Genomic DNA, 144,179 nt, shown 5'->3' with positions numbered 1-144,179 from the left:
TCGTTGGTTAAGGGACCCCTGGTTCCAAAGCACCGACAGTTGGCGCGCCAGGTAGGGGCCGCTGCGTGTCAGCTTCGTCATCCTAGCAAGTTCCGGATGGCAGACCCCGTACGACCATTGCGTCTCGGCACCATAGTTTGGTTCGGGAGCCTAGAGTTCATGTCTCTAGGGCATGAGTACGACATGGTGCTCCTCACTCCTCGAGCCCCACCGTCCGACGATGAAGTCGCGCCCCGACAGCCCAGGCGCAGGCGGCGCCAGGGCGGCCGCTCTCGCCACGCTCGCCAGGCGCGACGCGGGCAAGGCCACCCCGAAGCTACGCGAGCCCAGGGCGGCACGCCCCTCCCCGCCGATGCCCTATGACCAGCTGTTGGTACGGGGTCCCTGGCTGGGGACCTGTCTGGCCTGAGCATGGATGAAGGAAAATCGCCGGGGGCTCGCGGCGACGCCCAATCGTCTAGCTCCGCTCCACCACTCCCTGAAGAGCCGACCCGGGCGGGGCAGAATATGGGGACGGCACCAGTCCCCATACCCCTTTGGGTTGAGAAATGCCACCGCCTCTTACGCCTACGCATACGCTGCCACTCACGAGCACCCTTCGGAACGCCGCCAGCGCTTCGCTCTCGACCTGAGCACCCGCTCCGACCCCTCGGACGAGGACGAGGCATGGCCCAGGGTGGATTTCTCCGAACTCCACAACCCTGGGGCTTTGCGCCAATTCTTGGCCGCAAGCGACTACTGCCTCGGCTACTCCGACTCTGACGACGAAGGGACTTATGATCCATCTCGTGAGTGCTTCCACGTCGGGCTCGGGATGCCAAGGGCGGGTGAAGAGGACGAAAGGACAGGCAACCATTCCCCGCCCCGGGCAGGGGCGGGCGACGCCACACCTCCGCGTCTCGAGGCCCCGGCGGCACGGAACGAGAATCCCGTTCGTGGGGGGCATCGACGCCCAGACCTGGAGCAGCTCCGCGAGCTTCGAAACAAGGTCGAACAAGACCGACTCCTTCTGCAACAGCTTCAGGACACTCTCGAGCAGGAGCAGCAAGGGCGCGGTGAGGGCGGAGGGGCCCGAGGGAGGGCCCGCGACGTCCATCACCGCATCAACGACAACGAGGGGGGAGAGCCACCCCCAATCTTTAATCGCGCTAGCCAGAATGTCGCAGCAGCTGCGATGCTGGTCCGAGCGATGCCCGAGCCCTCCACCACCGAGGGGCGATGGGTCCGCGGAGAGCTCCGCGATCTTCTCGAGACCGCAGCGGTGCAGCAGGCCGAAAGTTCCGCCTCCCGCCGGCGCGGAGGCACCTCGGAGCAACCCACAGCGCAGCCTCGCCGGGGCCAGGTTGCCTCGGTCCGTCCCGAGGACGCTCGCGCGCCAACGGACAATAGGGCCCCCTCGGTGCGCGACCGACTTAGGGACCAACGCGAGGCATAGGGCGACCATGAGGTAGTTGGCAGGCGACGGCGCCACGACGACGAAGCCGCCCGGGGCTACCACCCACACTGAGGCGGTCGCTACGACAGCGGTGAGGACCGCAGTCCTTCCCCTGAGCCACCAGGACCTCGGGTCTTCAGCAGGGCCATCCGTGTTGCTCCTTTCCCCGCCCGGTTCCGACAGCCGGCCAACCTCGCGAAATACAGTGGCGAGACCAACCCGGAACTCTGGCTCGCCGATTACCGCCTGGCCTGCCAGCTAGGTGGCGCGGACGATGACCTGCTCATCATCCGCAATCTCCCTCTGCTCTTGTCAGACTCGGCACGAGCCTGGCTCGAGCATCTCCCTCCCTCGCAAATCCACGACTGGCGTGACTTGGTTAGGATCTTCGTCGGGAACTTCCAGGGCACATACGTACGCCCTGGGAATTCCTGGGATCTGAAAAGCTGCCGCCAGAAGCCAGACGAGTCTCTCCGAGACTTCATCCGGCGCTTCTCCAAACAGTGCACCGAGCTACCCAGCGTCAGCGACTCGGAGATCGTCCAGGCTTTCCTCTCCGGCACCACTTGTCGGGACTTGGTCCGAGAGTTAGGACACAACGTCCCACGCTCTGCTGCCGCGCTCCTCGACATCGCCACCAGCTTCGCCTCAGGGGAAGAGGCTGTCGGAGCCATCTTCCCCGACGCCGACCCCAAGGGGAAGCGGAGGGAAGAGGCCCCCGAGGCCTTAGCCCCCCACCTCCCTAAGAAAAAGAAGAAGGGTCGCCCAGGGAAGCAGGAAGTCCTCGAGGCCGTCCAGGTCGCCACAACGGATCGCAGGAATCTCCGCGGTCCCCGCGGCCCTGGGCTATTTGACGACATGCTGAAGAAGCCCTGCCCTTACCATCAAGGTTCGGTGAAGCACGCCCTCGAGGAGTGCACCATGCTCCGGCGCTACTAGGCCAGGCTCGGGCTCCCCGACGACGACACCAAGCAGAAGGGCCCCGGCGGTCGGAACGAGGACAAGGACGACGGGTTCCCCAAGGTACGCAACGCTTTCATGATCTTTGGTGGACCCTCGGCATGCCTCACGACACGCCAGCGAAAGAGGGAACGCCGGGAGGTTTTCTCGGTCAAGGTGGCCACCCCCCAGTACCTCTCTTGGTCTCGGGAGGCAATCACCTTTGACCGGGATGACCACCCCGATTATGTTCCAAACCCCGGGCGGTACCCGCTCGTCGTCGACCCGATCGTCGGCAACACCCGACTTACCAAAGTGCTCATGGACGGAGGCAGCGGCCTCAACATCCTCTACGTCAACACTCTGGAGCTCCTGGAGCTCGACCAATCGCGGCTCCAAGGCGGTTCCGCGCCCTTCCACGGCATCGTGCCAGGAAAGCGCACGCGACCCCTCGGGCGCATCGACTTACCCGTCTGCTTCGGCACTCCCTCCAACTACCGCAAGGAGGTCCTCACCTTCGAGGTGGTTGAATTCAAGGGGGCTTACCACGCCATCTTGGGGCGCCCGTGCTACGCCAAGTTCATGGTGATCCCCAACTACACCTACCTCAAGCTCAAGATGCCAGGCCCCAACGGCATCATCACCGTCGAGTCCACGTACGAACATGCATACGACTGCGACGTCGAGTGCATCGAGTACGCCGAGGCCATCGTGGAGGCTGAGACCCTCATCGCCGATCTCGTCCAGCTTGGTGGCGAGGTTCCCGACGCCAAGCGGCGCGCCGGGACCTTCGAGCCCACGGAGGCTGTCAAGCCCGTCCCCGTTGATCCCACCGTCCCCGACGGCCGAGAACTGAAGATCGGCGCCACCCTCGACAGCAAATAGGAGGCCGTGCTCGTCGACTTTCTCCGTGCGAACGTCGATATGTTCGCATGGAGTCCCTCGGACATGCCGGGCATACCCAGGGAGGTCGCCGAGCACGCCTTAGATATCCGGGCAGGCTCCAGGCCGGCAAGGCAGCGCCTGCGCCGATTTGACAAGGAGAAGCGCAGGGCCATCGGCGAAGAATTGCAGAAGCTCATGGCAGCCGGATTCATCAAGGAAGTATTCCATCCAGAGTGGTTGGCTAACCCTGTGTTAGTCAGAAAGAAAAGTGGCAAGTGGAGGATGTGCGTGGACTACACTGGTCTAAATAAAGCGTGTCCGAAAGTCCCATTCCCACTACCACGAATTGACCAAATCGTCGACTCCACTGCAGGATGCGAAATCCTCTCCTTCCTTGATGCATATTCCGGTTACCACCAAATCAAGATGAAAGAGTCCGACCAGCTCGCGACTTCTTTCATCACTCCATTCGGCATGTACTGCTACATAACCATGCCGTTCGGCCTCAGAAACGCAGGGGCTACTTACCAACGGTGCATGATCCAAGTCTTTGGTGAACACATCGGATGAACCGTTGAGGCCTACGTAGATGACATCGTAGTCAAGTCCAAGAAGGCCAGGGATCTCGTCGGCGATTTGGAGATTGCCTTCACATGCCTCAGAGAGAAGGGCATCAAGCTCAACCCCGAGAAGTGTGTCTTCGGGGTTCCCCGAGGCATGCTCTTGGGATTCATAGTCTCGGAACGTGGGATCGAGGCTAACCCGGAGAAGGTCTCGGCCGTGACCAACATGGGCCCGATCCGGGACCTCAAAGGGGTGCAGAGGGTCATGGGATGCCTTGCGGCCCTAAGCCGCTTCATCTCGCGCCTCGGCGAAAAAGGCCTGCCCCTGTACCGCCTCTTGAGAAAGTCCGAGCGCTTTTCTTGGACCACCGAGGACGAGGAAGCCCTCACCAGGCTCAAAGCACTGCTCACCACCCCCCCCCCGTCCTAGTTCCACCCACCGAGGGCGAGCGCCTCTTACTCTACGTCACTGCGACGACCCAAGTGGTCAGCGCGGCCATAGTAGTCGAGAGGCAGGAGAAGGGACACGCTCTACCCGTCCAACGACCTGTTTACTTCATCAGCGAAGTGCTCTCCGAGACTAAGATACGTTACCCCCACATCCAGAAGCTGGTTTACACCGTAGTCTTGGCTAGACGCAAGCTGTGTCACTACTTCGAATCCCACCCGGTGACTGTGGTGTCGTCTTTTCCTCTAGGAGAGATAATCCAAAACCGGGAGGCCTCGGGTAGAATAGCCAAGTGGGCTGTCGAACTCATGGGGGAAACCCTGTCTTTCGCGCCTCGGAAGGCAATCAAATCACAGGTCATGTCTGACTTTGTAGCCGAATGGACCGACACACAGCTGCCACCCGTTCAGATCCAATCAGAATGCTGGACCATGTACTTCGACGGGTCTCTGATGAAAACTGGGGCCGGCGCGGGCCTGCTCCTGATCTCGCCCCTCGGAGTACACATGCGCTACATGATCCGGCTTCACTTCGCCGCCTCCAACAATGTCGCTGAATACGAGGATGCGGCCAATGAACGCGTCCATGAGTTGGAGTTCTACGTGGAAGACCTAGAGATGGACAATGCCATTCTTCATAAGAATGTCCACCTACTGTACGATGAACTTCATCCTCCTCATGGGGATGGTGAAGTTACAGATGAAGAAATGATTGTAGATCCAAGAGAAGTCGAGAATGAAGAGGAGGAGGATCCTAAGGAGTTAGTGTACTTCTCAGATGAAGATGAGGTTTCATCCGGTATGGGCACGGATGCCGATGACTGAGAGCTTGGAGTAGTAATAGTTTCTTTACTGCTTTCCTAGTAAACCAGGGTTGTCTTGTGGGATACAAGACATGTAATTTAAATAAGTAACCCTTGTAGCATGAAACCCTTTTAACTACTTTCCATAAATAATAATGTAAGTAAATGTGTTTCTCTAACAGATGCCTCGTCCTATCACCCGAGCTGGTGCTAGTGGCTCGCATGACGACGATGATTACCCAAATCCTCCACCAATGCCTTCGACTATGGCAGATGCCATAGCCGCACTCGTCAATGCAACGACAGAGAATGCTAGGTTGTTAAGGGAATTGGCGTAGAACCAACAGGCACCATACCCTAATCGTGGCCGCCATAATAATGGAAATGATGAGTCAACCTATGTTAATTTTACTGACACATGTCCACCTATATTCTCTAAGGCAGAAGAGCCTTTAGAAGTTGACGATTGGCTTAGGACAATAGAGCAAAAGTTTGAACAGATTCACTGTACCAAGATTTAGAAACCAAGGTTTGTGGCACAACAACTCTGAGGAGTTGCTGGTGCCTGGTGGGCAAATTTGGTAGCTGTACAACCCGTTGGTCACCAAATTACCTAGAGAGAGTTTAAGGATGCCTTCAGGGCACACTATATTCCAGATGGTGTGATGACCATGAAGTTAAAAGAGTTTTTGGCTCTTAAGCAAGGGGAGCACCCGGTGATGCACTATGTTGGGCGCTTCAATCACCTATCATAGTATGCTATAGAGTATGTGAATACTGATAGGAAGAAGAAGAATCATTTTCTTAGAGGCCTGAACACTAAACTTCAGACCATGATGGCAACTTGTGGTAACTCAACTTATCATGAGACAGTCAATATTGCTATCGCTTTAGAGGAGAATTACCGCCGACACAAGGAGGTGAAGAAAAAGAGAATATCTGCTCCCGGATCATCGAGTGGAAAGCGTCAAAAGATAGTCTACCATCCTCAGAATCATGGTCGTACGCCATTCCGCCCACAACAAAGCCAAAGCAGGCAGCAAATCTTTATTCGCCCTACAATTAATACGCCCTATCCTCATCAAGCACCGCAGCAGCAAAATAATACAAATAATGCAAACCGCACTGCTACTCCCCAGAATCACAATTATCCATGTTATAATTGTGGTAAACCTAGACACTTTTCCTGAGAATGTCCGTATCCCAGGAAGAACAATCCTGATGCACCTAAAGCCCCTGTTACTCAAGCTCAGAATCAGTACAAGGGCAATGCTCAGAACAGTCAGAAGGGTCAGGCTGAAAAGAAAACTGGAAGGGTCTTCTATACTCAGGTGGAATCTATTCCAGAAGGAGAACTAGTAATGATGGGTATGTTTCCCATTGCTAAGCATCCTGCAATTACCTTGTTTGATTCTGGTGCATCCCATACATTCATCAATCGTACATTTGTTGTGAAGCATGGGATAACTATTGGGGAAACAAAAGAACCATATCATATATAGTCACCCGGGGGACGAATCTATACGAGGGAGGTAGTTCAGCATGTACCTATTGATTTGGGAGATTATGAGTTCCCTACCAATATGCTGATATTAAAGGATCAAGATATAGATGTGATCCTTGGTATGAACTAGTTAACCCAACATGGGGCTATCATAGATGTCCTGCGTAGAACCATAAGGGTAAATGCACCTGACAGCAAAACCCAACTTCTCATCCAACTTCTCTTTCCTAAGAGTACGGTTGAAACAGTCTGTGCAACTACTGTTGAAGAAGCCAAGAAAATTTCAGTGGTATATGAATTTACGGATGTCTTTCCCGATGATCTGCATGGTCTACCACCAGACCGAGATGTAGAGTTTAGAATTGATCTGAAACCTAGGAATGACACCTGTGTCCAGAAGAGCATATAGGATGCCACCCAAAGAACTAGCAGAAATAAAAATCTAACTACAAGAGTTGTTAGACAAGGGTTTCATTCAACCTAGTTCATCACCTTGGGGATGCCCTGCTATCTTCGTGAAGAAAAATGACCAAACCTTAAGGTTATGTATTGACTATCGGCCATTAAATGAAGTCACCATAAAGAACAAATACCCCTTACCCCGAATTGATTTGTTTTTTTACCAACTTGCGGAGCTAAGGTGTTCTCAAAGATAGACTTGAGATTAGGCTATCACCAGATTAAGATCAGACGAGAAGATGTGCCGAAGACAACGTTTACTACCCGATATGATCTATATGAGTACCTAGTCATGTCTTTTGGGCTGACCAATGCCTCGGCTCATTTCATGTACCTGATGAACTTAGTTTTCATGCCTGAGTTGGATAAGTTTGTAGTGGTATTCATTGATGACATTCTTACCTATTCTAAGAGCAAAGAGGAACATACGGAACATCTCCGCATTGTTCTACAAAGATTAAGAGACCACCAATTATATGCCAAATTCAGTAAATGTGCATTTTGGTTGGAGGAAGTACAATTTCTGGGTCATGTGTTATCTGTTGAAGGTATAGCTGTTGATCCGAGCAAGGTAGAAGAAGTCCATAACTGGAAAGCACCTACCACTGTTCATCAAGTTCGTAGTTTTCTAGGGTTGATAGGATATTATCGTCGGTTCATCCCTGGCTTCTCTAGAATTGCGAAGCCAATTACTGGACTGCTGAAAAATCAAACTAAGTTTGTCTGGTCAACGGAATGTGAGAAGGCCTTTTAGACATTAAAGAAGTTGCTGACAACTGCACTAGTATTAGCACAACCTGATATCGAGAGGCCGTTTGATATCTATTGTGATGCATCTAGAATTAGTATTGGTTATGTTCTTATGCAAGAAGGCAGAGTCATAGCGTATGCTTCTAGACAACTCAAGAAGCATGAAGAACATTATCCCACCCATGATCTTGAATTAGCCGCTATTGTTTATGCACTCAAGGTTTGGCGACATTATTTATTGGGCAATATCTATCATATCTATACGGATCACAAAAGTTTGAAATACATCTTCACTCAGTCAGAGTTGAATATGAGGCAAAGAAGATGGTTAGAACTTATCAAAGATTATGACTTAGAAGTGCACTATCATCCGGGCAAGGCTAATGTGGTTGTCGATGCCCTGAGTCGCAAGAGTCATTGCCATTGTTTGACTGTGAAACCTATGCAACGAACATTGTGTCAAGAGATGGAGCATCTGAATTTACAAATTATAGAACAAGGTTCCCTATCCAATATTACAGTCGAGTCTACTATCAAAGATCAGATCATTGCTGCTCAACGGAAAAGTAAGGGCATAGCCCATATCAAAGATAAAGTCAGATCTAGAAAACCAACATGTTTCAAGATTGATGAATCTGATGTTGTATGGTTCAAGGATAGATTGGTAGTACCCAAAAATCCAGAGCTGCGAAAGCAGATTCTTGATGAAGCCCATTCTACAAGATACTCCATTCATCCAGGTAGCAACAAAATGTATCAAGATCTGAGAAAGAGATATTGGTTGACCAAAATGAAAATAGAAATAGCTCAATATGTGGCCAAGTGTGATACTTGTCAGAGAGTCAAGGCGGTTCATATGAAGACTACAGGTCCATTACATTCATTGCTAGTTCCATCTTGGAAGTGGGAAGATATCTGTATGGACTTCATCGTGGGATTGCCCAGGACATCTGTAGGCTATAATTCAATATGGGTTATTATTGATCGCCTAACCAAGATAGCTCACTTCCTACCAGTCAGAGATAAATATCGAGCAGAACAGTATGCAAAGCTTTATCTTGATAGAATCTTCAGTCTGCTGGGGCACCCAAGACCACTGTCTCCGACAGAGGGTCATTGTTCATATCCAAGTTTTGGAAAAGTCTACATGAGTCTTTGGGAACTAAACTTATCCGTAGTTCTGCTTATCATCCGCAAACAGATGGATAGACTGAAAGGGTAAATCAAATTCTTGAAGATATGTTAAGAGCATGTGTCCTTTCCTATGGTGCTAAATGGGATGAATGCCTTCCCTTAGCTGAATTCTCATATAATAATAGCCATCAAGAGAGCATTAAAATGACACCATTCGAAGCATTGTATGGCCGTAGATGCCTGACACCTTTAAATTGGTCAGAAGCTAGAGAACGTTGGTTCTTTGGACCGGATGTGGTCAAGGAAGCTGAAGAGAAAGTTAAACTCATACAAGCTAATATGAAGGTAGCTCAATCCCGACAGAAAAGCTACGCTGATAAGAGGAGACGACCGCTAGAATTCAAAGTGGGAGATCATGTCTACCTCAAGGTATCACCGATGAAAGGAGTTCATCTTTTTGGGATTCGGGGAAAGTTGGCGCCCCGTTATGTCGGTCCTTTTCAAATCCAACAACGATGTGGACCGGTCGCCTATCGTGTCAAGCTACCAGATCACATGTCAGCGGTGCATGATATCTTTCATGTATCCCAGTTAAAGAAGTGTCTTCAAGTACCTGACCAAGTGATCGACTTTGGTGATGTAGAACTAGAACCTGATTTGACTTATGCTGAGTACCCCCATTAGAGTCTTAGATCAGAAAGATTGAGTCACTCGGAGACGTACAATCAAGTTCTACAAAGTATAATGAAATCAACACACTGAAGATGAAGCTATTTGGGAGTCTGAGGATTACTTAGAAGAAAACTTTCCTGACTTCTTCACTTCTATCTAGTTGCAATACCTTGTCTATATTGTAACTTGTCTCATTTGTCAACAGAATGGAAAACCCCCTCACTAGCCTTTTGAATAAAGTTATGATGTGTTAGCTTGACACATTTCCTTTTCCATTACTCAGCCTTAGGTTTTAAATCTCAGGACGAGATTTCTTTAAGGGGGAAGGGTTGTAACACCTCTGATGTTTTGACCTAGCACTAAAACTTGACATGTCATCATATGCATTGCGAAGCATTCATAAAGTAGAAAAATTTGAATGCATTCACTAAATAAGCTTTATTTCATAAGTTGTTATTTTATGTGTGATGTGATTCAAACTCTAAATAAAGATCATGGCCACAAGGGTCAAATTTCATGTGATCATGTGAGGCCATGTGTCATTTGACTCAAATAACCCTAATGGGCCATGTTACTGGTAAAAAATCAAAGTTAAAGTAAAAAGGTAAACAAATCAAATTTTAATTCAAATTCAAATCATAAAGGTCATTTTTGCCCCTTTTGTCTAATTCAAAATCCATTTGGAATTAGGGGTTGTGACAAAAAGCAAAGTTGAAGCTTATTTTATAAAGATCAACTTTGGTACTCAAAGTTTTTCAAGTTTACATATAAAATTTGGAGTAATTTTGAAATGATTCAAATACTCAAATGCACCCCAAATTCAAATTTCAAAATAGAGGTAGAATTTCAAAATGTTCCTAGAAGCAAAGTTGTAGAGTTTGAAAAGTTGAGCAACTTTCATTTTTGGAGATTTTTAACTTCTTTAGAAAATTTGTGAGTAATTTGCAAAATAAACGCAGTGGCAATTCTGTAAATACTTCAAAAATCAAAACCCAGCCGAGCGCCACCTCCCTGCTTGCCGCTGGCGCCACGCAGCTGCCGCCGCCGATCGATTTTTGCCGCTTTCTCATGCGGTGACACGCAGAAGGCTCCGTGGCGAGCTTGTGCGTGAGCTGTCGACACCGGACGCACTCTTCCCTGCTATAAATAGGAGCACCACCGCCGTCGCCCTCCATTTTCCCCTCTGCTCTGCTCTGCCACCGATCAGCTCCACCGCTCGCCATAGCCGCCGTCGAACCGCGTCCGTCGTGCCCAGCTACACCAGCGTGATCGCCTCAACCTTGCGCTCCTCTTTGGCTCGCTCGCATCGCTGGGGTTGGCCGGAATCACCCAGGGCAACGTGTTCTTCCCTGTGACCGGCCGGAGCTCCGCCACCATCGACCTTGCCGTGGCCAGGATGTTCCAGCCCGTCTCCGTCTTCACCAAGCACACCGATGTGATCGTGGTGAGCTTCTTAGCGTGATGCTCGCTTCGCTTTAGCCTCTACTGCATCATAGCCGTGGTTACGCCGTGCGCCGTCGTGCCCGCGGCGCCATGGCCGGCGTGGAGCTCCATCCGGTGCGCCTACTGCCGTTCTGAGGGTTGGGATGGATTCGCGGGGTGGCATAGGTTGTGCTGGTGCCGTCCGTCGCGTCGGAACCTCAACGCCGGCGCGTTTTGCTGGCCGGAGCTGACAGCACCGCCGTATGCTCTGTGTTGTGTCACTGACGAGCGGGACCGGCTGTCAGTGAGAGAGAGAGAGAACAGTAAGGTTTTGATATTTTCTGAATTGTGAATAGTGCAACAACTTTGGAAATTTATAGGAAATTCATTACAGCTCTAAAAATTCTAAAAATTTATGTGTAGCTTCTGTACATGTTCTATTATGGTTTAAAAATATGAAACTTGAAATTTGAATAAATTTTTAATGTTCAAAAATTTAGTCCATTAATTGATAAATGCAATTTCCATGATTTTTGTAGGCCACTATATAATTCCAAAAATTATGAAATGTGTTTTGGTACACTAATTTGTCATGAGGAAGCTTACATAAAATTTTGGGGTCATTTGGAACAAGTTCATTTCTGGGCTTATTTCCAAATTAATTCAAAAATAAATAAAAGCAAACCCCAAGTGTTAGATTAGTGTTTGATCTTGTTTTGGTCATATTTTGTGACTAGTAGGGTTTCAAGATCATTTTGGTCAAGTCACTTGTGTGGTCCTTGATGATAGAATTGCAAGTTGGTTTTGTTGGCTTGCAACTGTACCGTGAAAAATAGTTGTATTCGAGGTGTTGTTATATTTCATGTACCATGAAAGCATCATGTTTACATTATCATCATGTTGAAGCATATATTATCATTTCATGTAGAATCCGAGAGTGAAACGATTATAGTTGAGCAAATTGTGGAAGAATCCCCGGTTGTCACGGGATTCGATAATTGTGGTACTGATCCGGAACCCGAGATCGTCAACGAAGGCAAGCCCCGGTTTATGCATTAAACCATTACCTTGTTTACTTTGAAAAGTTTATCACCTATGTTACCTATTGCATTAGGTTGATTATTTTGAATGTTACCTACTTGATGCATTGCCTACCTTGTTAATTGTTTACCATCCTTGAAGATGATTTCATTTACAAAGGCGTAGAATGCTTAGTATGCTTTATGGTAGGCTTTCAAAGTAAAAGTTTCGATACAATCAAAGATGGCATACTGGCCAAAGAAAGAAAGAAGATAGAATGAATTAGAGACTAGTCGGGTGACTTATCTTGAATATTGGGTAATGTTGCCGACTATGTCGCTTAAAGGCCACTCATTATGGATCTTCTGAACGAGACACTTTGTAGTACTGGTCACATACTCCGGTAAGCCTACTTTGGCTAATCCGATACTAAGACGAATGCCCACGCACTGGAGGTGTGCTGTGCTCTCGGGTGGCGTGGAGACGGCTTAGTATAGGAGGATCCGACAGCGAGGTTGATATATGCAAGATTAAGTTCTACATATGTCGCGTGATAAGGAATCCCCAGCTAGGACTTGAATCAATTTGAATTGCTGGTGCTCCACGGATATGGAGACTCGTTTCATTATAGAAGCAATGTAGGACTGGTGAATTACTGAAATGTGAGAAAAGAATGGAATGAGAAGGATTGGAACATGGGATATGAACACTTAGTTTGAGATAATGAACCAAGAAGGCTTAGGGGTAAAACTTGAAAATAGAATCAAGAATAGTAAGCTTTTGGCAAAGAACTTTTGAATCTTGCTACATCCTTATATTACCTTGCCCCAACACTTGCATCTTTATAGCCTTTCACCCCATGTTATGTCGGGTCAGTCTTGTTGAGTACTTTTGTACTAAGGGTTTGTTAACCCTTGTTGCAGGTGAGTCGTATGCGCAGACTTGTTTTGGTCCCTGCTGCATGCCAGTGTTTGAAGTCAATGATGATGAGGAATGATGAATGGCCTTTGGACAAGGCACTAGTTTATGTGAAATAAATAATGTTAATGTAATATTATCCCGCTACTATGGTTGTATGACACTTATGGTATTGTAAGTTTGAAACAATTGGTTTGTAAACTATGTTATCATAAGACTTCCGCTATCTTTTACTCTGATGTATATATTTGAATAAACTGTTGTAATCTGCAATGTCTGTGATTGGGATCCTGTTCAAAAAAGATTCGTAGATGATTCAGGTTTCCTGAGGACACCCGACAGACCTGTTAAGTTGTTGGGAACTCGTGTACGCTATTAGAGGTCTATTGAGACAACGATAGATGCACGTGGACCCGATTATTTAGGAGGTTCTACCACAGTGACTTTTCTCTACGCTGTCCGATAATAGGACCAGACACTGGACCTTAGCGTTCGATCAGTCCAAGACCCAGCGTCCGGTCAGAGACTGACACTGGCATCTTCACTGCCACACTTGACCGGATGCGCCGGTCTCTCTGAGACCGGCGTTCGATCACCTTGTGACCAGCGTGACTAACTCCTTTTCACCTCTAACTTCTCCACCCTTGCTCAAATGTGCCAACCACCAAGTGTATCACCTTATGCACATGTGTTAGCATATTTTCACAAACATTTTCAAGGATATTAGCATTCCACTAGATCCTAAATGCATATGCAATAAGTTAGAGCATCTAGTGACACTTTGATAACCATATTTCGATACGAGTTTCACCCCTCTTAATAGTACGGCTATCAAATCTAAATGTGATCACACTCTCTAAGTGTCTTGATCACCAAAACAAAATAGCTTCTACAAATTATACCTTTGCCTTGAGCTTTTTGTTTTTCCCTTTCTTCTTTCCAAGTCCAAGCACTTGATCATCACCATGGCATCATCATCGTCATGCTATGATCTTCATTTGTTTCACCACTTGGAGTGTGCTACCTATCTCATGATCACTTGATAAACTAGGTTAGCACTTAGAGTTTCATCAATTCACCAAAATCAAACTAGAGCTTTCAATCTCCCTCTTTTTGGTAATTGATGACAACCCTCATACAAAGATATGAATTAAAATTCAATTGAATCCATGTTGCTTGTCTAGGCATATTTACCATGTGTAAAAAGATATGGACAAGTTTCATGAACTCCATGTGGTAGCCATTGCTCCGCCTACATATGTGCTAAGAGTTTGGATTGTAGCTTGCACATATGATTAGATAGGAAATATAGGAGTCAATGTCTACCAAATGATGCTAAGGTATAAAAAATGGACCTTTGAAGCGTGATACCAATCGGAGTGCACCATTATACCATCCTTAGCACCATTGTTGGCTATATACCACTTGAATACTTGATAGCTAGATAGCACTTGTAAAACTTTAAATATTTTGGAAAGATACCACTTGGTAATACTTGGAAATGAAATCACTAGATGACCTATGCATACTAGATTTTCATTTCATCATTCAAGTTTACAATTAACATTCATCACACAAGCATGGATATTAAAATTTAAAACTTATGCCATGCAAGCAAACATATGAAATGAACATTCAAATGCATCATATAAGTTCATGAGCTTGCTCCCCCTACTTGTGTGCTTAAGATTTTAATTGATCCCTTTCCTTATCTTAGTTTTTTTCTCACCCTATGTGAAATCTCCCCCTTTATCTTTTTACTATCTTTGTACAATATTTTCTCCCCCTTTGTCATCAATGACCACAAAGGTACAAAATGTAGATAATTCCACTTGTAGGGTCGAGATTATCAATGTCAATCAATGGGGTGAGGATCATATTCTCAAATTTGGTTCAAACTAGAATATTTACCAAAGATATTTAACTCGGTTTGATCCAAGAACAAGCTTCTTCACACCTCCAAATAAGGGTTATCTTGTACCAAGTTGAGTTAAACACTTAGAGCTCATTTTCTAAATTAAACACTAGGTTTACAAGCCCACAAACATGTCATATGCTACCACTAGATCAAATCAAGCATAGAAGCAATAGTGGTACCATACAATCATCAAATTCATTTGATTTTCATGAATGAGCCTAACAAAATTAAACCACTTGAAAGGTCCTAATAAAATTGAAAATGTGACTAGATGCACTAAATATGTCCTTAGCAAGGATGTATGCCATGCCAATCAAATTTTACCTTGGTTAGCTCGAAGGAGAGGCATGTCATATAAGTGGGGGGGGGTGCATAAACACATATTTGAGAAATCCAATATGTTTAACTCATTCCTTAGCTTGCAAAACATTTTCTCATCCAATGGCTTGTTGAATATATCGGCAAGTTGATCTTCAGTGCCCACATTTTCAATGCAAATATCTCCTTTTTGTTCATCTCTTATGAAATGGTGGCGGACATCTATATGCTTTGTTCTTGCATGTTGAACTAGATTGTTGGTTAGCTTGATTGCACTCTCATTGTCACATAGCAATGGCACTTTCTTGAACTTGATTCCAAAGTCACTCAAAGTGGCCTTCATCCAAAGTACTTGAGCATAACAACTACTGGCAGATATGTATTCGGCTTCGGCGGTTGATAATGCAACACTATTTTGCTTCTTTGATAATCATAAAATAAGTGATCTTTCTAATAATTGACATGTGCTCGAGATGCTCTTCCTTTCAACCTTGCATCTCGCATAATCCGAGTCAGAGTAACCAACTAGTTCAAACTTGGCTCCTTTGGGATACCACAAACCAACATTTGGTGTATGCTTCAAGTACCTCAATATTCTCTTTGTAGCCTTCAAATGACTTTCTCTTGGTGAGGCTTGAAATCTTGCACACATGCATACACTAAACATGACATCCGGCCTTGATGCAGTCACATAGAGTAGGCTTCCAATCATAGACCAATACAACTTTTGATCCACCATATCTCCACTTGCATCACTATCCAAATTGCCAATGGTACCCATTGGTGTGTAAATGGCTTTACTATCACTCATTCCAAATTTCTTGATCATGTCCTTGATGTACTTGCCTTGACTCACAAATGTACTATTCTTCAATTGCTTGATTTGAAGACCAAGGAAGTAACTCAACTCTCCAATCATGGACATATCAAACTCATTAACCATCATCTTTCCAAACTCATCACAGAAATCTTGATTGATTGATCCAAATATGATTTCATCAACATAGATTTACAACACAAATAGATCTTTTCTAATCTTCTTGATGAAAAGAGTGGTATCAACCTTGCCCATTATGAACCCTTTAGAGAGTAGGAAGTCCCTCAATCTCTCATACCATGCTCTAGGCGCTTGCTTCAAGCCATACAATGCTTTCTTCAACTTATATACATGGTTGGGCTTCTTATCATCTTCAAAATCGGGAGGTTGCTCAACATATACTTTTTCATTGATGTAGCCATTGAGAAATGCACTCTTAACATCCATTTGATAGAGCTTGATGTTGTGGGCACAAGCATAGGCTAGCAAGATTCTAATTGTTTCCAATCTAGCAACCGGGGCATATGTTTCTCCAAAGTCAAGACCTTCAACTTGTGTATAGCCTTGTGCTACTAATCTTGCTTTGTTCCTTACAACTATCCTATCTTGATCTTGCTTGTTTCTAAAGACCCATTTGATTCCAATCACATTGTATCCCTTTGGTCTTTCTACCAATTCCCATACTTGAATTCTTGTGAAGTTATTCAATTCTTCATGCATAGCATTCACCCAATCAACATCCTTCAATGCTTCATCAATCTTTTTTGGTTCAATGGATGACACAAATGAGAAGTGCTCACAAAATGAAGCCAATCTTGATCTTGTTTGAACACCTCTTGAAATATCACCAATAATAGTGTCCAAAGGATGATCCCTTGCAATATTAGTTGGTTGGAGCATTAGAACTTGATTGCTTGCATTTTCATGATCATTGGGTTGAGATGATGTACTAGCCACTTGATCTTGTTCATTATCATGAGATTCACTTGTACTAGCTTGATTTGTATCATCTTGTACATTTGAGTTAAAGAGCACTTGCACTTGATCATCTTCATCATTATTTACTTGCCCAGGCCTCAATTCACCAATATCCATGTTCTTCATGGCATTTGAAAGTTGAATGCCTCTAACATCTTCCAAGTTCTCATTCTCCACTTGTGAACCCTTGGTTTCATCAAATTCAACATCATGAACTTCCTCAAGAGTACCACTATCCAAATTCCAAACTCTATATGCTTTGCTTGTAGTGAAATAACCAAGTAGGAATCCTTCATAACATTTCTTGTCAAACTTGCCCAATCTTGTACCTTTCTTCAAGATATAGCATTTGCAACCAAAGACCCAAAAATATGCAATGTTGGGCTTTCTACCATTCAAGAGCTCATATGGTGTCTTCTCTTTTCAATCGGTGACAATAGAGGCAGTTGCTACAATAGCAAGCCGTGTTGATAGCCTCGGCCCAAAAGGATTGACTTACATTGTACTCACTTAGTATAGACCTTGCCATATCAATGAGTGTCCTATTTTTATTCTCAACAAGGCCATTTGATTGAGGTATGTACTTAGCTAAGAATTGATGTCTAATTCTAAATTCATCACACAACTCATCAATTCTAGTGTTCTTAAACTCACTACCATTATCACATCTAACTCTCTCAATGGTTGTTTCAAATTCATTGTGAATGCCTTTGACAAATGATTTGAATGTTGCAAATACATCACTTATGTCCACTAGAAAAAATACCCATGCGTATCTAGTGTAGTCATCCACTATTACAAAGCCATATTTGTTTCCACGGATGCTAGTGTATTGTGTTGGCCCAAACAAGTCTATGTGCAATAACTCAAATGCTTTACTAGTGCTCATCATGCTTTTCTTAGGATGGGTGTTTCCAACTTGTTTACTGGCTTGACAAGAGCTACAAAGCTTATCCTTTTCAAACACAACATCTTTCAAGCCTTTAACTAAGTCATGCTTAACCAATCTATTCAATTGTTTTATTCCAACATGACCAAGCCTTCTATGCCATAACCAACCCATGCTAGACTTAGTGAACAAGCATGTGGATAATCTAGCTTCACTGGCATTGAAATCAACTAAGTATAGATTCTTATATCTAAAGCCTTTGAAGATCAAATTAGAGCCATCTACACTTATGATTTCTACATCATATACCCCAAATATGCATTTGAATCCAAGATCACACAATGGAGCCACGGATAGCAAATTGAAGTTCAAACTCTCTACTAGCAACACATTGGATATGCTCATATCATTGGATATTGCAATCTTACCAAGCCCTTTGACTTTGCCTGTGCCATTGTCACCAAATGTGATACTATCATAACCATCATTGCCATTGGTGTTGATTGAGTTGAATATTCTTACATCACCGGTCATGTGTTGAGTGCACCCACTATCAAGAACCCAATGCCTTCCTCTGGCTTTATAATTAACCTACAAAAAAAGATCAATTCTTTTTAGGTACCCAAACTTGCTTGGGTCCTTGAAGGTTAGTCACTAAGCTCTTTGGTACCCAAATAGCTTTCTTCTTTGAGCCCATCCATGGTTTACCAATGAACTTAGCCTTCACACCATTTGTACCCTTAGTAAGCATATATCATGAATCAAGCTTTATGAATGATACATTAGCATTTTTGCTCTTGTTGTTGTATTAATGCTCTTTATGACCCACTTGCTTACAACTAATGCAAAACCGACCATTGTTCTTCACAAATGCAAAACCGACCATTGTTCTTCACAAAACTAGTATTGTGAGGAGCAAAGGCCGCCTTGACTTTCTTAGGGGTATAGCCCAATCCCTCTTTGTAGAGAGAAGCTCTTTGGCTACCCAAGCTCATAAACAAGTGGTCCTTACCACCATAAGCCTTAGCCAAGGTGTGAGTGAGCTTATTGACCTCCTTCTTGATTATCTCATTCTCAACCACTAGTGAGGCATCACAAGTGAAACCATCACTACTAGATGAGGTGAAAGTGGAAGTACTACAAGAAGGGTTAGTAGGAGCAACAATGATAGGCATAGATAGTGATTCATCAATTATATCACAAGTTAAACCTACATTACAAGTTTCAACATGCTTCTTCTTATGTTGTTCATTAAGCAAAGAAGAATGAGCTTTTTCAAGCTTCTTGTGAGCCTCTCATGAGTTGCTTAGAGCTCATCAAGGGCTTGCTTAAGGGCTTTTACCTCCTTATTCAAGCTCTTGCATTTGCTTCTCTTAATATCAAAATGTTCTTTAGCATCTTCTAGTATGTCAAATAATTCATCTTTAGTAGGTTCATCATCATCACTATCACTATCATTATTATTTTCATTTTCATCATCATGTTTTTCATCACTTTCATCATCACAAGTTTGTACCTTAGTGGCCTTAGCCATAAAGCATGATGAAGAGTTGAAGAGAGAAGGCTTCTCATTGATAGCAATGCTTGCAAGTGCCTTTTCCTTGGTGGTCTTGTTATCATCACTATCATCATCATCATCACTTGAGGAAGCATCACTATCCCAAGTGACCACATAGGAATCACCCTTCTTCTTGAAGGCCATCTTGTCCTTCTTCTCTTTCTTTTACTTCTTGTCATTCTTCTTGTTCTTCTTGTTGTCATTATCATTGTCGCTATTGTATGGACATTGAGCAACAAGATGATCTTTGCTTCCACACTTGAAGCACCTTCTTGACTTTTCTTCGTTCTTGGATGAAGACTTCTTTCTTCTAGCATGGTAGCCCTTCTTCACCATGAACTTGCCAAATCTCTTGACAAAGAGTCATCTTCTCATCATCATCATCATCCCATGAATCATCATCTTCACTTGATGTTTCTTGCTTAGCTTTGCCCTTGGATGATGTGGCCTTGAATGCCACACTCTTCTTCTTCTCCTCCTTCTCATCTTTCTTCTCTTTATTTTCTTCCTTCTCATCATCATCTCTATATGTATCCTCGGTCAATATATCTCCCAATACTTGATTTGGTGTCATGGTGTCCAAACCACTTCTCACTAGAATGGTGACCAATGTACCAAATCTTGAAGGCAAGCATCTCAAGAACTTGTGGGAGAAGTCCTTGTCCTTCACCTCCTCTCCAAGTGCTTTGAGATCATTGACAAGCACTTGAAGCCTATGGAATATCTCCGACACACTCTCATCCTCCTTCATCTTGAAGTTTGCAAACTTCTCTTTGAGAATGTATGCCTTTGCACCCTTCACGGCTAGAGTGCCCTCAAATGATTCCTCCAATTTTTTCCATGCCTCATGAGCTCTCTCAATGTTCTTGATTTGCTCAAAAGTTCTCTCATCCAAAGCATCATGGATGGCACTAAGAGCAATGTCATTGTTTTGGAGTAGCATTTCTTCGGCGACGGTGGGAGCCTCTTCATCTTCAATCTTAATTTTTGTCTCTACCACCTTCCAAACATTCCAATTGATTGACTTAATATACGTTGTCATCTTAGCCTTCCAATAGGGATAATTTGAGCCATCAAATTAGGGTGGCTTCTTGGTGTTGTTGATTTGAGCCATTTTTACACCGAAGGTTGTTAAGCCTCAAATAACGGTGACCTCGGCTCTGATACCACTTGAAAGGTCCTAATGGCTAGAGAGGGGGGGTGAATAGCCTAATAAAATTTCTACAACAACACTTAATAAAATGATTAGATAATTATGCGGCGAAGCAAGTGTTGCGCTAGCCTACTCAAAATGCAAACCACCTACCACAATTCTAGTTTAGATAGTCTATTCACACAAAAGCTATGACACTATGCTAAGTTAGTGTGCTCTCAAAAACTAACTAAAGAGCCACACCAACCAAAATAGCAAGCTCTCACAACTAGCTAAACTAAAGAGCTTAACAACTAGTTTGCGGTAATGTAAAGAGAGTGAGTGAGATAGTTATACCGCCGTGTCGAGGAAGCAACCAATCAATCACAAGGATAAATAACAATGAAGACCAATCACCATGGAATCAATGATGAACACAATGATTTTTTACCGAGGTTCACTTGCTTGCCGGTAAGCTACTTCTCGTTGTGGCGATTCACTCACTTGGAGGTTCACGCGCTAATAGACATCACATGCCAAACCTTCAATAGGGTGATGCACAACCAACACAAGATGAGGATCACATAAGCCACGAGCAATTTACTAGATTGCCTTTTGGCTCTCCGCCGGGGAAAGATCAAGAACCCCTCACAATCACCATGATTGGAGCTGAAGACAATCACCAATCTCCGCTCAATGATCCTCACTGCTCCAAGCCATCTAGGTGGTGGCAACCACCAAGAGTAACAAGCGAATCCCGCAGCGAAACACGAATACCAAGTGCCTCTAGATGCCAACACTCAAGCAATGCACTTGGATTCTCTCTCAATCTCACAAAAATGATGAATCAATGATGGAGATGAGTGGGAGGGCTTTGGCTAAGCTCACAAGGTTGCTATGTCAATGAAAATGGCCAAAGGTATGAGCTTCAACCAGCCATAGGGTTTAAATAGAAGCCCTCACGAAATAGAGCCATTGTACCCCTTCACTGGGCACAACTCGGGGTGACCGGACGCTCCAGTCATACTGACCGGACGCTGGCCCTCAGCGTTCGGTCACGTGATACATGCCACGTGTCCCCTGCTTCAAATACTATTCATCAGATTTCAACGGTCGTCTATTGATCGGACGCAGCAACTGAACTGATCAGATGCTAAGCCTCCAGCATCCGGTCGTTTCCAATAAGGTTCTAGAAATGGATTTCTTCGACCGGACACGTCCGGACACGCTTGACCGAACCCTACCAGCGTCCGGTCACACAGTGACTTTTCTCTATGCTGCCCGACAACAGGACCGGATGCTGGACCTCAGCGTCCGGTCAGTCCAAGACCTAGCGTCCAATCAGAGACTAACACTGGCGTCTTCACTGCCACACTTGACCGGACACGCCGGTCTCTCTGAGACCAGCGTCCGGGCACCTCTAACTTTTCCACCCTTGCTCAAATATGCCAACCACCAAGTGTATCACCTTGTGCACATGTGTTAGCATATTTTCACAAATATTTTCAAGGGTGTTAGCATTCCACTAGATCCTAAATGCATATGTAATGAGTTAGAGCATCTAGTGGCACTTTGATAACCGTATTTTGATACGAGTTTCACCCCTCTTAGTAGTACGGCTATCAAACCTAAATGTGATCACACTCTCTAAGTGTCTTGATCACCAAAACAAAATAGCTTCTACAAATTATACCTTTGCCTTGAGCTTTTTGTTTTTCCCTTTCTTCTTTCCAAGTCCAAGCACTTGATCATCACCATGGCATCATCATCGTCATGCTATGATCTTCATTTGCTTCACCACTTGGCATGTGCTACCTATCTCATGATCACTTGATAAACTAGGTTAGCACTTAGGGTTTCATCAATTCACCAAAACCAAACTAGAGCTTTTAGGTGGAAGTAGAAGTACTACAAGAAGGGTTAGCGAGAGGAACAATGATAGGGATAGATAATGATTCATCAATTAAATCACATGTCAAGCCTACATCACAAGTTTCAACATGCTTCTTCTTAATTTGTTCATTAAGCAAAGAAGATTGAGCTTTTTCAAGCTTCTTATGAGCCTTGCCAAGCTTCTCATGAGCTTCCTCTGGCCTCTCATGAGTTGCTTTGAGCTCATCAAGGGCTTGCTTAATGGCTTTTACCTCCTTATTCAAGCTTTTGCATTCCCTTCTCTTAATGTCAAAATATTCTTTAGCATCTTCTAGCATGTCAAATAATTCATCTTTAGTAGGTTCATCATCATCACTATCACTATCATTTTCATTATCATGCTCATCATCACTTCCATCATCACAAATTTGTATCTTAGTGGCCTTAGCCATGAAGCATGATGGAGTGTCGAAGAGAAAAGGCTTCTTATTTATAGCAATGCTTGCAAGTGCCTTCTTCTTGGTGGTCTTGTCATCATCACTATCATCATCATCAATTGTGGAAGCATCACTATCCCAAGTGACCACATATGAACCACCCTTCTTCTTTTTAAAGGTCATCATGTCCTTCTTCTCTTTCTTTTCCTTCTTCTCCTTCTTATTCTTCTTGTCATCATCTTTGTCACTAGTGTATGGACATTGAGCAATAATATGATCTTTGCTTCCACAATTGAAGCACCTCCTTGACTCTTCCATGTTCTTGGATGAAGATTTCTTTCTTCTAGTACGGTAGCCCTTCTTCACCATGAACTTGCCAAATCTCTTGACAAAGAGAGCCATCTTGTCATCATCATCATCATCATCATCATCATCATCCCATGAATCATGATCTTCACTTGATGTTTCTTGCTTAGCCTTGCCCTTGGATGATGTGGCCTTGAATGCCCTTGGATGATGTGACCAATGTACCAAATCTTGAAGGTAAGCATCTCAAGAACTTGTGGAAGAAGTCCTTGTCCTTCACCTCTTCTCCAAGTGCATTGAGATCATTGACAAACACTTGAAGCCTATGGAACATTTTTGGCACACTCTCATCCTCCTTCATCTTAAAGCTTGCAAGCTTCTCTTTGAGAATGTATGCCTTTGCACCTTTCACGGCTTGAGTGCCTTCAAATGGTTCTTCCAACTTCTTCCAAGCCTCATGAGCTCTCTCAATGTTCTTGATTTGCTCAAATGTTCTCTCATCCAAAGCATCATGGATGGCACTAAGAGCAATGTCATTATTTTAGAGTAGTATTTCTTCGGCGGTGATGGGAGCCTCTTCATCTTCAATCTCAATCTTTGTCTCTACCACCTTTTAAACATTCCTATTGATTGACTTGATATAAGTAGTTATCTTAGCCTTCCAATAGGGATAGTTAGAGCCATCAAATTGGGGTGGCTTCTTTGTGTTGTTGATTTAAGCCATTTTTACATCGAAGGTTGTTAAGCCTCAAATCACGGTGCCCTCGGCTCCGATACCACTTGAAAGGTCCTAATGGCTAGAGGGAGGGAGAATAGCCTATTAAAAATTTCTACAACAACACTTTAACAAACCGGTTAGACAATTATAAGGCGAAGCAAGTGTTGCGCTAGCCTACTAAAGTTGTAAGCCACCTACTATAATTCTAGTTTATATAGCTTCTATCCACACAATAGCTAAGATACTATACTAAGTTAGTGTGCTCTCAAAGACTAACTAAAGAGACACACTAACCAAAATAATAAGCTCTCACAACTAGCTACACTAAAGAGCTTGATAACTAGTTTGCAGTAATATAAGGAGAGTGAGCAATTTGTTTATACCGCCGTGCCGAGGAGTGAACCAACCAATCACAAGAATGAATATCGATGAAGACCAATCAGCTCAGAATCAAATGATGAACACAATCATTTTTTACCGAGGTTCACTTGCTTGCTAGCAAGCTAGTCCTCATTGTGGCGATTGACTCACTTAGAGGTTCACGCACTAATTGGCATCACACGCCAAACCCTCAATAGGGTGCCGCACAACCAACATAAGATGAGGATCACACAAGCCATGAGCAATTTACTAGAGTACCTTTTGGCACTCCGCCGGGGAAAGGTCAAGAACCCCTCACAATCACCACAATCAGAGCCGGAGACAATCACCACCCTCCGCTTGACGATCCTCACTGCTCCAAGCCATCTAGGTGGTGGCAACCACTAAGAGTAATAAGCGAATCCTGCAGCGAAACACGAACACCAAGTGCCTCTAGATGCAAACACTCAAGCAATGCACTTGGATTCTCTCCCAATCTCACAAAGATGATGAATCAATGATGAAGATGAGTGGGAGGGCTTTGGCTAAGCTCATAAGGTTGTTATGTCAATGCAAATGGCCAAGAGAGTGAGCTTGAACTAGCCATAGGGCTTAAATAGAAGCCCCCACGAAATAAAGCCGTTTTACCCCTTCATTGGGCACAACACGAGGTGACCGGACACTCCAGGTCATACTGACCGAATGCTGAACCTCAGTGTCCGGTCGTACGATGCATGCCACGTGTCCCCTCTCTTCAAATATTATGCGCCCGATCTCAACGGTCATAAGGTGACCGGACGCAGCAGCTCAAAGTGACCGGACGCTGAATCCCAGTGTCTAGTCGTTTCCAGTAAGCATCTAGTGATGATTTTTCTCGACCGGACGTGTTCGGTCACCCTTGACCGGACATAGCCAGTGTCTGGTCACTCTATGACACTTCTGTGCGCTGCTCAACCGCAGGACCGGACGCGCCCTGTCAGCGTCCGATCGCTGAGTGACCCAGTGTCCGGTCAGTTACCCAGCGTCCGGTCAGTGACCGACGCCAGCATCTTCGCTGCTGCTACTAACCGACGCTAGCGTCTTCGCTGCTACTACTGACCGGACGCACCGGTCCTTCCAAGACCAGCGTCCGGTCACTGCGTGACCAGTGTGACTAACTTTTTTTCACCTCTATCTTCTTCTCCCTTGCTCAAATGTGCCAACCACCAAGTGTATCACCTTGTGCACATGTGTTAGCATATTTTCACAAACATTTTCAAGGGTGTTAGCACTCCACTAGATCCTAAATGCATAGCAATGAGTTAGAGCATCTAGTGGCACTTTGATAACTGTATTTTGATACGAGTTTCACCCCTCTTAATAGTACGGCTATCAATCCTAAATGTGATCACACTCTCTAAGTGTCTTGATCACTAAAACAAAATGGCTCCTACAATTTATACCTTTGCCTTGAGCCTTTTGTTTTTCTCTTTCTTCTTTTCATATCCAAGCACTTGATCATCACCATGGCATCATCATCATGTTATGATCTTCATTTGCTTCACCACTTGGAATGTGCTACCTATCTCATGATCACTTGATAAACTAGGTTAGCACTTAGGGTTTTATCAATTCACTAAAACCAAACTAGAGCTTTCAATGTGGCACCACCTCATCAACACCATGCCCAAGTATCCAATTATGGAGAATGCAGCAGGCAAGTACCGACTTCGCTTGTGTTTTGAATGGATGAAATTGTTTGTTGTCAATAATGCGAAAAACGGTTCTTTAAAGCACCAAAAGCCCATTCAACAGTGACACGCAAATTTGAATGCCTCAAATTAAATAGCTCTCTTGGGTTTGTTGGTTGGTTCCTAGGACCATACTCTTTGAGATGATATCTAGTGCCCTGGTAAGGAGGAAGGAACCCAGGGCGGCATGCATATCTAGCATCCACTAAGTAGAATTTACCTACAACAAGGATACACATGTATCAGGATATTGGATATGCATTTTCAAGTTTAATTTAAGTGTCTCAGTTAGTTTGTACCTTGTGGAACCCTTAAACCGTCATGGCGTTCTAATGCATCCGCTAGAATGACTGCATCATGTGCTGATCCCTCCCACCCACCCAGCACATATGTAAACTTCAAATTTGGCCATGTTCGGCTGCTCATATAAGCCGGCTTATAAGTCGGCTTATCAGCCATGGTACAATATTTTCCTCTCCCAACAAATCAACCATCCAAATCAGCACAAGCGGCTTATAGACCAACCGAACAACTGCTACTACATTTTGTGTAGTGTAGTGCTTTCTGCCTCTAAAAGCAGCTTGCATGTCCTTTCAAACTTTAGCATGGATGTGAGTTCCATCTATAGCACCAACACAGTCCTACATGACACCCTATTCATGACAAGCATCATTGCAATGCACTCATTTATGTTTGACTAACCTAGATAGTATGTGCCAATATGATTACCTTAAAGTAAGGGTACCACCTTGTGCTGTTTGTGATCTTAAGTGGAGTTTCAGAAGATGGAGGCTTAATCATGTCATGCCTAATTTCACCAATTGCATACAAAACCTCTTTGAAATATCTGCTCACTGTCTCTATAGACCTTAAATTCTGGTGGATAACTCTAAAGCGCTGGTTATGGCCACAATATGAAGGAACATTGCAACTTGCTCCTCTATACTACTATGAATACTGTCCCTCAACAGATTTCTATCCCTAAGCAAGTTGCAAAGATGGAAAAAGGTGCTCTCCTCATGCGAAGCATGTTTACACACTCTACATCGTTACAACTGTAAATTAAATTCAGATTCTTCTGCCTTTCCTCATCCATGATGCCCATAGGGCCATAAGTGATCTGTGGCCGTGAACATTGCCCCATCCTAAGCTTACTCATCAAGAATGCATACATAGCAGCCACAAGAGCTGCGGCCTCAACTACAAGCATGCGTCTTTGCTCTTCCAAATCCATAAAAACTGTTTAAACAAAGTAAAGAACATATTTTCAGTTTACTCTAACACGACTGATGCACAAAAGCATATAGTACAAAGATCTAAACATCATTGGCATGGACAAGTGCTCAGATTTTAAGTGTCATCATCATAGGCTAAGACATAAGCTCAGAAAAAATAAGCATTTCATACATTCTAAAACAAAGCTAACCACGTCACAGACTAGGACATGTGCTCAGGAAAGGGCTTATAGATGCAAGCATTCAAGAACTCATTCAACATCATCACAGAGAAGGCATCATGTATTATCCACAATAACAAGAATCCAGAGGGGAAGAAGCTTGAGTAGAAGATCTCAGATATACCGAGCTCGATGCCGAAACACCACAAGTTGCAGCACGTAGGAACCCAAATCCACGGATCCGGATTAGTGCTGCAAGAACAAACAAAGGATGCGCCAGATTAGGGTTAGAATATGAACAAATTTTTGGGGAAAAAGAAAGAGGAGCTCGCATCGTGCCTCTTTGCAAGCGGCAGTTTTGGCGAATCCCAGCTGCAAAAGAACACCGGATCTACTGATTAGAGTTCGATTGGACCAAAAAACCAAGGAAGAAAGGGGAGGGAGAGTATGCGCTCACCTGGGAACGGAGAAAACGAGCACTAGCAGAGGAGGCGCGAGAAGGTGTATATATGGGGCGAAAGTGGTGGCGCGAAGTCGGGCCAGGCTCAGAGGACGGTCCAGGTAACCAAACAGCCACAGGCTGCATCCGATGGGGCAGGCCGGACCCTATACGGACAACAAACCGGCCCTTAGATTATTTCATTATATTGTATGGTACATAAGCTTAAATGAAGTAGCACACAAGTCTGAGTTTAATTGAAGTACGTACAATGCAGTTATATAGTGTATATATTTCGATTTTTTTCTTGCAGTTGAGGAGGATTATTATTAGAATTAGAATACTAATTCAGCAGGAGGAGTAGTGGCATGCATGGCTACTGGCTACTGCATGGTTACGTTCCTGATCTAGGTAGCGGCTACGGAACAACAGAAGGTGGGCAGGCAGGGGTCAGTTGCCGTCTGTGGCGTCTCGGAAGAAGTGGGGAGCGAAAGCGAAAGGAGGAGGAGGGCGAGCAGGGCAACCGGGCAGAGGCGCAGAGCAGAGCAGAGCAGAGCAGGCTTTCCCGTCCGTAGGGGCGCAGTGGAAGAAGGCAGGCTACGGACATTGATATGAGCGGCGCGGCACCCTGTCCTATTCCACGTGGATGTGGCCAACAAACCAAATAACCAATACTACTACAGGCAATAGCACAGTACTAGTATGTATCCAGAATTTTTTTTATTTTTAACACTTTTTTAAACTAATTTTAACAATATTTTTTTAAACGCTAGGCGGTTTCTAGGCGGTTTCTAGGCGGTGACCCATCGCCTAGCGCCTAGGCAGGCCTAGGCGTTATCTAGGCGTTTTGATATTTTTTTTTGTATCTCAGCATATATAGCTAAATAAATTATATAAATATAGTAGCCGAGTAAATTTTATAAAAAGAGAAAAGGTCCAATAGACATACCTTAGTTGATAGAAAAGCGATGTTCATGCTTAGTTCATAGTTGATAGTTGATACAATACAAATGTGATGTCCTGCAGCAATACAAGTGGAGAACAGATCATATCAGTAGTTAAATATATATGGACAACAGACCATATGAACAATACAAGTTATACAAAAATAGGAAAGAGCAGGTTAGGTACTTATCTCAATGATCTTAGCCCTTTCCTATCCATCAGACATTATCAGCAGCAAATGATAGCCATTTGAAACCACAAACATGTAGGGATAACAGTAGCAGCAAAGAAAATTAAATGGTACAGAACAACACATAATTCAGTTCTTAAAATACAGAACACAGACACATAGGCACACACTATAGGAGTTCCAAGTTCATAAGTTAAAGATACAATTAAAAGATAAACATGACATGATAAAGCCCCACTGCCATATCTTCTTCAATAGGGCTCCATATATTCATCCTCATCTTCATCAAACTCTTCTTCTTCAGAGTCAAATTCTTCTCCTTCATAAAGCTGCCTCACTCTTGCACTTCTACGCAGCTCAAGTTGTTGGTCTGGTCCTACTGCTTCTCTAATAACAGACCAAGGTATCCCTGTACCTTCCATCTCCTCATCTTTCTCATCTCTATAGACAACTATTGCACAATCATCTCCATCCTCATACAGAAAACCTTGAGCTTCAGTTGTCTCACTAGACAAGAGAACATCAGTGGTTTTCTTTGATGCTATCCTTTCTTTCTTATTAATCAACTTGGAGTTGAATTGAATAAAGACAAATTTGTTGAGTCGGGTTGTAATAAGCCTATTTCTCTTCTTAGTGTGTATCTACAAATTAAACATGAGAGCATATAACTATTTTCATTCCTGTAAGTTTACTGCTGAAATCTAGACAGTAGATAGGGACTAACCATTTCAAATGTACTCCAATTTCTTTCACAACCAGAAGAGCTTGATGTCAAAGATAGGATCCTTGTTGCCAACTTCTGTAAAGCTTTTGTTTTAGTTCCATACAGCTGCCAGGCAAGGGGTCGGATGCTAGGGGCCGGCGAGCGAGCTCGGGTCGGCGAGCAAGCTCGGGTCTTGACTCTCTCACTGTGTGTATCTCTCTCTCTCTCTAATCCTCTCTACCACCCGTGCTCTTTTCTTCCCACACGGGCGCTTCCTTTCCCGCGCACCTGGCTTCTCGCGCGCGCTCCTGCCGCCTAGGCGCCGCCTCCTCCGCCTACTCGCCGCCCAGGCGCCGCGGAACTCTGTGGAGGCGCGCCCAGCGCCTAGAGGTGCGCCTCACCCCCTAGGCCCCGCGGGAAGGCTTCGCCTTGCGCCTGGGCGCACCTAGGCGAGCGCGGAAACGTGCCTTGTCATTCATTGAATTTTAAATCTAACACTGTTTTTTTTTCAAAACTAACACTTTTGGTCGCGCCTATTGCCATGGAGCGGCTAAACGCCGCATGGTGTCGCGGCGGGAGGGGTGATGTGGCGATGACCAGGGCGCTGACCGGTGATGTGGTAGGGTCTGCCACGCCATGGACCACGGCGCGGCACTGACACGCCAAGGCCCATGGCGCGGCAGGACCTGGACACAGATAGAAGACCAGCCTCAGCTACTGTCGGTGAGGATCGACAGCGACGCGACCATGGACCCTGGCTCCACATCGTAGCTGAACGGCACCTGCAGCTCCGACCCCAACGCCTTCGCCTTCCTCGACCCCTCACTGGTGGGCTTCGACAACGCCTTCTATCGGAACCTGCAGGTCGACAAGGGCCTCCTGGGCTTCGACCAGGTGATCTACTATGATATGAGGTCGCACAACACGGTCGACTACTACGTGTCCAACCAGGGTGCCTTCTTCGGCGATTTCGTGGTGGCGATGACCAAGCTTGGGAGGATCAGGGTCAAGACGCGGGCCACCAGTGGCGAGATACACCGGGACTGCCGGTTCCCAAACTAGTTGCTAGTTAATCTCGCCGGCAGTGCTGCCGCGATGCATTGAAACGAATATGAAGTAAATAAATGGAGTTCATGCGCAAGTTGACAAGTTGCCACATAACATTTTTATTGGTTCATGAGTCTGAAAGTTTCGGATGACAATATTTATTTGACATGAGTTCGACATAACTAACTAAGTCCCAGGAGTGTAAGGATCCCTCGGGCGCCTCTGTCTCTTTGGATTTGTAGGCAACACATTGGGAGTGTAGCCAATGTCGGTGTGGTCATGTTGCCGGTGCATACGGCTCGTACCCTGCAAGTATATGATATGCATGATTACTCATAATCTTTATAATCGTTAGTTCATGGAGCCTACGTATTTAAAGAAACTACCTTTGTTACTATATGTGAGGCTCCTTGGGTACCAAGCGGGGCACCACCTAGCTGAGACATGCCGATCTCGTCCTGCGGCCAATCATCCCACTGGTGGTGATATCTGTGGAAGCCTAGGGGGTCGTCATCGTCGTCCTCGTTTGCAGGGTCCTTCCCAGCGCTATGATGTGGTGGTGTACGCACTGTGGAAGTGACACCTGTCACCAGCTGAGAAGAGCCGGCTAGTGTCCTCAAAAAGCCAGAAGACATGCCACCCGATCGCGCCGAGACTGCCGGTTCCACCCAAGGAATGTCCATGCAGCTCAGCTTCTGAGCTAGCTTCCTGTAGCTCCGCTTCACCTTATGTATAAATAGACGTTAAAGTTAGTGCATTTCCCAAACACATATATACTAAAGAAACATTTTTGGAACGGAAAAGTTTATGTTTACCTCCACAAAAGCCTTGAGAACGCATGGCCCTTGCCCTCTAGACTCGTGAAGCCGAAATGCTGCTTCATTGGACAGCCTTGACAATTGTGTCGCCTGAGTATAGAAACACGGTTGGACAGTTTTAGTACACATACTTAATACCAAATGGATAACAAATTGTATCATTTGAGTATCTTACCACGTATCTTTGAAGCGGGGCTCTCTGTAGTTGTGTGTCATCCCTAGTGGCAAAGTCGTACACATCTTCGATCACATCTTTCTCGTCGTCCTCGTCAATCGCCTCCTTAGTGTATGGGGGCTTGATATGTGTCCTCGTAGACCTGTGAAGCCACCGTAGGTACTCGTTGAAGGTGTGCTGGTCATGTGGGGGACCCGCATCGATAGGCTACCGGTCCCTATTCTGCCACAACTGGATGTACGCGTTGTGTGTCACGCGCCAATACTTGGTCTTGTACCTATTCCTGCGGTCATACCTACAACAAAACGATTGTTAGTTGTACCATACACATCTCTGAATTATAGCTTTGTTATTAATCGATAACGTACTCGTGCAATTCTTGGTTGGTGGAGTAAAGCGGTGGTGGGTAGCATATCATTCTTCCAAACTGCCTGTAAACCCTAATGGGCAAGTGAATCTCGACCACGTGGAAGAAAATAAGAGGGACATTACAACGATACTTGTTTGACTCATCCCTAGTGATAGGATTCAGATAGTACTCGAGCTCCGAAGCATCCAAAGGACACCAATGCACCTGAATATTTCATAATTGAGTTAGGTTGTGATATAGTGTACATCGAACAAGACACATGTATGATAGTAAAGAGAGCGTAACCTGGTGCTGTGTTAGGATGTCAAGACCGTCCGTATACTCCCTGTACTTGTGCCTCGCATTCCCTCTAACTAACTCTGCTTGCATCCAGATATACAGAGTTATAAGGAGTGTATCCTGCCTGTTCTAATGCTACATTGAACACGATAATGAATTAGCCATTAATAATTTAATCATATGTAACTGCCTCGAAGAATATAGTGAACCGAAGTACTTACCGGTAAACCAGTAGCAAGGGGCCTCCCAACAGGCCATCGTTCCCAACACCAAACTAGGAGTAGGTAGGAGCAACCCCCAAGATTCGCATACCCTGAGATGCGATGGCAGGCAACACATAGCTGTCGATACGTCCATGCCACGACTGCGCTGTCCCAACTGTATGCCGCTATGTTATCCCATGGCTAGCATAGTGTGTCAAGAAAGATCCAGCTGATGATGTTGCCCGAGGCATCTAGGAATAGGAAAGCACCAAGAAAGTGCTAGAGCCGCACTCTAGCGAACCTATCGATTTGAGCCTCATCAGCATGTGGGTCCAAGTAATCAAAGCGCTCTGTGATCTACGATGAGAAAACACCAGAACTTTTCCTGAAATTCACCAAAGAAAATGAGACCTGATGGCTGCAGGAAAGCAATGCAAGTATTAAATAGGCTTGAATTGCTCACTTATTTTTCTTGAAAACCTCATTGTCCGGTGGAAGAAAGCTAGTGAATTGAGCCACCAGCTCCCTCCAGTGATCGTTGTCAACTATACCTGTCATTGGAAGTCCCCCCAACTGAAAGCCAAAGATAGCCTTCACGTCCTGCATGGTCTTAGTCATCTCGCTGTAGGCTAGGTGGAACGTGTGGGTCTCAAGCCTCCACTAGTTATAAGAATAGAACGACTGTTAGTTATCTCAAATTTGTTATAAGAATATTTACTTATAATGAAGGCACTCACACCTATCTACAGCTGCAGTAAGTAGTGCTGGGTCAAGGGGCAGAAGACCATAGTTGACAACATGGGCAAGCTCAAGGAAGCCGGCATGCCGTATGTACGGCGCGTAACGCTCGTCCCACTGGTGCGCCCTGGTGTGCGTGCAGGGCCTCAAAGGAGGCAAGGGCACCTCTGCGTCGGTGTCACTCAAGAAGTGTGCCCAGTGCGGCTCGTCGTACTCCACCTCAAGAAGGGGGTATAATGGGTGCTGCATGGGAGGGGTCATCTTGTTACAAATTAGTAAACAAAGGGTTAGAGTATTCAAATTAACGATATTCAAATTAACATTGTGTAGCATTACAAAATTTGAACTACTTGTTATGCAATAGGAACACAATATGAAAGCACATGTATATATTCAAAGTAACATTAACAAACATATTAAACAACTTCACTAGGAAAATAGACAACTTCTATGTATGGACCTACTATCCACCAGTGTTTCTGTGAGAAATATGAGATAGCTTGGATAGTCATAATTTTACCTCCTTGGTCACTAAGTTTTACGATTTGTGTATGCTGATAGCAGTATGATATCGACAATGTTGTGCATGATTTTAGAGGTTGTAGTGCTTTTAATATATGCTTGAGTAAAATGATCATTTGGATTAATGTTTTCATATAAGAAAACAAGCATATAACAATTTAAATCATAAAAACTCAACCAACCAAATTTGTCATTATATATATGTTTGTCTAGTGCACAAAAAACACATAAATAGATTTATATTTCACGTGTCTTTTAATTAGACATTTGTTTTCGCTATAATTAATAATACACTGTAAGAAAATTAACAATTAAAGTATATAAATAATAATACAATGTAAGATAAATTAACGGCTAAAGTATATTTTAAAAGAATCTCTCAATCTAATGGCTAACGATTAATATAAAGGAGTAGTGAAGGTATGAGGGTTTTGATTATGAAGAAATAGGCACCAAATTTCACCTCAGCGAGGGTTGAGCTACAGTGAGGGCGTCCGTGGCGTGGCGGGCAACCGACGTGCATGGTCGGAGGGCGCGGCGGGCAGCCGAAGGGGGGTGGCGCAACTTCGTTCGTGGCATGGCCGTCGCGTACGGGCGCGGCACGCCGGCATGCATGGCGTGGCTGGCGTGGCGATTGACGTGCAGGCGCGACGGCGGCAGGCGCTGCGGGCAGGCCACGGCGGCACTGCGGGTAGGTAGGAGGGAGGGCTGGCAGGCAGGAAGGAAGGCGACTCACGGGCGATATTTACCTGGTCCTGCCATGCCGTGGGCCTTGGCACATCACTGCCGCGCCAAGATCGGTGGCGCGGCGGACCCTGCCACGTCACCGGTCAGCGCCCCGGTCGTCGCTATGTCACCCCTCCCGCCGCGCCACCATACATGACGCGGCACAAGCGTTTCGCCGCGCCATGGCAATAGGCGTGGCCAAAAGTGTTAGTTTTAAAAATAAAATTTAAACAGTGTTAGATTTAAAATTAGTTTACAAAAAGTGTTAAAAATAAAAAAAAATCTGTATCGGTAGGTTCATCATGCATTTGGCCTTGGATGGGCGTCACATGAACTCGGGATGCATGGACCGGAACGCGTGCGTGATGGATGGACGGGACTAGCTCCCGTTCGGCTGGCTAAAAAAATGGCTGATGCTGATGCTGATTTGTTGTGGAAGAAAAATATTGTTATTTTGCTGAAACGGTACGGCTGATAAGTTCAAGCGAACAGAGCCTCGGTTTTTCCGTTCTGTTCCTAGGCTGCACCGGCCTACACCCGTGACCAGTGGACAGAAGCAACAGCGATCCCACATCCATGCATTCTCAAGGCCCCGTTCGTTTGTCATCGATGGAATAGAATTTTTCTCTTATAACAAATCAGCAAAATATTATTTTTAGCTATGGCTTTTTAGCGAAGTGAACAGTGCCAACGGCTCAGGTGGTGAAGATCGATCAGGTCCGAAGCCTCGAACGAAGAAGGGCTTCATCACGCACCTCCATTCTTGGTGCTCCGTAGTCGAGGTCTATTGGGAGGACGGTCTCGGAACCGTAGACCATGAAGAAACGTGTGTAGCTAGTGGCTCGACTGGGAGTTGTCCTTAGGCTCTAGAGCACCGCAGGGAGCTCGGTGACCCAGCGTGCATCGAACTTGTTCAACCGGTTGAAGATTCTAGGCTTGAGGCCCTATAGGAACATGTCGTTTGCGCGCTCGACCTACCCATTCATTCAGGGATGCGCGACGGCAGCTCAATCAACTCAGATGTGTTGCTTATCGCAGAATCGAATGAATTTCTTGCCGGTGAACTATGTGCTGTTGTCAGTGATGATAGAGTTTGGTACTCCAAAGTGATGGATGATGTCGAGGAAGAATAGCACAACTTGCTCGGATTTGATGATGGAGATCGGCTGAGCTTCGATCCATTTTGTGAACTTGTCTACGGTGATAAGCAAGTGGGTGTAGACCCCGAACGCCTTTTTGAGAGGGCCAACCAGATCGAGCCCCCAGACCATGAAGGGCCACGTAATGAGGATCATCTGGAGTGCCTGAGCCGAGAGGTGAGTTTGCCGAGCGTAGTACTGTCACCCTTCACAGGTGCGTACGATTTGCTCGGCGTCGGCTACTACAGTGGGCCAGTAGAAGCCCTGTCGGAATGTGTTCCCAACCAAGGTTCTAGGCATGACATGGTGACCATAGACCCCACTATGGATATCGCTCAGTAGAAGCTTCCCCTGTTTGACTAGGATACAGAGCTGTAAGATCCTGGTGTGGCTCCGTTTGTTGAGTTTGCCTTCTACAAGAATGAAGGATTTGGTACGACGTACGAGGCGTCGAGCCTCCATCTTGTCTGTTGGTAGAATGTCATAGAGGAGGTAGTTGAGGTAGAGTGTTCTCTAGTCATCCAGAGGGTTAGGCTCCATCGCTGGTTCCTCTTCAAGCTCCATGACCTCGGGTCCAGAGAGAGCTGTCGGTTGGTCAGCCCCGGGGCTAGATTAGATGGGCCATTGTTGGCCCGTTCTGCCCCTTTGTTGCATACTGAGGGCTTATGTTGGTCGCTAGCAAAGATGCCCATTGGTATTGGCTCTCGACCGGATGCCGCTTTTGCATGTGCGTTGGCCGCCTCGTTGAGGCGCCTTGGGATGTGGTTGAGTTTGAGGTCGTCGAATTTGTCCTCCAGCCGTCGAACCTCCTGGCAATACGCAACCATCTTGGCATCATGACAGCTAGACTCTTTCATGACTTGATTGACGATCAGTTGGGAGTCACCTCAGATGTCGAGACATCGGATGCCCAACTCGATGGCGATGCGTAGGCCATTGATGAGTGCTTCATATTCGGCCATGTTATTTGATGAGGGAAAATAGAGACGAACCATGTACCTCATGCAGACCCCGAGGGGTGACACAAAGACCAGCCTTGTGCCGGTGCCCTTCTTCATTAGCGACCCATTGAAGTACATCATCCAGTACTCTTGATCGACAACCATCGGTGGTGTCTAGACCTCGGTCCATTCAGCGATGAAGTCAGCCAACACCTGGGACTTGATCGCCGTTCGAGAGGCATATGTGATGCCTTGATCCATCAACTCGAGTGCCCACTTTGTAGTTCTTCCCATGGCATCCTAGCTCTAGACGATCTTGCTAAGGGGGAACGATGCCACAACTGTTACGGGATGTGACTCGAAGTAGTGGCGTAGCTTCCTCATGGTGATGAGGATGGTGTAAAGAAGCTTCTGGATTTGAGAGTAGTGGGTTTTGGAGTCGGATAGTACCTCACTGATGAAGTACATAGGGCGATGCACCTTGAGGGCGTGTCCCTCTTCCTCCCGCTACTACTAGGGCGGTGCTGACCACTTGCGTGGTGGCCGCTATGTATAGCAGGAGGGATTCTCCGTCACTTGGAGGAACTAGGATCGGGGGCCTCGTCAGAAGTAGTTTGACCATGTCAAGCGCCTCCTGGGCCTCGGATGTCCACTCGAAGCGGTTCGCTTTCTTCAGGAGTCAATAAAGGGGGAGACCTCATTCACTGAGGCATGAGATGAATCGGCTAAGGGCAGCGAGGCACCCTGTGATTTGCTGAACCCCCTTTATGTTCTAAATTAGGCCCATCCTTGTGATGGCTGAGATTTTCTCCAGGTTGGCTTTGATGCCATGCTTAGAGATGATGAAGCCGAGCAGCATGCCCCTCGGGACCCCAAAAACACACTTCTTGGGGTTGAGTTTGATGCCATTCGCTCGGAGTTTTGCAAAGGTCTGCTCAAGATCGGCGACGAGGTGGTCAGCCCATTTGGACTTAACTACGATGTCGTCGACGTAGGCCTCAACGGTCCGCTCGATGATGTCCCTGAAGCATTTAAGCATACAGTGCTGGTACGTAGCCCTAGCGTTCTTCAGACCAAACGACATTAAGACATAGTAGAACAATCTGAAGGGGGTGATGAAAGACATCACGAGCTGGTCAGACTCTTTCATTGCGATTTGATGGTAGCCGGAGTAGGCATCAAGGAAGCAGAGGGTTTCGCACCCCGAGGTAGAGTTGACTATTTGGTCTATGCATGGCAAAGGAAACAGATCCTTTGGACATGCCTTGTTGAGGCCCGTATAGTATACGCACATCCTCCATTTCCCACTTTTCTTTCGCACGAGAATAGGATTAGCTAACCACTCTAGGTGGTGTACTTCCCTAATGAATCCAAATGCAGATAGTTTTGCTATCTCTTCACCAATTGCCCTATGCTTCTCCTCATCAAAGCGACGTAGGCGTTGCCTCATTAGCTTGGAGCCTAGATGAATCTTCAATGTATGCTCGGTGACCTCCCTCGGAATGTCTGGCATATCCGAGGGCTTCCACGCAAAGATGTCTTTGTTGCCGCGGAGGAAGTCGACGAGCGTGCTTTCCTATTCGGAGGAAAGCGTGGTACCAATGCGTACCGTTTTACCCTTGGAGCTGCTGGGATCTATGAGGACCTGCTTGGAGCCCTCTGCCAATTCGAACGACCCGGTCGATTTCTTCGCATCGGGCGCTTCTTCGGTGACCCCCTTTTTGAGGGCGGCGAGTTCTCTAGAGGCGACAATTGCTGTGGTGTGGCCGCAGCACTCAACCTCGCATTCGTAGGCCCGCTGGAAGGAGGTGCCAACGGTGATGACCCCGTGGGGGACCGACATCTTTAGCTTGAGGTATGTATAGTTGGGGATAGCCATGAACTTCGCGTAGCATAGTCGTCCTAGGATGGTGTGGAAGGTTCCGGGGAACCCAACCACCTCAAAGGTGAGGGTCTCAGTCCTGTAATTGAACTGATCCCCAAAGGTGATAGCAGATCGATCTGTCCCAGGAATGATGCCATGAAAAGGCGCTCGGGTTGGGTGAAGGTTCGTCCGGTCAACGCCCATCTCGTCGAGCGTCTTGGCATACATGATGTTGAGGCCACTACCTCCGTCCATCAGTACTTTGGTGAGTCGCTTTGGGCCAACAATCGGGTCAACGACAAGCGGATACCTCCCCGGGTGCAGGATGGTATCTGGATGGTCGGTCTGGTCGAAGGTTATGGTGGACTCCGACCACTGGAGGAAGGGAGGTGTGGCCGGTTGGGCTGTGTAGACCTCGCGGCGCGTGACCTTCTGATGGCGTTTGGAGTCATATGCCGCCGATCCTCCAAAGATCATAAGGCAGCCGTCTAGTGTTGGAAAGCCATCATCCTTCTTCTCGGCGTCATCCGTAGTGGGGGCAAGTTCCTTCCCCTACTCTCCTTTGTTGGAGCTTCTGGACAAGAACTTCCGCATGAGGCCACAGTCCTTGAGCAGATGCTTTATGGGAAAGGCATGGTTTGGGCATGGCCCCTCGAGTAATTTTTCAAAGTGGTTCGGAGTGCCCTCCATGGGTAACTGACCACCCTTACGGTCGATAGCAGCCACAAGTGGGTCCTTGCATCATTACTTCTTGTTCTTCCTTTTGGCGGAACGATTAGAGGTGCCTTCGCCAGCACCCTTGTCCCACCTTGCCTTGCCCTCGAGGCGATCAAAGATTGCTCCGACGGCCTATTCTCCTAAGGCATGGCTGGTAGCGATGTCCAGGAGTTCTTTGGTGGTTCATGGGCCCTTGCGTCCTAGCTTATGAACCAAGGACTCATAGGTTGTCCCGGATAGGAAGGCTCCTATCACGTCGGTGTTGGCGATGTTAGGGAGCTCATTGCATTGTTGGGAGAAGCATTGGATGTACCCGCAGAGGGTCTCACCGGCCTTCTAATGGCAGTTCTTGAGGTCCCACAAGTTTGTACGTGCCCTAAAAGTTTCACACAAAGATCTCCTTCAGATCCGCCCAACTCTGGATTGCGTTGGACGGTAGGTGGTCCAAACACGCTCATGCCAAATCGGCCAAGAATAGTGGAAGGTTGCGGATAATGAAGTCATCATTATCTGCACCACCAGCTTGATAGGCAAGCTGATAGTCTTCAAGCCAAAGTCTGGGGTTTGTCTCCCCAAAGTATTTAGGGATACTGGTAGGTGGTCAATACCTTGGTGGGAACGCAGCGTTGAGGATGTGCCGGCTGAAGGCCTAAGGCCCTAGCAGGCCAAGGCTTGGGCTTCGGTCCTCGCCGCTATCATAGCGTCTACCATGTCGAGGATGATAGCCATGGTGGGCTCCTTCCCTTGGGTCGCTGTAGATGTGCCTACGAGCATCGATGGTGCTGTGTGCATCACGGTTGCGGCCAAGATGCTGATGTATCTATGCCGCAGTGCGCTTCCCACCACCCTGTGGTGCTTGGTGGACTGATGCGTCCCTGGCAGGATGCCCCGAGGGCGTACACTAGCTGGTGTCAAGCTCACGTCACCAGGACAATGAGCTTTCGGCCTGCTGCACTGCTGCACGCTCGAGCAGCGTGCGTATTTTGCAGTGGGCCCGACGATCCTCGGGCGTCGCGGCCTCTGGAAGGCCATGAAGCAAGGCCATTGTGGTGGTGATGTTTTGGCTTGCCTAAGAGAAGTGAGGAAGGTTCTCATCATCGGTGATGATCCTTCGGTTTACGTCACGGGCCATGGCGCGTGCGCGCCCACCGTTTCTGCGGCGTTCGATCTCTAGATCGACTTCCACGTACTCCCGAACAAGCTGTTGTTCGGCTTCGTCTATCTCCCGCTTTCGGGCTCTTAGCTGCTCCACCCCTATGTGAGGCGGGGCCGCTGTCCCCCCTTCGGTTCCACCACCGAGGTTGCTTGCCGGAGTAGTCTCCTCCACAGAGACGCTTTCAATGTGTCCCTCAGGGGTTTCCTCCATGAAACATTCTCAGGAGGGGTGATGGCTGTGGTAGAACCTCCTAAAGAATTGGGCCCATGTGCACCTATCATTGTCTTAACAAACCTCGGATAGCGTTCATGAGTTCCCAACAACTCAATAGGTCTGTCGGGTGTCCTCGGGAAACCCGAATCATCCATGATTCTCTTTTTCAAACAGGATCCCAATCAAAGACATTGCAGATTACAACAGTTTATTCAAATATATACATCAGAGTAAAAGATAGCGGAAGTCTTAAGATAACATAGGTTACAAACCAGTTGTTTTCAAACTTACAATACCATAAGTGTTATACAACCATAGTAGTGGCATAATATTACATTAACTTTATTTATCATACAAACTAGTGCCTTGTCCAAAGGCCATTCATCACTCCTCATCGTCATTGACTTCAAACATAGACATGCAGCAGGGACCAAAACAAGCTTGCGCATACGACTCACCTGCAACAAGGGTTAACAAACCCTAAGTACAAAAGTACTCAACAAGACTAACCCGACGTAACAGGGGTGTAAGACATTTTAAATATGCAGGGATTGGGACAAGGTAAGGATGTAGCAAGATTCAAAAGTTCTTTACCAAAAGCTTACTATTCTTCATCCTATTTTCAAGTTTTACCCCTAAGTCCTTTTAGTTCATTATCTCAACTAGTGTACATTTTCAATATTCCATTCCTTCTCATTCCATTCTTTTCTCATATTTTAGTAATTCACCAGTCCTGCATTGCTTCTGTAATGAATCGAGTCTCCATATCCGCGGAGCATCGGCAATTCGAATTGATTCAAGTCCCAGCTGGGGATTCCTTATCACATGACATATGTAGAACTTAATCTTGCATATATCAACCTCGCTACCGGATCCTCCTATACTAAGCCATCTCCACGCCACCCGAGAGCACAACACACCTCAAATCCGGCCACATTCCAGCCACGAGGGTACACGCTACTCCCGCCATCTCTCCACTCCCAGTGCGTGGGCATTCGTCTTAGTATTGGATTAGCCAAAGTAGGCTTACCGGAGTATGTGACCAGTACTACAAAGTGTCTTGTTCAGAAGATCCACAATGAGTGGCCTTTAAGTGACATAGCCAGCAACATTACCCAACATTCAAGATAAGTCACCCGACTAGTCTCTAGTTCATTCTACATTCTTTCTTTCTTTGGCCAGTATGCCATCTTTGATTGTATCAAAACTTTTACTTTGAAAGCCTACCATAAAGCATACTAAGCATACTACGCCTTTATAAATGAAAACATCTTCAAGGATGGTAAACAATTATCAAGGTAGGTAATGTATCAAGTAGGAAACATTTGAATAAATTAACTTAATGCAATAAGTAACATAGGTAATAAACTTTTCAAAGTAAACAAGGTAATGGTTTAATGCATAAACCAGGGCTTGCCTTCGTTGACGATCTCGGGTTCCGGATCAGTACCACAATTATCGAATCCCGTGACAACCGGGGATTCTTCCAGAACTTGTTCAACTAGAATCGTTTCACTCTCGGGTTCTACATGAAATGATAACATATGCTTTAACATGATGATAATGTAAACATGATGCTTTCACGGCACATGAAATGTAAAAACACCCCGAATATGATTTTCCTTCACGGTACAGTTGCAAGCCAACAAAACCAACTTGTAATCCTACCGTCAAGAACCACACATGTAATTTGACCCAACTGATCTTGAAACCCTACTAGTCACAAAACATGACCAAAACAAGATCAAACACTAATCAAACACTCAGGGTTTGCTTTTATTTATTTTTGAATTAATTTGGAAATAAACCCAAAAATGAACTTGTTCAAAATGACCTAAAAATTTTATGTTAGCTTCCTCATGACAAATTAGTGTACCAAAACAAATTTCATAATTTTTGAAATTATTCAGTGGCCTACAAAAATCATGGAAATTGCATTTATCAATTAATGGACTGAATTTTTGAACATTACAAATTTATTCAAATTTCAATTAATGGACTGAATTCATGGAGATTAAGTTCTATTTTTAAACCATACTAGAGCATGTACAGAAGCTACACACAAAATATCAGAATTTTTGGAGCTATGATTATTTTCCTACAAATTTCCAAAGATTAAGCACTATTCAAAATCAGAAAACATCAAAACCTTACTATTCTTCTCTTTTTCTCTCACTGACAACCCGACCCCACTCATCAGCGACACATACAGGTCACGGCGGCGCTGCCATCACTGGCTGGCCCAAAACACGCCGACGGTGATGCTCCGGTGAGGTAGACCGTACCCAAATGATCTACACCATCCTACGAACCCATCCCAGCCCTCAGATTGGCAGAAGGTGCACCGGATAAGGCTCCACGCCGACCATGGCGGCTCAGGCACGACGGCGCACGACATAACCCCTACAATGGTGCAGTAGAGTCAAAAGCGAAGTGAGCATCATGTTCAGTTGCTCACCACGATCACGCTGGTGTAATTGGTGAAGACGGAGATGGTCTGGAACGATGTGACCATGTGAGGTCGATGGTGGCGATACTCCGGCCGGCTCCGAGGAAGAAGACGTTGCGCCGGGCGACTCCGGCCAACCCAAGCGACATAAGCAAGCCGCAGAGAAGCGCAAGGCCGAGGCGATCGCGTTGGCATAGCTAGGCACGATGGACGCAGCTCAACAGTGGCTACGACGAGCGGTGGAGCTAGCTGGCGGCGGAGCAGAGCAGAGGGGAAAAACGGGGACGACGGCGGCGGCTGCTGCTATTTATAGCCGGGAAGGGGTTGCCCGGCGTCGACAGCGCACGCCCGAGCTCGCCACGGTGCCGGCTGCGTGTCAACACGCGAGGAAGCGGCGCAAAATGATCGGCGGCAACAACCGCGTGGCGCCGGCGGCAAGCAGAGAGGTGGCGCTCGGCTGCTTTTCAATTTTGAAGTATTTACAAAATTGCCACTGCGTTAATTTTGCAAATTACTCACAAATTTTCTAAAGAAGTTGAAAATCTCCAAAGATGAAAGTTGCTCAACTTTTCAAACTCTACAACTTTGCTTCAAGGAACATTTTCAAATTCTGCCTCCATTTTGAAATTTGAATTTGGGGTGCATTTAAGCATTTGAATCATTTCAAAATTACTCCAAATTTTATATGTAAACTTGAAAAACTTTGAATACCAAAGTTGATCCACATAAAATAATCTTCAACTTTGCTTTTTGCCTCAACCCCAAATTCCAAATGGATTTTGAATTAGACAAAAGGGGCAAAAAGGACTTTTAGGATTTGAATTTGAATTCAAATTTGATTTGTTTACCTTTTGCTTTAACTTTGATTTTTGACCAGTAATATGGCCCATTAGGGTTATTTGAGTCAAATGACACATGACCTCACATGACCACATGAAATTTGACCCTTGTGGTCATGATCTTTATTTAGAGTTTTGAATCACATCACATGAAATAACAACATTATGAAATAAAACTTATTTAGTGAATGCATTCAAAACTTTCTACTTTATGAATGCCTTGCAATGCATATGATGACATGTCAAATTTTAGTGCTAGGTCAAAACACCCGGGGTGTTACAACCCTTCCCCCTTAAAGAAATCTCGTCCCAAGATTTAAAACCTAGAGCTAAGTAAAGGAAAAGGAAATGTGTCAAGCTAACACATCATAACTTTATTCAAAAGGCTAGTGAGGGTTTTTCCATTCTGTTGACAAACAAAACAAGTTATAATATAGACAAGGTATTGCAACTAGATAGAAGCAAAGAAGTTAGGAAAGTTTTCTTCTAAGTAATCCTCGGACTCCCAAGTAGCTTCATCTTCAGTGTGTTGATTCCATTGTACTTTATAGAACTTGATTGTACGTCTTCGAGTAACTCGATCTTTCTGATCTAAGACTCTAATGGGGTACTCGGCATAAGTCAAATCAGGTTCTAGTTCTACATCACCAAAGTCGATCACTTGGTCAGGTACTTGAAGACACTTCTTTAACTAAGATACATGGAAGATATCATGCACAGCTGACATGTGATCTGGTAGCTTGACGCGATAGGCGACCAGTCCACATCGTTGTTGGATTTGAAAAGGACCTACATAATAGGGCGCCAACTTTCCTTGAATCCCAAAACGATGAACTCCCTTCATCGATGATACCTTGAGGTAGACATGATCTCCCACTTTGAATTCTAGCGGTCGTCTCCTCTTATCAGCATAGCTTTTCTATCGGGATTGAGCTATCTTCATATTAGCTTGTATGAGTTTAACCTTCTCTTCAGCTTCCTTGACCACATCTGGTCCAAAGAACCAATGCTCTCCAGCTTCTGACCAATTTAAAGGTGTCTGACATCTATGGCCATACAGTGCTTCGAATGGTGCCATTTTAATGCTCTCTTGATGGCTATTGTTATATGAGAATTCAGCTAAGGGAAGGCATTCATCCCATTTAGCACCATAGGAAAGGACACATGCTCTTAACATATCTTCAAGAATTTGATTTATCCTCTCAGTCTGTCCATCTGTTTGCGGACGATAAGTAGAACTACGGATAAGTTTAGTTCCCAAAGACTCATGTAGACTTTTCCAAAACTTGGATATGAATAATGACCCTCTGTCAGAGACAATGGTCTTGGGTGCCCCAGCAGACTGAAGATTCTATCAAGATAAAGCTTTGCATACTGTTCCGCTCGATATTTATCTCTAACTGGTAGGAAGTGAGCTATCTTGGTTAGGCGATCAACAATAACCCATATTGAATTGTAGCCTGCAGATGTCCTAGGCAATCCCACGATGAAGTCCATACAGATATCTTCCCACTTCCAAGATGGAACTGGCAAAGAATGTAATGGACCTACAGTCTTCATATGAACCGCTTTGACTCTTTGACAAATATCACATTTGGTCATATATTGAGCTATTTCTATTTTCATTTTGGTCCACCAATATCTCTTTCTTAGATCATGATACATTTTGTTGCTACCTGGATGAATGGAGTATCTTGTAGAATGAGCTTCATCAAGAATTTGCTTTCGCAGCTCTGGATTTTTTGGGTACTACCAATCTATCCTTAAACCATACAACATCAGATTCATCAATCTTGAAACATGTTGGTCTTCCAGATCTGACTTTATCCTTGATATGGGCTATGCCCTTACTTTTCCGTTGAGCATCAATGATCTGATCTTTGATAGTCGACTCAACTACAATATTGGACAGGGAACCTTGTTTTATGATTTGTAAATTCAGATGCTCCATCTCTTGACACAACGTTCGTTGCATAGGTTTCACAGTCAGACAATGGCAATGATTCTTGTGACTCAAGGCATCGGCAACCACATTAGCCTTGCCCGGATGATAATGCACTTCTAAGTCATAATCTTTGATAAGTTCCAACCATCTTCTTTGCTTCATATTCAACTCTGACTGAGTGAAGATGTATTTCAAACTTTTGTGATCCGTATAGATATGATAGATATTGCCCAATAAATAATGTCGCCAAATCTTGAGTGCATGAACAACGGCGGCTAATTCAAGATCATGGGTGGGATAATGTTCTTCATGCTTCTTGAGTTGTCTAGAAGCGTATGCTATGACTCTGCCTTCTTGCATCAGAACACAGCCAATACCAATTCCAGATGCATCACAATAGATATCAAATGGCCTCTCGATATCCGGTTGTGCTAAAACTGGTGCAGTTGTCAGCAATTTCTTCAATGTCTAAAAGGCCTTCTCACATTCTGTTGACCATACAAACTTAGTTTGATTTTTCAGCAGTCCAGTAATTGGCTTCACAATTCTAGAGAAGTCAGGGATGAACCGACGATAATACCCTACCAACCCCAGAAAACTATGAACTTGATGAACAATTGTAGGTGCTTTCTAGTTAAGGACTTCTTCTACCTTGCTCGGATCAATAGCTATACCTTCAATAGATAACACATGACCCAGAAATTGTACTTCCTCCATCCAAAATACACATTTACTGAATTTGGCATATAGTTGGTGATCTCTTAATCTTTGTAGAACAATGCGGAGATGTTCTGCATGTTCCTCTTTGCTCTTAGAATAGATAAGAATGTCATCAATGAACACCACGACAAACTTATCCAACTCGAGCATGAAAATTGAGTTCATCAGGTACATGAAATGAGCCGGGGCATTGGTTAGCCCAAAAGACATGACTAGATACTCATATAGACCATATCGGGTAGTAAACGCTGTCTTTGGCACATCTTCTCGTCTGATCTTAATCTGGTGATAGCCTGATCTCAAGTCTATCTTCGAGAACACCTTAGCTCCCACAAGTTGATCAAAAAGCAAATCAATTCGGGGTAAGGGGTATTTGTTCTTTATGGTGACTTCATTTAACGGCCGATAGTCAACACATAACCTTAAGGTTTGGTCCTTCTTCTTCATGAAGATAGCAGGGCATCCCCAAGGTGATGAACTGGGTTGAATGAAACCCTTGTCTAACAACTCTTGTAGTTGCATTTTTAATTCTGCTAGTTCTTTGGGTGGCATCTTATATGCTCGTCTGGATACTGGTGCTGTTCCTGGTTTCAGATCAATTCTAAACTCTACATCTCGGTCTGGTGGCAGACCAGGCAAATCATCGGGAAAGACATCCATAAACTCACATACCACTGAAATTTTCTCGGCTTCTTCAACAATAGTTGCACAGACTGTTTCCACTGTACTCTTAGGAAAGGGAAGTTGGATGAAAAGTTAGGTTTTGCTGTCGGGTGCATTTACCCTTATGGTTCTATGTAGGACATCTATGATAGCCCCGTGTTGAGTTAATCAATTCATACCAAGGATCACATCTATATCTTGATCCTTTAATATCAGCATATTGGTAGGGAACTCATAACCTCCCAAATCAATAGGTACATGCTGAACTACCTCCCTTGTACAGATTCGTCCCCCGAGTGATTGTATATGATAGGGTTCTTTTGTTTCCCCAATAGTTATCCCATGCTTCACAACAAAGGTACGATTGATGAATGTATGGGATGCACCGGAATCAAATAAGGTAATTGCAGGATGCTTAGCAATGGGAAACATACCCATCATTACCGGTTCTCCTTCTAGAATGGATTCCACCTGAGTATAGAAGACCCTTCTAGTTTTCTTCTCAGCCTGACCCTTCTGATTATTCTGAGCATTGCCCTTGTACTAATTCTAAGCTTGATTAACAGGGGCTTTGGGTGCATCAGGATTGTTCTTCCTGGGATATGGACATTCTTGGGAAAAGTGTCTGGGTTTACCACAATTATAGCATGGATAATTGTGATTCTAGGGAGTAGTATTGCGGTTTGCATTATTTGTATTATTTTGCTGCTACGGTGCTTGATGAGAATAAGGCGTATTAGTTGTAGGGCGAATAAAGATTTGCTGCCTGCCTTGGCCTTGTTGTGGGCGGAATGGCGCATGGCCATGATTCTGAGGATGGTAGACTATCTTTTGACGCTTTCCACCCGATGATCCGGAAGCAGATATTTTCTTTTTCTTCGCCTCCTTGTGTCGGCGGTAATTCTCCTCTAAAGCAATAGCAATATTGACTATCTCATGATAAGTTGCGTTGCCATAAGTTGCCATCATGGTCTAAAGTTTAGTGTTCAGGCCTCTAAGGAAATGATTCTTTTTCTTCCTGTCAGTATTCACATACTCTATAGCATACTATGATAGGTGATTGAAGCGCCCAACATAGTGTATCACCGGGTGCTCCCCTTACCTAAGGGCCAAAAACTCTTCTAACTTCATGGTCATCGCACCATCTGGAACATAGTGTGCCCTGAAGGCATCCTTAAACTCCCTCCAGGTGATTTGGTGACCAGCGGGCTGCACTGCTACCAAATTTGCCCACTAGGCACCAGTAGCTCCTTGGAGTTGCTGTGCCGCAAACCTAGGTTTCTGAATCTTGGTATAGTGAATCAGCTCAAACTTTTACTCTATTGTCCTAAGTCAATCGTCAGCTTCTAAAGGTTCTTTTGCCTTAGAGAACACAGGTGGACGAGTGTCAACAAAATCCACATAGGTTGACTCGTCATTTCCATTATTACGACGGCCACGATTAGGGTATGGTGCCTGTTGGTTCTACGCCAATTCCCTTAACAACCTAGCATTCTCTGTTGTTGCATTGACAAGTGCGGCGATGGCATCCGCCATAGTCGAAGGCATCGGTGGAGGATTTGGGTACTCATCATCGTCATGCGAGCCACTAGCACCAGTTTGGGTGATAGGACGAGGCATCTATTAGAGAAACACATTTACTTACATTATTCCTTATTGAAAGCATTTAAAAGGTTCCATGCTACAAAGGGTTACTTATTTAAATTACATGTCTTGTATCCCACAAGACAACCCTGGTTTTCTAGGAAAGCAGTAAAGGAACTATTACTACTCTGAGCTCTCAGTCATCGGCATCCGTGCCCATATCGGACAAAACCTCATCTTCATCTGAGAAGTACACTAACTCCTCAGGATCCTCCTCCTCTTCTTCATTCTCGACTTCTTCTAGATCTACAATCATTTCTTCATCTATAACTTCACCATCCCCATGAGGAGGATGAAGTTGAGCGTACAGCAGGTGGACATTTTCATGAAGAATGGCATTGTCCATCTCTAGGTCTTCTACATAGAATTCCAACTCATGGACGCATTCATTGGCCGCATCCTCTCATGTCCAGGCTTCATTCCGTAGCTCCATGGTCATGGTGATTCCCCTTTGCATTTCCACCAGCTCTTCTTGATCTTTGGCATGAGCTCGACAAAAAGTGTTGAGCTCCTTGGTAAGGTTCTCGATGTTGGCAGGGTTGCTTGAAGATCCTTCATCTCCTAGGGTCTTGGGACTTCCTTCACCAAGCTCATGGTTTCGTGGTGCCAACTGGTGATGAGGGACTCCGTGAGGTCCGGTGGACTTGCGTGTGGTTTTCTTGGTCTTTGCCATAGCCTGTAGAATTTAGGGTAGGACTATAAGAATAGCTTGAGGATAATGGAGGTTAGCAAGAATGGGATTGACATTACTTACCCAACCACTATTAAGGGGAATTATTATGCAAGGTGCTCAAGCATGATGCATGAATCGATCTTACGAATCTAGGTACTAAAGATTTATATAATCATAAGTACTAGATTTTTAATACATAGGACAAACCTAATCATATTATCTGCCACAAACTTTCAAATAAGATAGGATTGAGGCTAGATCAAAGGTAAGAAGAAAGAAATTTGAACTTTAAAATATCAAGTTTACTTTCTTTGATCCAAATCAATTTGAAGGTTTTCCAAAGTAACCTACAATGGTCTTAGACGGGAACTGCTCTGATACTAGCTGTGGCAGAACCTCCTAAGGAATCGGGCCCACATGCACCTATCATTGTCTTAACAGACCTCGGATAGCGTTCACGAGTTACCAACAACTCAACAGGTCTGTCGGGTGTCCTCAGGAAACCTGAATCATCCATGATTCTCTTTTTCAAATAGGATCCCAATCACAGACATTGCAGATTACAACAATTTATTCAAATATATATATCAGAGTAAAATATAGCAGAAGTCTTAAGGTAACATAGGTTACAAACCAGTTGTTTTCAAACTTACAATACCATAAGTGTTATACAACCATAGTAGCGGGATAATATTACATTAACTTTATTTATCATACAAACTAGTGCCTTGTCCAAAGGCCATTCATCACTCCTCATCGTCATTGACTTCAAACACAGACATGCAGCAGGGACCAAAACAAGCATGTACATGCGACTCACCTGCAACAAGGGTTAACAAACCCTAAGTACAAAAGTACTCAACAAGACTAACCTAATGTAATAGGGGTGTAAGACTTTCTAAATATGCAGGGATTGGGACACGGTAAGGATGTAGCAAGATTCAAAAGTTCTTTGCCAAAAGCTTACTATTCTTCATCCTATTTTCAAGTTTTACCCTAAGTCCATTTAGTTCATTATCTCAACTAGTGTACATTTCCTATATTCCATTCCTTCTCATTCCATTCTTTTCTCATATTTTAGTAATTCACCAGTCCTGTATTGCTTCTGTAATGAATTGAGTCTCCATATTCACGGAGCACCGGCAATTTGAATTGATTCAAGTCCCAGCTGGGGATTCCTTATCACACGACATATGTAGAACTTAATCTTGCATATATCAACCTCGCTACCGGATCCTCCTATACTAAGCCGTCTCCACGCCACCCGAGAGCACAGTACACCTCAAATCCGGCCACATTCTAGCCACGAGGGTACACGCTACTCCCGCCATCTCTCCACTCCCAGTGCATGGGCATTCGTCATAGTATCGAATTAGACGAAGTAGGCTTACCGGAGTATGTGACCAGTACTACAAAGTGTCTCGTTCAGAAGATCCACAATGAGTAGCCTTTAAGCGACATAGCCGGCAACATTACCCAACATTCAAGATAAGTCACCCGACTAGTCTCTAGTTCATTCTACATTCTTTCTTTCCTTGGCCAGTATGCCATCTTTGATTGTATCAAAACTTTTACTTTGAAAGCCTACCATAAAGCATACTAAGCATACTACGCCTTTATAAATGAAAACATCTTCAAGGATGGTAAACAATTATCAAGGTAGGTAATGCATCAAGTAGGAAACATTTGAATAAATTAACTTAATGCAATAAGTAACATAGGTAATAAACTTTTTAAAGTAAACAAGGTAATGGTTTAATGCATAAACCGGGGCTTGCCTTCGTTGACGATCTCGGGTTCTGGATCAGTACCACAATTATCGAATCCCATGACAACCGGGGATTCTTCTAGAACTTGCTCAACTAGAATCGTTTCACTCTCGAGTTCTACACGAAATGATAACATATGCTTTAACATGATGATAATGTAAACATGATGCTTTCACGGTACATGAAATGTAAAAACACCCCAAATATGATTTTCCTTCACGGTATAGTTGCAAGCCAACAAAACCAACTTGTAATCCTACCGTCAAGAACCACACATGTAATTTGACCCAACTGATCTTGAAACCCTACTAGTCACAAAACATGACCAAAACAAGATCAAACACTAATCAAACACTCAGGGTTTGCTTTTATTTATTTTTGAATTAATTTGGAAATAAGCCCAAAAATGAACTTGTTCCAAATGACCTGAAAATTTTATGTAAGCTTCCTCATGACAAATTAGTGTACCAAAACAAATTTGATTATTTTTGGAATTATTCAGTGGCCTACAAAAATCATGGAAATTGCATTTATCAATTAATGGACTGAATTTTTGAACATTACAAATTTATTCAAATTTCAAGCTTCATATTTTTAAACCATACTAGAGCATGTACAGAAGCTACACACAAAATATCAGAATTTTTGGAGCTATGATTATTTTCTAACAAATTTCTAAAGATTCAGCACTATTCAAAATTAGAAAACATCAAAACCTTACTGTTCTTCTCTTTCTCTCTCACTAACAACCCGACCCCGCTCGTCAGTGACACATATAGGTCACGGCGGCGCTGCCATCACTGGCCTTCCCAAAACACATCGACGATGATGCTCCGACGAGGCAGACCGTACCCAAATGATCTACACCATCCTACGAACCCATCCGAGCCCTCAGATTGGCAGAAGGCGCACCGGAGAAGGCTCCATGCCGGCCATGGTGGCTCGGGCATGGCGGCGCACGGCATAACCCTGGCAACGGTGCAGTAGAGTCAAAAGCGAAGTGAGCATCACGTTCAGTAGCTCACCACGATCATGCCGGTGTGCTTGGTGAAGATGGAGATGGTCTGGAACGACGTGACCACGTGAGGTCGATGGTGGCGGTACTCTGGCCGGCTCTGAGGAAGAAGACGTTGCGCCGGGCGACTTCGGCCAACCCAAGCGACGTAAGCAAGCCGCAGAGAAGCGCAAGGCCGAGGCGATCGCGTTGGCGTAGCTAGGCACGATGGACGTGGCTCGACGGTGGCTACGGCAAGCAGCGGAGCTAGCTGGCGGTGGAGCAGAGCAGAGGGGAAAAATGGGGACGACGGCGGCGGCTGCTACTATTTATAGCCGAGAAGGGGTTGCCTGGCATCGATAGCGCACGCCCGAGCTCGCCACGGTGCCGGCTGCGTGTCAACGCGCGAGGAAGCGGCGCAAAATGATCGGCGGCGACAACCGCGTGGCGCCGGCGGCAAGCAGAGAGGTGGCGCTCGGCTGCTTTTCAATTTTGAAGTATTTACAGAATTGCCACTGCATTAATTTTGCAAATTACTCACAAATTTTCTAAAGAAGTTGAAAATCTCCAAATATGAAAGTTGCTCAACTTTTCAAACTCTACAACTTTGCTTCAAGGAACATTTTCAAATTCTGCCTCCATTTTGAAATTTGAATTTGGGGTGCATTTAAGCATTTGAATCATTTCAAAATTACTCCAAATTTTATATGTAAACTTGAAAAACTTTGAATACCAAAATTGATCCACATAAAATAATCTTCAACTTTGCTTTTTGCCTCAACCCCAAATTCTAAATGGATTTTGAATTAGACAAAAGGGGCAAAAAGAACTTTTAGGATTTGAATTTGAATTCAAATTTGATTTGTTTACCTTTTGCTTTAACTTTGATTTTTGACCAGTAACATGGCCCATTAGGGTTATTTGAGTCAAATGACACATGACCTCACATGACCACATGAAATTTGACCCTTGTGGTCATGATCTTTATTTAGGGTTTTGAATCACATCACATGAAATAACAACATTATGAAATAAAACTTATTTAGTGAATGGATTCAAAATTTTCTACTTTATGAATGCCTTGCAATGCATATGATGACATGTCAAATTTTAGTGCTAGGTCAAAACACCCGAGGTGTTACAATGGCTCCCCCTGCGGGAGTCGGAGCCAGAGTCCAACCCTGACCCCTCCACGAGGAGGACATGGAGGGATTCCGTGACGCTTTCAATCATCCCCATGAACTCATTGTTCGCAGGGGAGGGGATCGTGATCGGTGCCATAAGGTGGCTAACGGTCACTGCGGTGTTGCGGAGACCGAACGAAAGTGTCATCAAGGTGCTTCGTGCAGAGTGTTCTGGAGAGAGGGTGAGGCGGCACGGGTCCTCCCTAGAAGGCTAGGGTCCAGGGGAGACGCCGGGCTGGTGCTCAAGCCCCCCATAGTTGAAGCCGATGGAGGGGAGAGATTGGATGGTGACCCGGGCCAAAGCCAACTCTCCACCCACCGTGATGATGAAGTCTAGGTCACCAAACCGCATGTGTACGCTCGGGACCCAGCTGATTGCGTGGTTAGCCATCCGAGGCCTGATTTGGAACGCGCAAAGGCCCCTACCTGGCGCGCCAACTGTTGGTGTTTCAAACAAGCACCGGCTAGTAAATTTATAATTGTTGCACGTTAGGCTCGGATGGTGTACTAAAGGACACAAGGTTTATACTGGTTCAGGCAGAACGTCTCTACATCCAGTCTGCGGCTGCTCGTGTTATTAGTACCAAAAAAGGTTCATAGTAGGGGGTACAAACGATCGAGAGAGGGACATGTCCCAAGTCTCTGATGGAAAGATCGAAAGGACGCCAAGAGCTCGGTTGCTGCTTGGCTCTGTGTTGTGTATTGAAAACGATCGATCAAGAGTCATCCCCCGCTTCATGGGGTGCCCTGCCCTCCCTTTTATAGACCAAGGGGGAGCAGGGGTTACAGATGGTAGAAAGAGGAAAAAACCAAAGGTAGAGAAGGTCCTTCGGGGGAGCCGGGTCTTCCTTTTCCTACGTGCCTGCCCTGCTAACATGGCAGACCGTGTCAGGGATGGCATGTTCGCCAATCCTTATAGGGCCGTGTCCTGGCCTATGTCAGCAAGTGGGCGCGTCCCATCCTACGTTGGCGGATGGTGCGGCGTGTCAGAGGTCCAAGCTGCGACCCTTCGGGGAGTAGACGGGGAAGTGACCCTACGTCCGTCACTGTAGGTGATGTGAATTCTGTTTTAGATCGTAGTGGTTGTCATTTGCTTGTGTTAGTATCCACGTCCGGGGACTGATGGCGGCGCCTACAATACTGTGGTGCAAAAGTCGGCGCCCACAACACTGTTCGGGTACTGTTAGGTCGAAAAGGGCTTAAAGCGCCCATCCCATCGTAGCCCGGCGGTGCCTTCCTGCAGGCGTACAGGGCATGGCCCTCGATACTGCGGTTGACTTGAATGTCCTGTCATACCCTGTGCTCGTCCTTACAAAGGACCAGGGTGTAGTCGTCGGGCGAGGCGGAGTCTAGCCCTTAGCCATCGGGCGAGGCGGAGCCCACCCTCGGACGTCGGGCAAGGCGGAGCCCGCCCTTAGCCATCGGGCGAGGCAGAGCCTAGCCCTTGGGGGTCGGGCGAGGCGGAACCAATCTGCCGTCGTTCGGGCGAGAAGCGCAGTAGCGTTCTTGTCCAACCGGAAGTGTCAACGTTCGATGGTTATTAGTTCCACCTCATTGGGTACCCCGGTATTAGGTCCCCGACACATATGAAAACATCAAACCCGGCTAGGATGGGTTGAGAAGCCGGTTGGCCCGGTCCAAATAAAAAACTAGGAAACATGTTGATTTCAATGTGGGTTTGTTTCCTAGTTGGATAAGATCTATCCTCCTCTATATATATGAGAGGCTCATGGCAGATTGATGTGCACAACACAATCGGAAAACAAATTTAATCTACTTGTTGTACTTCCAAACCATAGCTTTTCCAACATCGGTTACTCGCTGTTGTACGCATCTCTTGACAGGTCTTTCTAGCGTTCGTGGGCTTGCAGGCGGCTAGGCCAGGTTTCACAGTATCGCTGGCCGCCACCGTGTTTGTGCTGACACGTGTGAGTCTAGCACTCAAGGTGTGGAACCAGATCCATATCAACAGGATGGATTTTAATTTAAAAGATGAAGGATACACATGCATTGCTTAGCGTGTGGATGTTTTTTGACGTACATTTTTTTTTCGACCAATGTTTTTGACGTATATTATTACCTGCATTTCCTATATATACTATTTTCTTCCTGTTCCTATGTATTTATTTTTTTCAATACTACGCAATACTAGCAAATTTTTGTGTGTTGGCAAAAAGAATCAAATTTGAATTTTGTGTTGCGAAATGTTGAGCAGCTAAAGGCAACGTTTTAACAGAAGCAACAACAAAGTCCCTTCACCGTACCAGAAAAAGGTTGTGGCTGTCACGTCTGTATACATGTATGTATGGCCACTAGTAGTAAGTCAAATAAAGCAGGGTATAGCAGAAACCTGGCCTGCACGTGGAGTGGAGGAAGATGGTAATCCTAGCTACTAGCAGTAGCGGCTCGTGACGTGTACTCCTTTCTACAGGTCAAGTTCATCCGATCCACTTCTATCTCTCCACAGAAGCCGCCGGCCCATCAACTCGAGCAATTGATTACGATCGTGCACGGTGCATCGGCCATATATATGTCATATTATTACCAATATTAACTTATATTATGTATGTCATGGTAATCATAAAATAAATTATAGCCTTTAAAAATTTATAAAATGATAATACATAAATAGATCTATAACATTTTTATCCTTAATTGCTATTAACGTCTAATAGCTTTTTTTCCTCCCATTAGCGGAGGTCCAGTCCAGGTGGACCGTGAGCTGGCGTTAGTAACACGCATACACCAAACAACAGTTTGTTCTGCACCCTCATAAAAAAGAAACTTTTATTCTACCTCTCCACTTTTAAGCGGAGAATATACCTGTATGTAGTAACTACAGGTCAGCACGCCGCCATTTCCATACTGCGCATCGCCGCACGCCATCCAACTCGGTGCGCGACGTGTGAATTCAGGCGTCGGACCAGGTGATGTGGACCTTGCCGACGTCAGTATGGAGCCCGAGCTTCTTCCAGACAGCGGGAGAGGAATCCACGATGTTGTTCTTGCAGCCGTGGCGGGAGTCGCACTCGTCTACGACCTGGGCCTCCACGGTGCGCCCGGTGTCCTTGCTCGTGATGCGGATCTTCTTGAGGCACCTCTTCCCTCCCGCGTACCACTCCGGCGTACAGTTTTGCAAGACCTTTTTTTTATTTGGGGAGAATTGTCTGTTGGACATCAAAGTGATGGTCCTTCATTGGCGGACACTCACTTTAGAGTATTTTGTCAGAAGACACTCTCGTTCGGTGAAATTAAGCCATAGGACACCGCAGACCGGTTGAGGAGAGAGAACAGCGGTGAAATGACATTCTTACCCTGCCGCTTTCTTCTTCCTCTCTCCCTTTCTCCAGTTCTGAACCGGGCCAAAAAATTCCCCGCGATGCTAACTGACGCTCATCCTTTTGGCCATCTTCGATCCCGGACAACATCGGACTCGGGTTCCTCTGGCGCGCTATAGCCCCTCGTCCACATCCTCGCCCCGCCCTCTTCTTATCTGCACCCTCGCGCTCCTTCTGCGCCAAGCCAGCAGTAACGCCGCGAGCCGCACACCGGCGTGCTCTGTTCGCCGCCAAAGCCATAGCCGGCGGCCACCACCACACCACCTCCATCTCTTGTCCGGCATAGTTCAGCATAAGGTGAGCACCCACATCCCTCCACCACCCCCAGCCCCTCCCCGCGCACTGCCGGCCGAGCGCCATTGCCGATAGCTTTCACGACCGCAAGGTCTCTGGAGTCGGACTATGTCCCTACCTTGGCCAGGCCTTTCGGTTGGGGACCGGATCATCACCCTAGCCTATCATTATGTATCTGGGCCGGCCCGGGAGGCGCGCATTGTCGCAACGCCGTCTGCTGGGCCGAGTTTTTTGCAGGGAAGCGGGTCTATTGGGGACCCCGGGTTTATGAACCCGACAGTATGTATACATATACATAAGATGGTTTTCTTTACCAGGGAAATGAAGGATACACATGCATTGTTTAGATGTGCATGGGTTTTCACATATATATTTTTTTGGGAACAATTTTTTCACATATATTATCACTTGCATTTCCTTTACTATTCGTCCTGTTCCTATACATCTTTTTTTTATACTCCCTCTGTTTGCAGTTTATAGGATGTTTTGACTTTTCTAGATATATAATTTTTACTATACATTTAGACATATTGTATATCTAGGTGCATATCAAAAGCTATTGACCTAAAAAATCCAAAGCAACAAATATTTGTGTTGATTTTTTTTGGCAAAATGAATTAAAATTGATTTATTTTTTGAGTTGCGAAATATTGAGTATTTGAGGTTAAACACAACGTTAATTAATTATATAACTTAGTAGTAGTAACATATGGCTACTGCATGGTTATTATTTCCTCATCTAGGTTGCGGCTATGGAAGAGTAGAAGGTGGGCAAGCAGGGATCGGTTGCCGTCCGGAAAAGTGGGAAGCGAAAGGAGCCTAGTGGCATAGTTATTAGGACCGGACCGGACCGATGGTCGGACCACTAAAAGACCGATTCAGAGCTAAACCGATCCGGTTCACTTAAAAGACCGCTCGTGCAATCAAACCAAAGAAACCGGTTGAGCCGGCCGGTTTTATAGGGACCCGGTGAACCAGCCGGTTTCATGCGAACCGCCTCGGTCTGATGGTGAGCGTGCTAGTTCTGCTGTGCAGCGTAGCTGGTGAAGTGCATGGCCGCATGCAACTGCTACCTGTGGGCCCTCCTGGCTACCGCTCATGTTTGGAAATTGAATGTTGCATGCACAGTGCCGCTGCCGCTGCTCCTTTTAAATTTTGAATGTTGACTTTTGGTAGTGCCGGCGTCAGCTGATGTTAACATTACCTTTTGAATTTCAAAACTTCATAACTTTTTTCAAATGATCTTAAAATTAGACAAATAACATATCTATTTTGATTATCTCAACAAGCTCTTCGCAATGGTACACTCCATTTTAGCATTCGTGTTTGTTTTGCAATGGTGAATATCTGGATTAATATTCTAGTCATTTTGCACCAATTTGTAAGTGCTCCATATATTATGTTTTTTTCATATACAACTTCTTTACATATTTGGTAAAACAACTCTAGAGCACCGATATCTTGGAGTACGAGTTGTGTACTTGTGTGTAGATTAGTGGGAAGCAAGTTATATAATTGTGTTTTTGTCATCCTACCTTTATATGTGATCTAATATATGTTGCTAATTATATTTTTATATATCATTATATTACACCGGTCTAAAATATTTGTGGGCTGTTTAATTTAATCGGTTCTTAACGGTTGGACCAATATCGAAGCGACGTGGTCGAAGAAGATGAATGCGATGGCAAGGCGAGCAGGGAGAAGATAGTCTAGTACAGTATTATTATTATTGAGATATGAGCGGCGCGGCGCCCTGTCCGTTTGGATTTGGATTTGGATGGATGACGGATCCTATCCCTATTCCTGGCTCCTGGATACATGGCGGCGATGAGTCAGCCTCTGCCTCTGCCACGTGGCTTGCTAAAGTGTCAACCAACCAACCAATATAATAGCACTGTGGATTCGTATCGGCAGGCAGGGACAGGCGGCAGCCCTTAGCTTTTCCGTTCTAGGCCGGGTTTAGATTGAGGTTAGGAATCAGTATTTGGTACTGTAGCACTTTCGTTTGTATTTGATAATTATTGTCCAATCATAGCCTAACTAGGGTCAAAAGATTCGTCTCGTAATTTACAATCAAACTATGTAATTAGTTATTTTTTATCTACATTTAATACTCTATGCATGTGTCCAAAGATTTGATGTGATGAAGAAAGTGAAAAAACTTGTAATCTAAACAAGGCCCTAAGCTGCTGCACTCGCGATCGATGGAACGATCACGAAGCAGCAGCGATCCTCTGGATGTATGCATGCATGGAATGAAGAAGCTAGGCTTCACGCACCAGGCAACGCTCCATACATACATTACATATATAGAGATGCATCCAGTCCGGAGGCTGTACCAACACACGTAACGAATGGACTAAAGACACATCATGTCCTGTTAAGGTGAATGCACACATGACATGCTTCGAATTCTGTCAGATGTAGACAGTGTACATGTGTGTGTGTTTGTTTTTTTGAAAAAAAAAATCTTACAGAAACCCACAAGTTTGAAAGCGCCTTTCTTAAACCAAATTAACTTTCAAAGTGTGCATGCTGACACAATCAGTTAGTACTAGTAGTAAAGGATGACGAGCATGTAGTGTCTATGAAACCTGCACGTGCTGTGCCACCATATATTATTCAATTCAAATTCACACTACTAGAGAACAGACTTTAGAACGATGTCCCAATTTAGCATTAGCCTCGACATTTTTTGTCCTCGGAACTAAAGGTTCCTTTAGTCCCGGTTGATAATACCAACCGGGACTAAAGGTTCCAGCCCAACGGTCGTCCGCGGAGCAGGGATCTTTAGTCCCGGCTGGTAAACCTTTAGTCCCGGTTGGTAATACCAGCCGGGACTAAAGCTTTTAGTCCCGGTTTGGGTGATGCCCCGGGAATAAAGATTAATCTGGATTAATATTCTAGCTAGTCATTTTGCACCAATTTGTAAGTACTCCATATATTATTTTTTTCATATACAACTGTTTTACATATTTGGTAAAACAACTCTAGAGCACCGATATCTTGGAGTATGAGTTGTGTACTTGTGTGTAGATTAGTGGGAAGCAAGTTATATAATTGTGTTTTTGTCATCCTACCTGTATATGTGATCTAATATATGTTGCTAATTATATTTTTATATATCATTATATTACACCGGTCTGAAATATTTGTGGGCGGTTCAATTCAACCGGTTCTTAACGGTTGGACCAGTGAACCATCGACGTGACGTGGTCGAAGAAGATGAATGTGATGGCAAGGCGAGCAGGGAAAGCGGGCAGAGCAGGCTTTGCCACAGGGGAAGGCAGTCTAGTACAGTATGGCTTATCAGGCTATATGATGATGCCGTTTGGATTTGGATTTGGATGGATGACGGATCCTGGATACATGCATGGCGGTGATGAGTCAGCCTCTGCCTCTGCCACGTGGCCTGCTAAAGTGTCAACCAACCAACCAATATAATAGCACTGTGGATTCGTATCGGCAGGCAGGGACAGGCGGCAGCCCTTAGCTGCTGCACTCGCGATCGATGGAACGAAGCAGCAGCGATCCATCGCACGCAGGCTCATCGGGAGCCTCTGTACATACATACATTACATATATATAGAGATGCATCCAGTCCGGAGGCTGTACCAACACACGTAACGGATGGACTAAAGACACATCATGTCCTATTAAGGTGAATGCACACATGACATGCTTCGAATTCTGCCAGATGTAGACAGTGTACATGTGTGTGTGTTTGTTTTTTTTAAAAAAATAAAAAAATCTTACAGAAACCCACAAGTTTGAAAGCGCCTTTCTTAAACCAAATTAACTTTCAAAGTGTGCATGCAACACAATCAGTTAGTACTAGTAGTAAAGGATGACGAACATGTAGTGTCTATGAAGCCTGCACGTGGTGTGCCACCATATATTATTCAATTCAAACTCAATGGTCACGTTTTTCAGTCGACCCAGCAAGTTTGCCTTCAGACCGACATTAACAGCAGTATTAGGCAGTGCATATCAGCCAGCAGATCCAAGTCGTCTACTTGTTCAGGTCGATTTCTGATTATTGGTCACTTTTGATTTGACCATGCATGACCCCCATGGGCCATGGCCATGATATCGCCACCTGCTGCCCTTTTCCCCATCTTAATTTGCCATCTTTCTTTCTCGTCTAGCTATCTATTTTCCCAAGTCCTTCTTATGGTTGGAACCAACATGCATATACATAACTTTTCCTTCGCTTTTTTTGCAGCATTTTGATACCAGATTTAATAATGCATATGAAAGCATGGATGGATCCCAACTCAAACCACGTACTCACTGCACACGCATGATTGATTGTGCATGCATGCATCCATCTGCAGACTGCAGCAACCAGATTCGTGTTGCATGCAATGCAGATCGATACATAACATACACATTGTTGCTTCCATCACACTTGTTTAATAATCTTTCAACTTGCATTGTAGAGACCAAATGGACATGCTACAGGTACTACTAGCTTTTATAGAGGCAACTTGCAGGTTGGGCCTACATAACATGTATTATGATACATGATCAATAATAAATGCAATTTGGATCATACAGAGACTAGCTCACTGATCGATCCATCTATATCATTATACAGAAAACAACCACTTCGGCATATATATAAATATAATATAAACTACTATAGTTAGCATGCATGGCCACCGGTTGAGATTCTCGAATGAAGTCAACAACCAACAGGACTGTAAATAATTGGGCCCCTCGATCTTGCTGATTGTACCATATATTTAATTAACAAACTCGACTTGTTGGGCAGCTGCAGTGCAAAGGTTGTTCTATTTTTGGAACATATGTATAGCCATATAATGTGTTGATAATTGTATTGGAACAAGCAGCAAAACCAGCTAGGCCAGGTTAATTAGAAGGCTGGCTAGCTAGGCCGGTTTTGTTGTTGCCCATATGAAAACATCAAACCCGGGTAGGATGGGTTGAGAAGCCGGTTGGCCTGGTCCAAATCGAAAACTAGGAAACATGTTGATTTCAATGTGGGTTTGTTTCCTAGTTGGATAAGATCTATCCTCCTCTCTATATATGAGAGGCTCATGGCAGATTGAGGTGCACAACACAATCGGAAAACAAATTTAATCTACATTTGTACTTCCAAACCCTAGCTTTTCCAACATCGATTACTCGCTCCAGGAGGCGTTCGTGGGCTTGCAGGCGGCTAGGCCAGGTTTCGCAGTGTTGCTGGCCATCACCGTGTTTGCGCTGACACGTGTGAGTCTAGCACTCAAGGTGTGGAACCAGATCCGTGTCAACAGGATGGATTTTAATTTAAAAGATGAAGGCTACACATGCATTGCTTAGCGTGTGGATGTTTTTTGACGTACATTCTTTTTCGACCAATGTTTTGGACGTATATTATTACCTGCATTTCCTATATATACTATTTTCTTCCTGTTCCTATGTATTTATTTTTTTCAATACTACGCAATACTAGCAAATTTTTGTGTGTTGACAAAAAGAATCAAAATTGAATTTTGTGTTGCGAAATGTTGAGGCGGCTAAAGGCAACGTTTTAACAGAAGCAACAACAAAGTCCCTTCACCGTACCAGAAAAGGTTTTGGCTGTCACGTCTGTATACATGTATGTATATATGTCCACTAGTAGTAAGTCAAATAAAGCAGAAACCTGGCCTGCACGTGGAGTGGAGGAAGATGGTAATCCTCGTAGCTACTAGCAGTAGCGGCTCGTGACGTGTACTCCTTTGTACAGGTCAAGTTCATCCGATCCACTTGTATCTCTCCACAGAAGCCCGCCGGCCCATCAACTCGAGCAATTGATTACGATCGTGCACGGTGCATCGGCGACTTTAACCAAGGGAGCAACTCTACTCCAGGACTACATGGTGAGCTATGTTCAACGTCAATCATCAGTCACCACATAATAGAGACACGGATCCCGATCTTCCGTCAGATGATGGTAACTATCATTGTAGCGGAGAATGACACATCGATCCGGCTTCAGATCAAAATATCGAACCCTGAAATTTTAGCACCACAGCTCCTCTGGTCATCAACCAAGTCACGGACCAGGTTGACCTCGCAAAGAAGGCTAATCCCTGCCTGCGCAACGAAGAACACAAGCAAGAACGAGAAAGAAAGCAACCAAATTGCAGATGAATGATTAATCTCACGAGTTGGGGTCTCACAAACCGAAGAACGGCGAAACTGTTTCATAACAGAATAATCTAAGCAAAATCCGAACCCTAATGGAGAGGCGGCGGCTGTTTATGAAGACTCTAGGGTCGTGCAAGACCCCTGGACGCGCCCCTAATGGGCCCAAACTCGATATATGGTCCAACGGACCAAAAGACGGTGTCGCAGCACCCTGGCAGATTCTGGACGCTGACTTGTTTTGACGATTCCTGTTGATTCCGAACACCTTTTGACGTGAAACCACTTGGATTGGCTTCCTTATCAAATTAGCTTTCCATCCATATGTGGATCATCGAAAACGGAGTCCGGATGCGTCCTGAGCGACCAGTTTAAGGCAGACTGGTCCTGGAGGCCGAGGCAGACTCGAATTCTTGTTGGGCTGGGCCTCCGGCTTGTGTTGGACGTCCTTGCTGGTCATCATCATCTCCTCCATGTCCTCTTAGTCCCTCTTGACCCTCTCCAATGTTCCTAAGCAAGATAACATCATTAGGTAGTAGTCTATTCTCAAAAGTATAAAAATGATCGCTTAAGAACGAGCTTACCTGTAAATTAAGTTGACTCATTCGAGCCCGGATCATTGAACCTTGCATGATGGTTTGAGGATCAGCTGGTACATCCAAAGGAGTGATGTCCTCATCATCCTCCCCCTCTTGAATTGGAGTCATCCTCGACTCAAGCTCATCTTCTTCTCCCAAATAAGGTTTCAAATCTGCAATGTTAAATGTGGGACTAACCCCGAACTTGGGTGGCAACTCAAGTTTGTATGCATTATCATTTATTTTTTCAACAATCTTATAAGGAGCAGCTGCTCTTAGTATTAATTTAGACTTACGTAGCTCAGGAAATCTATCTTTTCTTAAATGTAACTAAACCAAATCATCCGGTTCAAGTTTAATCTTTTTTCTACCTTTACTACCAGCAATTCTATACTTTTCATTCATGCTTTCAATATTTGCTTTAGTTGTTTCATGCAACTTACGAATAAAATCAGCACGCTCTCTAGCATCACTATGTATTCTCTCAGTGGTAGGTAAAGGCAAAAGATCAATAGGAGCACGGAGGTTAAAACCATACACTACCTGAAAAGGACTTATCTTAGTGGTGGAATGTTTCACCCTGTTATATGCAAACTTCATATGCGGTAAACACTCTTCCCACATCTTCAAATTGCGCTTCAAAATGGCTCTCAACATGGTGGACAATGTTCGATTCACAACCTCAGTTTGCCCATCAGTTTGGGGATGACATGTTGTAGAAAACAACAGCTTGGTCCCCAATTTATTCCACAACGTGCGCAAAAAATAACTCAAGAATTTTGCATCGCGATCTAAAACAATAGTAGAAGGCATATCATGCAAGCGAACAATTTCTTGAAAGAAAAGGTCAGCACTATGAACAGCATCGTCGTTCTTATGGCAAGAAATAAAATGTGCCATCTTAGAAAAACAATCAACCACCACAAAAATACTATCCCTCCCCCTCTTAGTCCTTGGCAAACCCAATACAAAGTCCATAGATATATCAGCTCAAGGAGTAGATGGAACAGGAAGAGGCATATACAAACTATGAGGGTTCAACCGCGACTTAGCTTTTTGACATGTGGTGCACCGAGCCACGTACCGCTCCACATCATGCCTCATCCTAGGCCAAAAGAAGTGTGTGGACAGCACCTCCTCCGTCTTCTTGGCACCAAAATGTTCCATCAATCTGCCTCTATGTGCCTCCTGCAACAACAAAAGACGAACGGAACCAACTAGAATGCATAGGTGGTTAGCTCTAAACAAAAACCCATCGCTGATCATAAACTTATTCCATATGCGTCTCTCTCTATAATTAAGCAACACATCCTTAAAATCAGGATCAAGCGCATATTGTTCTTTAATGGATTGAAGACCAAAAATCCGACAATCCAGTTGGGACAGCAATGTATATCTTCTAGACAAAGCATCAGCAATCACATTATCCTTCCCTTTCTTGTGTTTGATAATATAAGGAAAAGATTCAATAAATTCAACCCATTTAGCATGCCTACGATTCAGATTATTTTGAGAGCGAAGATACTTAAGCGATTCATGATCAGAATGAATAATAAATTCTTTAGGCCACAAATAATGACACCACGTCTCTAAAGAACGAACAAGTGCATACAATTCTTTATCATACGTGGAATAATTAAGAACAGGACCATGCAATTTTTCACTAAAGTAAGCAACAGGTTTACCATCTTCATCAAAACACCACCAATGCCAACTCCACTAACATCACATTCTAGCTCAAAAGTCTTACCAAAATTTGGAAGTTGCAGCAATGGTGTGTGTGTAAGCTTGTCCTTCAAAGTGTCAAAGGACTCCTCTTGCGCCTCTCTCCAATGAAACACCACTCTTTTCTTCGTCAACTCATGCAATGGGGCAGCAATAGTGCTGAAATCTTTGACGAAGCGGCGGTAGAATCCTGTAAGACCAAGAAAACTCCTCACCTATGTGACGGTTTGGGGAACCGGCCAGCTCTTTATGGCTTCAATTTTCATCTCGTCCACCTCAATTCCCTGTGGAGTTACAACATAGCCAAGAAAAGAAACTCGATCCGTGCAAAAGATGCACTTCTCAATGTTATCAAATAAACGTGCATCACGTAAAGCATTAAAAACAGCACGTAAGTGATCCATATGTTCATCAAAAGACTTGCTGTAAATCAATATATCATCAAAGTACACTACCACAAAATGTCCAATAAAAACTCTTAAAACCTCATTCATTAAGCGCATGAAAGTGCTAGGTGCATTTGTCAAACCAAAAGGCATTACTAACCACTCATACAACCCGAATTTGATTTTAAACATAGTTTTCCATTCATATCCAAGTTTCATTCTAATTTGGTGGTAGCCACTTCGCAAGTCAATCTTAGTGAAAATTATAGAACCACACAACTCATCTAACATGTTGTCTAGCCTAGGAATAGGATAACGATACCGAATAGTAATATTATTGATGGCTCTACAATCAACACACATACGCCAACTTCCATCTTTCTTAGGAACCAAAAGTACAGAAGGACTAAGGCTTTCTCGTACATACCCACGGTCCAAAAGGTCTTAGACTTGCCGCTGAATTTCCTTAGTCTCCTCAGGATTGGTTCGATATGCAGCTCGGTTGGGCAAGGTCGCTCCTGGAATCAAATAGATTTGATGCTCTATCCCTCTCATAGGTGGTAGCCCCGGGGTATCTCAACTGGAAAAATGTCCTCATACTCCTGTAAAAGGTTAGGACAGCAGGAGGTACCGAGCTAACAATATCATTAAGTGAAAACAACGCTCGTTTGCATATCAAAGCATAGCAAATATCATCATCAGAAATTTTAGCAAAGTCACATTTTGTTGCAAGCATAACACCACCCTTCAATTTAATCCCCTCAGCCTTAGAAATAGATGTAGACTTATCCTTTTTAGGTGGAAAAATAGAATTAGCAACTTGCTGATTTTCAGATTGAACATCATTCAAACTAGCAACACGTTCTCTATCAGCTTGTATAATTTGAGCAGGGGTCAAAGGTACCAAAGTAATTTTCTTTCCTTTATGCACAAAAGTGTATTTATTACTTCTACCATGGTGTGTAGTATCATTATCATGTTCCCAAGGACGACCCAATAAAAGTGAACAAGCTTGCATAGGTACCACATCACAATCAACAGAATCAGCATAAGAACCAATGGAAAATAAAACTCTACAAGTTTGTGTTACCTTTGCTTTACCAGAATCATTTAGCCACTGAATATGATATGGACATGGGTGTGGGCGTGTGGTCAAGCTAAGCTTCTTGACCAAATCAGAACTCACCAAATTGTTGCAGCTACCTCCATCAATAATGACACGTGCTCGATGGTCGCTGATGACGAAGAAAATCTAGAACAAGTTATGGCGTTGTAGCTTCTCAGATTGCTGGACTTGTGAGCTGAGCACCCGCTGTACAATGATGCTCCTATAGGACGCCGTGGCCTCGTCACCAAGGACTTCACCATCGTCCTCATCTGCATCTTGGTCTTCTTCATCCTCAATGTTAGAGGTGCTGATGTAACCATCTTCTGTAGCAATATATGCCCGCTGACTTGGGCAGTCCTTCTGCACATGGCCAATGCCATGGCAGCGGTGGCACTGAATACCCGAAGTGCGTCCCGTTGATGCAATGGATGAGGCACTCTTGGTAGGCACCTGCAAAGAATTTTTACCTAAATCTGAAGGTCGCGCAGGAGGTGCCTTAGGTGTTGCGGAAACTACAGAGGCTGTTGGTCGCTTGCTCGCTGGTTGAGGCATCCAAAAAGTGGTTGGCTTGGTCAGCCCCGAAGATGGTGCCGAGCGTGGCGTGTAGGTGCTGGTGCTGACCTTGCTCTTGCCCTGCTGTTCACGCCCCTGCAATTCCTTTTCTGCAAACATAGCAAACTGAAACAACTGGTTGACAGTGTTAAATTCTTTATAATCAACAATATCCTGAATGTCATGCCTCAAACCCGAATAAAAACGACAAATGGCATCTTCGTTTCCCCCCACAACACTACAGCGCATCAATCCCTTTTAGAGCTCACCATAGTAATCCTGTACAAATTTATCTCCTTGTTTCTAAATGCATCAATTTCTTACGCAAATCTCTATGATAAGAAGGAGGAACAAAACGATCATGCATAGCTACCTTAAGTTCTTCCCACGTACCAGGTAAAGCATCCTGTGCAGCTAGCCCATTCCACCAAATAATGGCAAAATCCTTAAACTCACTAGTAGCTTGTCTAACTCTATGCTGCTCAGGTACAAGGTGGGCACTAAACTTTTGTTCTACCGTCATCTTCCAATTAAGATATCCCTCAGCATCATAATGACCCAAAAAAGACGGTATTGTGAACTTAATTTTAGCATAAGGATCATCGGGCATACGGTGATTATTACCTTGACGGTGGTGGTGGTGGACACGACCCATACCTGTCGTGTTGCGGCGAAGACATTGTCGTAATCTCTCTTGCTGGATAGTTACTCGACCTATGTTTCTAGCGGCATCATGCTCCATGTCTTGACCATTGGTGTTGCTGTCGGAAACATCATTGTTGCCCGCCACAAAGGTTTCCAACTCAGTAACCTTGTCGGTTAGCGTGGAAATTCGCTTGTCCAATCTCTCCATGCTATTGCCAATGTTGAGTTCAATGAGTGCGTCAGTGACGGCCTTCCTGACGGCCTCGTTCATCCTTTTTTGGGCATCCTCTATAATAGCTTGTAGTTGCTCTTGGCTGACACACTTGCTGAAACCCTTAGGATTGTTATCTCCAGTCTGTTCACCTTCTGCCATTGAAAACACAAAAATAGGAACAAATAGGTGAAAGTTATCCCTACCAAATGACTACGTGGTTGCAGTGGTGTCACTTTTCACAGCAAATGGAAGCATCTTACCAAGCTCTTACAAAGTTCTTACCAACACAAGCAGTGGGTGGTACAACCGGCGGCTGGTTCATGATACCAGTGAGGCAGTGGTACCGAGATTGCAATGCCCTTTATCTGTACTGATCTGAAGAGTTTGTGGAGCTTGGAAGGCACACAAAGAGTAATATGTATATCTGGCACACAAGTCAGTAACAGAAAGTAATGCTGAATTATAGTCCAAAGTACTTGTTCTCGTTGCTGGTCTAAAGTGTTGCAAGTATCAGGTTGTGACAAAAGTATGGTGGATAGCAAGGTGATAGCTATGAGAAAAATAAGTATAGTGGATGGAAACAGCAACACAAACAAGGAACTAGACAGCACACGCAAACACAGCTCATTTTGGGCTTCTCTATGTGCTCCTCTAGATATTGTTCCTCTTTTGCCCCTCTTTTTTTCTATTTTTTGGGCTGTCGTTGTTTTTTTGGAAAATTTTGACTTTTTTATTTTTATTTTTTTTGATATTTTCCTTTACTTAGGAGCACAAAAGAAGTAACCACAGAAAATATGAGCTCAAACAAGTGTAAGATGTAGCCTGTGGAATTTTTAGAAAACTGAATGAAAATCGACAAAAACCTTGTGACCACGAAACGAGGATCTTGTGACCACTTTTTGACCAATCTAAAAATTCTGAACCCTAGCATTGCAGTGGATGGACGGATCCGAAATTTTTTTCTGATTGATTTGCATATATGGAACATCGAAAACGGAGTTCGTATGCGAAAACTGGACCAGTTTTAAGAATTGGCTCCGAATTAAAGGACAAAACGAGAAGAATGTGTGCAAAATTGATCACAACAGCCAAGATTTGATGGAAACGATGGGGGAAAACACACGAACTGGACTCTAACACGACCTAACCAGCAACAAGACCTCAACCAGGACACAAACTCAACACGACGGACTCTAAAACTGAAATATGCAAAGGCTATGTCGCGGAAGGTTCTAGTATAGGAAAAACGAGTATGGCACTGGACTATGGGACGAATACGAAACACTCAAACTAGGGAATAAAAGTGAACCTGATGGTATATCTTAGCTCTAATTACCACTTAATGGAGACGGGGATCCCGATCTTCCGTCAGGTGATGGTAACTATCAGTTGTGGCGGAGAATGACACACCGATCCGACTTCAAATCGAAAGATCGAACCCTGCAATATTAGCACCACAGCTCCTCTGGTTATCAACCAAGTCACGGACCAGGTTGACCTCGCCAAGAAGGCTAATCCCTGCCTGCGCAACGAAGAACACAAGCAAGAACGAGAAAGAAAGCAACCAAATTGCAGATGAATGATTAATCTCACGAGTTGGGGTCTCACAAACCGAAGAACGGCGAAACTGTTTCTTGACAGAATAATCTAAGCAAAACTCGAACCCTAATGGAGGGGCGGCGGCTATTTATGAAGACTCTAGGGTCGTGCAAGACCCCTGGACGCGCCCCTAATGGGCCCAAACTCGATACATGGTCCAATGGACCAAAAGACGGTGTCGCAGCACCCTGGCAGATTCTGGACGCTGACTTTTTTCGACGATTTCCGTTGATTCCGAACAGCTTTTGACGTGAAACCACTTGGATTGGCTTCCATATCAAATTAGCTTTCCATCCATATGTGGATCATCGAAAACGGAGTCCGGATGCGTCCTGGACGACCAGTTTAAGACAGACTAGTCCTGGAGGCCGAGGCAGACTCGAATTCTTGTTGGACTGGGCCTCCGGCTTGTGTTGGACGTCCTTGCTGGTCATCATCACCTCCTCCACGTCCTCTTAGTCCCTCTTAACCCTCTATAATGTTCCTAAGCAAGATAACATCATTAGGTAGTAGTCTATTCTCAAAAGTATGAAAAGGATCACTTAAGAACGAGCTCACCTGTAAATTGAGTTGACTCATTCGAGCCCGGGTCATTGAACCTTGTATGACGGTTGGAGGATCAGCTGGTACATCCGAAGGAGTGATGTCCTCATCACCACATCATCTGTAGAAATCAGAAATATCCTGAGGCTAAAATTTAGTCGTGTCACATCGGATGTTTGATGCTGTATAGGAGGAAACATGAGCTAATTATAAAACTAATTGCACAGATAAATCTATTAAACATAATTAATCCATAATTAGCAAATGTTTACTATAGCACCACATTATCAAATCATGGACTAATTAGACTTGATAGATTCGTCTCCTAAATTAGTCTTTATCTGTGTAATTAGTTTTATAATTAGTCTATATTTAATACTTCTAATTGGTATCAAAGTTTTGATGTGACATACTAAATTTTTGCTCAAAGGAAACAAAGACGGCCCGTCCTTGTACGTGTCTAGCAAATAATCTGATCAAAAGAATCTTATCAGGTCCATCCCGTCAAACCAAACATCACATACACTGATGATGATGCCCAGCTATGTATGCATGCAATGCATGTAGGGCCTACAGTATGTAATGTAACCCCGGAAAATATACATGGCATATTGGCATGGCCCAGTCAGCTCAACCAGGCCGATGTATATGAGTATCTTTGGCCCATGCCACGATCCAAAGAGGCCACGTAGATAGAGTGTTATTGGTTGCTTATCTTATTTGGTCAGGATCCCGGTCCCTAAACTCTTAAAACCCTCGTTTAGGAACCTAAACTTTGCTCGGGTTTCGCTAAATTCCTAACGGATCACCGTGCAAGCCTTTAACTTGTTTAGCTGTATCATTTTGGTCCCAAACGCCATGAACGTCGTTGTCCTCCTTGTCGGCTGCGTCGGCGGCGCCGCGTGGGTCCTGGCGATGGGTGTTCATCAGGGACATGCTCCTCCACTGCATGGGCAAGAATGTCATTTCACCGCTGTTCTCTCTCCTCAACCGGCTACAACCGGTCCGCGGTGTCCTGTGGCCAAATTTCACAGAACCAGAGTGTCTTCTGGCAAAATGCTCCAAAGTGGGTGTCCGCCAGCAAAGAACCATCATTTTGGATGTCCAATAGACAATTATCCCTTAAAAATATGTGTTGCTTATTTTTTTTCCACTAAGAGGACATGAAAGTTTGAAAGTTACATGATATCGACAAGTTCTGGCTGTTCCAAACCAGCTGGTAAGATGCTAGCATTGAGGACCAACAAAGAATGTCGACAAGCTAAAGCTAGACCCTAGAAGCTACAACAAAACACATGCAAAGGACTACGGCGATATAATGTGCGACCGTGGGTACAACAAGGCAAGCGTTGGGACTGCTTGGCCTACTTGATGTTTGTCATCAGACCACAACGATACCGACACCTCCTAGGAAAGAGTACCTACATGGCTTCCCGCTTACTAGGGGCCGGACAGGGGCCCTTTGAATTTTCGCTGAAATTCCACAAAGGACGCCTCATCAGGCTTCGCCGTCTCGACCAGAAGCTCGAGCTTTTTCATGAGCACATTTCTTGCCTGGGCCTCCGGCTTCGGAGCTCAGAGCTTGTTTTTCATGTGTTGCTTATTTTGTTTGTTATAAAAACTTGTTGCCTTGTGTCGCACCCAAATAAAGCACAAGCTATTAGTTGCAGACCTGATGGATGAGGCAGACAAACTCCAGACAGTCATGTGTGTCACAACTTTACTAAGCGCTGCTCCTTTGGAACCATGCCTGCCTTTGCCCTTTAACCTTCTTTAGCTTTGCAAAAAATAATATGATGGAAGCAAGCAAAGAATAATATGATGGAAGCGCTGCTCCCGATGCAAGCGAAGAATAATCTGATATACAGTACTTGACAAAGAAGCAAAGTTGGCTTATCTGGATCGCCGGCCATTTACTGTGCAAGCACACATCTTGTATTAGGATTCCCCCTCATCAGGCATCGCCTCTCTCTCTCTCTCTCACACACACACACACACACACACACACACACACACATTGCAGACACACATACATGTAGCATCATTTATCCATCTATCGTTTGGCTCAATCTTTAAGGCGGATTGTATTCTGCGAAATCTCCTGCATACTGGACGCCAGTGCCAAATAGATCAAACTGAGGTATGTAACTACGTGATTACTCCCTGCTTCGATTGCAAAAATGTCCATCTATCTATCTGTAATATAGTGTGCATACACATAGGGTCAGAACATGTTCAGAAGCATGCAAATTAATTCCTGCATTAGCTAGCGCAAAATTTCGACTTCATATATGTGTACTTGTGATGATACTTGTAGGAATAATGTAAATGTGTACTAGCTTATTCATGCTTGTGATTTTTTACCTATCCAGGCACGCGATGGGTTAGATTTGTAATCCAAATAAACAGAATTCGGCTTCGAAGCTACAGCTGCAGCAGCCTGGCATGATATTGTGCAGTCGCAGGCTAGCTCTAGTACTATAGCAGCATATATACAGCTGAGAAGTGGACGAGCTGAGGTGACCCAATTCCAATCCAGTCCAATCGATCATGCGTACTGAGGTAATAAATTTAAAGCAGGCAGTTACCATGCTCGATTTCCATTTTTCACCTCTATCTATTTTAATTTACATACAACAGTAATAATCTTGCTTAGCAACTGAATCCACACCGAAATTATAATTGCACGATATTGCTTAGCTTAGAGTTAGAATAGATGACCAAACAATACATGATCCATATTTTTTTTCGATAAGGAAATCTTTATTAATTTCAAGATCGTTACATCAAGATGATGCAAAGACCTTGAAACACTTCCGACATCTATATAACAAGGATACACACAGTCTTACAAAAGATCTTAAAACAAAAGACACACTAATAACACTTAATCCGAAGACTAGACTGCCACCCATGTGTCCGGGTAAAAAACTCGGCCACACATGCCAATTGTTGAGATGTCGTTTGACGAGATCCTAACATATGTGTATGTTAAGCCTCGGGGTCAAAGGTTCCCGACCAAGTGACCCCCGGCCGAAAATCCCCCTAGGATCACCCGGGGGCTCGGAGGCTATACCCATCGGGTACGCTAGCGCTCAGGTCAAGGGGTTGGGGCCGAGCCCGAGCAAGTCGCCCGCCTCTGCTCAACGCTCGGGGGCTCGCCTGAGCCTGGGGCTCCCAATCAACGGGGACCTGGACCCGATCCTTGGCCTCTCCCCAGCCTTAGGCGCCAGCCAAGGCCCGGGCACATGAAGACACGCCCCGAGCCATCAAGGCTTGGGGGCACCCTGGCCCTGCCCCGCAAGCGCGGCGTTGTTAGCCATTCCTCTGACAAGGTCACACACCCCGACATGACGCAAGAATACAAACTCCTCCGCGGCCTCCGGAGTCTCTAGAAGGCACACCTGGGGGAGAGGCCAGTCCAAGCAGACATAGCTGGGGGAGAGGCCAGTCCAAGCAGACATAGCAGACATAGCTTGACACTCCCCACACGTCAGCCCCTCGAGCCGACCTCCTTCGCCACCAAGGAGTCTCTAGAAGGCACACCTGGGGGAGAGGCCAGTCCAAGCAGACATAGCTTGACACTCATCGTGTCAGGACAGAGCAGACGAACGATGCCCAGAGCTTCTTCGGCTCCACGACATCACCATGGTCCACAGAGCATCGTTGCAAGACCGTCCTGGACTCCGGCGCATGTAGACCATTGGTCCATCCCCCAAACCGGCATGTACCCGACCTATCTCGGTATATAAGGGATAGGTCAGATCCTAGAGGGGGGACGATCTGAGACAGATCATTCCGTTCCTCACCGATCCGCTCCTGCTCAGCACCGAGAGTAGAGCAATCCAGAGAGGGGCACCGAGAGCTCCTCCACTACACCCGTCGTCTTCCTCCTCTTTAACGAGGGGAAGACTCCACTGGCGACGAGGCAACCTCAGGATTAGCACTGAGCTAACCCCTACAAAATCTCTCTCTTTCTCCTGTACACTCTGTTATAACCCTCCGATTTTGGGTGCTCTTGAGTATATGGATCATCAGCTGCTGGACGTAGGGCATCGATCGGCCCAAACCAGGATAAACCATTGCGTCCTCTCTGTGATTCTTGTGTTCTTGAGTCCACCCGAGCCATCGGAGACACGTACTCTGACAACACCTCGAATAACAATGCTTGCTACGGTTTCGACCCCACGACACTGCTACAACCAAACCCTATGAAGTTGGCTTCTGTAGAACAGCCCATGTATGGAGCCAATGTATAATCAAGTAGATAACCTGTAAAGAAAAATAAGTACGTTTCATTTCAAAAACCAGGTCATTCCTACATAACCAAAGCGACCAATATGTAGCTGCTCCTCCTAGCAAGGCTAACGATTTTAGTTCTTTACTTAGACTACAGAGCCAAGACCCAAACATGCTTGATACACTATGCGGTTGTGTCGGTGTTTTGTAAATTGGACTAGTAAATTTATATGATTGTCGCACTGCTCTAGGAAGATGATGGAAGCATCCAAAAGACACGAGAATTTATACTAGTTCAAGCCAGAGCCCTACGTCCAGTCTCAAAGATGATCGAGTGCGTGTTCCTCGCTTGAATGCTCTAAAGTTCTTACAATGAGGGTGCAAGAATGGTGGAAGGGGTAGGAGAGTTAGAGCTAGGAGACAGGCTTCCCGAAGGAAAGCTTCAGAAGCCCTTCAACATTGTAAGAATGAGTGAAAAATAAATGAGATTCCTAGGATGGATGCCCTGGCTGCCTTTATATAGAGTTTAGGGCCAGGGCTTGTATAAACAAAAAGGTTCTCCCGACCAAAGGGTCATGAGCCTAAGGGAGGACCTAGCTAACTTGACTTGCAAGCTACGTCGTCTTGTGATGCAAATCTGGGCATGGTGGTTGTCATGGTCTTATGGCCACGTCACGGTATGGTGTGACATGGTGCTACTGTGCCGGTCGTGCTGGCACTGTAGCCACGACGGTGGTTCGCCAGCCGTCCTGTGCGACATGGTTTCCGTCGTGGTCTTCGTCATCGCCTCCTGGTTTCTTGGGACGTTGTATTGGAGTTGGTAGCCGCGCCTAAGTCATTGGTCTCATGGTTGCCTTGTGGGGCTGATGGCCATGATCCCCAACGTTGGGGTCGTGGCTCCCATCGGTCTGGATAGCCTCTAAGTCAAGGCCCTCGTCACAGATCTCATCCCATAGTGGGTAGAATCGTACATGCGTCTTGTTGGGTCGTATCTAGCCGGTGGGCACCATGCCGGTCGTCACCGCTTTGGGCGGTGTTGTCTTGTCTGAGCTGCGTGGTGCAGGGGTGGCGTCTGACCTTGCGGGATCAGTGCGGCGTGCCTTCTCTTGTAAGAGTGGGCACTTTAGCTGGCCTTGACCTCTCCCCGTTCCTCCCAGGGGTCGGGACAGCGGAGAGGTCGTGAGTTTTTTGCGCGTCGTGTGGCTAAGATAGGAGTGGTCACGGACGACCCTGGCCTCGGCGTCAGGCCTATTCTGCTTGGCTCGGTAGGGCTTCGGTCGTTCGGGCCTTCGCTAGCTGATGTGTCGTGGGCCGCATGGCCTGCTAATTAATCGGTGCCTTGAGATACCCGAGGATTATAACCCTGACAGGTTAAGACACGCCTGAAGCCACCTAGGTAACAGACCAGACAGCACGAGCGAAACGTCACTCAAAAAATAGGTGTTTAATTGTCTCATCTTTGTGACAAAAACAACACTGTTCGCTGCCATGCCAATTACGTATAACTAAGTTGTCTTTGGTTAACCCTATGCCTCTAAGTAGGTACCACAGAAATATCTTGATCTTCAACGGAGCTTTTAGTTTCCACAAGCCTTTATTAATATTAGGGACATCATTATAGATCATTGCTAGGTAATGAGATTTGACCGAGAACTGTTCATTAGGATGCAAGTTCCAGTGAAATTCATCTTCTTGCTGGCTTAACACAATATTCGTGATGCGTGGAAGTAAGTTGTTTCAAGCCACTAATTTGTGTCCAATTATATCTCTTCGCCAGGATAGAGTAGGTGGAGACATGCTTAGCACTTCTGCTATAGTAACCTGTTTATGCCGGGCTATGCTATAAAGGCAAGGATATTGTTGACGTAGAGTTGACTGTCCTAGCAACCTATCTTCTCAGAATCTTACTTGTGATTCATCATGAATTATGAAGGTCCCAAAATGCGGAAAATCTCGTTTATCCTTCATCAGGCCAGCCCAGAAATGCGAGTCCCCATTCTTCCATTGAACTTGAGAAAGAGGCTTAGATCCTAAATATTTTTTGCGTAGCATTTGTTGCCAAGTACCCTCAGTTGTGAACAATTTGAAAAGCCACTTACCCAGAAGGGCTGTGTTCTTGATGTCTAAATTGTGAGTTCCAAGCCCACCTTGGTTTTTTGGTTGGCATAATATGTCCCATTTGGCTAATCTGTATTTTCGTTTTTGTTCAATCACTTTGCCAAAAAAATCTTGACCTGAAGTAGTCTAATTTTTTGAGAACTCCTCTTGGGATCGCAAAAATGGACATCATATACATTGGTAAGCTGCTAAGCACTGAGTTAATCAGTGTCAAGCGTCCACCAGTTGACAGATGTTTTCCATTTCAGCTGCTGAGTCTTTTTTCAAAACGTTTTTCTACTCTTTTCCGATCTACATTGATATGTTCACGTGCATATGATCCGTATATATCATGTCCCCCACAATGTTCATGTGCATGCTCAGGTTTTCAAAGCGGACAGCATCGCGGAGGCTGCCGAGCGAATTCTTGATGAGCTCAAGGAAGATGACATCGCTAATACTACTCGAAGCATCGGCAGCAGAAACAACGTCATCTACTTCGACGGCTGGGATGGGCTGGGTGCATCCGCCGTCCTCCGAGCCGTCGCCCAGCGCCTTACTTCCATGGCTTCGTCCGAGGCCCCGGCTGGACTGCAGTTTGATCAGCTCATCCACGTCGACTGCTCCAACTGGGAGAGCAGGAGATCGCTTCAGCGGGCTGTCGCGGAGCAGCTGGAACTCTCTATACCGGTGATAGAGATGTTCGACAGACAAGATGAGGAGGACGATTTCCATGGGATCCCCGAGGGCTCTCGCACTGAGATACCACAAGTTCTCAGGGCGATGTTTCAACGCATGCAGGAGCGGAACCGCAGGTTCCTGGTGATCTTCCACAATGGGAGCACGGAGGAGATGGATCTGGCCATATTTGGTTTCCTTCTATCTGGATACTCCACCAACAAGGTGCTGTGGACATTCCAAGGGAAATTACGGCTTAAACCCAGGATGAAGGTGGTCAAGGCCATTGAGACCACAGGGAAGACAGATGTTTTCCTCTCGGTCTCCACACGCCATGAGGAGGAAGACCCACGGAAGCTCTTGTCGTTCCTTGTCCATCAAGAAGCTACCGAAGTAGCTGCATCACTAGTGGATAACAACACTGGTGGCAGACGAGGCATCGTCGATCAACCTTCAAAAGTCATGGAGTGCTTCTTGTACATGTTGAAGCTATGCTGCCTAGGATATCACTTCAACATGGTGGGGGACTATGACTACGATATGGCCACCCACAGTTGCAACTACTGGATGTGCGATGCAATCATAAGGCAAGAGAGGCAGGGAGAGTCCACTGATGGTGGCGATGCGTCATGGCAAGCTGCTGATGCCCTGAGGCTCGCCATGCCATTCAATGTGGACTACTACCTCCATGACCACCCATATCTACCACCACCCTCCCACTTGGTAATGTGGTGCAATGATGATAATAACAGCACAGCATCACAACCGGGGACTCCTTTTCCTTCACCACCCAACTACTACGGGCACCTGCTAGTTCCGGCCAGTGCCATTCCTAATGCTGACATGTTCCAATATTTTGACAACAAGCTTAGCGTGCTCAAGCTCTGTGGCCGCACCTTCATCAGCCTTTCATCACCTTAAGTTTCTATGGCTGGACCACTGTCAAGTGCAAGACACTGATACAGATACAGTAGGGGGAGAGGAGGAGGAGGCAATGATCCGCCGATGCTTCCAAAACCTGTGGGTGCTCGACGTGCGTTACACGCGCTGTCACGGCATCCTGTCTGCACGGTTGCTAGATTTCATGACTCAGCTAAGGGAGCTAAATGTGATGGGAGCACAGGATTGGGACATCGGCCAGCTGCAGGGCCAGCTGCCGAACATCCGCAAGCTCCGAGTGACAAATTCAACAGTAGGCTGCATTAGTTGCTCGGAAAGTAACTTGTTGTTGGGAATGAACAAGATGGAGCTTCTTGACTATTCAGGAAACCGTTCCAAGCAAGAAGGAGGTGTAACAGCAAACTTATCTGGGATAAGCACTAGCAGCAACCAGCTTGAGACTGTGATGATTATTGATGGGTGTGTTGGGATACAAAAGTTCTCCTTCAGGGGATGTGCTAAACTGAAGAATCTGTTGTTGAGTGGATTGTTTGAGGATCTCTGTACCCTAGACTTGTCAGGCACAGCAGTCAAAACATTGGACCTCAGTGCCATGACAGCCCGAAGCCTGGATGAGCTCTTCCTGGATGACTGCCACAAGCTTTGTGCAATCCTGTGGCCACCAGAAGACAAAAGGAGAAGTTACTTAAAGAAGCTGCACATCAACACCACCCAATCAGGATCAACTTCCAGAAGCGGGGAAGGAAAATCGAAGGCTGGTAGCACTGCTGCTACAGAATCTTCATCATCATCATGGCCCATGGTGCTTGTGCATGGTGCTCGAGCACCCTCTCAATTTGATTGGTATATTTCTATAAAGGACGCAAGGCTGTTCAGGTCACTTGTGCCATCTCTTGAAGAATACTTTGAAGATCATTCGGTACACCTGGAGATTTCCTCTCCAAGATGTTGTCCCGCAGTCGATGGTGGCAGTAGCGAAAGTGAAGGAATGAAGAACCAGGCTGGAGAAGAGCCACAGGTAGTGGTATCAAACAGCCGGCAGCGGAAGCCCCAATACAACAATAATAATAATAATGGTGCATCAATGCATTATGCCGATGTTGCTACCATCGTAGTTGATGAGCACCTGCTTCAAGGAGGCGAAGGCAATGGTAATGATGCCCCAACCATCACAAGGACATGGCCTTGCCCTCCCCCTGATTTTCGTCTAGGCTCCACTTCCTGTTACCTGTACACACAAGACCAGCGGATGAAGACAGACGGTGGTGCTATTGCTACTATACCAAGTATTATATGTGATAATGCTTACATCCTGCACGTGCATGACAGCCTGTACAACACAAGTATCCCCGGCCCTGCGCAATGGGACATTCTACTGTGGTGCCGGGTGGAGCGGTGCCCCAGGCTGGACTTCATCTTTACAGCCCCCCAGTTATTAGGAGGTGGAAGCAACGTGCGCATGTGTGATTGGCTAACAACATTCTGGGCATCCCAGCTCCCTAGGACACGCTTCATGTGGGATACGAGCAAACTGCCCTTAAGCCAGATTGGGGGCCGTTCATTTCAGGACCTGACATTGTTGCACCTTGACTTGTGCCCTAGGCTCATACATGTACTCCCCTTCTCCTCGTCAATAATCTCTCGGCGCTACCTGGAGACTCTTGAGATCATCTGGTGTGGTGATCTCAGGGTGGTCTTCCCATTATTAGATACCAACAACACCAGGAGCCAGCAAGAGCAGCAGCAGAAGCCACCAGGAGCAATGATAACAATGGTGGATTTCCCAAATTTGACGCATATCCACCTGCACGAGCTGCCCATGATGGAAAGCATCTGCGGGCTTGGGAGGATGTATGCACCCCAACTTGAGACCATCAAAATCAGGGGCTAGAGTGGAGTGCGACTGCGAGAAGGAATGGTGGGAAAGGCTAGAGTGGGACGGGTTGGGCGGCAAGCACGACCCTCGCCGTTACAGGTCGATCCACCCACGGTATTACAAGAAGAAGCTGCTCAGGGGCTCCGTGCTCATATGACTCAGGTATGCAGTAATGTTTGTATGTCTTGATCTCTAGCTACTTGTATGCATAGAATGAATGAATGAATTACTATCTTGTCTTTCTTGCAGCTCCCTCCAAAATGTAAGCAACACCTACTACGTACTCTGCTTGCTTCGGCCTCACCTGCTGCTGTTTCTTCCTCTTGGTGGATTGGTCTGTGCGCGATGGATAGGTGTCTCTGCTTGTGCGCTCAGCTTGTCTTTGCAGCCTGCATCTGCATCGACCTGCATTGCATTGGCCTTCCAGTGTCATCTGCTTATTTGTGACTTTGGTTTGTTAGTGGGTCCTCTGCTGTCATCATGGCATCTTACTGTTCGAGATATAAGATGGTGTGTTACAGATGGATCTCTACTCTGTGCAGTAGAGAAACATATAAATAAGGGTGAGCGAGAAGCTGTCTGTTGTTGCTTGTGCTCCCGTCTCATCTGTGTGGTGTTGTGTGGTGTGGCGTCTGATCCACTTGTCAGGTTGCATGAGTTTGCTTCTCGCATGTTTGTTACTTTGTTACTTTTGCTGTACTTCCGGCTACAGAATGGCTGAATGAATAAATGATGTTGTTGCTTGTGTGTAAATGCGTGCTTCCATGTTTATGGATCCATAAGTCAGTATTCAAGTACTCAAGAGGCAGTGTGACATGACCTACAACTATAATACCACACTGCCATCCCCAAGACTAGCTCCAAAGTTTTAATAAGGCAGCGGCGAGCGGAGAAGGCAGCGTGGTGGAGCTTGGCGCCGGCGAGCTCGCTCCCAAGGCCGGCGAGCTCGCAACCTCCATGCGCTCGCCGATTCACGAGGGGAGCCGTCGTCGCGCTTTGCTCCAACGCGCTCGCGGACGTCGTGGTTGTCGGATCTAGTGGAGGCTGAGGCGAGGCACCCGCCGACGTCGAGTCTAGTTGAGGCGGAGGCGGATCTGGTCGAGGAAGGAGGCGGGGCGACGCTTGCTGAAGCTCGGAGTGGGGAGTGGGTGGGGGTTGCGGGTGGGGAAGTGAGCGGCGGGCGTGACTCGCAACGCGGAGAGGGAGGCCGGAGAGAGCCGGGCCACTCATGAGTCACAATCACAAGTACGGCGCTGATGGGATACGACCATAAGGGAGAGGATTTTAGCAGGCCTTGCAGACCAGTCTGGAGGGATGCCAGGCCGCTACCGGGCCTGCCATTGTAGGCCGGGCCGTGCCGGGCTGGCACGTCGTGCCGCCCAGGCACGGGCGGCTACTCTAGGCTGGGCTAGCATGGGCCCGTACGCTAATGGACCGGACCTTGCTCGTGCCGGGCCAAAAATACGGGCTTCGTGCCGGGCTATCGTGCCGCGGGCTGTATGGCCAAGTGTAGCGCCAGCTGCCGATGAGGGTGGCGTGGGCACGGCCCAGGACCAGCGAGTCGCCACACTGCCTTTGTAAAGTAGTGGGCCACTGGCCACGGTAGTTGACACGCAATCGCGGAGCAGCATACCGCCGCCACACACATTGAAAACAAACTCGAGGCGCAAGGGGGGCGGATCAGGATTAGACCGGCGTTGCTCTGGACGACATGACGGCATCGGCAGCGCATCCACCGGCGTTGCTCTGGACGGCGAGCAAGGATATTTGTCTTATTGGGCTGTGTTGGACATCCAGATCAACGCAAACTGGGGCTCCAATTGGACTTTTGGGCTGCCTAGAGTACTGGGCCGCTGGCCTAGCGAGCGACAATGGATGCCGTTGACCTTGACCTTGACTGACTTGTTCATGTTCCCGTCTCCTCCAGTCCTCTCCTCCCCTCTTCCCCAAACTTCCCCACCTCCACGGATTGAGAGAAATTGCAGTCTGATACCGGCGGCCAGCCACTATGGATCTGGTGGTGGGTGCTTCAGAGTCCACCGTGAAGTCTCTGCTGGGCAAGCTAGGCAGCCTTCTCGCCCAGGAGTACATCAACGACGAGCTGACCACCATGCAGTCCTTCCTCAGCGACCTCGGCGAGGCCGGGGACGCGGGCACGACCACCAGATGAAGGACTGGATGAAGCAGATCCGCGACCTCACCTACGACATCGAGGACTGCGTCGACGACTCCGGCCACCGCATCCGCGGCCTGCCCAGCGACATGTGCTGCTACTTCCTCGTCAACAGCGTCTACGAGGTGCTCACCTGGTGGCCTCGCCGAGACATCGCCGTCAAGATCGCCAACCTCAAGATGCGCGCGCAGCAGATCGGCGAGCGCCGCCACAGGTACGGCGTCGACAGCCCCAAGAGCATCGGTGACGGCAGCGGCGGAACGGGTGGTGGAGCCGCGGCGGCTGGTGGTGGCGGCGCTGGATTCAATGCCGCCGAGAACCAGGACTCCAGCCTTAAGCTTGTCACCCTGAAGACCCCCGTCGGGATGCACAAGGACATGGAGGAGCTCGAGAAGTGGGTGACGGGGGAGGCGACCACTGGCGTGCTGTCGATCGTTGGGTTTGGAGGGGTCGGGAAGACCACCATCGCCACTGCCCTGTTCCACAAGTTCAGGGATCAGTTTGACCACCGTGGGGTGGTGACCGTGTCTCAGAGCTCCGACATTGAGGCCATCCTGAGGAACATACAAAGTCAAGTCAAACCGCATAGCAACGATCAGAGGCAGCATGGCAGCACACCGAGGAAGAGTGCAACGGCGGCGGTCCGAGGCGTACTGAATCACGTTATGGGCGACTCAAACAAAATTGGAGATCACACCAAGCTGGATCAACTCAAAAGTGAGCTCCAGAGCCATTTGGCAAATCACAGGCACGTACATACTGTAAATGGGAACCATTCTTCATGTGTTTTTTTTTACCTGAATGATTTACTAGAGATCCCACTCATATGAAAATTAGCTCAATACACAGTGATCCACCAAAAAAAAATATTTAATCATATTATGTCAAGGACGTCGGGTCTGAGAGTAGCAGGACCCCGGCTACGGAGTTCGTAGCCGCGACCCGTGGTAAAGGGGCGATGTTTTGCCCCTCAGCTCCCAGTTGGTTTAGAGAAAGAAGAAAAGAGATTATGTGATAATTCTTGCTTGATTATTAACATCCTGAATATCATCATATATAGGCCATTCGGCACTAACAACCTGGAGCTAATTGCTCCAAATTCTAAGGCCCTGATCGGCTGTTGTTGCCTTCTAGCCACTTGCCATATCCGTATGACCTGCATGCCTGGTGACCGTGCCCAAATCTTCAGCTGGCGTGCCGTCTGTGGCTCTGTGGACGTCACGGGCGCACCATTTCCTTGTATAGGCGCGGCCCCACATGACATCTCTCCCCTCCCCCTTGACTAGCAGCTCGTCCTCGAGCTGGAACGCAGGGTACTTGTGGAGGAAGGATTCCACGTCTTCCCATGTTGCGGAGGCAGCAGTTTCACCCTTCCATTGGATGAGCACCTGACGAACGCCGTGAGCCAGGCGGATGCGCACAGCACGTTCGGGCTTCGGAACAGCGGCGCCGTTGTGGATGACTGGGAGAGGTGGCGGTGTAGCAGGCGGATCACCGATGAACTTCTTAAGGAGGCCGATGTGGAAGATGTCGTGCAGCCTAGTGTGCGGAGGCAGGGCGAGGCACACGGCAACCTCGTTGATGAGCTCGGTGACACGGTACAGCCCGAAGAAGGGAGGCTTCAGCTTCCCTGTGGTCGCCTAGGGCAGTGAGGCGGCCGGGCGATGGCGTAGACGGAGTAGAACCCAGTCGCCCACCATGTAGGAGACTTGCCGGTGCAGCTTGTCGTAGTGCAGTTTCTGGACTGCCTAGGCTTGTTCAAGCCGGTAGCGGACGTCCTCCAGAAACTCGTCGCGGTCTACCATGTTCTTAGCGACAGCGGCGACACGAGTCTCGCCCGGCTCATAGGACCGAATGGTAGGCGGGTCCCGGCCGTAGACCACCCGGAACGCCGTGTCGCGGAGCGAAGTTTGGTAGGCCGTGTTGTAGGTGTACTCCACCCACGGTAGCCAGTGAAGCCATTGACGGAGGCGGTCGCCGGTGAAGCAGCGTAGGTACATGACAATGAGGCGGTTGGCCGCCTCCGTCTGGCCATCCGATGGCGGATGAAAAGCCGTCATCATGTGCAGCTTGGCGCCCATGAGGCGCATCAGCTCCCTCTAGAACTTGGAAGTGAACACCGGATCACGGTCGGACACCATTGATTGAGGCATGCCGTGGAGTCGAACGATGTCGGTAAAGAAGGCATGTGCCACGGACTCTGCAGAATATGGGTGAGCCAGGGGAATGAAGTGGCAATATTTGCTGAAGCGATCAACGACTGTCAGTATGACAGATTTCCCCCCGACTTGCGGCAACGCCTCCACGAAGTCAAGACCGATGTCGGTCCAAACCACCTTCGGGACCGGCAGCGGCATGAGCAGGCCAGCCGGATGGAGATGTTCTGATTTGTATTGCTGGCAGGTGGAGCATGCTCGGACATAGTCTTGGACCATGCGGCGCATGTTGAGGAAGTGGAAGTCGCGGCGGAGGCGTTGCACAGTGCGCTGCACACCCTCGTGGCTGTCCTCGTGCACGGCGGTCATGATCTCCGGCAGTAGTGGTGATGCTAGCGAGATGTAGAGGCGGGAATCATAGGCCACCATGACGTTGATGAGGGACCACGGTGCCGCACGGGTGCCTGCAGTGATCTCATCCCTGATGGCAACAAGGGCCGGATCGGTGTCCTGAGCTTGGCGGAGGCGCTCGATGTAGTCGAACCGAGGTGCGAAGATGGCGAGGATAGCGCCCTCTTTAGTGTCGCGGATCGAGAGGTCATCGGCCACCGTGTTCGTGGCGCCGGGCTTGTACTCAATGGTGAAGTCGAACCCGAGGAGCTTGCCGACCCAATGATGCTGTGGGATCGTCGCGAGGCGCTGGTCGAGGAATCTAAGGCTGTAGTGGTCCATGCGCACCAGGAAGCGGCGTCCCCAGAGATACGGACGCCAATGATGGATGGCTTGGACGAGCCCGATCAGTTCTCGTTCGTAGGCGGTGAGGGAACGGTGTCACGGCGCGACGGGCTAGCTGAAGTAGGTGATCGGGTGTTTCTCCTAGATGAGCACTGCCCCGAAACCGTGGGTTGACGCATCGCACTCGACGATGAACGGCTTGTTGAAGTTCGGCAGGGTCCGAACTGGGGCCAAGGTGATCGCGGCTTTGAGGGCCTAGAATGCCGCGGTGGCATCGGCGGTCCAGCGGAACCCTTCCTTCTTTAACAACGCCGTGAGGGGAGCCGCAATGGAGCCGTAGTCGTGGACGAACTTGCGGTAGTACCCCACAAGGCCAAGAAAGCCCCGCACTGCGCGTGATGAGTGGGGCTAGGGCCAATCACGGACCGCTTGCACCTTGGCGGGATCCACGGTGACGCTGGCCTCATTGATGACGTGCCCCAGGTAGGACATGGAGCCAACCCGAAAAGCGCACTTAGAGCGCTTGACAAAGAGCCGGTGCTGCTGCAGCACGGTGAGGATGGCAGGAAGGTGCCGGAGGTGATCCGCCCAAGATGAGCTGTAGATGAGCATGTCATCAAAAAACACGAGCACAAACCGGCGAAGGAAGGGGCACAGGACATCGTTCATCAGTGCTTGGAACGTGGCTGGAGCGTTGCACAGCTCGAACTGCATCACCAGAAAATCGTACATCCCGTCGTGTGTGCGGAATGCCATCTTGGTGATGTCGGCGGGGCATGCAGACCTGGTGGTAGCCCGAGCGGAGGTCCCGCTTGGTGAAGAACTTGGCGCCATCGAGTTCGTCCAGCAACTCGTCAACCACCGGGATGGAAAAAGCGTCCTTGACGGTGATCACGTTCAAGGCTTGGTAATCGACGCAGAAACTCCACGACCCGTTGGCCTTCTTGATGAGGAGGACCGGTGAGGAGAAGGCCAAGGAGCTCCGGCATATGAGCCCCTAGTCCAGCATGGCGGCGCATTGCCGCTCCAGCTCATCCTTGTGCGTCGCCGGGTACCGGTAGGGTCGGACGGCCACGGGCTACGATCCCAGAAGGAGGATGATCCTGTGGTCACGGCCACGAGGAGGAGGCAGCCTGTGGGGCTCGGCGAAGACGTCGGACAAGGAGTCAAGGAGCTCGTCCAGCAGGGTGGCTGTCGAGTACCATAAAACGGGGTACCCCAAACATTTACCGAAAGAATCACATAAACCCTATCAAAGACAAAGCCAAAAGGTAAACCATCGGTTGACCTCCGGCCTTGTCCGAGCCCACCGGCTCTCCGCCTCGCACGAGGCCTCGCACGGGAGGCCTCGACGGCCTGCCAAATCTCTGCCTCGCGCGAGGTCTCGCATGGGGGGCCTCGATGAGGAACCAATTCCCCGTCTCGCCCGAGGCCCCGCGCGTAAAGCCTCGGACGAGGCATCGATTCTCCGTATCGCTCGAGGCCGGCTCGGCAACAACCTGTCGCTTCTGCCTCGACCAGTCTCCCCCGACCAGGCGTCACGACCCATTAATGCACCAACTACTCTCATGATATCAGCCGGACGGCTGCTCGACACTGCAGAACGGCTAGCGAGACGGGAGGTCACATCAACGCCACACCATCTAGGACAGGACAGGGTAGGGGTTACCGGCCACTGTGTCTCGGCACTGTGCCCACGATCAGCGCCCGCACTACACTGTGCCACCTAACCCCTGCCCTAGGAACAACGCGGCATGGGGAGTAAGTCCGGGTCACCATAGCCTCAGAATCAGCGTACGAGGCCAATTGCTCCCTCCAAGCCTTGGCAATCTACTTCAGGGTCTCGGCAACCTCGGGATTCACGTCTGCCGAGCCTCCCACGATGGCTCGGCCTCGGCACCAAATGAGCCTCGGCTTCTCACGTAGTCAGCACACAGTGACCGGCACGTCGACCGCCCCGCCCCGCTTCAAGATAACACTAGAGCTCCCATGACGCACAGGATCGGATGTGACCGACGCGTTGCCCTAGTACTTCAAGGACGGGACCACTCCGTCGACCACGCCGCCATAGTGACAGGCTACAGGGCTCGGACATGCCGCCTCCGTTCGCACGATGCCATGTAGCTAGCGCATGTATCACCCTTGTCCCCCCTTCAACTATAAAAGGGAGGGACCAGGGCCGTTTCAAGGGGATGGAAGGGGGATCAGAGGCTTACGATTAGGCCTACGCCCACGCGACGAACTCACATATAAATGCACAGACAAACGCACGAGCTTTCCCGTTGCTTGAGATCAATATCTCAAGCAATCCACGCCGCTCCACGCAGAGACCTGGGACCAACTCCCTCTCTCGCCCTGCTTGTAACCCCCTACTATGAGCATTTTGATGCAAGGAATACAAGATCGAACTCTCAGACTGGACGTAGGGCGCCCATTGCCCAAACCAGTATAAACCTTGTGTCTCTTTGCATCACCATCCGGGATTGGGAACACGCAGTACAAATTTACTAGTTGGTTGAGGACTCGTCGGTCCAAAACACCGACAGTGGCGTTGGCAGTAGTCGTGCGAAGGCCGAGTGCGTTAGGGCCGGCCATCCCGTGCCAGCAAACGTCGCGCGCTTGCCGCTTGAATGTCATCGTCCGGGCGCATAAATCCTAGAGGATCGGGCCCAGCGTCGCGAGCACTATGTACCAAGGACAACGTCGTAGCCGGCGAGAGGCATGATGAACAGGTCGGCGGTGAAGGTGTCGCCGCTGATGGTGAACGAGGCCTGGCGGATGATGCCCAGGCAGGAGACGCGCTCACCATTGGCCACCGTGGCCGTCAAGTGAGGACGGTGCCGCATTGGGAGTCCCGTGCGCTGCGCGGCGGCCTCAAAAATGAAATTGTGTGTCGATCCAGAGTCAAGGAGTGTGATGAGGGACGTGCCGCCCAACGCGACCTGGATTTGCATCGTGTCGCTGAAGTGGATGCCGACGATGGCGTGGAGTGAGAAGTGGGGGCTCGCTTCGGTGGCGCCCTCTTCGACGTCCTCGACGTCCTCCACAATGCCATCCAGCAGGAAAAGGCGCTTGCAGACCCAGTTATGCCCCCGGCCGAACTTCTCATCACAATTATAACAGAGGCCCAAGCGGCGGCGTTCCTCCTGCTCGGCCTAGGTGAGGCGCTTGACCGGCCGACCCTCCATGGTGACTGTGGCCAGGGCGGTCGAGTTGGGCACGGGCGGCGCCGGTCGAGCAAGACGCGGTGCGGGCACCAGTAAGAGTGCTCGGGGTGCCACGCGAGGTGGAGGTGCCGCGTACTGCGCCCGCAGCCCGAGCTTGCGCTCCAGGCTCATGGCTTCGGCGAGGCACTGCGGATTATGCACCTCGACGTCGAAGCTGAGTGGCGGTTGGAGGCCCGCGGTGAAGAGTTGGACCTGTTGTTCCTCGTCGAGGCAGCCCGCGCGAGGAAGGAGCACTTGGAAACGATCCTGGTACTCCACAACGGTGCCCGTGCGCTTTCACGCCGCCAATTCGCCAAGCGGGTTGGAGCGCAGAGGGGGTCCGTAGCGAAGGTGCAATAGGTCCTTGAAGCGGCGCCACGACGAAATCCCTTTGTCCTGCTGTATCTAGATGTACCACATCTGGGCACCCTCCTCCAGATTGTAGGAGGCCATCAAAACCTTCTCCTCCTCCATGATGCGCTGCTGGTGGAAGTATGATTCACAGCGGTTAATGAAGATGAGTGGATCAGATTTGCCGTCATACCGCGGGAAATCAAACTTCTGGAACCGTGGCAGCCGGTCCTGGTGTTGCTCCCCGGAGGCGGACTTGTTGCCAGAGGAAGACGACATCGGCTGGGCAGCGTTCAGGCGTTGGATCGCCTGAGAATTGGCATCGCCTGATGCTTGCAGAGACTTGAGGGTGGCGGCCAGGGCGTCCAGGGTAGTCTGGAGGGCAGCCTCCCTGTCTCCCATGACAGCGGCTCGGTGAGGGGTGGGCGGGGCAGAAGTAGAGCGGAGCGGCGGCGGAGGCGAGGCTAGGAAGGCCTAGATTGTGATACCATGTTGTCAAGGACGTCGGGTCCGAGAGTAGGGGGACCCCGGCTACGAAGTTCGTAGCCGTGACCTGTGGTAAAGGGGGCGAGGTTTTGCCCCTCAGCTCCCAGTTGGTTTAGAGGAAGAAGAAGAGAGATTATGTGATAATTCTTGCTTGATTATTAATATCCTGAGTACCATCATATATAGGCCATTCGGCACTAACAATCTGGAGCTAATTGCTCCTAATTCTAAGGCCCTGATCGGCTGTTGTTGCCTTCTAGCCACTTCTCATATCCGTATGACCTGCATGCCTGGTGACCGCGCCCAAATCTTCAGCTGGCGCGCCGTCTGTGGCTCTGTGGACGTCCCGGGCACGCCGTTTCCTTGTATAGGCGTGGCCCCACATGACATATTATTTCTAGTTAAAGTACCGCTGGCCCTTCATGTTTTGTTTTTCTTCTCGCTACTTAACCTATTTTATTTGGCAGTAATTTGGTTTTAACTGATATGTGTGGTCTGCAACAACATGGGGAAAAATCAGAAACTTATTTCTCCAATCTTCCGAGGACACGAAACGAAGCAGAATAATTGTTACTACACGGTTCCAAGCTATAGCTACGGCATGCATGAGACAATCAGGTGATTTGATTTATAAAGTTACTGCTCTTACTGGGGACATGCCTGAAGAGCTATTTAAACAAGCCTTCAAAGAATCCAATGGTAGGGAAGATGTCAAGGATCTGTTTGAGGTAGTGGAATCTCAGGGGAATTCGGAAGAAACTTCAGGGAAATTGATGCTGCAAGAATCTATTACGCCACAAGCAGAGCCTAAGGTCCCTGTGGAAGTGTTGAAAATGTGTGGGGGACTACCATTGGTCATCCTTACTATGGCTGGTCATGTGGCTTGCAGCTCCCACAAATCGCCGGAGGAATGGATTGGCCTATGCAAAACTCTGATTCCAGAATCAAAGAAAGATCGTGGCAGCGATCTCACACAGGAGGAAGCAGGCAGGATTGTTAGTCACTGCTACAACGACATGCCTCCTGAAATCAAGACATGCTCACTGTATTTGAGCATATTTCCCAAGGGTCATCAAATTAGCAGGAAGCGTTTGACAAGGCAATGGATAGCAGAAGGGTTTGTCAATGAGAAACAGGGTTTGAGTATGGAGGATGTTGCAGAAACATATTTCAATCACCTCATAAGGAGGAAGATTATGTGTCCAGTGCAGCACAGCAGCAATGGGAGGGTGAAGACCTGTGTAGTTCATGACATGATACTTGAGCACATTGTATCCAAGGCAAGTGAAGAAAATTTCATCACTGTGGTTGGTGGTCACTGGCTCATGCATCAACCTAGCAGCAAGGTTCGTCGGTTGTCCCTTCAAGTCTGTGATTCCAAACGTGCTAAGGACACAGAGAAGATGAATCTATCTCATGTCCGATCGTTGACTGCTTTTGAGAACTTGAACCAGCTGCCTTCTGGTTCTTTCAAGTTTGGTATTGTACAGGTCCTGGATCTTGAAGGATGCAAGGGTTTCAAGCAGCAGCACATAAAGGAGATATGTGACATGCTTCTTCTCAAGTATCTCAGCCTGCGCCGAACTGACACTAAACTGCTTCCAAAATCCATTAGGAAGCTTGAGAATCTAGAGACTTTGGATGTAAGGGAGACTGATATTATCGAGCTTCCTATGGCCATGTGCAATCTTGAGTGGCTGGTTAATATACTTGGTGGCAATAAAAAGACACACACGGGACTGAAGCTTCCAGAAGATTTGGTGAAGAAGAAGATGACGGCCCTGCGCATACTGTCTGGTATTGAGATAACTGAGGGATCAGTGGAAATTCATCATTTGATCGAATTAAGGAAACTCACCATCTACAAGCTCAATCTCATTGAGGATGAGAAGCTCAAGGAATTAAGCTCATGTATCGAGTACCTGTGTGGCTACTCTCTACACACCCTCATAATTGATGACATATCATCTAGGTTTCACAAATTGCTCTGTGAGATGTCCTCACCACCAAAATTCCTTAGTGCCCTCAAGCTGTCTGGCAAGGTCATTAGGCTCCCTGATTGGATTGCACAACTTGATGCTTTGAACAAATTGACCCATTCGGTAATAGCTCTTTGAACAGACAACTTGAGGCACATAAGCAATCTCAAGGCACTGTTTTCTCTCACCTTTACACTTGCTGCAGGAAAACAGGGTCCAGAAACTCTGGCCATTTGTTGACGGTCACTAATACTAATTATAAACCATCAACATAATCTGCATATATACTTAATCCAGTCACCAAACATAGGTATAGGGGTTTAAACTGACAAATTCCACAAGTTTTGGTGAATCTGTGATTGCAGCAGGGTTTACCCAGAAAACCGTCAAGGGAGACTTGATTGTCAGATTACATCACGACTATCCGCGACGTAAACTACTTGGGAAGGATCTAGAACACACCGGAAGGCAACCCACCGAAGCAGGCCTCGAGAGGCTAACATGTGGGGCCGGCTAGCCCCACCTATAGGTCGGCTGGCCTGTGGGTACCGCTGGTCAGTCTCCACTTCGACGTTAGTTCTTTCACCACCATTGAGGATCAATCTACACCGTTGCTTAACATCGGTTCAAATAGAGGCACGAGATAGAGCCATGCTATGCATTTATGGGCTCAATTCAAAATTTGGCCCATAAAGGCCCATGTGCATTTTAATGAGATATGGTGTAAAGTTTAGTACCAATGACGCTACTAAGAGGGGGAGGGTGCCAGGCGCCCCTCATAAATAGCAGCCCTTACCCCTCTCTCTGGAGCCATCCCTGAAACCCTAATTCATATCTTCAGGATCAAGCCAGCAAGCAAGAGATGATTAGTCCTCCATAGGATCTAGTCCTATAAATAGAAATAGTGAGATAGAGAGTGAGGGAAAAGTTTGGAGGAAGTGTCGGCCTATCGGTGCTCTCTCTACAGCTTGTACCTTAGCGGATCCAAGTTCTACGTGAGCTTGCTTCTGAGTTTCTCTAGTAATAAGCTTCTGATTCAAGTAAGCATCTTGTTTATATTGTTCATCAGGATCACGACTCTTTTGAGTGCTTTGTTCTCTTCCTAGGCGGAGTAAAGTATTAATCGTAAGTGTAAGCGTGGTGCTTAGACTTAGGTTAATCGTGGATGCACCCTACATTCCGGATCTGTGGTAGCTCGGGAGGGTGACTCTTATAGCCTCGCTGAATCCTTTTTAGTCCACCTTCAGTTTGTAGGCTAGGTAGGACTCGGTTACGAACGACAACATCCTCTGCTGGTGTCCTTTCCTTAGTAATGTCCCCAGTTAAATAGTAGAAGACATAGCTTACCAAAGTCAGAACTAGAGAACCTTAGTTATCCTCTCTACGCTCCTGTTTATCCTAACCTTGTTGCCACCTTTAGTTAAGTTAGACCATAGTTAGTCTCACACGTTTTTCTCTAGATATAATACTTGGAATACTTTCGGGTGAAAGCTACAGTGATATCCATACGCTTGCGGATTTATCTGTGTGCGTCAATAAATACCAACAAGCTTTCTAGCGCCGTTGCCGGGGAAACTGTTGCTGAATTAACTACGAAGCTAGCTAAAATTTTTATTTTTTGTTTTCTTTTGTTTTAATTTTTTCTTTAGCATGGATAGCACACATATATCAATATGCCAAATCCACGAGTGCATGCCTAAAGCCACCAAAGTCTACAGAGCCTATCCTAACACCTGGCTATGAGTTGTGCCCGTGTTTAATAAAATTGATTCGGGAACAATCCTTCTCGAGAGAAGTCAACAAAAACTCATACTCACACCTATGGGACTTTGCACAGACCTGTGCATGCTTGTATATCGCTGGCATGTCTGACAAGACCTTAAGATGGAAGTTATTTTCGTTCTCTTTGACGGGAAGAGCTAAAACATGGTATAGTCAAACCATAGAAAGTATGCAAGGAGATTGGAAAACGTTATGCTCTAAATTTTATGTATGTTTCTTTCCCATCTTTAAGGTGGTTAGCCTTCGGAAAGAGGTTCTAAATTTTAGACAACTAGAAGAAGAATCTCTTGCCACATCATGGGAATGTATTAATGATCTTGTTACCACTGGCCCATACCTTGCTATTTCAGACCCAATGCTCCTTCAACATTTTTATATGGGTCTTAGCAAGGACTCTACGCAATCCCTTGATCAAGCCTCTAGAGGAGCTTTTCTTCATTTGTCTGCTAGTGAAGTAAGGTCTATGCTTGATAGAATTAGTGGAAAGACGCCCTGCACTAACATTCATAATAAACTCCCTGAGGAAGAGAAGGAATCATCTCCCAAACAAGAAGAGAAAGTTTTGATAGTCAAATCACAACAACTCCAATCTTAAGATTTAGCTATCAATCCCAAACCATCAATTCCCCAAAATCTAAATCCTCCAAAGAAAGAAGAAATTCAACCTTTTAAAATTTCTTGTGAGGATGATCTTTTTGATGCTAATTTTGGGAAAAGCTTAAACTTTCAGTTCCACAAGAGACCTTCGAGCTAATATAATTCAAAGAAGGGATCTCTTAGAAAGTGTCCTTATTCTCATGTAGGACGTTGGGAAGAATTCAATGATGGCATATCTAGTGAGTCCATAGAAGGAGAGCCAAGTCATTTAGAAGCAATTCCTATCTTCTCCCCTTCTATGCCCACATTAGATGTCTCATTCAAACCCATCCTTGACTCTGATGATTTCTCTTATGCTCTTTCTCCTGAAACTCATGATGATCCTAGAAATCCACCAAGACACCCAAAGCATAGGAGTCATGAAGGCCACAAGGAAGACCAAGAAGAGCAACAATAATGGCTGGAGGATATTAAGAACTTATGTGCCATTGCCACTGAATGGATGGACGAGGCCTTGGACAAGATCAACCCGAGAGTCACCAATCCAAGGAAAATCTTGGACAATAAAATGACCAATGAATATTAGAGGCATGCAATGATGGGGACAATGTTTTCGTCTATAGACATCCATGAAGAATCACCCTTGGAGCTTAAAAAGGAAGATGGCATAAACAAGCATGAAGTTATTTCATGAACACATCATCAAATCCATGCTCACATGAGAAATCTCCTAAATCAATTGGTCTCTCCAACATTAGCCACACACGAGATCTTCAACCCCCACATACTCCATGTTCATAAAGACTTTGAAAGGGTGGTTGTAGATGCATTCGTTTATCATAAATATTGCAAATCTCATTGGCATGAATCTTGAGATAGGCACACAAAGGTTGGTGTTGGAGGGGAAACCACTTCACCAACTTATAAATGCAATTCGAAGGTTTCCCTAAGGACGAGCTTTTGCCCCAAAACAAGCACTTACGAGAGATAACACTGAGCTTTCACTTTTTAGCTGTAATACCCTTAGTGAAATGAGCATAGCAATACAATTGTGAAAATATTCCTTCGGGTATTTTTGTCACTAACCATTCTAGGTTTGAAATAAAAAGAATGAAGAATGACGACACAAGGTATGTCCAACCAATTATCATGCAATATTTAATCACATCCATCCAAACTTGATTTTGCGCTTGCAAAATTCAAGTATGGGGGATGGACTTCTCTAAAAAATCTTATGCCATGTTGCTAATTTCGGTTGTCTCTACCTTCAAGCCATGCTCAATTTGCTAAACAACAATCGTGCTCTTTCATCTCTATCAGAATAAATCTTTACAATACTTCCATGCTAGCTTTGTTTACTGTAGTATGCACAGGTTTTGAAATATTTTCATACATCTTTTAAATTAGGCATGGTGCTTAGTTTAAAATGTTTTCCTGAATTAGATTAGACAATGTGTCTTGTTTGCTTCTTGAACCAAAAGGTGTGTTGATTGTACTTCCAAAGGCTTTTAAATTAAGCATGGTGCTTAGGTTAAAATGCCTTCCTAAATCGAATTAGACGTGGTGTCTAGGTTGATTTTTGAGCCGATCGTAGGCTGTAGTAGACACTGGATATTTTGTTAGACTAACCCCTGCAGGAAACTCTCAAATCCAATCTGGGTAAGTCAAGAGATGAATTCATATCAGAGATGAATCACGCTGAGGAAGTGGACGAACAAATCGATAAGGCTATGAGCAACATCAAAGACAACATAGCATTGAGTCTTCCTAAGACTCAAGCTAAGATGTTGATGAGAAGCAGGATGCAACCCACCTCGTATTAGACAGAATATGCCTAGCTTTCAAAAGGACCAGCTCACACATCAGACAACAAGGACCAAGATGTCAAGATCGAAGAGCAAAAAGATGGTATGACAAAAGGATGAGAAAGAAATGGTGCAATCTAGGAGACAAGAAGCTCATAAATAGCTCAAGATGCGAGGCAAGCCGAACAAGGAAAACTTCAAGCAAAAGGGAAAGGACCATCACTGAGTCATCTACCCTTCATCATATGGTGTCATCACGCTCCAATGACAAAGCTAACATCCTAAGGTAAATGGTCATTATTTAAAGACTTTTCCTTTATTCTGGTAGGGCACATAAATAAGGATTAGACATGTTTGGGGTGACAACTTACTTGATCCAACTTGATTAACTCAACATATTTTGTTCTTTAAGCTTGTTGCTAGCACCACTTTTTTAATCTCATAGTTTTAACCAAATGAGCTAAAAGTTTGCACACCTTATCTCTGGAAGATGATGGTCATAATCGTGTAAAGATTAAATACCTTATAGGACAATCCTTCCATAGGTTAAGCAATTCAACCCTTTTGGCCAAATATACTTAAATAGTCATGCTCAATCTTCTGATCTTATCACCCATGATATAATTGAACAAAACGCATAACATTAATTTCATCTTGTTCCATGTGCCTAAGGCTAGAGAAGAATGATTAAAGTTTTGGTTCTATTGGTGTTTTTCTACCAACAGAGCCCATGCACTTGATCTCTACCTTGTCTTTATGAGTAGGACATACTTCAAGCAAAGTATGGGAGAGTCAGTTGATTCTCCATATTTCTACAAGTGTTCTGAACCTGTCAAACCAAAATCTAAACTCAGAACCAAGACGGGTTTGGCAGAAGAAGGTGACATCACCATTAGAGGCGTCATCACAAGAACCCTCGTCTTCAGAGTAAACCGAGGTACTCGATTAATTAACTTCACAAGAAGACGTCCGGTTCATAGGACATACAATACCGAACCCTCACCGAAAGAACTAGCTTGGGGGAGAAGTACTCCCGTGTATCCAGGTAAGTATTGTTTCCCCTTTTGTTTTAGTTTTAGTTTCCTTTAAATAGTTAAAAAATGATGAATGAAAAATAAAATAAAAAATTATCTTTGCATTAGTCATTTATAGTAATAATGTGTGATCTAGTAAAATTGAAAATAAAATAAAAAGTTGTGTCTAGTTTGTGTTAATTTTTGTTTTTAAGAGCTAAATAAAATTAAGAGGACTTAGAATAATCTCTTAAAATGAAAATGATGAATAGTTGCTCTGTTGTAATTTCTTTCAAGTACCTAGTTTTTAGCCTTGAATTCTTCTAAGTTTTGGATAAGATTGTTTTGATACAAAGATTTACTCTGAACATGAAACTCGTGGGAAGCATATGCTTGATCTAAGTCTAGGTAATTGATGGGTATGATATGAGAAGGTCTGAGCTGTTGTTTATCTTGTTCCAAGTGATACTAAAGTTCTAGAGATTTACTTTTTGAAAAAAAACATAAAAATACCACATGATGAGTTCCTGTATGACAAAGTTTGAATTCCTACTAGAGCCATACATGTTATTTAGGCTAGGAAAACTTCCACATATATGTTGCTTGTATTGCATTGAGTTTCATCAAGCTTTGTTGACCCTTATGAGAGGTTGGCCTTGCTCTTAAAATCAAGATCACGTACATACCACATATACCTGCTGCTCCTACACTGGGAGTACGCAAAAACATGTTTTCTATCTAGATCCACCCAAAAAATATTCTACTCCTACAATAGGGGGTGAACACAAAAATATGCTTGTTAGGTTTTCCATCCACAAAATGAATGCTCCAAAGTTCTTGTTGATATCTTTCAAAAGTTTTGTTGCAGAAATGAGACATGGGGCTATGCAAAAGTTATTCATAAAAAAGAAAAAAATGGACACAAAAGTGTCCGAGATATTTAAAACAATTGATACTTATATGCCCGCCTAAAAAAGAGAAAAAAAGAGATGAATAAGATAGCCCCTGCTCTCCAGCAAAGGTTTTCAAAGTTTCAAAAGAGAGATAAGTTTTTAAGGAGCAAAATAGAATTAGGTTAGCCACCATATATGTCCACCATATATCCACACACATGCACATCTTGATTTGATTGTATGACTCAACTCTCTTTGGATCCGTTGTTTGACTTTACAATATATGCATTGCAAGTATGCTATGGCTTTCTTCCTACCTATAAACTCCACGTAGGCCTTAGTAGTAGGAATAGAAAAAGGCATAACATCATTATTGCCTTGGTGAGGATCCATAAATACCACATATATTAAGAGACTTGAGAGTGTCATACAATGGAATCTTTGAGTTTTATTTTAAAAACTTACAAAAACTCTGGAATAATGGTAGAACAAAGAATTTGAAACATAGTGTTTGACTCAATCGTTCTGTCTTTCAATTGCTCAAGATCCAAGTGAAGGCTAAGAAGCCCCATGGTCGAAGGTAATATGGGTAAGTTTGAAAGTCAGATCAGTTTATTCTAATCTGGAGGAGAATTTTTGATTGAACAGTACTGTGTACGTTTGAGGAATGAAAACATTGTAGCAACTCCTGATCTAGTGCTGAGTTTAGCATTTGATCAGGGGACTGACAAAGGTTAATCTTGGGGGAGCTTGTTGACGATCACTAACACTAATTATAAACCGTCAACATAACCTACGTATATACTTAATTCCTATCACCAAATATAGGTATAGGGGTTTAAACTGACAAATTCCATAAGTTTTAGTGAATCTATATTTTCAGCAGGGTTTACCCAAAAAAACCGTCAAGCAGGACTTAATTATAAGATTACATCATGATTATCCATGACAGTAAACTACTTGGGAAGGATCTAGAAAACACCAAAAGGCAACCCACCGAAGCAGGCCTTGAGAGTCTAACACTGTGGGGCCTGGCCGGCCCCACCAGTAGGCCGGCCGGCCTGTGGGTCCCGCTGGTCAGTCTCTGCTTGACGTTGGTTTTTTCACTGCCATTGAGGATCAATCTATGCCATTGCTCAACGTCGGTTCAAATAGAGGGACGAGATAGAGCCATGCTATGCATTTATGGGCTCAATTCAGAATTTGGCCGTAAAGGCCCATGTGCATTTTAATGAGATATGTTGTAAAGTTTAGTACCAATGAGGCTACTAAGAGGGGGAGGGTGACAGGTGCCTCACATAAATAGCAGCCCCTACCCCCCTCCCTGGTGCCATCCCTAAAATCCTAATTCATATCTTCATGATCGAGCTAGTAATCAAGAGAAGATTAGTCTTCCACAGGATCTAGTCTTATAAATAGAAATAGTGAGATAGAGAGTGAGAGAAGATTTTGGAGGAAGTACCGGCTTGTCAGTGCTCTCTCTACAGCTTGTACCTTTGCAGATCCGAGTTCTACTTGAGCTTGCTTCTGAGATTTCTCTGGTAATCAACTTCTGATTCAAGTAACCATCATGTTTATATTGTTTATCAGGATCACGACTCTTTTGAGTGTTTTATTCTCTTCCTAGGGGGAGTAAAGTATTAATCGTAAGTGTAAGCGTGGTGCTTAGACTTAGGTTAATCATGGATGCACCCTACATTCCGGATCGGTGGTAGCTCGCGAGGGTGACTCTTATAGCCTCATTGAATCCTTTTAGTCCACCTCCCGTTTGTAGGCCAAGTAGGACCCGGTTATGAAGGAAAGCATCCTCTGCTGGTCTTTTCCTCAGTAACGTCCCTAGTTGAATAGTAGAAGACAGCTTAACAAAGTCAGAACTAGAGAACCTTAGTTATCCTCTCTACGCTTCTATTTATCCTAACCTTGTTGCTACCCTTAGTTAAGTTAGACCATATTTAGTCTCACATGTTTCCCTATGGATACGATACTTGGAATACTTTCGAGTGAAAGCTACAACGGTATCCGTGTGCTTACGGATTTATCTGTGGTCGTTAATAAATACCAACACCATTCTTGCATAAAACAAGTTGTGTTCTCGATGGGGGGATTGCAGTGTCCAGCTGGTGGATTTGAGAGTCTTAAGCTTCTTCGCTTCTATGCCCCACTATTGCCACTGCTGAGTTTTTCGGTAAAAGCCTTGCCGAAACTTGAAAGGATTGAGCTCCAGTTTGACATGTTGGAAGGCATTTTTGGCACAGAAAACCTTGCAGGACTCAAAGAGGTGTATTTGAGATTAAACAACAAGCACGGTGAAATCATGGGCGTAGAAGATAGTAAAGGAGGTGAAGACTGCAGTGAGGATTATTGACGATGCCAAGAGGCCTATAGGATGACCCTTGACCACTGAATCATTAAACTTGCTTCAAACCTTCTATTTTCTCTCTTTTTATTCCCATTTATATAAATCCTGAAGGCGGCAAGTGACACAATGAGGAAGATTCATGAAGCCATCTGGAGGATGAAAACTAAGACCCTAGCAACTAAATCGGAAGGAAAGGCGTGTCAAGCTGGGGGGGGGGGGGGGGGGGCAACAGCCCATTTTGCTTCTTCTTGCTTAGACTGGTTTGTTTGTTTTGTAAGACCTGTTGGTTGAACTATCAGTTCTCCTTAGTTAGAGTTGGCGTCTGTCTGTTGATCTATTCCCTTCGTTCTGTCAGGTAAGCTGAATCAGTTTGGCTGAGTAGAAAGAAAACAAAAAAAGGGCAAGTAGGGTGGTCAGTCCGTGTCTTTTGTTTCCTGAACATCTATAGTGATGCTATATTTCCGTTGCATGTTAATGGAAATGGGGAATGCCTTGATTCGGAAAAAAAAATATAGATCCTGTGCTCAATTTGTATTTGCCAGCTGCAGATGATTTGATTGACGCTTTTGTTTAAGAATTTTTCAAAATATAAAAATTACTGTGTTTCCCTGAATATATTAAATTACTCACTATATAGGAGTATTTCCCTACATTTGTTTTTGTGGTTTTAGTATTTATTTACTTGTGTTCAATGCAACTCAGATGAAATTAGCAGCCAACAGTGATCATATGAATGCATGTAGATGTTTGTGCTTGTGCTATACAAAACCAAACAGTCTCATTTTGTTATACATCAGATATACTTGTTTTTCCTCAAACGAGGGCAGGAGAAGCTGCGTGTCATCTCAATCAAAGAGAAGTATAACATGACATGTTAAAGTAACGCAAACACCCCACTAGTTTTTTTTCTCAAACAACGCTGGAGAATTAGCTGACTATTTCAATAAAAGAGAAAAGGTACAACTAGACGTGTTAAAATAACTTGACTTAGCAAACACCACACACCCACACGTAGCCATCCATATATTATTACACTAGTACAAAAATCTTAATGGAGGCGGGCGAAAATGCTTAATGGAGGTGGGCATTACAACCACCTCCAATCAAAGGTCACGGTTAATTGTGACTTTACGGAGGCAGTTGCCCTGCCCGCCACGGTTAATTGTTTAACAGAGGCGGGACGCCTTAAGGCAACCGCCTCCGTTAATGATGACTAACGGTAGTGGTTGCCCTAAGTTGGCCCGTCTCTATTAAACAATGAACCGAGGCGGTCTCTATAATGCGACCGCCACAGATAAAGATTTAATGGTGGCGGTCTGTTGTTACTTACCCGCCTCCGTTAATATTTTCCCATTTAAAAAAAATAGCCTCTGCAATTTGCTTTGAATTTGAATTTGAATTCTATTTTCACAAATCAAACATGTATAAAAGTAGAATCAAGACATATATAAACACATATTACGCATATCGAGCACAAACATATAACATATTCATTGGTGTCCTCCATCGTCAACCAACATCATTCAAAGTTATTACACATGCATGATGTCAAATGTTTACATGTGAAACTAAGATCACCTCGCTATCAACTTTTGTCGGAAAAGAGGTTCGGTAACATGTAATCCTTGATTTGTAACTTGGTGCTCTAGTTTCTGATCTTCTTGAACTTCGGATCAAGCGCTAACTCGCTTTCCTTGTTGAAAAACGATAGCCCTTCATGCGCGCACTCTGTGACAAACTTACATATGTCTGCTACTATTTGTCTAAAGTTTTGGTCGACCTTCTCCCTTTGCCACCATTCTTATGCTGTCTTTAGCTGCCGCCAGCTGCTGCTGAATCTGGTGCTGAATCTGGTGCACGTCCTCAGGTACTCGCAAACGTAGAATCCACATAGAACTGAGCCATAGGGTTGTTTGGTGCACTACACGATATATAATACACAATCATTAGAGCATACATAGATAGCAGTAGTAGTAGGACAGTATAGTAGTAGTAGGAGTAGTAGTAGTTAGTAGTAGTAGTAGTATTGGTATAGGAGTAGAGTAGAGTAGTAGAGTGTAGAGTAGTAGAGTAGTAGTCGTAGGAATAGAGTAGTCGTAGGAGTCGTCGGCGGCGTCCGCGTCGTCGTCGTCGGCGTCGTAGGCTCCGTCGTCGTCGGCGTCTGTCGGCGTCGTCTCGGCGGTCGTCGGCGTCGTCGTCGGCTCGCGCGGCGGTCGCGTCCGATCGGCGTCCGCGTCGTTGTCGTCGGCGTAGTCGGAGTTGTAGCGTCGTAGCCGCGCTGCAAGTAGTAGGAGTAGGAGGAGGAGGAGTAGTAGTAGAGAGCATGCTCGATATAATAGCACAAAGGACTTTTGATGTACTTACCGTGAACTCACGCCTGAGTTTGAGTTTCGTGCCATTCTTCATCTTCTTCTTCTCAGATCTCCGATCATAGCAGTCGGGATCTTGCACGTACTTCTTATAAGCGTTGTATGAAAAAACACTAGTGTCAACGACAATTCGAACATGTATGTTAACTGTTAATGAATAAATTCCATCACTTACTATCTCAATACACTTTCAAAGTGCTTGTAGCCTGCTCTGTTTGTATCCCACAAAGAGTCAAATATACAGGCCCTTCCATCCTGAGGATAGATTATAAACGCAATCCAGTGGCCCATGATGCCCTTGCTGCACCATTCACACAATAGAGATTTGAAATGTTAAAATATGAGAAGTCATGATCCAAGTAGCTATATATATGTTCCAAGAAGATTTTTGACTTACCCGAACTAGTGGGCGGTCATGACACACCCATTTCCTCAAACCTTCTTATGGCTCCATAGATGTACATTCCTGCCTGATACTTATATTCGATTTCTAGATCTTTTCGGAATTTCTTTCTCCTCCGGGTTCAAGTTCACCAGGTCTTCATGATTGTCCGGTATATCATAACCCACGATGGTTCTCTCTGTATTAAGCATCGGAGTGAGATAGATAATACCATTGCCCAATTTCTTACTTACATGGGCCTGCATCCTGCAAGGAAAAATTCATCATGGCATTAATAGTTTGCTCCTAAAGTACCTACAGCGATGCACTGGTGTCAAAGTCATAGTTAACTTACATAGCAAATAAGGTGACTTGGGCGACATCTAGGTCCTTTCGCCGTAGTAGTCTATACATGTCATGGAAATCTACAAGGATTTCACCATCCGTGGGCATGTGGAAGTAGTCCGCCGGAATCTTGATGACGAAATCTTGGAGGCCCGCTTTCACCGCTTCGATGTACCATAGATGGAACCTCCTTACCTCCCACTTCTCCTCAAGGAGGTCGCCCAAGGTCATCATGAACTTTCCATGCTCATAGTTGTTGGGGCAATCATCCGACATGCCCCAAATCAACGGGGGTGTTTTCGGCCTACAACACCAGGGCTTAAGAAGTTAGGGAGTGAAAAAAGCAGCTTTCATCTCTAATTGAATTATAGATTGACTATGTTCGCAAGTAGCAAACCTTTCAAACATAGTTGAGTATTGGTGCTTGTTGGCTATTTTATAGGCCGCCCAACTCGTCTTGGTGTGGTTGTAGGGTACGACCTCCTCTTCATCTATAGGCTTCCTTAGCGGGGGAGGACAATGGCTCGTGCCCTCGTTCAAACCACTTGTAGGCGGTGGTGTCATATTGCCCCATGCTAGCCCTGTGCCTCCCTGTGGACTACTATTGCTGAGAGCTAGACTGCCCGGAGGACTGCTATCTGGGCCACCAGCATTGCTGTTGTCGTCATTGTTGTCATCGTCGTCATCGTCACCCGGGTCACCAGGGGGAGACGGCTATGAGCGAGTCGACACCGGCGTCAGCACTTCCAAGACAATGTCACCCTTATTCCATAGCACGCGCATGCTGAGAGTAGCGCTAATGAATCTGCTCCCCTCTTCAGTGGGAATGTCGATTTTATCGTCATCAAATTCTGTGTTGGTCCACGTCATGTCCACCCTGGCATAGTTGGGTGGGATCGGCTTACCGTCATACAAGGCGCCGCTTTCGGGTGGCAGTGCCACTCCTGTGGCCACATCTTTCTTCCTTTACACCCTACCAAAGGTTCCATGATGTCATCGACCAGGTACCTGGGGAGTCCTCCAGTCGATGGCACCATCTGCCCTTGTACGGTGTCTTGAACCCATGGCAGCACCACGCTAGCCTAGCAAAATAGCTATGACCTCAGCTCCACTATCTTGGGGTTGGTGCTCATGAAAGCATCTTGTATCGACCCCATGATCATGTCCTTCATTGCCTTTCTAGATGAGCCCTTCCTTGTATCTTTGCCTCATGTGGTATGTACTTGCATCAGATTGCCAGGAATCCACGGTCTTCTAGCTCTTCCTTGAGGATACGCCACGGATGCGGTCATGGTGGTCGGGGTTTCCCAGTGCCCCAATTAGTACGTCCCTCTCTCGATGAGGTTCGAATGACCCACCCTTCTCGGCCATAGCGACCTCCAAGATCCTCTTCTCCATCTCCTTGGTCTGTGGCTCGGACCCTATCATGCCCAGGTGGTGGTAGTGCTGGTTCCTCTTAGCAAGCTCGGAGAACTGCTCGCTCTTGAGCTTTGCTTCTAGGGTTTGTTTTTGTCTGACAAACTATTCCCAAACTTTAGGCAAGACATAATTGTAACGGGTGAAGGGTGTCTCCCCTTTCTGCACATACTCCTTGTTGAGCATGTACCTGAAGTTTTGAAGCGCTTTTCCTGCTAGGACCATGACATGCCCCCTGCACTTCACTTTATCATAGCCCTCTAGATACGTGAACCGCCTCAGCATCTCGTTCCACACGTGTTCCTTGAGGTCTTTCAGGAACATCCTTCCAATTTTCATACGTGATCGGCACCTTCTCCCTGACTAAAATGAAGCACTGGTTGCTGAATTTGCCAAGGATCCCTGTTGGCTACAAAGGCTCTCCCTATGGGCCCACCTGGGCTATCACGTGCACATCATCGTGCTTCTTGTGCCTTCCATGTTGGCCCCTTCTCCGCTTCAGCTTGTCATCGGCCGTTATGGTTCAAGAGGTTGCCGTGGAGGGAGTGGGTGCTCCTGGGGCGCCCTTTCTTCTTCGTCCTCTAGTGCGAACTCCAAATTCCAAGGCACCAGCGGTAGCTGTCCAGGGCAAAAACTCGCATTATCTATATACTTGCAAGAGCACATCAAGCGCTATGTTAATTAACGCGTGCATTGATGCATGTACCTCGAGCCTTCGTGTTTCAGTATCCTCATCCGGAGGAATCTGTAGTGGCTGCTTGCGAGAATGTTGTGTTTCGACCGAAGGGTCGAAGTCCAGATCGTTTGCTTCCTCTCCACGAGCTTTCTTCTGCGGCCTCGGTGTCAGCTCTTTGCTCTCATACTCGGTGCTCCCACCATCTAAGCCTGAGCTTGAGCTTGATGACCCTTCATCACTATCATCAGGGGTAGCCTCACGCCACTCACGCATAGCCTTCAATTCGTTCGCCATTAGAAACTATGAAGAATAGGGTTATATGGACAATTCACTTGTATAGACAATGGAATGATTCTATTCATCTCATAACTTAATACCGAATTCTTTTTTCATTAACATTTGGAATTGGGATACATAAATAAAAGGATAGTACAAAATTATAGAAGAAAAGTACAAAAATCATTTACATAGTTGGCTCAGATTTGCCCCATTGTCATCAGATCACTTCTAAACTGGTTGCTTGTGTATGGTATACAAGCCATCCTAGTTTAGCAGCTTACAAGTAAGGGGGGCACTCAATCATCATAGCTGCTGCCTCAGCATAAAAGGGTTCACATCATTGCATATGCCATTGCCTCAGCATATTTTTTGAAATTTAAAAAGTTCATCATTGCAAATGCCACATAGAAGCTCAAACATTACCAAAGCAGAGTAAATCCAGATCCAGATCATGCCTAGAGTAAGAGTAGTAGGAGAGTAGCCAGTAGTAAGAGTAGGAGAGCAGCCAGTAGTAACAGTAGGAGTAGCAGGTAGTAGTAAAAGTAGTAAGTAGCAGTAGTAACTAGTAAGTAGTAGTAGTAGCAGGTAGTAGTAAGAGTAGCAAGCAGCAGCAGTTAGGTATAGTTGGTAGTAAGTAGCAGTAGTAATAGAGTAGAGAAGAGAGAAGAATAGTATAGGACAGCTTAATAAGTAGTAGGAGTAGTAGAGGCATTAGAAGCAAAAATGTGACAGTGTTCAAACAAATTCATAAAGTTTAGTTAAGATGAGTAGTACCAAATTTCAGTTAAGAGTAGGCAGTAGGCATTAGAGTTGTAGTAGAATTAAGTTAGGAGAAGTATAGTATTAGGACAAGAGGTGTAGTATTAGAATTCAAAATTTGCTCAGCATTTGCTCAACATCCCAAATTTTGCTCAATTAAGATGAGTTAATTGGCATCACAGGCACCAATTGCTCAGTTAACATGAAAGCAGCAGTTAATATCAGTTAAGATGAGTTAATTTGCTCAGCATTTGCTCAACATCACAAAATTTGGCATTTGCTCAGCATCATCATAAAATTGGCATCACAGGCAATGGCATATGCTTAGCATCATCATAAAATTGGCATCACAGGCAATGGCATATGCTTAGCATTTAAAATTGACATCACAGGCAGCAATAGAAATCCAAAAATCCAAAAATTGGCATAACATTAGCTATGGTTCGTCAGAATCACCAACAGGGATAGGGACGGGGAACAAGGTCGGAGCTCCTCGGCGCGGACGACGAAGAAGCAGGTCCACCCAAGAGTCACCTTGGCACAGGGAAGGAAGCTAACACTGGGGACGAGGAACGACGCCTAGGACGATGAACGTTGGCGCGGTGGCAAATGTCCCCAGCACGACAGACGGTGATGGCGGCGGTGGCTAGGGTTCGCCGTCGATCTCGGTGGTGGCAGCTAGGGTTCGCAAGTACCCCTAGTGGAGCTCCTTAGCACGAAGGGTGAAGAGGAATAGCGAGGGAAGAGCTCGGAATTGGGGTCGGGGTCAGGGGTGGGGGAGAGCACGGCACCAGTGTGGCGATGGCAGCAGCGCTAGGGTTCGGTAGTGCCCCCAGCGGAGCTCCTTAGTGCGGAGGGCGAAGAGGAAAAGTGGGGGAAGAGCTCGGAGTCGGGGGGGGGGGGGCAGGGGCAGGGGCAAGGGAGAGCACGACGCCGGCAATGGCGGCGATGGCGGTGGCGTGAAAAAAATTGGCAGCCCTTCGGGGTTGAAATGAACACGCTGAAGGACTTAGCCATTTGTGGAGGGGGCTATGCCTTATATAGGCAGGTGCTTAACTGAGGCGGGCAAATTACAGCGCCTGCCTCGGTTAATATTAACCAAGGCGGGCCCTAATACCGCCCACCTCGGTTAATATTAACTACGGCGGGCGCTGTAAATTGCCCGTCTCGGTTAATTTTTTTTAAGTTAGTTGACATTTATATTAACTAAAATGGTAATTTCACTCATTTTAATTTATCTAAAATTGATATTTATTACCTAATCCAAAATAAGTATTAGTATTAGTAGTAGGAGTATAGTATTTGTAGTTTATTTGTAGGAGCAGTAGTAGAGTAGTAGTAGTAGTAGTAGTAGTAGTAGTAGTACACTAGCACTTGTAGGAATGAAGTAGTAGTAGTAGTAGAAAAGTAGCAAATGGTAGGACGTAGTAGTAGACTAGTAGTAGAGTAGGAGTAGTAGAGGTAGCTAGAGTTTTATAGTAGAGGTAGTAGAGTAGGACTAGCAGAGGTAGTAGAGTAGTAATAGTAGGACTTAACACAACGATGCATACATAAATGTGTGGCATGTATGGTTCCATTATAATAATAAGTTACAAAAACTTGTCTTCAAATGAGTCCAATCCCTACATTATTACATAAATGTGTGGCATACATATATCATTTTGCTCCAGGTGCTCCCATGGTCCTCTTTTCCCCATCGGGGCGGGCCTAGGGCATGATCTTGGACTTGTTGCAGCGATCCTCGATGGCCTTGATCTTTCTTGGATGATCGGTAAAAAGCCTGAGCACTACATAGTTGTTGTATTCTTCGGGACTCTGGACCCCATCAGCTCCCATGATCCTCTGCTTTCCTGACACAACCACATGCCACCTGTTGTCCTCTGGCATCACATAGTAGGCTACTTGCGTGACCTCGGTTGCTAGTACCCATTGATCACCTTTGTAGCCAACACTTTGGAGCTCCATGGTGGTGAACCTATAGTTGTCCATGACAACCCCCTTTGGTTTGACCCACTGGCAGCGGAAGACGGGTATCTGTAGTTCACCATCGTAGTCAAGTTCCTATATCTCTTCAACCAGCCCATAGTATTGCCTCCTCTGCCCTGTTGATCGTCGATGCCCTCATATCGAACACCGCTATTCTATGTCACGCTCTTCTTGTCCTTCTCTTTTGTGTGGAACCTATATCCATTGATGTTATACCCTTGCCATGTGGTGATTTGGGTGGATAGGCCGAACGCAAGCCTTTTAACGGTCTCCGCTTCATCGGCTTCTCCATGGGGTATGTCCTGCTCTTGGAGCCATGCTGTAAAACTGCTCTTGTGCTATTTTCGGACCCATGCCTCTATGCGCTGCCTATCATGAGCGGCGTGGATCTCATCCAGGTGCTTCTCAATATAGGTTTCCATGACCACTAACTGATGAAGGATGCTGCAATGAGCTTGTTGCACCATTTCGTTTAGTACATCGGTGCATACTTTCCGCCCCGTACACCCCATCCCTGAGGTTCTACCTTCGTGCTGATGGACAGGTAGCCCAGTGGCCCTCCCATCTTAGATGTATTTCATGCAGTAGTTCATGGCCTCCTCGGTTGTGTATGCCTTGATCATAGAGCCCTCCGGGTGGGCAAGGTTAAGGAGGTATCTGTTGAAGGTCAACATGAACTGCTCGTATGTCCACATCTAGTGCAGGTACATGGGGCCTAGTTGCTGTATCTAATCAACCATGTGCATCATCAGTTGTGGCATAATATTGAAGTAAGACGGTGGGAAGCACATCTCAAGCTGGCAAAGAGTCTCCATGATGAATTGTTTCAAGGCAGGTAGCTTAGCTTCATCGATGACCTTCTGGGTGATGCGGTTAAAGAAGTAGCACATCCATGTGATCACCATCTTCACGTACTCTGGACCGATGGCCCTAATCACAATTGGAAGGAACACCGTCAACATGACGTGGCAGTCATGTGAGTTGTAGTTGGTCATTGTGAGGTCTTTCATCCAGACCAGGCTCTTGATGTTGGAAGAGAAACCAGTCGGCACCTTGACACCCCTAAGCCACTAGCACACAGCCCTCCACTTGTCTTTCATCAAGTTGTAGCCCACACCTAGGAGGTCGACTTTTTCGTTCTGCGTTGATGGTTTTGGGTAAATGTCATGCCTAATGCCCAGGTTGACAAGATCCATCCGTGACTTCAGACCATCCTTTGTCTTTCCCTTGATGTCTAACAGGTTGCCAATCGTGCTTTCGAATACATTCTTCTTCAGGTGCATGCAGTCGATGGCATGGGGTGTATCTAGTGTTTTCCAGTATGACAGGTACTTGAAGAAAATCAACTTCTTCTTGAAAGGAACGGCGATAGATTGTTCCTCCATCTTATCCCGCTTCCTCTTCCTTGTCGTTGTCCCCTCTGTCTCTGTCTTCTTCTTTCCAAACTCGACCTCCAAGTCCTTGACCATGCCAAACACCTTTTCCCCATACCTAGTCCGTTCCAGTTCATCAAGTTATGGCTCAGCCTGGTTGTTGAAGTATTTATTCATCGTATCTTTTCGGTACCTATGCTTCTTGACAAGGAATCGTCTGTGCCTTGTGTACACCATCTTGTTGGATCCCTTAAGGTAAGTGTAGCAGGTACCGTCGATGCAAACTGCGTAGCTGGTCTTCCCTTTGATCTGCCTCGACAGTGAAAAAAGACTAGGGTAATCGATGATGGTCACAAAGATTATGGCTTTGAGAGTGAACTTCTTCCTTAGGGACGCATCCATCATCTCAACCCCTTTTTCCCATAGTGTCTTAATGTCTTCCATGAGCGGCTCGAGGAACACATCTATATCATTGCCGGGCTGCCTCGGTCTAGAAATAACCATGGTCAGTGGAAGGTACCTGCGCTTCTAACACGGCCAAGGAGGTAGGTTGTAGATGGTGAGGATGATCAGCCAAGTGCTATGCGAGCTGCTAAGGTCACCGAACGGGTTCATCCTGTTGGTACTCGGCGCAAACCTAACGTTCCACGTCTCTTTACCAAACTCTGAGAACGTGGTGTTGAAATCCTTCCACAGCTTGCCATTGGAAGGGTGCCACAGCTTGCCATCATCCTTCGTGTGATCACTAGATGCATGCCATGACATTAGCTTGGCATCCTCGGGGTTCCTAAATATAGACCGTAGATGATCAATGACAGGCAGGTACCACATCGACCGTGCAGGACTTTTCCTCTACATGTATCGCTCTTCTTCCTCATCGTGTTGAGACGAGATCTGCTTCTTCTTCGCCCCCTTCTTCTTGGCCCCCTTCTTCTTTGGCCCACCCAAGGCTCCATCGTCTTTCGCATCCACACGACAACCAGTGTTCCTCTTATATCGACTCGTGCCATAGTGCGGATAGCTCTACAACTTCTCATACTGCTCACCCTGATAAAGGATACAGTGGTTAGGGTAGGCGTCGAACTTTCTAAGTTTCATCGCCACTGGCCGGATCAGCTTCTTCACCGGATAGGTATTGGCGGGCACCTTGTTATCCTTTGGGTATGTGTCAGCAAGGACACTTAAGAGCTCATTGAAGCTAGTGTCGAACCCGCCATGCCGAACCTTCAACATCAGCATCTGGAGGTTAAAATGCAGTGCCATCCAATGCTTCAAATAGTCCTTATAGAGCGGGTCAATTGCCGCCTACTTCATCTCTCTGAAATTCTCTAGCCACCTCGGGCTCCTAAACAAAATGTCATCTTTGTCGAGGTGGTTAGCTATTTGCTCCAAAAGCTCCACACCCTCTGGGTCCCTCACAATGGCGTCCTCATCACCATCCCCACCACCATCGTCGTCAGCAGCCATGTCTTGGAATAAATCCTCTATCATGATGTAATCATGAGCATTGTCATCGCTGGCTGCTGCTGATGAGGAGGTGGGTTGTTGTCCTACATGCTCTGCATTGACCGTCGTCGACGACGACGAGTTCCCTCTAGATGCACCGCTAGTCGCATCTACTTTTTCACCGTGAAAAGTCCAGACCATGTAATCCTTGACGAAACCAAACCTAATCAAGTGGGATTGCACCTTGTTTTCTACGTGGGCACTCATGTTCTTACAATGAGAACATGGACATATGGTTGTCGTTCGATTCAGACTCTCACGGTGAGCTTTCGCAGCCGCAATAAACTTCCTCACATGAACCAGGTACTGCGGTTCCATTCTCTTCATCTAGTACATCCATTCGGACCTGTTGTCCATACCTCCAAACCATATTCCAAAAATCATATATTATTACAAATAAATAGCCGCAGGGAAGAGAGAATAGATCTAGAGCTAAAGAAATGGTAGTTTTCTCTCTCCTCCATGAAAAGGTGGATCTAGATGTAGAGACCCAACTGATGAAGAAGAGCGACAAAATGAGGTTTGGAGATCGTGCATCTACCTTTTGCGGTGTCCTTCAACAAAACAAGAGCAAAACTTCTCCCCCTAAATTTCGCACAATTTTTAGGGTTTTGCAGCTCAAAACCTTAAAAATTAGAAGAGGAGCCACGAGGAAGAAGGGGGCGGCGGCTAGGTGCATTTATAGCCATAGAAATAACAGAGGCAGGCAACCTAAGCAAAACCGCCTCCGTTAATCACCTATTAACGGAGGTGATTGTTTTACAACGGCCACCTCGGTTAATAAAACAATGGAGGTGGTTGTAGTAAGGCGACCGCCTTGGTTAATAGCAATTAACCACCTCCGTTAATGTGCAATTAACCAAGGCGGTCCCTTTAAGGCGACTGCCTCTGTTAAACCTTAACCGAGGCGGTCGCTCGAGGGGCTGGCCTGCCATGGAATAATGGTGGCGGGCAAAAAGTGTGCCCACCTCCATTCAAAATATGCCGATGCCACGCAAAAGAAATCCTATACTAGTGATGGTCGAAATCATACTTGAGTGATAATTCGATGACAAAAAATGGACTCTTCCCTATTATCAATGGTGATGAGAGTCTATAAAAGTAGTGGCCAATTTTTTTTTAATTTTTACAAGATTTTGATTATTTATGTGTTTAGACATCTCATGAGATTTAACGTGGAGGATATCGAGGACCTCTAATTAGTAATGTTAAGATATATGTTTATCATTCTTTGCATTGCACCATCGTGGGGTTTCGATATGTGTTTATTTGAAACCTTAAGGTTAAGTTATATAAGCTTATGTTGCACCTGTTTCAACGTTTTAGTGACATCATAAATCTTTTAACTACTGATCTTTTTTAGTTGTTCTATTTTTTTATGAATGTGTTAAGCTAAAATTCTAGTGTTTTATTGCCCCGCGGGGTTATTGTCGGGGTCAAGATCTTCGGAGACACCACCCCCTTTCATCCATTGCCTCTTTCGGTCATCCATTACTTTGATCTTCTTTGTAACCTTTTTTTGTTTCGTGAAGTTTGTTGTAAACACTTACCATTTTATAATAAAAGTATAGTAGGACCCTGCACCCTCCTATTTCCTCAAAAAAAGGTACGCTAAGTTCTGCATCTATGCAGGCCGCTTGAAGATTGATAGGGTATAATGAAGACAAGGAAGAAAGTGAAGAGCGGCTCTAAAAGGATGAAAGACAGATGCGAACACAAGGTTGACAAGTACCCTTGTGTGTTCGTTTTGTGATGAGTGATTGTCAATGTGATCCACGAAGTAGGTTGAGTGGTGACTAACCCTACCATGGCGAAAGCTATGTGTGTGACATGTCTTTTGGCTTGTGTTGTGCAGGTGTGGAGCTCGGATGTGGTGGTCGACGGCGAGGTGAAGGTCAAGGAGGACGTGCCGTGCCGACAGACCGGGAGCGGTGAAGGACGGACGTGAGGCTTGGACCGAGGGACCCAGAGGCCGGGTGACTAGCCATGGTGGCTGACACTTGGGACATCGACAAGTGCAAGAAGACATGGAGTGACGGTGTTGACCGGGTCAAGACGGCGGACGCGTGAGTCGAGCGAGGCTCAGGAGGACTTGGCGGGCCGGCCGGTCGAGGACGGCGGTGACACGCGTCGGATGGCGGGGGACGCGTATGGAGTACGCTACTCGCGGACGGTTTGATGGTTTGGGCCTCAAAACCATCGGATGGACGGTTTACGGGTTTGGGCCTCAAAACCCGGGCGGAGGTTCCGAGGAGGGACGGACGGCACGTGGCGGCATCGGGGAGTTCGCGTCGAGGCGAAGCTACCGGTGAGAAGGCGCGGTGGCCGTCGGATCAAGATTACACCGGGTTGGACAACAACGCCCTTGGGCTTAGCGGTTCAACTCATTTGTATCCAGGGGCAAAACTGGGAATGTGTAATAGCCCTGTTAAATAGGATGAGGGAGCCCCCATCTTCCTGACCTCCTCCAGTTTTCATTTTCTCCTTTAGGGTTTCTTCCTCTAGTTTGCTTCCATGTATGAGAGAGGTCCACAACTCAAATTGTGACTTGGTTTTGAAGGAATCGGTGGCCGTAACCACCGTATGTCCTCCAGGATTCATGATTTAGTTGTGTTCTTGATGTGATTTTGGTGTTCTTCACGAGCTCCTTTTGTCCCTTCTTGTTTCCCCTCTCGTTTCTTCGATTTGGGACGGTTTTGGTTCGTTCTTGTTGCCTTGGATCGATCAGTGACATGAGTAGAAGCTTTCCACTGAAGGAAATCCACTAATTCCTCACGAGATCGCAGATCCGGGCAATTTTAGTTCTTGACCTATTTCTTGGGGGTTTTCTTCAATTCCTTCGATTCACGGAGTTAGAGTTTGTCTCGGGCTATGATCTTTTAGAGGTTGCCTTTCTACTCGCTTGTGAACTCTTGTGCAAAATTTCAAGTCATTTGGAGTTGATTTGATCAAGTTATGGCTTGATTTAATTTTTCCCGAGAAACTGCTCGTTCATACCGGACGTGTCCGATATCATACCGGACGTGTCCGATATTTCTCACTTTGAAGTTTTGAGCTGAAATTTTGTGGAGACCTTCCCTTGGTGTCTAAAGAGCTATGGTTAAAATTTCATGATTTTTGGACACCGTTTGATGGGGTTTTGGATTTTTCTCTTTTGGTCAGCTTGCTGCTGAAAATCCCGGACGTGTCCGATATCATACCGGACGTGTCCGGAAAATACCGGACGTGTCCGATATTTGCAGGAGCAGTGCTGTTTTCTTTTAGGAGTTTGCTCGTTTGGGCTTTGATCTGTGTTCCGTTTGCTCTGTGGTGACCCGCTGTGTTCTGAGGGAGCATCCACCCTTCTCTAGGGTCGTGGTCATCAAGTCTTTCGTGTATGCTTTTTGGGGATTGATGTTGGGACAGTGGTCGAAGATTTCGAAAGAAATTTGAGGCTCCCATTCACCCCCCCTCTGGTCGCCGTTTCCGGTCCTTCAACAGAGAAGGGCGATAAGACAAAGACCTACATAAATATAAGTTCCAATGGTTTCCACAGAGTATCCCGAAGGTACACTATGTGCGCTGTGGCGGAGCTGGTAAATTTTGACGCCTAGGGCCACTATAGGAGCGCCTAAGCAACCCATACCAGGCTCATAACTATCAAATAAGTTAATGATGAAATACATAATCTGTAACATATGTCAATTACATGCTTAGTTGTACAACAGAAAAGGAAAAAAAACATAATGTGGTATAAAATAAGTACCTGATTTGCTGATGTCCTGCCTGTTCTAATGAACTGCTGTTGATACTGTTTCGTGTTCTCCAGGCCGTCTGCTAGGTCGAAGTAGTCGGCTGATGTTTTGGCATAAACCGCTGTTGCGTTATCTGGTGGTTGTATTTTGTCTGAAGTTGCTAGTTTTCTGATCGCTGTTGCTAGCTTTATCATGTAGGTGGCAGGCAGCGTAGGGTGTGATACTTTACTAGCTCTGTTCCTTTCTTGCTCTTTAAACACTTGCTACACTGTATTTCCGTTTCGTATAATGGAAATGGGGGTCTCCCTCGATTCGAAAAAATAAGTACCTAATTAAAAGTATTAGGTGCATCCTTACCTCTTATATTAATCACGAACTTGAATGAGGTACACATGCGAGTTGGACATTTCAAAGTTGTTTATAGAGAGAAAACAACAAAACAATAAAAGGATTATTATTTTCCACAGTGTATCGGGTTATAGAAAAGATTCGCTTAAACTGCTTAGTAACTTTGGTTACAAAATAGGTGCCCGAGCAGGACAATGAAATGATGACATTGTCTTGGTCTTCTTCACTTTTAAATTTTTAATCTACAATTTTAATCTACAGTTCTAAGCAGTGAAATAGAGGAATAGAGCAGTGGCGGGTTGGGAACCTGATGATGCTATGCTCCACCGCTGCAGCCTGCTCTGCATCTGTTTGTACCCATATAGGCAGCTGTTCAGCCGTGCAAGGGCTGTTGTTGGCCGTGGCCACCCGGTACCTAATGGCCAACACAAGCCTAGCCTAGCCACTGGCAGCTGGTCAGGGACAGCTAGTGGATTAGGGCTTGTCGATTTGGTCAGGTAGAGAGCGAAAGGAAAGGACGGGAGGTGCGGGGAGCCGGGGAAGGGCATGGCTTGCGACCTCACGTGCGCTAGACAGAACACAGAGAAGTATTCGCTGGGCTGTGGACGGGACGCAGAGGAGTTTTAGCTGGACCATGCATAGGGCCTTATTGATTTGGGTCGAATAATTTAAAAGACATACTCAGGATTTTTGGGCCACGCCTAGGGCCATGGCCCCAGTGGCTCTAGGCCCAAATCCGCCCCTGTATGTGCGTGAGGGATAAGGAAACCGAAGGTCAGCAGCGCACCTCGGACCAAAGAGCAAGGAGCAGGGCAAGCGGGGACCATAGAGTCGGCAAATCTAGGCAAATGACTATTTTACCCTCGAATATGCTAGGAATGTAGCGACCAATCGACTTCCTTACATAAGGATGTTTGAAATAGTCATAAAGTGGGGGAGAGAGAGAGAAAGAGAGAATACAACATTCATCACTTGTCTCCCATTAATTTTAGTCTTCCTGTTTTACCTTGACGGGGCGTGCTTCCTCCTGAGCCTCAGTGTGCCATTGCCGCGTCCAGGAAACACTTCTTGGAAAACAGGTACTACGTACGATTCTACTACTGCATAATACTAGTAACAATTTCTAGCATTGGATAGATGATTCGTGTGGTCAACTATGTTTGTAGTAATGTTCTTTTCTTGGCAGTTATTTGGTCCTAATTGATGATGTCTGGGCTGCATCGACGCTGCAGGATATTAGAAAGGCATTTCCTCAAACTAATATGCATACTAAAGAAGGTAGAATAATAGGTACTACACGGATTCCGGCTGTTGCTACAGCGCGCAGAGGACAAGGCGACCGTGTTCATAAAGTTGTCCCTCTTCCCCTCGAAAAGCAAGCTCACTCTGAATCCAAACCAACTGAAGATAGAACTGTTCCAAATGATGATGCATATTGGAAGATTTGTGGGGGTTTGCCGTTAGCCATAGTGCTCATGGCTGGTTATGTGGCCTACAACGCACACAAACATCTCATCTGGGAAGACATTTATGCTGCATTATTTCCTGACAAGAAGAGGCGTGAAGAAATGAAGAGTGGGAGCATCCTTAGTTCTGCATCCGCTGAGGTTGGTAAGGACACGAGGAAAGGTCTCACTCAGGAGGAGTTAACCAGGATAGTTAGTCATTGTTACAATGAAATGCCTGCCGAAATCATCACCTGCTCCCGGTATTTGGGCATATTTCCCAGGGGCAGCAGAATTAGCAGGAAGCGACTAATAAGACGATGGATAGCTGAAGGCTTTGTTAGTGAGAAGGATGGGATGAGCGTGGAGGATGTTGCTGAGACATACTTCGGTCATCTGGTAAGGAGGAAGATGATACGACCAGTGGAGCACAGCAGCAGCGGCAGGATCAAGCAATGTGTAGTTCATGACATGGTTCTTGAGCACATTGTATCTAAAGCGAGTGAAGAGAATTTCATCACTGTGGTTGGCGTGGCTTAAGAACACACCAAGCAGCAAGGTTCGTCGGCTGTCCCTCCAAGGGAGTGATCCCAAGCGTGCAAAGGATATCGAAAAGATGAACCTATCCCATGTTCGGTCACTCACCATGTTTGAGAGCTTGAAGCAACTGCCCACCAATTCTTTCAAGTTTGGAACAATTGTACAGGTCCTGGATCTTGACGGCTGCACGGATCTCAAAGAGCAACACGCCAACGAAATATGCCGCATGCTTCTTCTCAAGTATCTCTGCCTCCGAAGAACAGATGCTAAGGAGCTTCCAAAAATGATTGGAAAACTTGAGAATCTTGAGACACTGGACATAAGGGAGACAAAAATTGTTAAGCTTCCTAAGGAAGTGTGTGGTCTTGAACGACTGGTCAACATACTTGGTGGGGATAAAGAATTACGCAGGGCACTGAAGCTCCCGGAAGAGTTTGTGAAGAAGCAAAAGATGAAGGGCCTGCGCACATTGTCAGGGATTGAGATTATTGGGGAGCTAGATGACCTGCATCATTTGACCGATTTGAGGAAACTTGCCATTTATAAGCTCAAACTCACAGGGGATAATGCAAATTTGAAATTAAGTTCCTCTATCCAGTACCTCTGTGGCTACTTTCTGCACACCCTTGTCATCCACGATGAGACATCCGATTTTTCAAATGTCTGGATGAGATGACAACCCCACCAGAATCCCTTGTTACCCTCGAATTATCTGGCATGATGGTTCATCTCCCAGTTTGGATCACACAACTTTATGCTGTCACTAAGTTGACCTCGACAATGACAGCTCTCCGGAAAGACAACTTAAGCAAGCTAAGCAATCTCAAAACATTATTCTCCCTCACTTTTATACTTGCTGCAGAAAAGCAGGGTCCAGATACTATGGCCATTCTTGCAAAAAACAAGTTGTTCTCGGATGGGCAGATCATAATTCCAGATGGTGGATTTGGGAACCTTAAGCTCCTTCGCTTGTGAGCTCCTCTCGTTCCATTGCTGACATTTTCAGAAAATGCCATGGCAAAGCTTGAAAGGCTTGAGGTGCGGATCAAAATGTTGGAGGGCATTTATGGCGCAGAAAACCTTGCATCACTCAAAGAGGTGTATTTAACATTAAATGACAAAAACGGTGAAGCTATGACCAAATATATTGCAGAAGAGGTGAGGAGTGCAGTGAAGGGAGTTGGTGCCAAGGAGTCCATGGCCAGGATAATCCTTCATATCATCGAGACAGATTAAGATTATTATTACCATTTGGTTGGGTTCAATTTTCTGAGTCCCGTGTAGTATCATCCTATTGTCACTTGTGCATGTTGGGAATTCTTAACTTGATTATTTATTTATTCTGGGTGTTGTATTTTAGTGTTTATTTATCTTTAAACTCAGTATTTCTTTATTCACGTTAATTAGTGCAAGTGATGAACTTACCCATGCTTTTTCGCAAGTTACTTGATGACATTTACACAGCCTATATATATGGTTTTCTTAGAGTGCTATGAAAGTATGTGTCCCAAACAACATATTTTCACAAGAACATGCTACAGTTCCTATGAAAGTTTGACAGGCTAATCCTAGTGCCAGTATCCTACACAAAATTATTTGGCACATATGAATTTTTACTGACTTACAGTTGATTAATGGAGAGGCGAAAGCAGTATCATGGTGGCAGAGGCGGAGCCTGGATTTGACCATAGGGAGGGGTGGAGGAAGTCATTACCAAATTTATTTTCTCCAGTTTGCAAATACTTGATGTTACTATGTTTTTATAGATAAAGTAAGATTTATTGATTTCAGACAATTACATTAAGATGATACAATTACACTGAGACCACTGCCCACATCTATGTAGATGCAGAGACACAGTAATTAATTCGAAGAAATAATGATATGACGCCAAATATCATGTCGCAGCGAGCAACAAAACAGATCAGGGGCTTTAGCTTCATCCACAACTGGTGAGGAACATTTATCGCAAAAAAGGCCTCCAACAAAAGGAGTGGCACGTGCAGCACCGTTGTTGTTATGAGCCAACCAACAAGAACCATATTATGATTCATGAGTTTTCACCCTGCAGAGCAAGTTCTTGGAACTCTAGACAATGCTTTTTAAAAAGGAATGACAATAATACGGTCAATACTTGGTACAAGTAGCTAAGCCCGAGTATAGGGTCTTCTATAAAATATCTAATATTAAACTGAAGTAGTGGTGCGATGCAAATTGGAGAAACTATAAAAGAGAACGAAAAATCATAAATAGTAACCAACAAATGATTTAACCACAGATTCAATTCTTGGATATTCTTCAAGAATTCCGAGATCTCTCACTGTATGAATGGAACTTTTAGAGACATCTTAAAATAAACATCTTATTTCACTTCTGCACCAACAAGTGATTTATTGGAAACAAAGAGGTACAATTAAATGGGTGAAATTTGGCGAGCGTAACACCAAATTCTTCCATACCTATGCTTCTATCAAGCACTCAAAAAATGCTATAACATCACTGCAAGACAGCAATGGACAATTCTTCTTTGATCATGACAGCAAGGCAGATTTGTTTTGGAAAGCTTGTAAAGCGAGGCTTGGCTGCTCTGAATTTAACTTTATTAATTTTGATTTAAACATCCTCCTTTTCACTTTGCAGTTGTGGAAACAAACGAATGCATTGGCTCAATCTGACGTACGTTTCACGCTTGTCCCAGCCTCACTGCTGCTAGATTCTCTGCCAAAGCAATTAGGCCAGGTCAAGACTTTAGATAGCGAACGAGTATTTCTATTTGTATAGAAAACAGGGAACGAACATATTATCATTTTATATGAACATAATATATGTAAAAGAGATTGTGATTCCTGGCACATACCCTTCAAATATTATGTGTTCCCGAGCGATCTTTCTTTTGTTCTCTTCTAATCCATCACACCACTTCTCCAACTCTGGACACTGCCGAATACGCAGATGAGGATAGTGTTTCTTTTTTCTCCTCGCATATACTCTGCGGCAAAGATTTGATGCCACGGCATCCATGGATGAGGAGTTCCTGAAGAGAGGTGTCCTGAACCACATGTTCTGGTAGATTAGTCATTCTGTCGCAATGAGAGAAACACAGTAAGTTGAGGGACGATAGGTGGCCCTTCACAATCTCTGGTGATATGATGTTCTCACTGCAATTCCTGATATGTAAGCTATGCAGGGGTGCCAAGCCTTGGAGCAAACTCCTCTTCAGTTCATCCAGAGGCACCTTGCAGCTCTCGATCACCACTTCAGTTACTGGACCACGTGTGATGGCAGTAGAAGTAGAAGTAGAAGGGTCCTCCACAGCATCATGTTCTCCTCTCTTCACAGGAGACGACATCAGGTGGTCGCAATCTGAAATCACCAACATCCTGGCCTTAGGTGGGGAACCTCCAAACCTTAACTTGGGACATTTGTTTATCACCAATTCATCTAAGGTGGGGAACATCACCAACTCATCAGTGCTGCTGCAGTTGCTGAACTCTTCCAGGTTTACCATATCATCCAGGGTGACATGCAAGAGTCGATGGAATGCCGCTTTGCTGCCACCACTCAAGCAACCGGCGTCGATTCTTGTGACCTTAGCCACCCTTCTGAGAATCAGCCGTTGCAGGTTGGGTAGTTCTGTACTGCACTACTGGAGACGCGCTCTTTGCTGAGTGCCTGGGCCACACTCGGCAAAGAGCAAACGGCAAAGCCGCATCCGGCGAAGGGTTCTTTGCCGAGTGCCGTTTGTCGGGCACTCGGCAAAGGCTTTGCCGAGTGCCAGGACGGCACTCGGCAAAGAAAATTGGCCATCAGCCGTTGACGGCGTCTTTGCCGAGTGCCGGGTCAGGAAGTCACTCGACAAAGCTTTTCCCTTTTTTTTTTTTGAAAAATCCTTTGCCGAGTGCCTTCCTGACCCGGCACTCGGCAAAGAAAAAAAATGTTTTTTTAAAAAAAATCTTTGCCAAGTGTCTAGCTGAGACGGCACTCGACAAAGAAAAAATATTTTTTTTTGGAAAATTCTTTGCCGAGTGCTAGAGCCCTAGCACTCGGCAAAGCTGTGAAACACATGGTAGTGACCTGGTAGTGCATTTTTTGGAGTACTTCCCTCCTTTGTCTGGGGGTCAAGACGAAATCTGCCTTAGGCCTTTTCCATGTCTTGCCGCCTCCAGGAGCACGCATCTCTTGATGTGGTCTATCACACAACTCTGACAGGTCCACTCTAGCCTTAGGGTTGTCCTTTGACTTTTCAGTTTCCATGATTGTTCCCCAGAGTGCCTCGGCGACATTCTTTTCTGTGTGCATGCCATCAATGTAATGTGGCATAAGAAGGTCATCAAAATAGGGGAGCCTCGTCAAGCCCAACTTATGAGTCCACATGTGTTCCTCGCTGTATCCCACGAAGCCATCACCTTCTTGATTCTCCACGAGAGCATCTATCTGAGCATGAACCTCGGCACCAGTCATCATCTGTGGTGCAGGTTCTGTCACTACGACACCTTTCGTAAAGTTCTTGGTGTCTTGCCTGAATGGATGCTCAGGAGGGAGGAATTGACGATGTTTGTCGAACGGCGAATACTTGCCACCCTTCTTGAGCCAGATGAACCTCAGACGATCCTTGCATAATGGACATGGGAACTTCCCGTGGACACACCAACCGGAGAATATCCCATACGCTAGGAAGTCATGCATGGAGTACTGGTACCAAACGTGCATTTTGAAGGGTGTCTTTGTAGCTCTATCATATGTCCATACCCCATCCTCCCAAGCACTGACCAATTCATCAATCAGAGGCTCCATGAAGACACCCATCTTCTTCCCCGGGTGTCTAGGAATTAACAATGACAAGAATACGTTCTGACGTTCAAAGGCAACGCCGGGGGGGGGGGGGGGGGGGGAGATTGAGGGGGATGACGAACATGGGCCAACATGTGTAGGGGGCAGCCATCAAACCATAAGGATTGAACCCATTTGTTGCCAGCGCAACACGTACGTTACGAGGCTCTGATGCTTTCTCATGATGAATGCCATCAAAGTGGTTCCATGCTTCACCATCGGACGGATGTACCATCTTGTCAGGATTGTATCGTGTGCCCTGTTTGTGCCACGTCATCTGCTTAGCGGATTCCTCGCTCATGTATAACCGTTGGATCCTCGGCACGAATGGGAGGTACCGTAAGATTTTCATCGGGATGGTAAGCTGCTTCTTATGGCCATCCCCAGAGTCTACCTCCAGGTACCTGGAGGATTTGCACTTCGGACAATACTTTTCATGCTCATGTTCTTTCCTAAAGAGGACACACCCATTCGAACAAGCATGTATCTGCTCGTAAGGCATCTTGAGTCCATCAAGGAGTTTCTGGCACTCATACAAGCTCTTTGGCAAAACGTGGCCCTCCGGAAGCATGCTAGCAATCAAGGCCAACATACCATCGAAGTGTTGTCGACCCATGTTGATCTCGGCCTTGAAACCCATCACGCGTCCAATGGCATCGAGTTGACAAACCGTTGTCCGATCATGAAGGGGTTTCTGTGCCGAAGACATCATGTCATAGAACGCCTTTTGCCTCCACATGTGATCACACGTGAGATGTCTAGGTTTCTAACCATCCTACGTGACAACGTGCGCGAAATGTTCTCAAATTTTTACCATAGCCTCCACATGTGATGTAAAGATGCGTCACCAAGTTTCATGATTTTCGAACTTCCTTTGTATTTTATATAATTAAAAAACACTTCACCCGCAATTTTGTCGCTATGTTTCGTGCGTGAGATGTTTGAAACTTCGGGCGTGCTCCTGGAAACGGCCTCAAAATACAATAAGTAACGCGAATATCATTTTTCCACTCGTCGAATTCCATGATTCGATGCACCTGCAGTTCAAACTTACATTTCCCGAAAAAATGCAATTAAATGAAATAAATTAAGGATATATAGCAAAAAGATCGAGAAATGTGCCAAATTTGAGGATGTACTTCAACTTAATGTGCAAGGGTTGAAGAAAAAGTTTGGAGGCAAAAAACAAAAAAAAACTTTGCCGAGTGCCTAACGGGGGGTACTCGGCGAAAGCTGACGGCAAGTACCCCGTCAACTCTTTGCCGAGGGCCGTCCTTTGTCGAGTGCCCGGCACTCGGCAAAGAGGCTCTTTGCCGAGCGCCGGTCTTCGCCGAGTGCCGGTCTTCGCCGAGTGTCTGGCACTCGGCAAAGAGCTTTTTGCCGAGTGCCCGACATTTAGCACTCGGCAAAGCCGGCGACACTTGGCAAAGCCAGGCTCTCCCGTAGTGCTGGTTGTTGCATTGACCCTCGCTGATGAGATGAATCAGTGCTCCAGTGATTCAAAATATCTTATCTTGGCTGGCATTTATATGGAAGAACCGTCGTTAACATGATGCTCTATATCTGCTCCTTTCCTTTTGAAGAACATGCCATTATTTTATTAGTTTGTTGCATGGTGCAGAAAAAAATACCTTATTTGGGATGTGCATTCTCTTCTGTTAATGCAGAATTCTGAGCACTCCAAATGAAGGAACTTGGCCACCTGTTGCTTCATTACTTGATAACAAGTCAACTTTTCCGAAGTGGCCACCCGTGGTAAGTAATAAACAAGTTCGTTTTATTATTGCAAATAGTGGGATGAGGATTTGAGTTGTGGGTGTGGATGAAAACTTTCAGTGTTTTGCGCTGTTATAGATAAGTTTGAGATCTCCTTTTTGAAAACTTTCAGTGATTTGGTAATTCAACATTGCAGTGATTACCATTTTTTACTGTAACATGAGGTTCATGCTGTAGGATGTTGCAACACTGGTCCCAACACTTGAACCTCCGGGACTCATTATTGTAGGATCTAAACAACTTCAAACCATACCGTAACCATTTTTTTTTCTGATTTATCAACCGAATACCTGCTGCAACTCTAACTAAATCAGTAAACTCAACTTTTAGATAGGGTGTCATATTAACATTCATGGTACTGCCATGTAGGATAGAGGATTTTTCATGTTTAGATGAGTTTTGGTGTGGGGAATCAGTGGAGGGAATGGGGTTTCCCTTCCTCTCAGTTTTCAGCAAGTTGTGTTCACAGACCTTTGTTGTTACATCTGACAGTTTGTACTAAACCTTTCGTTAGATGCCTTTAAGGACCTCAAATTATTTTTTGGTTGCCTAGAGAGTTATAGGTTTTTTCTTAAGCTTTCTAGATTGGCAAACTAGATCTTTAGAGGAGCTCTGGAATCCTGATACGAATTTGTTTTTAGGGGTAGAAATCTGTGCTCAGGTGATTTCAGCTAAGTTGAGACGATGTTTACCCCCTCGGGTTTTACCGGATAAGAATGACTTCAAATCAGAAACCATTAGTTCACAGAGCTGTAGGTTTGGACGCCATAGTATGCTCACAAAATTTCAGAATTTTTGGAATGAAGGTTTGACGTAGTTAGCATTTCTGACAATTAAGTTGTTGTTTTCTGTCTTCTTTCAGAAATTTAGTTAGACATTCAAGATTTTGTTCCCCCAAATCTATGTCAAAAGAGGGCTCTTGAGGTGATTTTGTTAGTCGTCATGGATCTGCAAGCCCCAGTATTTGGTTTTGCTTAATGTCATATCAGTTTGCTGTTAGTTTCTTGGAAATTCTTTCCACGTTGCATTTTGGTTTGATTAGGATTAAATCAGGCCTTACAGTTTGCAATGAAATTTTTATTTTCCATTAATGCAGAGCTCACAGAGGAGCAGACATTAGTAGAGAACAGACCTTTGATCCTCGGCCAAAATGGGCTCTAGTCCCGGCATTTTTTACGCCCGGGACTAGAGACACTTTTAGTCCCGGTTGGTGGCTCCAACCGGGACTAAAGGTCCCTCCCAACAGCTACTGCGCCAGACAGAGGTGGCAGGGACCTTTAGTCCCGGTTGGAACCACCAACCGGGACTAAAGGTAGACTTTTACTCCCAGTTGGTGGCTCCAACCGGGACTAGGTCTCTGCCACCTCTGTCTGGCGCAGGAGCCGTTGGGAGGGACCTTTAGTCCTGGTTGGAGCCACCAACCGGGACTAAAGGTCCCCCCTTTATATATCGGCCGTCTCCTTCTTCCTCCCCGAGCCCGAGCTCAGTACATTTTGAAGCTCACTGCACTAGTGTTCTTCCTCCCTCTATTGTTCCTCCATCCATTCTTCGATTTCTCCGATTCCTCCGTCGTTTCTTTAGTTGTAAAGGTTAACAATCTCATACTCTCATTTTTCACCATTGTCTTATCTCATTTTGTTCACTATATATATATGGTTTTTTTTGTGGTTTTTTTCATTTGTAAGCAATTTGAGCTCAAAATCACTTCAAGCTTGCATATTTACATGAAGGAAGGTTAAAGTAGCTATTAAAAACTAGTATTCACCGTTCATTTGTAGCATGCATAGCACACTTCATTGTTTAGAGATATAGAGAATTTTAGAGTTTTTTTAATTTTATTTGTTTATAAAATGAGAAATTTATAGTGTATTAAAAAATGAGTATAGGGACAAGTGCCTCCGACTGGTATGACAGATGCAATGCAAGGCCGTGCAATAGAAAGCAAATCCATTCTCTTTTGACGATACGCCCGAACAGCCGGGTCTGACAGATTTGGTGGTTGAACGGGTCCGTCGGCCGTCGCCGTGCGACTATACGACAAAGAACGGCATCGATCGACCATAGTATTTTATTGTCCAGAGTCCGGTCCGGGGTGCAATGCAACGCAATGACATTTGACAATGCGTTGCTAGGTCAAAATATGGTCATTTCTATGGACTCCGCGACTAAACATTTTATTTTAACTTTTTATGAAATGAAAAACTTAGAAAATAGTTAGAAAATTATAGAAAATCCGTACTAGTTGAACTTGCGGACCGTGTTCAGCTCGGCGAGCATGTTCTCTGTCGAGCGGTAACGGACATCAAGGAGGAGCTTTGATTCTACGAGGGAGAGCGGCAATGGTCGTGGAAGACCGTGTTCCCTTCCTCGTAGAATCGGAGCTCTTCCTTGACCAAGTACGGTGCCGTCCGGTGGAGAAATGCTCGCCGAGATGATCACGTAAGCAAGGTCAACTAGTACGGATGATTATTTATTAAAACATGTTTTTGAGCTATAAATCTTGCTGGCCGTCTTCTTCCTCCCCGAGCCCGCCCGAGAGCTTAAGTTTAAATTTAAGCAGTGTTGTTGCTCTTTCTCCATCCATTCTTCGATTCCTCCATCAATTTCTTCGATTCCTCCGTCGATTCTTCGGTTCTAAAGGTTACCAACTTCATACTCTCATGTTTCATCATTGTCTTATCCCATTTTGTTCACTATATATATATATGGTTCTTTATTGTGGTTTTTTTCATTTGTAAGCAATTTGAGCTCAAAATCACTTCAAGCTTGCATATTTACATAAAGGAAGGTTAAAGTAGCTAGTTGAACTAGTGGACCGTGTTCATTTCGGCAAGCATGTTCTCTGCCGAGCGGTAACGGACGTCAAGGAGTAGCTTTGATTCTACGAGGGAGAGCGACAACGGTCGTGGAAGACCGTGTTCCCTTCCTCGTAGAATCGGAGCTCTTCCGTGGCCAAGTATGGTGCCGTCCGGTGGAGAAATGCTCGCCGAGATGATCACGTAAGCAAGGTCAACTAGTACTAATGGTTATTTATTCACACGTCCCGATATCGTCGCAGTAGTCTGTCAATCACCGTACCCAAACGTAGTATATATATATATATATAAACGATAATCGATTGTTATGTGTGTACACTCCCATTCTTCTGTTAATTTGCGGAAATATCATGTGAATTACTTACCTGCCGCAGTAAAAGACGAGAACACAATAACCATTAAAAATATCATTGTTTAGAGATATAGATAATTTTATAGTTTCTTAATTTTATTTGTTTATAAAATGAGAAATTTATAGTGTATTAAAAAATGAGTATAGAGAGTAGATGGCAACTGCTTCTGGGTCCTCGGCCTCTCATGGGTTTCCAAAGCGACTTAGGCCGGGCCTCCCTCTCATTCCATGCGGCAAGTGTCGTGATGAGACGAAGATTGTGATGGAGTACCGAGTGAAGAAGGAGGGTCCCAACAAGGATCGTATCTTCTACAAGTGTCCGGATCGCAATGTGAGTTATTTTATCGTATTTAATGATTATGGTTAGTTTATACCTATTTTTATGATGGTTGTGATTAAAGTTCTAATTTTTTGTTTTAATTTCAGTGGGATGGTAGTGGACGATGTTCAGGCTTCTACTGGGAGGAAGAGTATGTTGAACTCGTGCAAAAATATCTTGCACAACAGACAGATACAGTGGCTAATGAGGCAGTGATCCAGCCGAAGAAGCCCAAAGATGTTGCACAATCGGGGGATCTGTCTGTTTTAGTTGAGATGGGTCGCGAAATCCTTGTGCTCCTGAAATGTATTTTAGCTTTAGTTCTTTTAGTGGTAGTTGGGATTGTCTACATTGTAGCGATGCTTTCATAAATTTGTACCTTTTGTGGTGGCACACATGTTATATAAATAATTAATTATGATCTAGGTTTTAATATGGTATTTATGTCATGTAATGCAGATGAGCCGGCATTGGATGTACAATGCTGATCGTCGCTCCCAAGAGTTCATTGACGGCGTGCATTCTTTGTTACGTGCGGCCGAGGCAAACAAACGCGACGGTTTCATGTGCTGCCCATGTGCCATATGTAAGAATACGGTGGAATATCCTTGCTCCAGGACTCTTCATTCACACTTGTTCAAGTCGGATTTCATGCCAAACTATATTTGTTGGACGAAGCACGGAGAAACAGGCGTTGTAATGGAAGAAGGTGAAGAAGAACAATGGGACGACAATGATATTATTCCCGATGGTGCGTGCTTCAATGATACTGCAATGGGAGAAGCTGAAGAAGAGGTAGCCACAGAAGATGAGCCTGTTGATGATCTTTGTCAGGTCATTCGTGACGCACAAAGAGAATGTGAAAGTGAAAAGGAGAAGATCAAGTTCGAGCAGATGCTAGAAGATCACAACAAATTGTTGTACCCAACTTGTGATGCAGGGCAGAAAAAGTTGGGAACCACACTAGAATTGTTGCAATGGAAGGCAAAGAATGGTGTATCTGACAAGGGATTTGGAGAGTTACTAAAAATCTAAAAGAAGATGCTTCCGAAGGATAATGAATTGCCCGCCACTACGTACGAAGCAAAACAAGTTGTCTGTCCTATGCGGCTAGAAATTGAGAAGATACATGCATGTCCTAATGACTGCATCCTGTACCGTGGCAAAGAGTACGAGAAATTAGATGCATGCCCGGTATGTCATGCATCGCGGTATAAGATCAGGCGAGATGACCCTGGTGATGTTGAGGGCGAACGTCCACAGAAGAAAATCCCTACCAAGGTTATGTGGTATGCTCCTATAATACCACACTTGAAACGTCTGTTCAGAAACAAAGAACATGCAAAATTGTTGCGATGGTACAAAGAAGACCGTAAGGTAGACAATATGTTGAGACACCCTACTGATGGGTCCCAGTGGAGAGCAATCGACAGAGAATTCCCAGAGTTTACAAATGACGCAAGAAACTTAAGGTTTGCTTTAAGTACAGATGGTATCAATCCTTTTGGAGAGCGGAACAGTAGTCATAGCACTTGGCCTGTTACTCTAAGTATCTACAACCTTCCTCCTTGGTTATGTATGAAGCGAAAGTTCATTATGATGCCTATGCTCATCCAAGGCCCGAAGCAACCTGGCAATGACATCGATGTGTACCTAAGACCACTTATTGACGAACTTCTCATTTTGTGGAATAAAGAAGGTGTACGTGTGTGGGATGAGTACAAATAGGAACACTTTGATCTGCGAGCATTGTTGTTCGTAACAATCAATGATTGGCCTGCTCTAAGTAATCTTTCAGGACAGTCAAACAAGGGATATAATGCATGCACACACTGCTTCGGTGATATTAGAGGTGTATTCTTGAAAAAATATCGAAAGGCCGTGTACCTTGGCCATCGTCGATTTCTTCCTGCAAATCACCCCGTAAGAAAGAAAGGCAAGCATTTTAAAGGGAAGGCAGACCACCTGACCAAGCCTCGCAACCGAACCGATGAGGATGTACTCGATATGGTCAATGATGTGAAAGTCGTCTTTGGAAAAGGACATGGCAGCCAACCTGTTCCGAACGACGCTAACGGTCATGCACCCATGTGGAAGAAGAAGTCTATATTTTGGGACCTACCCTATTGGCAAGTCCTAGAGGTCCACAGCTCAATCGACGTGATGCACCTGATGAAGAATCTTTGTGTTAACACTGGATTTTGGTCAATTCTGGAAGATGACAGGTAGGCCCACATGCGGGGAGAAGGGTGTTCGGCAAACAACGCAAGCGGTCGGCTAAATGCTTGTGCGGTCGGTTATTCTGGAAGGCGGTAACTCCATTCGGGAAAACAGAAGATGGCAGGCAAGACCGATCGGAAAGATGAGAGTTGTATTAATAAAGGAATTTATAAGTTTAGGGTAAGGAATCGTAAGTTTCCGAGTTTGTTTAGAAGTTCCTTTGTAGATCGTAGTCCTTTGGGACTCACATTTTGTCTAGGGTATAAATATTGACCCTCGACCATTGTAATAAGGGTACACAATCAAATCAATACAACCGGCCCCGTGCCAACTTTCGAGTCCTCTTGTCGTGTCGTCGAGTTCTTCGAGAGGAGTCATCGATCCGTCGACCTCCGTAAGTTCCGACAACCTTGTTATCATGTTTAGTATCATGCGGTGGATTTAGACATGGTGCAAGTAGTCTTGTTTGCTTTCAATGGTCGTGCGGCGGATCTTTGCTTGACAATCAAGAAGTCTTTGCTTATGCTTCGTTTATGAGTGGATACCGTGCGGCAGGCGTTTACTCACATGCTTAGTGAAAGCGAGATAGTTATCGGCTCTATATTAGATATGGCAAATCTAAATAGATTCATTAAGTTATCCAGTGTTGCATGTTCTAAACTTCTTATATATTTGTAACACACTTCTGCCCAATCTAGATTGATATTGTTCGGCCTTCTTTCTCTTGTGGTTTTATTCGTGCTTCAACGATCATTGTTTATCTTTATATTACCCTTGCGAAATAGATAACATGCTCATAGTGGCTGAATTGTCTTAATCTAGGTTGTCACATGTTGCGGGTTCATGCATGTTAATCACGTTTAAGCTTTAACGAAACTAGGTGTCGTGCGGCAGATGCAGGTTTTAGTTTAGTTTAATCGCTTTTATTTGTATGTTCCTTCTTCATGGATCCCAATTCGGCTGGATTGCCGAGTTTGGTTATGCATTAACTCATAATTAATTTCACTTGTTCAAACATGTCTTCCCATGCACATGCATTCGGCAATTAGGTCTTTACGTGCATTTACCCTACGATTCGCTGAATGGTTTATGAACTTGTTGGCAGACAGCTCTCTATAGCCGTATGTCGTTGTAAGTGGCTTCAGGGCCGTATATGTGGAACTGTCCGGTATTACCTGACATGTTCCGGTTTGACATTTAATTGTTTTATCTCTTGTTAGTTTTTAGGTCAAACTGACTGGCACGCTTCCGGATCACGAAACACCCGGGAACCCGATTGAAGCTACGCTTTTCGGCTTGCTGTGTGTGAGACACAGTGTGTCACATTTTGTGTCAACACACTTTTTGGCACGCCCGGTGGGACCATCTGCTAGTTCAAGATGGCATCTGAGATCAACAATGATCATGTTCTGGATGTAAGCATGGCAGAATTGCCAGATAATTACAAGGAGTTAGTGCTACAAGCATGTGAGCAATACCAACGGAAGTGCTTGATGTCTTTTTCCAAAAACAAGAGCAATAAAGTATTTCAAAAGCAATCAATACCAAGAGTTCTTCTTCCGCATCAAACTGATTACACTGAAGAGGAGGATGCTCAGAAGATGGCAGCCCTGGTTTATAAAGCTATGGGAGAAACCATGACAAACCATCACACAGCTTTTCTGAATACCTTTCGGGCAATCATGATCAGTACTTTTGGCCCAATGGTTGATAAATACTTCGAGGAAAATGTTGGACCACTCAGTGGGCCGACGCTTTTCAATGTTCCAAAGCATCAAGAGAAGCCTGTTGGAAAAGAAGTAGCGTCGCCTTCAAATATAGGTGGATTGACTCACACTGAAAAGCAATCACATCCCACCTATGGCCAGGTGACATTTGGTACCACAGGAGAAGTGCCACTTTCAGCTTATAGAGTTTCTCCAGCATCAAACAGATTGCAGAAGAATATGTATGGAGATGGATATCAAGAATTTACTGATTACAGTGCTATCAATGCTGTGCCAAATCCAGGGTATAGAAGTGTTTCAGGATTGCCTTCTGGAGTGCAAGTGCAAGGAAATCAGGATCCAGGCATTGATGTTTTGATGCACAGGATGGCTGATATGATGCAAAATCAGTTCGGCTTGAAGCCAAAGAATCAATCCTATTCATACAAATCTCCTTATCCAGAATGGTACAACAGAGTGGCATTGCCTCCAAGGGTGAAGCCTCCAACAGATTTGACCAAGTTTTCTGGTCAAGATGATACTAGTACCATAGAGCATGTCAGTCGGTACTTAATGCAGCTTGGAGAAGCTGCTTCAGATGAAGCATGGAGGATTCGATATTTTCCTTTGTCTCTTACAGGACCGGCTTTCACGTGGTTCACATCTCTACCAGCTCATTCCATTGGTACGTGGGCAGAACTAGAGCAGAAGTTTCATTCATATTTCTATACGGGTACTAATGAGAAGAAATTGGTTGATCTCATGAGTCTGAGGATGAGAACAAATGAAACACCATTGGAGTATCTTCGTAGATTTAGAGAGACCAAGAATATGTGTTATTCTCTAAATTTACCAGATGATCAACTACCTGGGATTGCTATAGCAGGAATGCTGCCGAATATCAGGGAGAAGTTGTTCGGTTTAGAGTTTGATGATCTCGGTCAACTTGCACAGCGTTTAGCAGCTATGAGTAATCAAGCCCAAGGATTCAGGAGAGATAATCGCTTTCAGAAGAACAATGCCACTAATGAAGTGTATCAGGGCTTCCTGGATGAAGCGACTGAGTATATTGATGAAGATGAGATAGCTGCAGCTGAGTTAAATTGGGCAAAGGAACCCACTCAAGTTAGTCAACGCTGGTTGAAACAACAAAAGGGAACCTATGATTTTGATGTTACTAAGGCAGATAGACTTTTTGCATTGTTGATAAAGGAAGGACGCGTCAAGCTACCAGAAGGACATCCTATGTTACGTCCTGAAGGAGTGAAAGACAAAAAGTATTGTGGTTTCCATAACACTAATTCTCACTCTATCAATGATTGCCGAGTGTTCAGGATACGGATCCAGAAAGCTATCCAAGAGGGACATTTGAGGTTTGATGGCAAGATGAAAATTGATGATCAGCCTTTTCCACAAAATATGATTTCTTTCTCTGTGAATATGGTCTCTGCCAATGATCTCAAAGGTAAAGGCAAGGTGAAAGTGTTGACTTCCGATAGAGCAAAAGAAAGTGGTGCTGTTGACCCGGATCGGCAAATCACCAGTAGAGAGCTGCAGCATCGAGTTCGGTTTCAGAATAGCCGAACCGAGAAAGGTCAAACTTCCAAACCCAGAGTCACATCACGTATCTTGCTAAACAAGTGGCAGAGAGAACAAGAGAAAGAATACTGTAAGAAGCAATGGTTTATGGAAGAATGCCGGAGGTATGAAGAAGAAGTATACCGAAGGGAACGAGAAGAATACATGACAGAACAGGAGCAGTCTCATTGGGGTTGTTCGTTCTTTAGGCATTGTTGGAATGAAGGTTTGAGGTTGCCTGCAAGAAATAATTGTCCGGAGTGTAGTGCTCAGTACTCCGAGTATAGGCAATCTCGAGTCAACCGCCGTCCCGTCTATGAAAGACTTGGAACGAAGGTTCCTGAAGATGATCGGCGCTTAAAAATAGGTGGCTTTGAGAATCAGCAAAGGAAAAGAGTTGCAGGTTCAGGTTGGATTCATGATAGAGTGCATGATGAAGAAGCTGACTTCTGTGAATACGTGTGGCAAAAAGGACAGTGGTGTCCTCCAGGCCTAAGGAAAAGCCAGAAAAGAAGAGTACAACGATTGAGGAATAGGGAGTTGGGACAAGAAGTTACCGAAACAAAGCAAATTTGGCGTCCTAAAAAGAAGCCTGATGGATGTGGTCCTTCGGCTAATACTTGCATGGCTTTCTTCCTCCCATCAGAATTTATAGCTCCCGAAAGCCAAGATGTCCAAGAGGAGGTGTACTCTGATTTTGATGAAAGTGAATGTCAGGATTTGATGGCTCAGCTTGTATTAACACAGCAGGCTGTTTTTGACAAACCAATCAAGAATCGTCACTTGAGACCACTCTATTTAAAAGGATATGTTAATGGCAAGCCTTTGACCAAGATGTTTGTTGATGGAGGGGCTGCTATCAATATCATGCCTTATACTACCTTCAGGAAACTTGGGATGACTAATGAAGAATTGTTGAAAACTGACATGGTGCTCAGGGACTTTGCTGGCAATCCTTCTGATACCCGAGGTGCTATCCATGTCGAGTTGACTATTGGATCAAAAACTCTGATTACCACCTTTTTTGTCATTGATGGCAAGGGGGCATATAGTCTACTCTTGGGCAGAGATTGGATCCATGCTAATTGTTGCATTCCTTCAACTATGCATCAAATTCTCATTCAATGGATTGGAGATGATGTTGAAGTTGTACATGCTGATAATTCGGTGATTGTTGCTGCCACAGAGTCTACCTATTGGGAATATGAAGGCGTTGATTGTTTCTCCGGAAAAGTGTGGAAAGAAGGTCCTGTGAATGTTTTCAGCAAGGACCAACAGCCGATCCAAGCAGTCGGCTCTCATAGTAATTTTTAATGGGAAATCCTGTCGATGGCAACAAAGGAAAGTTGGGACGTGGTTTCATGTCGGCTGATAAATTGGAAGAAATTGATGTTGGTGATGATTCTAAGCCAAGGCCGATGTATATTAGTGCAAAGTTAGACCCAGAATATAAATCAAAGTTGATAAACCTGTTGAAAGAATTTAAAGATTGTTTTGCTTGGGATTACACGGAAATGCCTGGATTGGATCGTTCCATTGTTGAGCATCGATTACCCATTAAACCTGGATTTCGTCCTTACAAACAACCTCCACGGAAGATATACAAAGAGGAGGTATTGGCCGATGTAAAGAAGGAGGTTGAAAGATTAATAGAAGCAAACTTTATTCGGCCTTGCAAATATGCAGAATGGATTTCAAATATAGTACCGGTATACAAGAAAAATGGAAAAAATGAGGGTTTGTATAGATTTCAGAAATCTTAATAAGGCAACTCCCATGGATGGTTACCCAATGCCAGTTGCCGATTTACTAGTAGATGCATCGGCAGGATATGAAGTCATTAGTTTTATGGATGGTAATGCTGGCTATAATCAAATTTTTATGGCGATAGAAGATATTTCTAAAACAGCTTTCGGATGTCCTGGTCATATTGGTTTGTTTGAATGGATAGTCATGACGTTTGGATTAAAGAATGCCGGTGCAACTTATCAAAGAGCTATGAATTATATTTTTCATGAGCTGATCGGCAAGATTGTAGAAATATACATCGATGATGTAGTAGTCAAGTCTAGAGATCATGAAAGACATTTAGCCGATTTAAGAAAAACTCTGGAGTGCACAAGAACGCATGGTTTGAAGATGAATCCAAACAAATGTGCCTTTGGAGTTTCGGCTGGTGAGTTTTTGGGATTTTTAGTTCATAAAAGGAGATTTGGTTTGGAAAACTGTATTGCCGGTTGGAACAAAGGATAGAGCGTTCGGCAAATGGTCTCCAAATTGGGAAGGTCCTTTCCGAATAGTAAAGTGTGTACCTGGCAATGCATATATATTGAAGACCTTATTTGGGGAGGAATTTACCAGAGCTATCAATGGAAGATTTATTAAGAAATATTACCCCAGTGTTGAGGTTGGTTCATGAATGTAAATCAGAAAAACCGACAAAGAGAAAATCGCCTTTAGCCTAAAGATTGGATACAAGACTGAGAATAGCCGATATTGTTCATATCGCCTTTAGCCTAAAAATCAGATACAAGACTGAGAATAGCCGATATCATTCATATCGCCTTTAGCACAAAATAGCCGATGCAGTTTGCATCGCCTCTAGCACGAGAATGTTTATCCGAAAATGGGTTGTTTTCGGCATTTTTCTAACAATCGCAAGTGGGATTTTACCGAAAAGAATCAAAGAAGTAAATGTCATTCCAAAGGATGAGGTTATTTATAAAAGTTTATCCTAATACAAACTACTCCTCAAATAACTTATTGAGGACGGATTGGGGGTTTGTGATTTCGGCAAGGACCGCAGCATGATTGTCGTAGGCCTCCAGACGCTCATCGATGTCGTCGACTTCATCCGGGCGTCCTCCAACAAAACCAACTGGCTGGGAGGAGTAGTCCTCGTTGGTTTGGGAGGTCATTGCCGCCAGCCCGAGAGATGCGCCGAGGTGCACACCTTGGATGACGGCCTGATCAATGCGGCCGTCCACAGCATCAAGGCGTGCCTCGGATGTCTCCCCCTGAGCATTCACCTTGTCGGCAATCTTGTTCGCCGCCGTCTTCAAGCGGTCATTCTCCGCGGAAAGAGCTGGGCATGAAAGAAGAAATGAGTCGGCAAGCAAAGGAAGTCAGGATGATAAAACTAAATGAAGATATCAAACCGGTAATGGCGTCGCAGAATTGTTTCCGCTGATCCTCCCATTCGGCTTGATCGATGCCGAACTTCTTGGAGACGTCGCCTAGCTCCTCCCGAGCTTCGTCCCTCTCCTGACGAAACTTGAGCGCCTCCTCGTGGGAGTATGGATGGTGTGCATCTGCTGGCTCTGCCGAACCCCAAGGGTTGGAATGATAAGAGCTTGAGGAGCTGGAAGACCCGGAGGAGCCGGATGGTGGAGTTCCCGGTTGAGCTGCCGACACCGGAGGAAGGAGATGATATTGGCTGGAGCTGATGACTCTTATCCTGATGAATGAGGAAGGAGAAATCGGAATTAAGGGATGAACGAGGAAATTGCAAAGGGGGCAAAGAACCGAATCATACCCACGACGCCGGCAGCGCGATGCTCTGCTTCCTTCAGCCTCTCCGTCGGCGGGACGCTTGCCACGGTTGCCGCTGTTCGTCATTTGCTTTGATGGAGGTTAGGGTTTCCTTCTGGAATGAATCGAACGGAGGAAGTAGAAGAGACGGATGTGAGAACGCTGAGGCAGAGATAGTGATGAAGGCCGGTGAAAAGGTCTATTTATAAGCCGAAGCGAAAGATCGTGGCGAATTCCACGGGGTCGTGGGACGAGAATCCCGAACGGCGGAGTAGGTTTGTTCCCTTTCGAATGGGCCGTTACTGGATTGGGCCAGGCCTGAGTTAAGTCGAACGCCGCTTGAATATCTCTATGATTTATTGGAGCCAACATCGTTCGGCTATACCCTCACAGTATTTGGATTGGATTCGTTCGGCTATCGGAAGGATGAAGACAATCGGCTACATTCTAATCGAGTAATTTAAGGGGAAATGGCCGATTACTTTTTTCCGAACGAATGAAAATAAATGAACATAAGGTTGTTTAATCAAGGACAAAGGGTATCACACTTAAAGTTTATTACAAGCCTAATGTCTACTGGTTCAGAAGATGATTGATTGCTTCTATGGCCTCGGTCCTGATTCGGCTAACATTATCTAGCACTTTTTGATCTTCATCTTCAGAACTCTGGATGCTGGATAACTTGTGTTTGATCTGCTGGTCTTCTTTGATGGTCGAAGCTATCTTTAGTGAAGTTGCTTCTATGTTCTTCGGCAGATTGGCTATATGTGCCCTGTGAGACTGAATTTTGGCATTCAGTTCGGCTAGTTGAGCTTCTAGTCTGATTTTTTCATCCTCCATGGATCTCAGTTCAGGCTCCAAGGTTGCCAAAGAATTTCTCGTAGTCTGGATATGAGAATGAAGATCTTTAATCTCCAGTTTTTTCAAAGATCTATCCTTCTGCAGAGCAGCCCTCGAAGATATGTTCTTGGTTGCCCTTCTCACCATAGCGAAGTGATCATCAAGATGGGCTGCAGATTCTAGGGGAGCCTTGAGAGCAGAAGGAATATCTTGATCAATGAGTTCAAGGAGGTCTTTTATCTGGTCTGCATCCTGAACCAGACTAATGGTATCCTTATTCAGCAGAATAATCACTTCTTTTAGCCGAGCCTGATTCTCCAGTGACAAAGTTTGATGAGAAGTGATCTCTTCACCTTTCTCAATAATGTAGTCCTCAATAGAGAAGGAGTAACTGGTGGTCGGCTTAGTGATGTTCTTCTAGACAAAGAGGAAGAAAGAAGGTGTTAGCCGATTGGGTAATTTTGCTAAAATATAGTATGAGACAAGGCATTACCTGTTGGGCTGATTGGTCATCAGGATGGGTTATACCCTGGCTTGCTGGAGGACTTGATTGAAGGTTCAGAGGAGATGGGTCTGGAGATTGATCAGGAGAAGTTTCCCTTGCTAGTTCATCTAAGATCTCATCTATTCTCAGTAAAGTAAATGATAAAGTGCATAAGGGATAGATGTTGTTGAAAAAGAAAGGGAAGGAGAATTGGTTGAACAATGTTACCTATAGTCTCATCAGGTTTATGAGCCTTTAAACCTTCAGCCTCATGAGTCTCTGAAATTTCTCTATCATGAATTTCTTCATCTTCAGTAGAGACTTCAGGGGTTGGTTCTGCAGGTGCTGAGGTATTGCCCAGTGTTGGAATTTCAACTTGTGGCTGCAATGGAAGTAATGGATATAAAGGTAGTCAGGCTTACTGCTAAGTGAAATTGTTGACCTGATAAAAAATAAAAGATTCATACCTTAGGAGGTAATCTGGCTTTCTTGGTCCTTGGTTTCTTGGGTAAGAGGAAACTTTCAGGTGTTTTCCTTTTGCTTTTTCCTCTTGAAGATGCAGCAGCTGAAGTAGTAGGAGTTTTCATGAATGCCTTTAAAGGTGCTGAATCCAAAGTTACAGGAGTTTTCATGAATTCCTTTAAGTCTGGAGCATCAAACCCCAGAGCAGGTTTGGGACCAGCCGGATAATACTGAATTGCTTTGGCAGGGGGAGTGAATTCAAGATCCTGTGCATGACCAGATGTTAAAATAAGAAGTGGATTCAAGAACAAGAAATGATGAGCATAATAAAATTACCTCACTGTCAGAAGCAAAATCGGGTTGCAAGTTTTTGCATAGAGAATGAGCTGATATATTGAAGATATGAGCATGCCATTCTTGCCACCAAGAGACAAAGAGGGGATGAGCAGCATCTATTAGCCCAAATGGAGATGGTTCATATATGGGTAATTCCCATCCTAGTTCAAAGACCTTCTTGGCTTCCATTCCTTCTGTTATTACTTCCCTTGATTTTATGATTGTTGAGAAAAGGAATTTTGGAGGCAGTTGGCCGCACCCTAATTGTCTGGCCACCATGTTTGGATAATAAAATTCATAGGTGGACTGTACTAATCTCCCATGATGAAATTCGGCTGGCAAAGTGCAAGGTTTGATAAAAGAATTGAAGATCTCTGTGGATTCTTGGCCTGAACAACCAATTTCATAGCTAAACTTGCAGGGTAGAGTCAGATCTTCATTTTCTCTGTAAGGAAACCAGAGCACATTGCCGAATCCTTTGAAAAATAGCTTGAAGAGATGACCAATGTCTATATCGATGCTTATAGATGCTGCTGCTTCCCCATAAGTCTGGCAAGCCTTAACCTTTGCTGTGCTGCCTTCAGCATAGTTAACTGAGGGGAAACTTAGGTTGATGAGGCTCACAGGGGTTATCTGATGCATATATAATTGGAGCCACATTTGAATTAGCCACCAGGGACCATTCACACAAGAAATTTCTCCACTTTGGCGCATCTGAAGGGTGATTTGATGCATCATATGATAGGCCGACCCTAAAAGATATTTGCCTAATGGGATCTGGGTGCCTGCAGCTAGGTCTTCAGCCATTACCATGTGATTCAGGGTTGGTTCATTGGATTTTCCACAGAAGATGAATCTGCATAACCACATGTTCATGAAGGCTTTCAACTCTTTGTCAGAAACGGTGCCGGATGCATTCATATAGTTCTGGATATGTTTGACCCATCCACATCCAGAACTGACGGCTCTTTGATTACTCTTGCTCTTGTACTTATGAGGATATACTGGCAATGACACATTCAAACCAGTCATCATGAATATGTCGGCTAAAGTGATGGTCATAATACCATGACCAAAGATGAAGGCATTGGTAGCGTCAGACCAAAAATGAGAAGCTGCTATCAGAAGGGAATCATTCCTGGGTGTTTCAGCTAAAGATAACTCCAGACAATGACTGATGTCCTGACTTTCCCAGTGGCTGCTGCTCTTCTCCAACATTCTCCTGTACCAGTTGCGCCATCCGGTGATTGGGGGAAATGGCCAATTCTTGAATGTGTTTGGCCATCGGTTTGGTGAAGTAATCCCAGACTTGAAAAGAATCCTTTGGGTTTCCTTCTCAATGATCTCGGAGGGGTCAGGATTTCCCATTGGGCCGAGGAAATAAGAATCGGGGTTGGCAGCATAAGGGATCAAAATCTGGCTCTTGTACTCCTGTAGAAGATGATTAAAATCAGAAGGGAGTAAATCAAGAAAGGAGCGGAAGAATGAAATGAAAAAAATTGCCGAATATAAATAAGGTTTACCTCTGGGATTTCATCCTGGGTCGCCATTGAAGATTTGAGGAAGGTCTGAAGTTGCGCTGAAAGCTTTTCTTGGGCAGCGACTACGATTTTGAACGGTGATGACCTAAGAGGATGAAAGAGATTGTGGTCAATTTCAGAATAAAACAACTTTTATCCCGAAATTGAGGGGGCATGTGTTAACACTGGATTTTGGTCAATTCTGGAAGATGACAGGTAGGCCCACATGCGGGGAGAAGGGTGTTCGGCAAACAACGCAAGCGGTCGGCTAAATGCTTGTGCGGTCGGTTATTCTGGAAGGCGGTAACTCCATTCGGGAAAACAGAAGATGGCAGGCAAGACCGATCGGAAAGATGAGAGTTGTATTAATAAAGGAATTTATAAGTTTAGGGTAAGGAATCGTAAGTTTCCGAGTTTGTTTAGAAGTTCCTTTGTAGATCGTAGTCCTTTGGGACTCACATTTTGTCTAGGGTATAAATATTGACCCTCGACCATTGTAATAAGGGTACACAATCAAATCAATACAACCGGCCCCGTGCCAACTTTCGAGTCCTCTTGTCGTGTCGTCGAGTTCTTCGAGAGGAGTCATCGATCCGTCGACCTCCGTAAGTTCCGACAACCTTGTTATCATGTTTAGTATCATGCGGTGGATTTAGACATGGTGCAAGTAGTCTTGTTTGCTTTCAATGGTCGTGCGGCGGATCTTTGCTTGACAATCAAGAAGTCTTTGCTTATGCTTCGTTTATGAGTGGATACCGTGCGGCAGGCGTTTACTCACATGCTTAGTGAAAGCGAGATAGTTATCGGCTCTATATTAGATATGGCAAATCTAAATAGATTCATTAAGTTATCCAGTGTTGCATGTTCTAAACTTCTTATATATTTGTAACACACTTCTGCCCAATCTAGATTGATATTGTTCGGCCTTCTTTCTCTTGTGGTTTTATTCGTGCTTCAACGATCATTGTTTATCTTTATATTACCCTTGCGAAATAGATAACATGCTCATAGTGGCTGAATTGTCTTAATCTAGGTTGTCACATGTTGCGGGTTCATGCATGTTAATCACGTTTAAGCTTTAACGAAACTAGGTGTCGTGCGGCAGATGCAGGTTTTAGTTTAGTTTAATCGCTTTTATTTGTATGTTCCTTCTTCATGGATCCCAATTCGGCTGGATTGCCGAGTTTGGTTATGCATTAACTCATAATTAATTTCACTTGTTCAAACATGTCTTCCCATGCACATGCATTCGGCAATTAGGTCTTTACGTGCATTTACCCTACGATTCGCTGAATGGTTTATGAACTTGTTGGCAGACAGCTCTCTATAGCCGTATGTCGTTGTAAGTGGCTTCAGGGCCGTATATGTGGAACTGTCCGGTATTACCTGACATGTTCCGGTTTGACATTTAATTGTTTTATCTCTTGTTAGTTTTTAGGTCAAACTGACTGGCACGCTTCCGGATCACGAAACACCCGGGAACCCGATTGAAGCTACGCTTTTCGGCTTGCTGTGTGTGAGACACAGTGTGTCACATTTTGTGTCAACACTTTGTGTGAACCTGCTAGGCTTCATGGGTGTGTATGGAAAGCCTAAGGACACATTTGAAGCACGACAGGACCTGCGTTGTTTGAGAGAAAGAGACAACCTGCATCCAGAGAAGACAGATGATGGACGCCATTACTTACGTCCTGCCAGCTACACTCTAAGCAAAGAGAAGGAAATCATGTTTGAATGCTTAAACAACATTAAGGTACCATCTGGATTCTCCTCGAATATAAAGGGTATTATAAATGTGCTAGAGAAGAAATTATGTAACTTAAAGTCCCATGACTGTCACGTTCTCATGACGTAATTACTTCTTGTTGCATTAAGAGGAATTCTACCTCCAAATGTACATCTAGCCACCGTGAAGCTATGTGCATTCCTCAATGCAATTTCTTAGAAGGCAATTGATCCAACTGATCTAGCTAAACTACAGAATGATGTGGTTCAATGTCTCGTCAGCTTTGAGTTGGTGTTCCCTCCTTCCTTCTTTGATATCATGACACACCTCCTAGTTTACCTAGTCAAGGAGATTTTCATTCTCGGTCCTATGTTCCTACACAACATGTTCCCCTTAGAGAGATTCATGGGAGTCCTGAAGAAATATGTTCACAACCGTGCTTGCCCAGAAGGAAGCATCGCCAAGGGCTATGGAACAGAAGAGGTCATTGAGTTCTGTGTTGACTTTATTCCCGACCTTGACTCGATTGGTGTTCCTAAAATGAGACATGAGGGGAGACTAAGCGGAAAGGGGACACTAGGGAGGAAAACATATATTGGTATGGAGGATGATTATTTCAATAAAGCGCACTACACAGTTCTACAAAACTCCTCTTTGGTAGATCCGTATATTGAAACACATAAGGATCTCTTACGATCCGAGTTTCTAGGGAAGACTGAAGCTTGGATTACGCGTAAGCACATGGAAACTTTCGGCGGTTGGTTGCGAAAAAAATGTCAAGGTGATGAGAGCATCCATGAGCAACTGTATTTATTGGCTATGCAACCATCATGGCAAATCGTAACATACAAAGGGTACGAGATAAATGGGAACATATTCTACACAGTAGCCCAAGATAAAAGGAGTACCAACCAAAATAGTGGTGTCCGCATAGATGCCACAGACCCAAATGGGAATAAGCAGACATATTATGGCCGCATAGATGAAATATGGGAACTAGAATATGCACCTACTTTGAAGATCCCATTGTTCAAGTGCCAATGGGTCAAGGTGACCGGAGGCGGGGTAACAGTAGACAACGAGTATAGAATGACAACAGTAGACCTTAGTAATATTGGGTACAAAGACGAACCATTCGTCCTTGCCAAGGATCTGAATCAGGTGTTCTATGTCAATGATATGTCTACCAAACCAAAAAGAGGGAAAAACGATAATGACTCAACCAAAGAGCCAAAGCGCCACATAGTTCTTTCAGGGAAAAGAGTCATCGTGGGAATTGAGGACAAGTCGGACATGTTAGAAGATTATGAAAAGTATAACCGAATTCCGCCCTTCAAAGTGAACAAAGACCCTAGCATCTTGGTAAATGATGAGGACACTGTATGGTTACGACGCGATCATAACCAAGGGACATACATAAAGAAGAAGTTCACTGCTGTACCCACTTGATGATATAGTGATTTAATGTAGTGTGTGTTTGAGATATTATGTAATAATTATGAATTCAGATGTTTATTATGTCGTGTTTCAAATTAAATCAATGTTTGATTTGGTGGGATTTCTCTCTCGAAAAGTTAAATTAGGATATTGAGTGATGAAAAATTAAAATATTAACGTTAAAATGATGTGAAAACAAATTTCCTGTCCAAAACCAATAGTTTTAATAATTTTAATTAAACACTACATTTTTGCATTAACAAAATATTAAATATTAGTTACATTATGTTTTATAATTATAACAAAAAATAAAAAAAAGTTAGGTTATACATTTTTCCTATGTGCAATAAAGAAAAAGAAAATCCATATTTTTAACAAAATAATTTTATGCCTTTTATTTAATTTACTATGTATTTAACAAGAAAATCCATATTTCTATTAAAAAAATTTGCTCAAAATAGGCGGGAAACGAAACTGCAGCCCACCTTTACTCCCGGGTGGAAAGCCCACCCGGGAGTAAAGGTGGGCTGCAGTTTCGTGGCCCACCAAAAAACCCCTTTACTCCCGGTGCGTGTTACCAACTGGGAGTACGCACCGGGAGTAAAGGGACCTTTACTCCCAGTTGGTAATACGCACCAGGAGTAAAGGACCTTTACTCCCGGCTGGTGGCTGGCACCGGGAGTAAATCTCCCTGGTATATAACTACCAATGCCTGGCACAGATCGATCCCCTCCTCTTCTTCCTCGTCGAACACCGCCGCCCTTTCTCTCTTCTTCCTCGCGCCGCCGCCGATTCGTCTTCCGTGACACCGGAGCCCGCGCCTAACCTCGTGCGGCCCTCCACCGCCGACGACCTCGCGCCGACGACCTCGTGCGGCCCTCCACCGCGCGCACTCGTGTCCCTCCACTGCGCCCACCTGAGGTGAGTTCGTCTCTCGGCTTTCGTGGTAATGGCGCGCGGCTGTCATGGCCACTGGGTTCCAAAAACCAGTGAGAAGACAACGCTAGCAACGACGAGAGCAATCTTACCGTACCTTTCAAGCCTTTCAAGTTCAAGCCTTCTGTTGGTAGCTAGGGAGCATGTACTCAACCATGCCGAGGGTCGCTCGCCTGGGAGCCGTCACCCACATCCTGGTAACGGTAGGTGTCCTCTCGAAGATGCGGCGCGTGAATCAATTCCTTGAAGCACGCCACGT

At 45.4% G+C, this 144,179-nt stretch overlaps 2 protein-coding genes, 1 long non-coding RNA gene and 3 pseudogenes across 3 annotated transcripts; 5 read left to right on the top strand and 1 right to left on the bottom strand.

The window, feature by feature from the left end:
* Positions 1-26,751: 26,751 nt before the first annotated feature.
* On the bottom strand, positions 26,752-27,755 carry LOC136495387 (uncharacterized). Its single transcript, XR_010768987.1, has 3 exons — positions 27,720-27,755; positions 27,565-27,632; positions 26,752-27,223 (listed from the first exon to the last, which is right to left on the bottom strand). It is a non-coding gene; the product is annotated as an uncharacterized lncRNA (long non-coding RNA).
* A 2,443-nt stretch (positions 27,756-30,198) lies between these two features.
* On the top strand, positions 30,199-30,719 carry LOC136498274 (peroxidase 45-like). The gene is made up of 2 exons (XM_066494221.1): positions 30,199-30,281; positions 30,446-30,719. Exons 1-2 carry the CDS (start codon positions 30,199-30,201, stop codon positions 30,717-30,719), a joined length of 357 nt encoding a protein of 118 aa, XP_066350318.1.
* A 42,378-nt stretch (positions 30,720-73,097) lies between these two features.
* On the top strand, positions 73,098-80,847 carry LOC136495304 (uncharacterized; annotated as a pseudogene).
* Positions 80,848-82,270: 1,423 nt separating this feature from the next.
* On the top strand, positions 82,271-90,493 carry LOC136497494 (disease resistance protein PIK6-NP-like; annotated as a pseudogene).
* LOC136498270 (disease resistance protein Pik-2-like) lies at positions 90,122-91,582 on the top strand. Its single transcript, XM_066494214.1, has one exon. The coding sequence runs from the start codon at positions 90,122-90,124 to the stop codon at positions 91,580-91,582; it is 1,461 nt and encodes a 486-aa protein (XP_066350311.1).
* Positions 91,583-115,775: 24,193 nt separating this feature from the next.
* Positions 115,776-118,287, top strand: LOC136498268 (disease resistance protein Pik-2-like; annotated as a pseudogene).
* The last annotated feature ends 25,892 nt before the right edge of the window (positions 118,288-144,179 follow it).

This window comes from Miscanthus floridulus, chromosome 12, assembly GCF_019320115.1.
Source record: "Miscanthus floridulus cultivar M001 chromosome 12, ASM1932011v1, whole genome shotgun sequence".
NCBI classification, from domain to species: domain Eukaryota; kingdom Viridiplantae; phylum Streptophyta; class Magnoliopsida; order Poales; family Poaceae; genus Miscanthus; species Miscanthus floridulus.
Note: the sequence above shows the minus strand (reverse complement) of the source record. Positions and strands in the feature narration are given on the sequence as shown.

Excerpts from the sequence above, each read along its gene's own strand:
- LOC136498274 (XM_066494221.1), top strand. The coding sequence starts at position 30,199 with ATGGAGCGGCTAAACGCCGCATGGTGTCGCGGCGGGAGGGGTGATGTG. Across the intron at positions 30,282-30,445 it reads CTGACCGGTGATGTGGTAGG|CTCCGACCCCAACGCCTTCG; the intron begins GTCTGCCACGCC and ends CGGCACCTGCAG.
- LOC136498270 (XM_066494214.1), top strand. The coding sequence starts at position 90,122 with ATGCCTGAAGAGCTATTTAAACAAGCCTTCAAAGAATCCAATGGTAGG.